Source organism: Dryas octopetala, chromosome 2, assembly GCF_963921425.1.
Source record: "Dryas octopetala chromosome 2, drDryOcto1.1, whole genome shotgun sequence".
NCBI lineage: Eukaryota > Viridiplantae > Streptophyta > Magnoliopsida > Rosales > Rosaceae > Dryas > Dryas octopetala.
The window spans coordinates 1,873,031-2,017,209 of record NC_141367.1 but is presented as its reverse complement, the minus strand read 5'-3'; the positions used below and the strand labels follow the sequence as shown (position 1 = coordinate 2,017,209).

The following is a 144,179-nucleotide window of genomic DNA, read 5'->3' as shown; positions in this document are numbered from 1 at the left end:
TGTTGTGCACAGTCCAAATAAGTTCACCATCATTTGCCACATCTTCTTTATATTGGTAGCGATGATTCAAATAGTGGGTTGCATCAAGTAAATATTGTAATACATATTTAGTAACAATAATTTAAAGTTAGATAACTTAGATCAATAAAAAAACATATGGAACTAAATTTAATTTAAACATATTTGGGTTACCTACTACATGCAAATCGTGTTGTAATGTTTTAAACCACCGATCATTGATAATTTTTACCACCCATCGTGCATCGTATTTAAGCAGTAATTCATCCTTCACACGACGCATCAACTCATAAACTAATCTCATAGTAGGATATACCTCTGTATCCACAACACATAAAACTAGGTAGAGAGGTTCTAACAAACCACAAATCTTAAGCACCTGTTGCCAAAAATTGTGATCAAGTACTATGGGTTCCACCTGTTGTCCTGCTTCTCCTCGTCGGAAGTTGCTATTGCTCCAATTAGTACAAGTGACCAATTGCTTCAACCCCATCATCTTTCGATACAAACTATCCAATGCAAGATAGTGTGTAGCAAATCGGGTGGGACCAAGACGAATAATATCTCCACCACAAATCTCACACATCTTTGCCAACAACCAGTTATGGTTGTAAATAAAATTTGTGATCTTTTGAGCCTTTTTTTTATCACCTTAGCAACCCCCTGGTTTTTCCCAATCTCTTCAAACATGAGATCAATGCAATGTGCCGCATACGACGTCCAACACATATTATATTTTTTCATTAACTTCTTTCCTGCGGCCACATATGCGGAACCATTTTCGGTGACAAATTGAACAACATTGTCCGGTCCAACCTCCTCCATTACATCCTTCAGTAGCCCATATATATATATATATCTTGCATCTTTTATGTGATTTGAAGAATCAACGGACTTAAGGAATATAGTCTTACCTCTTGAGTATGCCATGAAGTTTATAATAGACAACTTGGTTAGACTTGTCCAACCATCAGACATGACTGTGCAACCATAAGTTGCCCAATCCTTCTTCAACTTGTTGACATGCTCTTGCATTTCATTAAACTCATTTTCCAAATATACGTTTCATATCTGATAGGGTGATGAAGGTTCCACTTCTTCTCCTGCCTACTGACATCCTATCAACAAGTTTTTGAAATGATGAGATGCTGCTTTTGAAGAAGGAACATTTTCGTAGATTAAGAACTTGGCTATCAAGCCCTGCATCTTCTCTTTGATTGACCTTCCAGAAAAGAGATTTTTAACATTCTTTTGGCGTGCTTTAGATGACTTGTGGAAGCTTGGTGCTACTGGGGGTATTGGTTATGATTCCTTCACGCTTGATCATCTTCGCAACTGTGAACCACTACTAGACCAAGAACCTTGTCCCTTATTCGAGATTATATGCAGGTGTTCCTTGTCCCATTGTGCTGTTTGGATTGTCAAAGTGCAGCTCGAAAATTTCTCTGCTCTTCAGGCCCCATATCATCATTATGATCATCATCGTCATCATCGTCACTGTCACTCAAGTTTATGTGACCTTAATTCTCCGCGAAGTTCTGCTTGAATCTTTTCTATCTGTTGTGCTTTCTTGTTCTTTTGTTGTAGTTTATATCTCAAGGTATTTGCAATGTATTGTTTCACCTCTGGTGGGACACTAGTGCAACGTTGCACATATTGCTTCCAGGATCCATACCTGTAATGTGGTATTTCAGTCTTGTCACTCCATCACCCTTCATTATAAGGCCAGAATATTTGCATGTTGAACCTTGTTTACTATACGAATTTCGAAGTACATGCTCCCAAGCTGAATCACGTGCTCTTCTTTTGCTGGTCATAGTAGTACCTAATAACAAAAGGCATACACAGTCACAATCACAATCATTAAATTTCATATTACATTATTATGAAAAATCACAATCAAATATGCAAAATTACAATCAAATATGCAAAATCACAATCAAATATGAAAAATCAACCCAAATTTAAACCCAAAATCATATTAAATATTTAACGGTGTATCCGTGTATCATATTTCAGAAGTGAACTCAACACTAGTAGGAGATCATATGAAGATACCTACATGTGTGTGTGTGTGTGTATTTTTATATATATGAAATACAATAGGTAGATGTTGATGACCTATTATAGAGGTTTCATTTTAGACTTCATTAGAGTTTGGATTACGTACCAAATGATGGGCCTCATGGCCACTAGATTGAGAATTAGAATTGGTATGCATTGAATATTGCACATCAAAGTTTTGGTATTACCTTTTTGAGCCATTTCTACCAAGCATTATGAAGCATATATATATATATAATTAAACAATTTAAACCTTCCCCAAATATACACAAATACACAATCACAAATTTTACCGTCATGGCCTCATTATAAATTTATAATATATAGCAATTAGCAAAAACATAAAATTCAATTAAAAAATAAAGACAATATATATACTAATATACAGACATACACAGTAAATCTGTAAACCAAATACAGACATACACAAATGCCCAGTAAATCAAATACCTAGAAATCCAAACAAGGTGCGTGCAGGGGGAGGAGGCAGGCTAGGGGGAGGACGGCCGACAGCTGGGGGTCACGCTGGAGGCAGGCTGGGTGGTCGGTGGCCCCGATCCGAGCTGGGTGCACGCAGGGGGAGAAGACGTAGAGAAGAGAGAAAAAGAAGAGAGTGAAGAGAGAGAACTAGAGAAGAGAAAGAGAGAGAGAGGTTGTGCATAGGGGAGAAGACAGAGAGAAGAGAGAAATCTGAGTCTGAGAGATGAAAATGGAAAATAGGGCTGGGGCTGGGGCTGGGAGTGAGGAGTGTTAGTCCGAGCGAAATTTCAAGAAATTTAACAAAAACACACGTGCTTCACAATCGAAATTTCAGGCAAAATTTAAGTGAAATTACTGAAATTTCAACGAAATTTTTACAAAAATAATAGATACGAGATAAAATTTTGGGATTATTTTCGAAATTTCATTCCTTGGTTGCCAGAGAGTAAAAAGGGAAAACTTTAAGAAAATAAACTAAAAGTAAAATTCTTCATTAATTATCTGCAATGAAAAGGCTTCTTTAGAGACTATTTATACAAAGACGGAGTAGGTAGGGGCGGCTACAAACCCCATATTGGAACAACTAGAAGCACAAGCAGACAATACTATTTTATGTTGTGTTTGGATAGGGAAAAAAAATTTGGAATTTAAACAAAACTCAGCATTTAAGAAATTACATGCTCTAATTTCTTTGTTTGGATCTATAATTATAGAATTTTGTAAATTCTGTGAAAAAAAACTTGGGATTTGAAGGTTGTAAATTTCAAGTTTAAATTCCACCTAAATTGGTGTCATTTTCAAAATTCTAATTTTTATAAATAAATAAAAAGGTCGTGTTCATCCATCACCTTGCCAATTAATTATAATACCACCACCACTACCACCATGCCGCAGTTACCATCACCACCACCGTCACCACCACTGCCACCGCCACCGCCACCTACGCCGCCACCATCACCATCACAACCACCGACACCACTTCCGCCGCCACCACCACCTCTGCCACCACTACGACCGCCACCGCCGCCACTGTCACCACCGACACCACCTCCGCCGCCGCCACCACCACAGCCGCCACTACTGCCACCACCGTCGCCGCCACCATCACCACCACTGACATTGCCACCACCACCACCACCACCGTCGTCGTCGTCGCCGTCGTCACCACCACCACCACCAATGTTGCCGTTGCCGCCACCTCTAATACCCCAATTTTTGCCACTACCATTTCTCTCACCGTTCATGGGCCATCACCCCTACTACCATCATCAACTCATTAAAAGCAACATTTTTATTATTGTCACCGTCACCGTCACCATCACCATCATTTTTTTATAAAACTAATATAAATTTCGTATTTAAATTCCATTATGATTACATTTATCCAAATAAGAGAATTTACAAATTTTAAAATTTTAAATCACGTCATTTGTGAATTCCTTAATAGTTTCATATTACTTCATCTAAACGCAGCATTAAAGAAAATATCTCTTTTTTTGGTCAAATTCTAAAAAAAATATCTAACAAGACATAATGGCTAATGGACTATTTGACTTATAATTGGACTGTTTAGGACAGGAAGACTTTATGACCACTGTTTTCTCTCTCTCTCTCTGCGATCTCTTCTCCGTTTCGCCGATCGCCGTTTTCTCTCTCGGTTCCCAACCGAAACAATCCAAACGGATAGGCTCGGTTAACTGAACCTGTGGGTTCGATTTCGGTTCTTGGATTCACCATTTCGACAGGTTCGGTTTGGTTTTACTTTCTGGTTAACATGGCTTGTCTTCCTGCTTCTATTTATATATATAATTTCTATTTTGATCTGTTTGTATATGTAACTGCATTTGAATGAATTATTGTAGATGGATGAAGTTGAGCGAAGATGGGAGGAGTTGGACAGGGACTGTTTGGTGAATATCTTGGGAAGAGTTGGAGTGGAGTCATTGCTGTTGGATGTCCCCTTTGTTTGCAAGTCATGGCACAAAGCAAGCTTCAACCCTCTGTGCTGGCAACGTATCATTTTCTCTGACATTCCAAAGTGTCAAGTCTTTGGTGAACCTCTGGGCCTTTTTGATGAGATTTACAATCAACTCCAATTTAATCTGACTAATCAAGCTGGGAGTTTCTTCCTTGCATTTGATCCCTTTATAAACAAATTTGTACGCAAGTATGGGATTGAATGGAGCCGTTTCTCTGTCACGGCGTTTCTGAAGTTGGTCGTTGGTCGCAGCAACGGGAATGTTACTTTTCTCAGGCTTCCTGACTGGTGTGAACAAGCTGTAGGGCTGCAATTTGTTGCAGACTTGTAAGTTTTCTCACACCGATTGTATCACATATAATCACATTTGTCAATAGGGTTTTCACTTTGTCACTTTGTCAACATGCAGTTTTTTAATTTGTCGTCTTACACGTTTTTCCCTTGCAGTTTCCTAATTGCTTATTTATTTTACAATTTTATCCTTAAAATGTATTGATCTTCTGTTAACTACTTTTGTTAGAGAATGATATTTTAGGCGATTCAAATTATGACCAAATTAGCTTTCCTTTATAATAGTAGAGATTATTAGCTCATTTCTTTAAAGTTAAGTTTTTAGGCTCAATGATTGTCTAACATGATATATCATAGCTCTAGCAGGATTAATTTGCATATGAATCCTCACGCGATGAGGTTGCCAATTTTACTATCTGCATTTGTCTTCCTCTACCTTAAGACTCTACTGTAAATATAGCACTCTATATATGTCACTCCAGAAACGATGTGGTTATAAATTTTTTGTCTTGCAGGTGTACTGGCCTCAAGTATCTATCTTTGCCCACCTGTTTAATGTGCGATAGAACACTTCCAGAACTGATTGGAAAGTGGAAAAATATGGAGGCCGTGTGTCTGGGAAGCACCTACGATTTCGAAACAATCCTGGCACAGATCAGCATTCACTGCAACAACTTTGATTGTCTTCGTGTAGGTATTGCCAATATTTGCAAAGACGAGGCATTGGCAATTGTTAACCAGCTGCCTAAGATTAAGTACTTGATTTTGAGGAGGGCATTCATACCTCGGGACAGTCTTGTCATTTTACTTAAGGGGTGCAAACAGCTTGTGCTTTTGGATGTGAGGGATTGTGTGGGTTTTGAAGGCGATGATGAAATTCGGAAGCTTGCTTCTCATATAAGTAAATTCAGGTGTGAGGGTTCTAGAGTGCATGATGATTCAGATGGGTTTTCTGAGGTAGTCCGTTATCATTTTGATCCTGAACTTATCTATAATGGGTACCTTTCAGATTAAGGCCAAGTGTAGTAACTAGTAAGATCTGCCATACCTAGTCTTGCTGAATTTGTGAATGAGAGTTAAGGGGAGGTTGCTTACCTAAAATTTGTCCTCTTCACGAACAAGGTTGTCCTTTGGAAGGATCTACCCTAGTAAGTATTACTTAATTCTCTGTATTGTTACTTTTTTTTTTCCTTCTTTTGGGAAGACTCTGTATTGTTCTCTATCCTAGTAAGTATTACTTAGTTCTCGATATTGTTCTTTTTTTTTTTTCTTCTTTTGGGAAGACTGTATTGTTCTCTATCCTAGTAAGAACTACTTAGTTCTCTGTGTTGGGTTTTTTTTTTTCTTCTTTTGGGATGACCCTGTATTGTTCGCTATCCTAATAAGTATTACTTGGTTCTCTGTATTGTTCTTTTTTTATTTCATCTTTTGGGAAGACAGTATTGTTTCGATCTTGTTGCACATATCATAAACAGTCTTCTCACTAATTATGATGCCTTTGTCGCATTAATTCGAGTGCGTTGATAACCTATGGATCCTAAAGAACTCCCCAGACTTCTTCTAAGTGGAGATTGCAGTTAAACAAAAGGCTTCCCTAGCTACATCTATTGGGAACAATGCTCAGGCCTTCTCTGGCATGACTACCCAAACCAAGCCTTTTTACAATAAACACATCTTCGTGACCCAGATCAAGGAAGAGTCAGATGTAATGGCCTGAATTTTGGAAGAAAATAAAATGGGAAAGTTATTTGACAATGGGGCTTAAATTGTATTCATAATACATGGGAATTAAATCCTTCATTAATGCATGGGGCTTAAATCATGTTGATATATATGGAGGTGATAACTCTATACAAGGTTAACAATCTTAAGATAATTCCATACTACTATCACCTACTCAAATCTGTATCTGAAATGGTAATAACGTATTTCCTCATAATATTCATCGGAATCATAATAAAGAATCCCTTACAACTGAATTTACTGATATGAGAAGCTAGATATTTCATCAAAACTTACCCTCATCAAAACCTACACAATCACTGACATCCGAAAGCACATACTCCAGTAGTAATGTGACAAGACTGTCCTGATCCAAGGGTATGTTGTTGTTGTTGTTGTTGTTGGAAATCAAATAGTGGAAGCCCGTTTCCCAGTATTAGTTTTAAGTTGATTAGAAAACTTCTCAACTGACAGAAATCTAATGACATGAAGGCCATGATGTATTCGGCGTTGGTCATGTGTGGAATAGTAGCATTTTTCCTGCTTTTCTTTTCTTTTCCTTTCAGTGAATGGTCATCTCATTTCTACTCATGTCATATCTTTTCTTTTCAATCTCATTCTCATCATCTGCTAATTCCTGAAGGCTAACAAGCCTAACATGCCGGTTGGCTTCAACTCCTCCCTATTTTGTCGCGCAGGTTAAGATAATTTGGTAGGACAGATTTACGTGGCTCTGTTGGGTGAAATATTTTATTTATTTACTTTTGTGAAAATATAAAGCAACTCATGATATGATATTCACTTTGCTTTGACTAAGCACAGAAGTTTTTATTATTGGTCAAATAAAGATATTATGTCAATTGACTCAATTCTTAAATTATGTTATAATTTATGTGAAAAATTGGTCACACATTAAGTTAGGGGTGGGTTCGGTACAGTTACCGTACTGAATTCCGACCGATATGGGTCGGTAACCGATCACTTTGGTATCGGTCGGAGAGTGGCAGTGCCGACTACAACACCAAACTAAAAACATCATAGAAAAAGGGGGAGAGATAAGACAAAGAGAGGGAGAGAGGGAGCGAGGTGCGACAGAGAAGGAGACAGAGAGGAAAGATGGGGAGGGAGGGTGGTGAGTTGCGCTGGGTTGGGCGGGGTGGGGAGGGGGTGCGACAGAGAGGGAGAGAGGGAGGAAAGGTATTTTGGGGAGAGGGAAATAAATGATAATGGTGGACCGGTGGTGGTGGTGGTGATGGTGATGGTTGGAGTCACTTGGAGATGATGAATTGATTGGGGGCCGGGGGCTGTGGTCGCACACAGAAAGAAAAAGAAGGGGAAAAGAAGAGAAGAGAAGAGACACGGGTGGGAGGAGAGAGAAGAAGAAAAAGAAAAGAAAGAAAGAAGAAAGGGGGGGCACGTGGGTTGGGGGGAAACGAAAAGAAAAAATAATAAAAATAAAATTTTATTTTGTAAAGAATAAATAGGGTATTTTGGGGTTTTGTTTAGGGTTTGGATTTTGGGGTTTCATATACATATACTATATAGGGTCTATAATTTAGTATAATATTAGGGTTTAGGGTATTTTTAATTAGTTTTTATATAAAAATGTATTATATAAATTAAAAAACATATAAGTTAATAAGTTATAGGTTTAGGGTTTACAAATTTATATATGTTTGATATAAATTATAGAAAATTAGAAATGTATTATATAAAATTATATAGAAAGATAATACTAAATATTTTATATTTAGGGTATACTAGTATAGTATAGAAATGTATAAAAATGAATTATTTTAATTATATTTTTTCAATATACGGTCGGTATCGGTACCAAATTTTGTAAACCAGTACCGTTATCGAATTTATCTGTATTTTCGATATCGGTACTTTTTAGTATAAAATTGGTACAGTATCGATTTTTTTGGTATTTCAATATTTTTATCCAGCCCTAGACAAGACTGTCCTGATCAATGTTCGCACCCCCCTCAAGCTCAAGTACTTAATATTAGGCACCAAGTTGACAATTTCCAATGCTAAATCAGTAAATCTTTACCAGTTGATAGCACGAGACACATGTAAACGACAAAAATTCCTGCAGTGAATGTCAATCTGTTAAAGGATTTTCTCCAAATCATATATGCTACTCAATGACAACTCCTCCAAATGTTTCCAATTTCCAATCAGTTCTGTAATTATGCTTGATTGCTGGTACACTAAATCTCTGGGCAAAGACAAAGCCTTGAGGACAGGACACCTACAAACAATAGTTTACCAAGACTCAATTTTGAGATGACTAAAAAAAATGTTACATTTACAAAGAACATGAATAAATACTTATATTTGAAGAGAACTCACACTTCTGCAATATATTTCAAGGCTGCTTCTGAACAACATGAGGGTAGCATACACTCTGCTATGATTGACGACATACTTTATAAATGCAGTAACGGAGAAACAACTCTCATCAATTCCAAATTCACACACAAATCTTTTAAAAAATGGGTCAAAAGTCCAACATTACTACGCTTAAGAAAATCAACAGTGTACCGGTTTCAGAGAGGTGTAAACCTGGTTCTCGAGCCTGTCAAATTAAAACAAACTATTGTCTCATGCACCTCAAATTACAAATAGCAATAATTAAGGACGTTTTCTGATTCATTTTTTATTGGCTCAGAATTCCAAATAGAGTAACTACTTTTATTTAGATTTATGATATGACTATCAATAACTTGAACTTCATCTCCATTATCTCAACCTGCTCAAGAATTCCATTTTGAACAACTTTTAGGTAGTTAAGGCAGGCTTTTGCCCAAAAAAAAAAAAAAAAAAAAGGTAGTTAAGGCAGGCTATTTTGTATCAGAAATGATGGAAACTATGAATGAACTCATGCGTCAATGTGATTCTTTTAATTTCTTTTGTAAAGAAGCTTTCATCTCTTAAAAGTTTATAGGAACTCTCAAGAAACAAAATTACAAGAACGATTGGAATCAATTTAACAAAATTGAGAGCTATGTTACCGGAAACCACTATGACAGAGGTGACCAACACACTGTATACATAAAACATACAGAATATATAAAAGTATGCAGCAGAAGCTTTAATATTCTATTTCTGCATTTAAATGTTATACACCAGCAATGTCTTAACAGGCAAAAATAGCATTTAAAGCATTTTGTGCTACCATCCATTTAAGTAAATCACAAATTTGCAAAAATCAATGAAGAAACCAAATAACACATTACCAACTAATATCATCATGAACATCTTACTAATTGAAATAATCATCCGGTCTAACAACAATAATCCAGAGGAAAAGGTGATGACACCATTTGCCAGTTTCAGTACAGCAGGAAGTTTCCAAATTAAATTTTAGATGAGCACAATCCTATTCAAAGCAACTCACTTCCTCTGTTCCAGCAGTAAGCAAAGTTGTCTCAGCTACTATATCACCATCACATGGCACAATAAGTTGGGCCCTAGGTCAAAAATTGTGTCATTACGTCTAGTCAGTTATCATTTTGATCCTGAACTTATCTATAATGGGTACCTTTCAGATTAAGGCCAAGTGTAGTAACTAGTAAGATCTGCCATACCTAGTCTTGCTGAATTTGTGAATGAGAGTTAAGGGGAGGTTGCTTACCTAAAATTTGTCCTCTTCATGAACAAGGGTTTCCTTTGGAAGGATCTACCCTAGTAAGTATTACTTAATTCTCTGTATTGTTTTTTTTTTTTTTTCCTTCTTTTGGGATGACTCTGTATTGTTCTCTATCCTAGTACGTATTACTTCAAGAGTATTTGAAAATATAATAGAATTGTAATGCCTCAGATAATTGAGAACTTGCCGTCTAAATTGTATATAAAGTGTAGAGGGAGTTACAGGAATTATTACTGGAGTTACAAGACAATAAAGGGAAATAAAGAGAGAGTAATAAACACAAGGTTAATTATGTAGGTGAACTCTTCTCACACCCCCGCAAGCTGAGAGGAGGAGGACGAACTGGCAGCTTGGAGATCAAGTACCTAAAACAAGTGGTGGATAACCCTTTAGTAAGAACATCAGCAACTTGATCTTGAGTAGACACATAACAAACATCAAGCTCATTCCGAACCACCTTTTCACCAACATAGTGATAATCAATCTCCACATGACAAGTGCGAGCATGAAAGATGGGATTAGATGCCAAAGAAATAGCACTAATATTGTCACACCATAACCTGAGGGCATTTAAGATACAAATGGAGATCTTTAAAGATGGAATGAAACCATGACAAGGTGGCAACAGTGTAGGCAAGTTGGCGATACTCAGCCTCTGTACTAGACTAAGAGACCCCGCCTTACTTTTTAGAACTCCATGAAATTAAGTTGTGCCCTAGATAGATACAAGAATCTCCAGTGGATCGGCGATCATCTGGGTCTCTAGTATAATCTGCATCAGTATAAGCCTGTAAAGATAAATGGCCAGGAGTATAATAAAGCCCATGAGTCATTGTATGTTTTAAATAGCATAAAATACGTTTTACTGCGATCCAGTGAGTAGTAGTGCGCCGGTGCATGTACTGACATACTTGATTAACTGAAAAGGCAATATCAAAATTTCTATTAAATGAAATTATTGAAATCTCAACAAAATTTCAATAAAAATAATAGATACGTGATAAAATTTTGGGATTATTTTCAAAATTTCATTCATTTGTTGCCAGTGAGTAAAAAGGGAAAACTTTAAGAAAATAAACTAAAAGTAAAATTCTTCATTAATTATCTGCACGAAAAGGCTTCTTTAGAGACTTTATACAAAGATGGAGTAGAAGTGGCCAAAAAAAAAAAAAAATACAAAGATGGAGTAGGTAGGGGCGGCTACAAACCCCATATTGGAACAACTAGAAGCACAAGCAGACAATACTATTTTAAAGGAAATATCTCGTTTTTTTGGTCAAATTCTAAAGAAAATATCTAACAAGACATAATGGCTAATGGACTATTTGACTTATAATTGGACTGTTTAGGACAGGAAGACTTTATGACCGCTGTTTTCTCTCTCTCTCTCTCTCTCTGCGATCTCTTCTCCGTTTCGCCGATCGCCGTTTTCTCTCTCGGTTCCCAACCGAAACAATCCAAACGGATAGGCTCGGTTAACTGAACCTGTGGGTTTGATTTCGGTTCTTGGATTCACCATTTCGACAGGTTCGGTTTGGTTTTACTTTCTGGTTGACATGCCTTGTCTTCCTGCTTCTATTTATATACATAATTTCTATGTAGATCTGTTTGTATATGTAACTGCATTTGAATGAATTATTGTAGATGGATGAAGTTGAGCGAAGATGGGAGGAGTTGGACAGGGACTGTTTGGTGAATATCTTGGGAAGAGTTGGAGTGGAGTCATTGCTGTTGGATGTCCCCTTTGTTTGCAAGTCATGGCACAAAGCAAGCTTCAACCCTCTGTGCTGGCAACGTATCATTTTCTCTGACATTCCAAAGTGTCAAGTCTTTGGTGAACCTCTGGGCCTTTTTGATGAGATTTACAATCAACTCCAATTTAATCTGACTAATCAAGCTGGGAGTTTCTTCCTTGCATTTGATCCCTTTATAAACAAATTTGTACGCAAGTATGGGATTGAATGGAGCCGTTTCTCTGTCACGGCGTTTCTGAAGTTGGTCGTTGGTCGCAGCAACGGGAATGTTACTTTTCTCAGGCTTCCTGACTGGTGTGAACAAGCTGTAGGGCTGCAATTTGTTGCAGACTTGTAAGTTTTCTCACACCGATTGTATCACATATAATCACATTTGTCAATAGGGTTTTCACTTTGTCACTTTGTCAACATGCAGTTTTTTAATTTGTCGTCTTACACGTTTTTCCCTTGCAGTTTCCTAATTGCTTATTTATTTTACAATTTTATCCTTAAAATGTATTGATCTTCTGTTAACTACTTTTGTTAGAGAATGATATTTTAGGCGATTCAAATTATGACCAAATTAGCTTTCCTTTATAATAGTAGAGATTATTAGCTCATTTCTTTAAAGTTAAGTTTTTAGGCTCAATGATTGTCTAACATGATATATCATAGCTCTAGCAGGATTAATTTGCATATGAATCCTCACGCGATGAGGTTGCCAATTTTACTATCTGCATTTGTCTTCCTCTACCTTAAGACTCTACTGTAAATATAGCACTCTATATATCTCACTCCAGAAACGATGTGGTTATAAATTTTTTGTCTTGCAGGTGTACTGGCCTCAAGTATCTATCTTTGCCCACCTGTTTAATGTGCGATAGAACACTTCCAGAACTGATTGGAAAGTGGAAAAATATGGAGGCCGTGTGTCTGGGAAGCACCTACGATTTCGAAACAATCCTGGCACAGATCAGCATTCACTGCAACAACTTTGATTGTCTTCGTGTAGGTATTGCCAATATTTGCAAAGACGAGGCATTGGCAATTGTTAACCAGCTGCCTAAGATTAAGTACTTGATTTTGAGGAGGGCATTCATACCTCGGGACAGTCTTGTCATTTTACTTAAGGGGTGCAAACAGCTTGTGCTTTTGGATGTGAGGGATTGTGTGGGTTTTGAAGGCGATGATGAAATTCGGAAGCTTGCTTCTCATATAAGTAAATTCAGGTGTGAGGGTTCTAGAGTGCATGATGATTCAGGTGGGATTTCTGAGGTAGTCCGTTATCATTTTGATCCTGAACTTATCTATAATGGGTACCTTTCAGATTAAGGCCAAGTGTAGTAACTAGTAAGATCTGCCATACCTAGTCTTGCTGAATTTGTGAATGAGAGTTAAAGGGGAGGTTGCTTACCTAAAATTTGTCCTCTTCACGAACAAGGGTGTCCTTTGGAAGACTGTATTGTTCTCTATACTAGTAAGAACTACTTAGTTCTCTGTGTTGGGGTATTTTTTTTCTTCTTTTGTGATGACTCTGTATTGTTCTCTATCCTAATAAGTATTACTTAGTTCTCTGTATTGTTCATTTTTTATTTCATCTTTTGGGAAGACAGTATTGTTTCGATCTTGTTGCACATATCATAAACAGTCTTCCCACTAATTATGATGCCTTTGTCGCATTAATTCGAGTGCGTTGATAAAGAACTTACCTGGGGATAGGTAAGTTATTTTCGCGTTGATAACCTGTGGATCCTAAAGAACTCCCCAGACTTCTTCTAGTAAAGAGATTGCAGTTAAACAAAAGGCTTCCCTAGCTACATCTATTCAGGCCTTCTCTGGCATGACTACCCAAACCAAGCCTTTTTACAATAAACACAACTTCGTGACACAGATGAAGGAAGAGTCAGATGTAATGGCCTGAATTTTGAAAGAAAAGAAAATGTGAAAGTTATTTGACAATGGGGCTTAAATCCTTCATTAATACATGGGGCTTAAATCATGTTGATATATATGGAGGGGATAACTCTATACAAGGTAAACATGTTCTCAAACCTTGTTCATATCAAACCGGGCAAACAACCTCTAGATAATTCTATATTACCATCATCTACTCAAATTTGTATCCGAAATGGTAATAAGGTCTTTCCTCATAATATTCATCGGAATCATAATAAAGAATCCCTTACAACTGAATTTACTGATATGAGAAGCAAGCTTTGATATTTCATTATTACCCTCATCAAAACCTACACAATCACTGACATCCAAAAGCACCAGCTCCTTGCGGCCCAGTAGTAATGTGACAAGACTGTCCTGATCAATGTTCGCCCCCCTCAAGCTCAAGTACATAATATTAGGCACCAAGTTGACAATTTCCAATGCCAAATCTTTACCAATTCAAGCACGAGACACATGTAAACAACAAAAATTCCTGCAGTGAATGTCAATCTGAGAAAGGATTTTCTCTAAATCATATATGCTACTCAATGACAACTCCTCCAAATGCTTCCAATTTCCAATCAGTTCTGTAATTATGCTTGATTGCTGGTACACTAAATCTCTGGGCAAAGACAAAGCCTTTAGTACAGGATACCCACACACAATAGTTTGCCAAGACTCAATTTTGAGATGACTAAAAAAAATGTTACATTTACAAAGAACATGAATAAATACTTATATTTGAAGAGAACTCACACTTCTGCAATATATTTCAAGGCTGCTTCTGAACAACATGAGGGTAGCATACCCTCTGCTATGATTGACGACATACTTTATAAATGCAGTAACGGAGAAACAACTCTCATCAATTCCAAATTCACGTACAAATCTTTTAACAAAATGGGTCAAAAGTCCAACATTACTACGCTTAAGAAAATCAAAAGTGTACCGGTTTCAGAGAGGTGTAAACCTGGTTCTCGAGCCTGTCAAATTAAAACAAACTATTGTCTCATGCACCTCAAATTACAAATAGCAATAATTAAGGACGTTTTCTGATTCATTTTTTATTGGCTCAGAATTCCAAATAGAGTAACTACTTTTATTTAGATTTATGATATGACTATCAATAACTTGAACTTCATCTCCATTATCTCAACCTGCTCAAGAATTCCATTTTGAACAACTTTTAGGTAGTTAAGGCAGGCTATTTTGTATCAGAAATGATGGAAACTATGAATGAACTCATGCGTCAATGTGATTCTTTTAATTTCTTTTGTAAAGAAGCTTTCATCTCTTAAAAGTTTATAGGAACTCTCAAGAAACAAAATTACAAGAACGATCCCGGTTAGTTAAAGGCTAGTTTGTTGTGTTGTTTGGGCTTTGGCCTGCCCTTTTACCAAAAAAAAAAAAAAATTACAAGAACGATTGGAATCAATTTAACAAAATTGAGAGCTATGTTACCGGAAACCACTATGACAGAGGTGACCAACAAACTGTATACATAAAACATACAGAATATATAAAAGTATGCAGCAGAAGCTTTAATATTCTATTTCTGCATTTAAATTTTATACACCAGAAATGTCTTAACAGGCAAAAATAGCATTTAAAGCATTTTGTGCTACCATCCATTTAAGTAAATCACAAATTTGCAAAAATCAATGAAGAAATCAAATAACACATTACCAACTAATATCATCATGAACATCTTACTAATTGAAATAATCATCCGGTCTAACAACAATAATCCAGAAGAAAAAGTGATGACACCATTTGCCAGTTTCAGTACAGCAGAAGTTTCCTAATTAAATTTTAGATGAGCACAATCCCATTCAGAGCAACTCACTTCCTCAGTTCCAGCAGTAAGCAGAGATGTCACAATAAGTTGGGCCCTAGGTCAAAAATAGTGTCATTATGCAGTTTTAGTTGCATTGCATTAATAACATAGTTTTGTGTGCTTCCAAGTGACATGTGGCACAAAGATAAGTAGAAAGAGAAGGCGGGTGAAAAAGGTGGATAGGGAGGAGTTGAAGCCAACCGACATGTTAAGATAGCAAATTAGCAAATTGGTCAAAAAAAGATAGCAAATTAGCAAGCCCTTCATGAATCAGCTGAGGATAAGGATGAATTGAGTAGAAAGGAAATGACTAATCACTGACGAGGAATGCTAGCCACAGTCACCCAAGCGACTGAGCAGCACACTCTCTTTGTTAAAAGCTTGACACGTGGTTGATTATTTCAACAAAAGCAAAAACAAAAGGAGGAAAAAATGGAGGTGGAGGTGGAGGTGGAGGTGGTTCAATTCTTTTTGTTCCTCTCATTAATTAGAAGAAAAAATAGTTTTTGGGCTTTTCCTATTATTGGATAAAAAAAGGATAAAATTGGAAATGGGTTATATAACAAAATTTTTTAGCTTTTTATGAGATGCTCAACCACGTGTTAGGATTTTAACAAAGAGAGTGTGCTTGGGCGACTGCTGCTAGTATTCCTCGTCACTCAAAAGAAAAAGGAAAGCAGGAAAATGCTTTTAGCAAAACACGCCAAATACATCATGGCCTTCAAATCAAAGCCAGTCATGATTCTTTCATTTTGCTTTTTTGAAGGTGTTTTTAACTTTCTGGTTAGCATTTATATGGGGATTGCATTTGCTTTGGACTAGCATAGTGTGCATAGACACTGACTCACTGAGCACTAGTGCACTACCTTTCTCTCATCTCCTGCTTGGCTGCTTCTATGTCCTTCAATTTTAAGGTGATTCAATTCTGTTACCTCACATACATACTCTGTTTATTAGCTTATTTGGTTTTTGTTTTTTCTATTTGCACTTTGAAATAATTTGTTTAATTTCAAATTTTACTCACAAAACACACAATCTACTTATTTTTCTTGAGTTGCTTTTGGTTTTATCTTAAGACTATTGAGTTATAAATTATTTAAAAAAAAAAATTGTTAGTTTTGTTGTATTTCTGAAAAAATTTGTGTTGGTGATCGACTTGTGTTGCTGTGTTTCTATACCACTGTACCAGAGGGTAAAACAAGGCTTTCTCTCTTCAGGAAATAATCTGAAGAGGAAGCAAGAGATCGAGAGTTCAGAGAGTGTATGGACTATATAGTTATCTATTAAGTTTAAGTCCATGTGTATTTATTCTTTTATATGGTTCTGTATATAATTAATACAACTGTATAGTTCTTCATGAGAAAAAATAAAATATATATATATGACAATATTTGTTGTAGATGGAAGAACGAAGATGGGAGGAGTTAGAGATGGACTGTTTACTGAATGTGTTTGGAAGAGTGGGTATGGAGTCACTGCTTCTGGATGTCCCTTTTGTGTGTAAGTCATGGCACAAGACAAGTCTGGAACCTTTGTGCTGGCGATCTCTCATGTTTCCTGTTCAACCTATAACTTATGATGATTTCGGCTATAGAACCGATTCAGGGAGCTTTGAGACCTTTATGGAAAGATTTTTAAATGAATATCAAATTGATGAGAGCCGTTTCTCCATCACTGATTTTATCAAGTTTGTCGTCAATCGTAGCAGAGGACATGCTACTATGCTTAGGCTACCTGCATGTTGTTCAGAAACCGCGATCCAATACGTTGCAGAAATGTAAGTTTTTTTAAAAAAAAATTTCAAAGTGTTTTGATAGAGAGAGAGAGGTCTTAGAATCTTTAGTATGTAAGCTTGCTTCAAATTCTGTACATCAAATTAGATCAATTTTTGCTCCTCTTCAGGTAAGAAGCCCAATCATTGTTTTATTATATTCGATTTCCTTATAGGTAAAACTTTTTTTTGCAGGTGTCCTGACCTCAAGGTTCTGGAATTGCCCATGTACTTAAAGGATAATGAATCAAGCATAATTTACGAACTTAATGGCAAGTGGAAAGATTTGGAGTGGTTGGTATTGGGAAGCAGCTTTGAAATTTTTAAGGATGAATTGTTTGATCAAGATGAGGCAATGGCTTTTGTCGGCATCCTGCCTAATCTTAAGAAGTTGAGTATGAGAGAGGCACGTATTGACCGAAAAGCTCTTCTTACATTACTGAGGGGCTTCAAAGAGCTTGAGTTTTTCGATGTCAGCAATTGTGTGGGTTTTAATGAGGGTGACGAAGAAATATTGAAGCATGCTTCTCATATTACTAAATTCTACTGTGAGGGTTCTACAGTTTTTAATGAAGATGATAACGATTACGATAATTACGATAGCGATTTAGATGATTACGATAATTTCGATAGCGATTTAGATGATTACGATTTCGATATAATTGCATACGCCTGAATGTAGTAAGTATCTGCCATACCCAGTCCTTGTTGTAATGAGGGTTATGGTGCATGCCGTGTTTGCTAGTCTGTTTGTTTCTGATTAGTTGTTGTCAGCTGTGTTAGTTTTGCTAGTGTTGAGTTGGATGCTGGTACTTCTAAGCTTGCTAAATTTTTTTTATTCACTGGGTTTGTTGTTTGGTTTAGGGCGTTCATTTGTGCATTGTTGGCCAGCATTCTTAAGCTCTGTTTTCTTTCCGGATTGCATTTTCCAAAATATGTTATGAATCCATTTCCTCTTACTCACACACCTTATAACACACTGTCAAAAGTGAAAGTCAAGTAAAAACAAGCACAAGATAATAATGAAATAGTGGATAACAAAGCGAAAGTCAAATATGGATCTCTCAATCTGACTCCTTCCTGTGGTACATATACTGCAATATGTTCTTGGATGTCAGAGATTGTGCAGGTTTTCATGAGGATAATAACGAAATACCAAAGCCTGCTTCTCATATTACTAATTTTAGCTGTGAGGGTACATTTCTTCTGTATCAGCATACGCCCGTCCTAAGGGTAGAGATCTCATGTTCCCAAATCAGGGTAGAGATCTCATGTTCCCAAATCTACTGTCTCTCTCTGTCCCATCTCACAGATTTTGAGGGCCTTTTCTTAGTTCTTGTTTACTTAAAAAAAATAAATCTCAAAATATGTGAGAAGGAACAAGGGAGGGACAGGGGGATTTGGGGACAGGAAATCTCCACCCCTAATGGATTTGTTCATGAGACTTGAAGTAATTCTGATAGTGTATTTTTGCATTTCAATATGAAAGTGCACTTATATTTTGTTGTATTGGCATTTTGATTTATATAGTTGGAAGAAAAAAAAAAGTAAGAAAAATAAGAAGAAATTTTAATGAAGAGGAACTGAATTGATGAATAGTGGAGAATTGAGATAGGCCTAGGGTGGGCTGTGGGCTTTTTAGAAATTAATTCTGGGTTGGGCCGGGCTGCAATCCAGTCAGTCCAGAACGTAGCTACTTCCCAGATGCAAGCAGCATGGCCTCCAAATTTTCCCACTTGCCAATCAATACCGGAGCTTTGGAAGTGATTCCCAAACAAAATAAAGGAAATATTTAGCAAAAGAACCTCATTTATACCCCATGTCACAAGTCAAGGGTATGACATTCACTTTGTACCAATGAGGACGAAAAGCTTTCATTTGGGTCAAATTAGTATATTCCATCAAGCCCGTTACAATTTCGTTAAAAAATTGATGTCGCAGAGCATGATCAATTTTTAAGGACATAATTTTCAATCCCAATTACTATTAAAAAATAGTTAAAAAAATTAAAAGAAAAACTAGATAAGAGGTGGAGGATGCAAATACCCTTCCTACCCCCACCCACCTCCCTCTCCCCTCTTTGGCCACCAGTCGGCTACCCCGTCCTTCCACGCCAGAAACCCCTCTCCCCTATGCTAACAACCCACTGGCCGCATCTCTCTCTCTTTCTCTCACACACACACACACACACTCTCTCTCTCTGAGTCTCACTCTCTTTCCCTCTCTACTATTGTAGGCTGGTCTAGTAGAGAGAGAGAGAGAGACCGAGGTCATTAACTTGGGTAAGAGGGTTGCAGGCACAGGGAGGGGGGGAAGGTTATCGCCGGCCATGGAGAGGGGGAGGGAGGCGGGGAGGGGTTTCTACATCCTCCCCCTTTTTTTGTTTTTAATTTTTTAGGGCTAACTACAATTTGTCCCCCAAACTATTGAGGGGGTTGACACTTTACCCCTCAATCTAATTTTTTTAACAATACTCCCCCCAAAATACCTTCCGTCAAACAAAAATCTCTCGTTTGTTAAAAAAATCGTTCACACTATGTGAGGCCACGTGGCATTTTAGATTTAAATGATTTCTAGTAAACTCTCCATTGAATTCAAATTTCATTGTAGTGGAAATCTGATTTGCCTTCGATTCTAAACTAACATCCTCTATTTTCATCATCCAACAAATGAATGATCAAGTAAACAAACTACAATCATGGATTCATAGAGTTGGCAGTTCTTGGCAAGCTTGTCGCACCGAGTATTGTAGAACAAACGAACGTAAAAAGAAAAAGTTTGGTTAAAATGTTTAAGGGTAGTTTTGATAATTCAGTGGATAAAAGAGAAATTAAAGGAGGGCTGCTATTTGCACACTTTTTTAGATAACAAGGTGGCCGCCAGGTAGGGCTCGCCTCACAGGTGTGTCAGCCAGCTCAGCGCCTTCTCTCTTTTCCTGGGCTTCTCACATGGGTGGCCCACTTTTTTTTTGTTTTAGTTTTAGTTGAGACCCAAATCTCAGACACAATTTGGGTTTCACACACATTTGGGTCTCCTTTTCCGGCCCATAGGAGTTGTGTGTGACCCAAATGATACCTAAAATGGGTTTTGGGTCTCATTTTCCGGCCTTGTAGTAGAAGGCTTAATGACAGTGAGTTAACTACCGAATCAGAGGCTTAATGTAGTAGAAGGTTTTTGTATTACGTTAAAAAATTACATCTTTTTAAATTTATTTAATTGTAGTTCTGCTATAAATGATTTATATCTTAAAATTGTGATGGTGAGATTCTTGAATTGATGGTTTAAGGATTAAAGATTAAAAATTAAAGATTCAACAAAGGATTGAATAATGTGTTCAGTATGCTAACCCATGCTAGAGCTTCAAGGACTGTATGTGTTCAGATTTGACAACGATCTGAAGAAGAAGAATGAGATGAAGAGAGAGAGAAAGAGAGAGAGAGAGAGAGAGAGAGTTATAATTTGTTCATTATTTTTCTCTCTCTTCTGAATAGTAGTGGGTTAAAGAGAAAGAGAGAGAGTTATAGTTTGTTCATTACGTACTTTTCTCTTTCTTTTGAATAGTAGTGGGTTAGCTTTCATTTATTTTGTTATAAACTAGAAAGGAAATATAGAAAACTGAAATGGTAAGGAGTGTTTCTCGATTAGCTTTTTTATTCCATCTTTGGTAGAGGTGCCGATTTATAGGCTTACAATGATAGGATGATTAATACAAATCATTAACCACCCATAAATTTGTAGGTTACAAATCACTAATTATCATCATTAGGATATAGGTTACACATCCGTAATTAAGACATAGGTTACATGATAATCAAAGTTATAGTAATGGTGGTCATCCACACAGTAAACCTTATGATTTATAACACTCCCCCTTGGATGTTCACCATACAATGATAGTTGTCTCATTAAAACCTTGCTTGGAAAACCCAGTGGGAAAAAACCAAAGTGAAGGAAAAAAGAGTACAACATTATGAATCATTGATATAATGTTGGACGCGCTTATGTTGCCTTGTTAAAACCTTGCTAGGAAAAACTCAATGGGACAAAAACCTAGTCGAAGGAAAAAGAGTACAACGCGCATATGTTCATAATAGTATACTGCTTGATGCTCCCCTTGACAAGGCTCTCCCCCTGATGATTGCATGTTTCAATTTGATTGCTTATAGAGTTGACACAAATCTATTCCATACACCAACTTCTGAAATGTGGACTTTAGTAGAGATTTGGTGAAAGGGTCCGCTAGATTATCATTGGATCGAATTTGCTTTACTTCAATTTGCTGACCCTTTTGAGGTTCATGTGTGTAGAAGAATTTTGGTGATATATGTTTGGTCCTATCACCTTTGATATATTCTTCCTTTATTTGAGCAATACAAGCAGCATTGTCTTCATACATAATAGTTGGAGTGTTTGTTGGAGGTAGATCACATGTGCTCCAGATATGACGAATTACTGATCTTAGCCAAACACATTCGACTACCTATTCGGTTTAGGAGTGGCCCTTGTGCGGATTAGAGAAATATCTAGAATCTGTGTACCCAACAAGACTTGATCGAGCTATTGGAAAATTCACTTGATTAAAACAAACTCATATATGTTGTTCCAAGAAGGTAACGTAAGATATGTTTGCTATCATTCCAATGTCTACGTGATGAAGCAGAGCTATATCTAGATAACAGATTCACCGAAAATGATATATCTGGTCTAGTACATGGTGATAAGTATAGTAAAGCACCTATTGCACTAAGATATGGCACTTCTAGACCAATGATCTTTTCATTATCCTCTTTGGGACGAAACAAATCTTTCTCAGTGTCAAGAGACCTGACAACCATTGGAGTGCTTAACGGATGGGCTTTATCCATATTAAAATATTTTAAAATATGTTCAATATAGGTTGACTAATGGACAAGAATTTCGTTTGCACAATGCTTGATCTACATGCCGAGATAATATTTTGTTTTCCTTATATTCTTCAAGGATTTGCTTCAAGAAGTTAATATCTTTAAGGCACTTTAAATACATTGGGATTTGCATGCTTTTATATCACTCAAGGAATCGCTTCTAGGGATGAGCTTTTACCCATGTAATAATCTTTAAAGATTTGAGTATATAAGCATATAGATCGATCTCCATAAATATGCAGTGACAACATTCCATAAATTTCACATTGATATAACAACTATAACAACAATACTGTACTTATAGAAATGTGGCTACATATATGATATGAGAAATTTTTCTTCATGATCATAATCCCAATCGACGGCCAAAAGGAAAACCACCACGACCACGAAAGGTACCACGCGCACGGGTAGCCGCGAGAGCCGTGACAGAAGGATCAATAGCAGGCTGATGTTGTTCATGATAACGCCTCTCAGCAGTGAGAAGCAAAGCTTCCAAATCGTCATAAGAAATCGGAGTTTCACGTGCCTGAATGGAACTAACAGTTGCCTCATAGGTTGGCCCCACGTTGTTGAGAATAATGGTAATGAGATCAGGGGTTTGGACTGGATGACCAGCAACAGCAAGTTGATCAGAAAGAGAATTGATACGATCAAGATATTCAGAGATACCAAGATCCCCATGAACAGTACGAAACAATTCACCACGTAGCTGCATAATTCTGTTCTGATTGGTGGAAGCAAAACGACGAGAAAGAGAATCTCAGGCTGATTTGGCAGAAGTCAGAGTGACCACTGAAGAGAGCAGTCGGTCAGAGAGAGAGGAATTGATCCAACTAAGAACCAATTGGTCTTCAAGAATCCAAGCTTCATATGTTGGATTAACCTTGTCTGTGACTTTCCCGGCATCATCAGTAAGAAATGCACAAGGACATGAAAGAGATTCGTCAACATAACGCATAAGATTACGGCTCTTCAACAACGGAATCATCTGTGCACACCAAATGGGGAAATTGTTAAGACCCAATTTGACAGACACTGCGTTGCTCACATTGACAATAGGAGCAGGAGTGGTCGATGTAGAGAAGGAGGAGGCCATTGGAGAAAGGGGATATGAGAGAGATACTGATTAGAGTAGAAAGAAAAAGGCAACTAGGATGTTGAGATTTCTTGTCGTGAGACGAGAGGCTCTGATACCATAAAGAATAAACACAAGTGATGGGTTTTGAGTGCAGAGGATTCTCGATACACTTTGAGTATTGTATTAATATAGTTATAATAGTCTATTAATTACAAGAGTCATATACAATGGAAACAACTATTTGAATACATGATAAGAGAAGAGATATATCAGCAAGAGGATAATGATGCAGCTGGAGATACTTTTGAATTCGAAGCAGGGGATAAGGAGGTGTCCTTATCTTTAGTTTATAGGGAAAACTTTTTGCCGTATTTAGTGATTTAATTCACACTATTTCAAACACTCATTGTAACCTTCAAGATTTGATATTTTTGATTTTGGTGTTTGAACTATAGGTTCTTATTATTCCACGTTTTAGTTCTACTGGAATTGTCTCTTTCTAGTTTGACCAATCATTTATGTTTGTCGACAGTTATAGTACACGTGGTTCCACATCATTATAGTATTTGATGATTTTAGTAGCTACTATAAACAAAAATGTCATCAATTCATGATCTCACAATCCTCTTTTGCATATATACATTAGATATATATATATTTTCGTAATGGGGTACCCATGCCTCTTCAAGGGCTTTTATAGTCTCTTCAGGGACTGTCATCTCTTCTAGGATGATTTGTATAGAGAATGTGGATCTTTAATTTAATTAATTGGGCTTGTGTGGACCATTTCATATATTCTTCACTTTTGGGGAGCTAAAATTTGGAACCTATAGATTCATTACGCTTCAGGGGTGAAAAATAATAGTATATAAAAACAGAATGATTAGTGAGCATGAGAAAACTTGCACAATGGCACATTGATCACAAATGCAGAAAATTGCATTGTCTAAATTTGTGCTATCATTGCGACTTACAGTATGTAGTATTGAAAATAATAATAAACAATACTAAGATGTAATAAGAAAGAAAATATACTAAGAGCTTCTTTATGCTAATAACGTGTTATAAACTAGAAAGGAAATATAGAAAACTGAAATGGTAAGGAGTGTTTCTCGAATAGTTTGTTTATTCCATTTTTGGTAGAGGTGCCTATTTATTGGCTTCCAATGATAGGATGGTTAATACAAATCATTAACCATCCATAACTTTGTAGGTTACAAATGACTAAATTATCATCATTAGGATATAGGTTATACATCCGTAATTAAGACATAGGTTACATGATAATCAAAGGTATAGTAATGGTAGTCATCCACACATTAAACCATATGATTTATAACATATTTATCTTTTTAAATGGGTTAGCATTTTAAGAGAAGTCTTTCAACTTTCAATAGGGGTATGATTGAATAAATAAATTATTTTTGTTTTCTATTCTTGTACAAACTAAACATGGGAAATGAAATAAAAATATTTGGGTTTTTTTCATATTTAGTACCTAAACTTTGACCATTGTCTTAATGTGGTATCTAAACTTTTATTTGTCCCAATTGAGTACCTAAACTTTTATTTTGTGTCTAATAGGTACCAAAATGAATTTCTGTTAAAATTGTCAACAAAAGTTAGGGGCAATATAGTCACTTCAAAAAATTTATATTTTAATTATAATTTTTTATTTTTTTTGTTTGTTGTGTGTTTTTTTTTTAATAATTTTAAACATATAAAGAAAATAATTAAAATATACTTTGACTATATTGCCCCTAACTTTTATTGACAATTTTAACAGAAATTCATTTTGGTACCTATTAGACACAAAATAAAAGTTTAGGTACTCAATTGGGACAAATAAAAGTTTAGGTACCACATTAAGACAAGAGTCAAAGTTTAGGTACTAAATATGAAATAAAGTAATAAACCCAAAATATTTTTTTTTTTGTTACTTTTCTAACATTACCAAACATAGGAATATAAATCTTACATTCTCTTTCCTCTGAAAATTGCATAGGAATTCATTTCCCATGAAATGAATCCCGCAAACCAAACCGCGCCTTACTGTCTACATTTGTGCCTCTACCCTTAATTAGTTCTCTTTGTAAATGTAGCATTCTCTACATGAGTAATGCTATTTGGCCTAAAACAATTGATTAAATTGCTTGGACCAAATGAAGTAGCTGCCATCGATTGGGTGTCTTGACCCAAGTAAACACACAATTGATGGCTGCCACTTCATTTGATATAAGCGATTTGGTCAGTTGTTTTGGGCCAAATAGCATTACTCTTCTCTACATATGTCATTCCAGAAATGATTTCATTGTCAACTTTTGTTTGGCAGTTGTACTGGCCTCAAGTTTTTATCTTTACCCACCCTGTGGGATCAAGCAGTTTTGCGAGCACCTCCAAAACTGATTGGCAAGTGGAAAAATTGGAGGCCTTGTGTCTGGAAAGCACCTGGAATATGGAGATGAACTTGGCACAGATCAGCATTCACCACAACAATTTTAATAGTCTGCGTTTGGGTATTTGCACCAACATTGGCAGAAATGAGGCACTGGCACTACATCATGTATTGGCACAGTCTTGTCCATTTACTGAAAGGGATGCAAACAGCTTCTGCTTTTGGATGTGAGGGATTGTGTAGGTTTTGAAGGAGATGATGAAATACTGAAGCTTGCCTCTCATGTAAGTACATTCAGGTGTGAGGGATCTACAGTAGTTAATGATGCCTTTGGACCTACTAAGGTCAGCTATCATTTTGATCCTGAACTTATCTAATGAAAGGGTACCTTTCAGATTAAGGCCAAGTGTAGTAACTAGTAAGGTCTGCCCTGTAGAAGGTTACCGTACGCTTGGAAGGATCTACTACCCTAGTCTGTTTCATAATTTCTGTGTTGTTCTCTGGTTCCTTGTGAATTGAAGTAGTACATTATGGTCGATGTTGTTAATCAGCCATCATTTTGATCCGTAAGTTACCTATAAGAGGGTACCTTTCAGTTTCAGGCTCAGTGTAGTAACTTGTGAGATCTGCCATACCTTAGCTAGTCCTAACTCCTACGGACTTTATGAATGAGAGGTTGTATGTAAAGTAATATCTACGAAGGTGTTCTTTGGCACCTCTGTTTATGTAACATGTATGCGCGTATATTTTATATCTGCATTTTGACCCAATATGTTCAGTAATGAGGTTCCTTGTGCATTTTTTAATTTTTTTTTAGGCTTATTTGCGCCAATGCCCCCTAAAAGTAACTTCGATTTTTAATTTACCCCCTGAAACTTCATTCCTCCCACTTTGCCCCCCGAACTTTACAATTTCAATATTCCGTCAACTCCGTCTATGGGTCTGTCAAAAAACGCTTACGTGTCCCATATTCGGAACTGACAACCCGCCATGTGGACAAAAAATTATTATAAAACTATAATATATAAAAAAAATTAAAAAAATTAAAATTTGAATTAAGTAAAGAAAACAATATAAAAAAAAAAAAAAAAGCCCCAGCATTCCCTCTCCTACCTTAACCCCGACCCAACTCACCCCACCCCACCCCGAGCGTTGGCAACTAACCTGCCCGCCACCCAACCAGTCATCATCTTCCTCAGCCCAGCTAACCACCCATTCTATTTTCTTCTCTCTTCTTTTCCAGCTTCTTATTCTCTTCTCTGCAAATCACAACAAGCTTCACAGTCACCCTCACATGCAACCACCATCTTCTCCACTCTTCAGCCCAACTGCATCCTCTCTTAGCCCAAACCACCACCGACCCACATAACCTGCAATCCGACTACACCCCCAGCTGACCAGACTGAAAAGAAATGGGTCGGTGGCGGGCCAGCACCACCGCAAACCGAGCCTCTCAGCCGGCTGGTGGTTTGGGTCCCAAACCGACCTACCCCGACTGATGCCCACCCCTACAACCCACCCCACCACCCTCCCCATCTTTCCTAACTGTCGGCAGCTCCTCCCCAGCTTCCTCACCTTTCCTTCTCTCTATCTTCCTCTCATTCTCTCTCCCTCTCCCTTTTCCCTCTTTCTCTCAGATCTGGGTTTTGAGGCAAACCGAGCCGCCGGCCACCCAACGACTTTTGTAATCGGCAACTTACCCGAAGGTCAACAACTTTGGGTTTTGACGTGGTCTGGATCTGGGCAGAGATGACAGAGAAAGAGAGGGAGAGAGGGGGAGATAGAGAAAGCTAGAGAAAGAGAGAGGGGAATAGAGCGAGAGAGAGAGAGAGAGAGAGAGAGAGAGAGGGGGGGAAGGAGAGGGAAATGAGAGGGAAAGAGAGACAGATAGAGGCAGGGGAGGTTGGTTGGTGGCTGGGTGATGTGGGGTGGGGTGCTGCACAGGAAAAAGGAGTCGTCGGGCCACCATCGGCGGCTGAGTAGGTGGGGTGGGGTTTTTCTTTTTTTTTTTCTTTTTTTTTTTAGAAAGTATTTATTTATTTATTTTTAATGTAAAAGACCTAATTGCCCCTTCCACGTAAGCGTTTTTTGACAGACCCATAGACGGAGTTGACGGAATATTGAAATTGTAAAGTTCGGGGGGCAAAGTGGGAGGAATGAAGTTTCAGGAGGTAAATTAAAAATCGAAGTTACTTTCAGGGGGCATTGGCGCGAATAAGCCTTTTTTTTATCATAAATGTCTTGTTGAGAGAGACAGAGAGAGAGTGGACCTCATAACACAAACCATCAAGAATGAAATTATCAGAAAATTAATTTGCCCTCAATATTTAACCATACTTAAATCATGGCAACAACAGTCTTGCAATCAACAAACCTGAGCTCTCAACCTCACCTCACCAAATCCGACAAAGAAAACCATCTGATGAAAATCATTTAACTTAAAGAACACCAAAAAAGGGATTCTTTATTGCAGAATCTAGCTCAGACCCAGCTGAATTCAGCACTGCCATGTCAACCTTGTCCCTAGGAAGAAACACAAACTCCCCACCTTCCATTTTCTCAAATCCGCACAATTCAAGAAACTCGATGCCTCCTCTCAATGAACCAACCCTTTCCTGTAAAGGCAAAGAGTTATGGCAACAAACAAGGAACATGAATATCAAAAGAATATAACTCAATAGTGAACTGTGCATTATAAGAAGTTCTACCTGGAAAGATTGGTTAGTGAGTCTTATTTTTCTGAATTTCTCCTCATCAGGATTTCTGGCAACATTCCCTACAAAAGTTAAAAGAGTCTGGAATGCTCTCTTCACTTTGGCATCATCCTCCTACACGCACAGAAAGTAAAAATAAGGCCATTGTCTACAATCCATACAAAAGGTAATGCATATTTTCTTGAATTAGTGACATAACGGGTAACTGTCTTTACCTTGTGATTCTGTTTGAGAGATCGCAAACATTCTCTCATTTGCTCTCCTTGTGTAGCAGGCCTAACAGGCAATGAGCTCTGCACTTCAGTACAATCATACAAGAGAGATCCATTAGCATAGGTTTCGAGCAATTTCTGAGTGGCGTTGAACAGACAAATAATATATTCAAACAAGCTCATGCCTTTTTCTCTTCCACAACAGGTGCAGTAGGTTTTACGGTTGAAGGTTCAACTGGTGGCAACCCAAGTCTCCTCCTTCTTTCTGCCTATGAAGACAAATAAAGAAAACTGATTTATTATAAAAGAAAAAAAAAAGGTAACAAAAACATATTCAAACTGACAAAAAAGGGGGAAGCAATTTCTAAAACAGCACAATGAGGTATTTTGTTAATTGAGATATAGCAAGGCCTAGTTGTAAAGACATGATAATCAACAAGTGATTTCTTCCTATAGAATTTATGATAGTTGTGAGTGCTTTCCATTTTATACTTCAAAAGAGGGAGTGGGGGCACCTTCTTTATAATATCTTGCCTTTAACCCTTCTACACATAGAAAGTAGAGAATATAAAAAGAAACATAAATTTTAGATTAGCTGTTTATGTGAAGCACTACAGACATTCACTTAGTGCACAAACTCCATAGCCATTGCATTAAGATCACAAATCCGGATTACATCAATTTCTGCATTAAGTTGCACAACAAGCTTAAGAAATAAGCTAGAGTATTCACAAAATAAACAGCACGACTTTCATGCAATTGGTCCCACTTTCAGATACTTTTCAGTGTCACAAAAATCAAGTAAATAATATGCAAACTGAAATCCTTTCACTAGTCCTCTCTCTCCCTTGTTATCTTAAGATATGTATGTCTCTCCCAGAAAAACTGAGCAAGGATGATAGTATGTTGCCTTCAACCTCTTGCAAAAATTCACTAACATCTAAATAAAGATATTCACTCTCTCTCCACTTTAACCCAGACAACAGCCCTACAAAATAGGTCAAAAGTTCAATTTAATGTCAATCATGCCTTATACGTATCTAATAAGATATACCCTTTTTTCTAACAGAATCATCTGTACTGTTGAGAATATAGGAATTCTAAGCCCTCTATGACAATGTATGATATCTTGGCCTCTCCACCCTTTGCCAAAAGGTTTTGAGTTGGATGTTCTCACCTTAATATAGTATCAAAGTGGGCAATTCACGTGTCAGACCCGATGGCCACACGTGATCCACGTCACCTAATATAATCCATCCACATGTTTCTGAGTCATACCACACATGAGGGGACGTTATGAGAATATAGATTTGCACGACAATCTATAATATCCTAGTCTCTCTACCCATTGCTCATTGGTTTTGGGTTGGTTTTGGTTTTGGCGTGTTGACAAATAACTATATATACACTTGGATATATTGCTCCTAATTTTCTACATATGCACATTGGCCTTAAGATTTCAAACAATTTTTCATCCAGTAATTCTTTTGTTGTCTATTTACCTCAATTATTGAAGGTTAATATACTTCACAAACCTTTCTTTTTTATAAGAAATATACTTCACAAACTTGGTTAAAAAACACCTCCTTTTGGTGTGACTCACCAGTCTCCCACAGGAATGCTTTGGACAAATGATAAAGAAAAAAAATTAACAAATTGCATGTAGAATCTAGAAATAGAACTGCCACAACAAGAACAGCATTTGAAAAATAGACAAGAATTACTGACAATACAATACTCACCCAAAAACTTAGTACTCAATAGTTTATTACAATATTAAACAAAGTGACTAAAAGTATCCTCTTTTTGGTGAAAAAAATATCTTTACCTTATCTTCTTCCAATTTTTGACGAATCTTTTCCCTAGCTCTTTTCTCTTCTTCTTTCTCTGCTTTTCGCAAGGCCATAATCCTATCAGAGAGAAACATATTTCCATTCCAATGGAAGATGAATTCAAGGAATGTGAGGAAAAAGGGCATTTGATGACATATAATGGTAGATTGGAAAACAAACACAAAAGATGCAGTGGATGATGATAAACCGTTTTCTTTCATTTTCTTCTTCCATTCTCTTCGCTTCTAGGAGTTCCTTACCCACTCGAATCCTCTCCTGAAGAAAAAAATAAAGAAAAAAAGGAATCTATCATCCACATATAACCAAACCCGACTAGTAGATTTGAAAATTGAGATTAACTCGGTTCTACATATTGTACACACAGGGCAGGCTTCGGGAGGTTCTTGATGGGTTCCCAACATGAGTTAATCCACCAGGGATACTTGAACATGAACATCTAGATAAACTATACAAGTAAACATATGTTCTCACCAAACAAAAAAGAAAAATGATCTCATTCAAGAAGCAAACTCTTCTATTGAGAACATAAACTATGAAGTATTAACAAGTTAATGAGCAATATTATAATAGAATTTAAATTATTGATTATTTGTTAAAATATTTAAATTATACGGGAAATAACACATGAACAAACAATACCCGACGGTGGAAAAGGTAAGGCATGTCCAAGATTTTCTTTTTCTTTTTTTGGTCAGAAGGCATGCCCAAGATTAGGATGTAATGTTTTTCACAATGAAACTATCACACACACACACACACACCTACATACACATATAGTTGGAAAAAGCTACTTTGTAGTGGAAGTATACACATGAGGGAAGACTTTCAAAAGTACCTTTTCTCTTTCTCTTTCCATTCTCTTCTCTTCTTCTTCTTTCTTCTTGCGAGCCTTCTCCCTTAAGGTTAGTTGGAAAGAAAAGTTTAAATAGTGAGAAGCATTAAGCAAGTCTAAAGAAAGTTTCAAACATGTGTAAGGCCTAAAACATGTTACCAAAATAAGTTATAACAAAACTATAGAGAACTGCATTTGAAATGTTGAAAACACATAAGACCATATTTTAGAAAGATAAATACAGGATAAATTCAAATATACGGACATTTTGAAATTAAATCCAAAGGAAGTTGGAAAATAGACAAATTTCAGCATTCAATCAAGAGAACCACATGAAGACTAATCAAAATTCTGAGAACTTGTCAAGGGATAAGCTATTGGAGTAAAAAATGCATTACAAAACAAACATATCATTGTTTAAATAGAAATAATGAGGAAAGCCCAAAATATGTGAAATATATGGCATCAACAACAACATAATTATACTAGTAATGCCAATGTAATGTATAATAACAGTAACCAACATTCAGAGATTACGAGACTCTTAATATTTCGAGGTCCATAGAATAAAATATTTTTCTTTTTATATTATATATAGATTTTTGTTTTTCTTAAATCATTACCAACTTTGTTGAATGTGTTAAAGAAGCCAAAAATTGAATAAATATCCAAATCAGAACCAAAAGCTATATTGCTAACATTTTTTTTTTAGAAGAAACGAGAATTTTTATTAAAAATACAAAGATTAAAAAACACAGAGTGGATCAGGAATCCACAAACTTATAAAGAAGTAAAAAAAATAAAAAAACAAAACTGATCTCAGATAGGAAAAAACCCAAGACATCACCCTACAACTAGTCTCACTGCACAACAGTTAACACGTTCAGCATAATAGAAGATATAGAGTGTGCCCAAAAATCAGCCGTAACTGATGCCCATAAAGCAGCCCAGAATTTCGCTCACTCCCAAAGAACTTCCACTTCAACCCCCTTATAATCATCGAAAATTCTTCTGTTGCACTCCATCCACAAAACCCAAAAAACTGCCAGCAACAAGCAACTCCACAGGGGTTTTGCTTTTTTCCCCTTCCCTAAGGCCTGAAAGCGGGTACTCAAAAGCTCAGAACAATTTTGTGGTATTACCCATGAAGCGCCAACCTCCCTAAACAACTTCCACCACAATTGTAAAGAATAAGAGCAATGGAGGAAAACAGGATCCACACTCTCCTCCCCCGCTTTACATAGAATGCACCACTGAGGTGAAAAACAGCTAAAAGGCCTCCTCCTTTGAACAAGATCACAAGTGTTTACCCTCCCAACAGCCACCAACCAAACAAAAACTCGAACTTTAGGAGGGACTTTTGCTGCCCAAATCTGGGAATAAGGGGAAAAATAAGGATCACTTCTTTTGTTGCATAAAAAAATACTGTAGGATTTGGAAGAAAAACACTCTGACCCTTCTAACTTCCATCTTCTGGAGTCCACCCTTAAAGGAAACAGACGAGCCCCTTCTAGCTTCTCTAGCAAAATCACAAGCTCAGGGTTTCTCCTAAACCCAAGGTTCCACTATATGGGGACACATAAGCATCCACAAAACTTGAGATACAATCCTGATGCTTTGTAGACGGTAAAAAACAGTGAGGATACATTACTCTCAACGGGCGCTCCTCCAACCAACAATCCTCCCAAAACCTGACCCTAACCCCATTGCCCACTACAAATTGCTGTAAAAAGGACGGATAACCAAGAGAAATGTCTCTCCAAGGACTACGGCTTGAACCCCTCAACAAATGTAACAAATGATAACATTCAGAGATAATTAGTATCCAATCAAAAATTAGAAATGTTTGAATGTGTTAGAGAAGGCACAGATTGAATACATGAACCAGAACCACATTGCAAAGCTCAAAAGAATGCTTATGTATTGTCATTAACAGTAACATAAAAAATTCTTCTAAATATCACCACCATATGTAATCTAAAAAAGTTTCCAAAGACTGAATTTTTATTTTTACCAACCCATATTTCACATACAAAAACAATTAAAATAAAATAGATTCAAGACAGAAAAATTCACTACTATATGAGTCTATGACAAGTAATTAGTCCTCTTGATAACCACAAGTGTTTCTTCCCAAATCAATGGGAATGCTGAATAATCAGTTATTAATTAAAAGGTTCAATTGCACAATTGCAGAGGCCAATTCTCATACAAGGAGACAAAGAAGTTTCAAGTGATTAGTTTGCTCTCAGTTATAAAATGAAAGGGGAAAAGGGAGCCCTAATCTAAAATTCTAAACCTTGCACATACTACACTTATCAGCTTCAACAGACAGAACTGAAACTACAGCATCTAAGAAAAAGAATGAGATAAATATTGGGACAGGCAGAAACTAGAATCTGCAAAAAATTTCACATCAAGATGAACTCATCAGTGACATTAACAATGCATAAAAGTGATCTTAAAAAAAATAAAAGAAGCACTACCTAAGCTCTTGTTGCTTGGCTTTCAATTGTTCTGGTGTGAGAGAAGGCTTTGGAGCCTCAACCTTGGTGTTAACTGGAACCTGAGTGCATAGAAGCAGGAAACCTTTCTGAAGTTATTTCTCTTTTTCTCTCCAAAGCAATAAAACACAATAAAAAGCTAGACCATTCACCAAATTTTGTGAAAAACTTTGTAACTGAGAAGGCATAACAATGTCAAGCAAAAATTTAACTCTGTAACGAGAATCCAGGTCCATGAAATCCTCCCCTCCCCTTCATTTGATTGGAAACAGAACAATTTTATAATAAAAATGTGTAAATAATACAGAGTTAAAAACACTGTGAACCAGAGGTCCACCTAAAGAAGCTCAAGTAAAAAAAAGAATAGACTACCACACGAGGCAACACACCTAGGCAGGGGAAAACAACAAGAAAAAAAAAAAAAAAAAAAAAAGACCATGGCTTCCCAGTTTACATTTAACAAGAAGTAATGGCAGCCACTGAACTCATTTGAAACTAAGGCCCACAAAGACACCCAATGAACCCTAACCCATAAGAAATTCACCGTCAAGTAAAACGATGAATAGGCAACCACACGAGGCAACACACCCAGGCAGGGGAGAACAACAAGAAAAAAAAAAAAAAAAGACCACGGCTTCCCAGTTTACATTTAACAAGAAGAAATGGCAGCCACTGAACTCATTTGAAACTAAGGCCCACAAAGACACCCAATGAACCCTCACCCATAAGAAATTCACCGTCTCTCCAAAATTATCCTCAAGAGATCTTGTTATCCTCTCCACTGAACCACCCAAAAAAATTGTCATTCACTGTAGTCCCATAAAACATTAGGCCCCATTTGGTTAGCGATTCAAAAATTGTTTTAAAAAACTTTCTTCCTTATTTCATCTATGATAAATGAACACACCAAAAAGCACATGAATGGGGGATCACCCAACTCAACCAAGCTGCTCGAAAAAGCTTGTACCACAATTTAAGGCAATGAGGAAATGGAGAAAAAGGTGATCAATACTTTGGGATGCCTCTTAGCACATAATGCACCTATGAGGACATAAGCTGAACTTAGACCTTTTACATTTAATAATCCATGTTAGTAGTTGTAACTTAGTGGGTACTTTAGCCTTCCAAATCATCTTCTATGAATTGAAAATAAGAATGAGTGGATTCTTCAATTTAATGACTAAGTAGGATTTACATGAAAAGTTACCCGATGACTCCAGTTGCCAAGATCTTCTATCAACTCTGGTGGACATCAAGTAACATTTTCAATCAAAAACAAAAAAGAAGAAAGTTGACTGACTTCAAAATCATACAAATTCCCACGGAAATTAAATCCTAATCCAATGGAAAGAAAAGAGAATGTGGCAAAATGGCTATGGATGCATTGTGAAACAGGGAAAGCCCATACAAGCAAGGAAATAGGACACTTATTCCCATACCCCTAACGGAAGACCCAAATACTTCAGAGGCCAACTACTCACAAGTCACTAAGCATCCAAACCTACTTGCCAAGGGCTCCAACTTGCTCTCTTAGGAAGTAATCCTTGCAATTAAACTTTTTGACATATTAACTTTTAATCCCGAGCAAAATGCAAAAGATCCCAAGAAAATAAACAAGATTCTCAAACTTCTAACATCCCCTGAGGAAAAGAAGATTGTGTCATCAGCGAAGGTGCGAAACAACAACCTTCCCTACCCACAAACATCCCCTCGACCAAAAGCCCTCTCCGCTAGATGGCCTAAGGTGTGTCCATGACAAGAGTAAACAGGAAGGGGAGTAATAGATCACGTTGCCTAAGACAGCTAGAGGCTCCAAACTTTCCCCTCAGCTTTCCATTAATCGTAATAGAAATTCACCTTATTCAAAGAACCACGTATCCATTTTCTCCATCTCTCTCCAAAACCTTTCCACTCCATAACCAAGTCTAGGAAACCCTAAACAACCTGATCATAAGCCTTCTCAAAGTCAACCTAAATGACCAACCCTAGCTTCCCCATCCTCCTATACTACTCCACGACTTCATTACCAACCAAGATTGCATCTAAAATTTGCCTCCCTTTCACAAAACCACCTTGGGGTTTGAGAAATTGTTTTCCTGAAACCTTCCTCAGTCTCAAGGCCAACACTTTTAGCTAGCACTTTGTTTAAGCTTGAGACCTAACTTATAGGACTGTAGTCGCTAATCTTCAAGGAATACAATTTTTTTGGAATAAGGCAAATAAAAGCCGCATTTGTAATAGCATTTACCACTCCATTATTATAGAACTACCCAAAGGCTCTCAACAAATTCTTCTTCATAACATCCCAGCATTGTTAAAAGACCGCCATAGAAAGAAACCTGTTGAGAGAAAGATCCCACACTGAAAATGTGAGGCCTTACACAGTGACTTATAAGGGTCTTGGGGTACTCCTCCTATTGCCACTTGGTTTTGAGATGGATGTCAGGATTTCTTCAAAACCAAATAAAGAATTCATGGACTTTGCTTGAAGCAAAACAATGCACGAGAAATTTTTAAACAAAATCATGCTGTAAAATAAAATTGTTGAGTTTCCAAAAGATAAATTTATAAAAGTTGATTTGTACTAATAGGCATCACTATGATATCAAACTCCCTTATATCTCTCATAGCCCCAGACACCCTTCTTTTTTTGAAGATGTTTTCTTGACCAGTTATATCATTAATGTCGTCACAAAATAGATACGCAAATACACAACCAGTCTATCCAATCTTTTCTGCCGCAAAGTGTTTGCATTTGTGTAGTGAGTGAGTGAGAGAGACTCAGAGACAGAGAGAGACAGAGGGAGAGAGATAGACATAGACAGAGACAGAGACAGAGAGGCAGATAGACAGAGAGATAGAGAGACAGAGACAGAGAGAGAGAGGAAAGAAAAAGGAGAAGATGCACAGAATTCACATCAAGGATCAAAATGAAGGTGTCATACCGAAGGCATTTGATCTATGTCCGGATCATTCTCATGTTCAACTACCCAATTGACAGCAGCCTCCAGGCTAGCATTACCTAGAAAAACCCAATATTGAATAAGCTGAGAGATCTGCATTTGTCAAATTGCAAATTTAAATTATGTGAAACGGTTTCAAAATAAAAAATTCAGAAGCTGACAACATAGTGCTAACCAGTGTTTACCAGATAAATTTCAGAAATAGAAGAATGCTAAGAATTGCATTAACTGTGTAGTCCAATTATTTTATTATTTAGAGAAGGGTTTTTTATCAATAATTTAAAATCAAAGAAACAGAAAGAAAGGAATAAGAGAAGCAAAAGTAAGACATGCATTGTGCATAACTTTTATGAATTCTAGTTCTTCTGCTGCTTTACTTCTGTGCAAGCTGTTTAGAGCTTCTATCTTAAATGGGCTTCTTATGCTTCTTCATTCCAGTTCTTCTTTGCGCATATTAATATGTTTTACTTCATATAAGCCACTGTCTGTTGTGAAATAATTAATATAAAAAGGACAAGCCCAGCTATAAGTAAATGAAACTGGGTCCTAAATATGCAGAGGAACAAGGAATGTGCTGCTGCTAAATCCATCAACACAAGTGATGATGATTTGTATCATTCAATCACACTCTAATCATTAGACAAAATCTTTCTACTCAATTAGTCCTCTCCTGAGATCTAGCCACAAAAAACTACATTATAATTACCAACACTTGTTTCCCATAGGTTGCGATATTTCAACCAACAGATATGACAGGTCTCCTAACTATTATTAGCATCCATCATTTATCTCAACCTACACTGATATATAAGGTGAGAACAAAAGATGGGGGAAAAGACAAATAAAGACACTAAAAGCAAGCGAAAAGATAGAAGATCAATATCAATTAAACATTATAGTACAGATATGTTTATTTTTTCACAAGCCCACCAGAATAGTGAAGTGCACGGGTTGCCCGCGCTGTTGAAAAACCCATTCCTTCAAGTTCCTCCAGCAGCTTTTTATCAACCTCTGGAACGACCATTTCTAGGTGGAAAAACATTGAATAAATCAGATAATCATCAAATTAATAAACTAAGAGTAGCCAAAAGAATTCACCATCAAAACCATTTGCATTATGTTTCCTTTCATAAATAGACTGGTTGTAAAGCCTGATTGGAAAAGCTAGTTCATCATCCATGTTCACCATGATTTGTATTCTAGGCCCTAACAACCAAAAGCACTGACAGCCTTTGTAGTGAAGAAGACCATTAATTTTTTTAATAGGAACAAAGACCATCAATAACACAACAAGTAGATGTAGCCATCCAATTGGAAAAGAATCATGCATATTTCTAAACAGTTATCACATGTAGTATATATTAAGACACTTAATTTGAGTAGAGCATAGATCCACAGTCTGCCTTGAAAACAATTAAACCAATGTTAAAGGCGTGATGTATGTAAGAAGATTTCATCTATTACAGAAGGTACAAAATTAATACTCCAAAAGGAACCAAAAGACCATCAAAAAACTGATTTGCCAACAGAAAGAAGGCATGCCAAAAACACACAATGAAAGTAAGAATGGCACCAGGAACAAACATCCAAACAACATAAACTCTAGCTATGCATCATATCGTCACACAGAGTCGAACAATACTTGAAGAAATATAGTATTTACCCAAAAACTATACAAATATAACTTATTTGTAACTAAGCAGTAAACTGCTTTCCAAATACTAGCAATCACATTTCCATGCTTTGACCAAATACAACCAAAGAAATACAAAACAATGAAATGGGAAAAAGTACCTTCTGCCTGGCTACTTGCACCAACAGCCTCTTCAGACTCTGAAGCAGTCACCTTTGGAACCTCCAAACTTATCGGCTTTGCTGCATCCGCAGTCTTATCAACAAATTCAGTATGCCCAGTTCTTTTTGTGTGCAAATCACTCTCCTTTATGATCAAACAAACCAAAGAACCCAAAAATCGTCAAAACTAGTTTTCTTTATTGACAAGAAAACAATAATGTAATATTTCAATATTCTGATTATATAGATTTGTGATATTACTCGTTGAGCTCAGTTTGCTAATACATTCCTCACTCTCAGAGCCCAAATAACCCAAACACCTTTTAAGAAAAACCATTGAATTCAAATGAAACTGAATTTGAATCCATAAAAAGCAAATCCAATAAAAAGACGAAGACTTTAAATTCGATTTTGGATACACCTAACCACTTTGATAAAGGTAGTGCTGGTAATTAAAAGTTCAGTAAAGTCGAAAACTTTCATTCTTTACTACCAAATTCATCAAAAGACTTAAACCCATGATAATGATACTGAATTCCAACTAATGCATACGAAAATTAAACTGAATTCTGGTGACCCAGATAAGCAAATCGAGTATAAAGACTAGAACAACAAAAAACTTGGAATTCCAAAGAGAAAATAAGTGTGAGAAGCGTACAGTTTTGGATCGGCACGGTTTGCCGCAAGAAGAGCAAACGAGGTTGAGAACAGCCTCGGTTGACTCGGCGAAGTTGGAGTGGGAGGTGAGCTCGGCATGCTCTTGGGCTTCCTCTACGGACCTCAGGAGGGCCCCACAGTCCCCGCACTTGAGAGATACGCCGGCCATTGATGAAAAAGTTTTCGAGGTTGTCTCTCTGAAACCCACTCGTCGGTGGAAATCGGGAGTCTGGTTCGTTCCGAACGCCCTTTTATTTGTTTCTGTTTTCTTTTTCTTTTTTCATTCTTTGTTTTTTCTTTTTCCTTGTTTATTTTTTATTTTTTGGGTAGTTACCAACACGGCAACACCTATATTTTTCTCTTGAAACATTTAAGTCTTTACTTAATTGCGTCTTTTAATTTGCGGCCCTTAAAGTTGCATTTTGCATCTTTTACTTACTTACAAAGTTACAAATTTATTTTGGACAAATAATTAATACGGATTAATTAGCTACATACTTTTACTTACATAATAGGGTTATTAGAAATAATTAATACATGAAATAGCAGTTGTTTTGTTTAATGAGTTTTTATCTTATTTTTTAATTAAAAAATTACATTTGAATCAATAAAATATTTTAAAATTATATAATGGTGAATGTAAAATTTATTTTCCTAGTCAATAAATTTTAAAATTATATTCCACTTTTGAAATTACTTATGGATGTAAACTTACAACGTTGTCTTTAATTTAATTTAGGGTATAAAAATAAGATTTAGGGTATATGAATAGAGTTTATGGTTCATAATTAAGATTTTGAAGCTTCTGACTTATGGTTTAGGTCTCGAATTTTGGGCAGAGCTATTAGATGAATTGTAGATTACTACGAAAGCTATTTCTATTTAGATGAAATATAGACTGCTTGAAATCTATAAAAAGGAAATCCATGATTTTCTAGATAAAAAAAATTATTGAAAAGAGTTCTTCTCTTTGGAGTTTCTCAGCCTTTTATGTTGGAAAGGCCCCTGAATTAGAAAGAGGAGTACCAATGTTAGTAATTAATTATAAACCATTGAATAATGCTTTAATCCAAAAGATTTGTTAAATAGATTATGTAATACCTATTCAAAGTTTGACATGTAATCTAGATACTAGCAAATTCAAATTGATGATAAGTGCAGATATAAAACTGTTGTTACAATTCCTTAATTTGGTCATTATGAGTAGAATGTAATGCATTTTGGCTTGAAAAATGTTCCCTCATAATTTCAACATATAATGAATGACATATAAAATGCATATTCTACAATATTTATTATTGTTTGTATTGATGACGGTTAGATTATTCTAATTCAATAGAACAACATTTCAAAAATCTTAATGTGTTCCTTAAATAGTGAAAAGTGTAGGATTAGTAGAGTACTTGATTAGCTGATAAATTTCCATATGATATAAAAAAACAAAACTCAATTATAGAGGTTTTTAGAAAGTCTTAATTACATAGCTGATTTTTATAATGATTTAGCTTATGACAGTTGTTGATGCTCAAATGTGGTCGAGCAAGCAACGTCACGCCATACCAATGGATGGTCTAACCCTCGAGTACTGAGATGACACATGGATGCAAAGTCAAACTAGAAGGCTATTCTGACCCTCCAATGCCTAAGCAACAAGTTGGCTACCGAATACCCTGCATAGAGGAACACCAAAAGTTAACAGAAGGGCACCAATCGATGTGGTACTGGCCAAAGATCCTCAAACTCTCAAGCCAGAGGCGAGGAAAAGTAGAGTACCAGTACCAAACAATGTAATGTTTTTCTCTTTTGATATTGAAAAAAATGTCCTTTATATAATGTAATCCTACTGATGTTACTTGTTTGGAGAGAACGCAAGCCAATAAGATAGCGACACATGTTACTTACATATAACTCCAAAGATGATCCTGCCAAGGAGGCTGTCAACTTCACATCTCAGGCCATCATCATGAACCACCCTGGCCAGATTGGCAACAGATATGCCCCAGTTCTTGATTGCCACACCTGTGACAGTGCTGTGAAGTTTGCTGAAATCCTTACCAAGATTGACAAGAGGTCTGGTAAGGAGCTGGAGAAGGAGCCCACGTTTTTGAAGAACGGAGATGCTGGTATGGTGAAGATGATCCCACCAAGCCCGTGGTTGTGGAGACCTTCTCTGAGTACCCTTCATTGGGTCGTTTTGTTGTTCGTGACATGCGCCAAACTGTTGCTGTTGGTGTTATCAAGAGTGTCGAGAAGAAGGATCCCACTGGTGCTAAGGTCACCAAGGTTGCGGCCAAGAAGAAGTGAATGCCTGGACATCGAATTTTTACTGATGCAAATTTATGCATCTTTGATAAAGACTCATCATGGTTAAGTTGTATGGTTTTAAATTTAGTCAGTTTAGTTTGTAGTTTTGTTACTTCTAGTTCTATGTGTATCTTGTCCTGTCTTTGTACTCAGAATTGGGTGCTTGACAGACGGTGGTGACACTATTATGTTTTGTTTGTGTCGATTCACCTTTTAAATTAGGATCTTGAGAGTTGAAACTATATTTACTTTCCAAGTTTTGTTGCTTTTGTTGAATGCATAATTTTCTTTAAGCATATATATTTTGTTTTGGAGTATTTTTAACTCATTGTTAGTCTTATTGTTGCTGATTTTTTGTTCTTTGCTTATTTCACTGGCAAATTTATTTCAATGTCCTTAAATGAAAATTCTGATGGCCCCATTGGAACTGGTTCAATGAACCTTTGCTGGCTCATTTATTGAATGAAGGTTTAATTCTGATGTGTAATTAGAAGGTAGAGTTGGAGTTTGGAAATGAACCAGTTTTCATGGATTGAAAAATCATAGTAGTCTTAAGCTTTTTTTGTTCACAGTTAAAGGTTTGGCAAAATTTGATTATTTTTGATATTTTTCTATTTTGCTTTCAATTCAGTGTTTAAGGTTAAAATCTAATTATGCAACTCATTTTGTTGCATGTTGGCTTCGATTCATCTTGACCTATATTAACTGTGATGTCTTAGCTAAAAGCCTAAAAAGATGAAGAAGCCCTTTTTTTCTCTTAAATTGCAAACTCTATTTGATTTCGATAGTAGGTAATTAAATCTTAATTTAGGGTATGAATGGTCTAAACCTTTTTTTCTTTTTCTTTTTGAAGTGAAGGGTTGTTAATTACTTTTTTTTTATAAGGAAAATAAAACAACCAACAAACTAAAACGGTAAAACCCATACAACACCCAAGACCAGTAAGGCATTAGCTTTGCAAAATTGAGCCTCCGCAAAAACCACCTGAACATTACCATTAAGAGTCACGGATAATAAAGCCAGAAGCTCCCTAATCATTGTTTTTAATTGAGCTATCAAACTTAATCCAGACATGAGAGTCCTTAGGGAACCCACTAAAATGAATTAGATTCTCTGTTCAATAATCAGAAACAGATGTAGACGCCATAGCCAACCCTTTCGGAGGAATAGGATTAATATTATCAAAAATCAAAGAATTCCTGGAGTCCCAAACTTGCCAACATAAACTTAAAATTTTCTCCAAAGTCTGAAGCTTCTTAGAACCCTTTAGAGAAGAATACATCCCATCAAGCCAACCCAAGAAAGAGCCATTATAATTAGAGTGTTTTGAGTAGTGCCCTAAATCTAATTTGGCACTCAGAATCTCTGAGAGTGTGAAAGGGTCTTTGTACTGATTCTTGGCAAGATCTTTGGGAAGGATATGTTTGTATTGTCTTGGATTTTCATGGGTTTGCTTCTCTCTTTTGTGGAGAGAAACCAAAAGGAGGGAGGAATTGATTCTCTGAAGAAAGAAATATTGAAAATATTGTTGTTGAACGATGTCTGTTGTCTTGAATTTAAATTTCAGACAAAAAACAAAACTGAGGTGGATGCCACTGAATTCTACAGGTAATGGATGTCTTTAAGAAAAGGGAGAATTTGAAGAAAAAGACTCCAATGTGTGTGTCGGAGTCATATCAACACTCCCCCTTCAAAAGTACATTCATTAGGACTAATACTTCACTTAAGCCTCAAATGAGGCTATTTCGTCAATTTAAGCCAAATGTCCATTAGTTTTAGGGGTAAAATGGTCATAATAAAAATAATTATAAAAATTATAAAATTAATTGTTAAAAAAAAATATGCTCTCCCCCCCCACCCCGATCTCCCTTACTTCGCAGCCTCCCTCCCACCCCAACCTCCCTTACTCTGCAGCCCTCCCTCCCACCCCAACCTCCCTCACTCCGGCAGCCTCCCTGCGCCGGCCACCCTCTCTCTCTCTCTCTCTCTCTCTATCTCTCTCTCTCTCTCTCTCTCTCTCTCTAACTTGAGTTCTAGATCGGTGGCTTTGACGAGGTCCTGCTTCAACGCATTGAGCGAGCCCAGGAAGTCAAGGAACGAGTCAACAGAAAGAGAATGGAAGCGAGTCTTGGCGCATGTGTTGGAGATGGCTTGGGTGGGTTTGAGGTGGAGCTAGGGCTAAGGCTAGGGCTAGGGCTGGGTGGGCTTGCGGTGGAAGCGAGGTTGGGTGGGCTTGCAGTGGAGGCGGGGCAGGGCTGGGTGGATGGGTGGGCGGGCTGGGTTTGGGTGGGGCAAAGCTGAGGGTGGAGGAGGGAGGGTCTACTCCCTTTTATTTTTTTTTTCTTTTTTTCTTTTAGTTTGTTTTTTAAATTTCTAGTTTGTTTTTAATTTTTTTGTTCTTGTAGTTTTTTTTCTTCTTTTAGTTAGTTTTTTATTGGGTAAATTACAATTATATATCTCAACTATACACAACTTTTCAACTTGGTACCTTAAGTTCAAAAAGTTGCATTAAGGTACACCAACTACGAAGTCGTGTCAATTATGTAACTCTGTTAGTCTAGCCGTTAAAAAAACCGTTATCTGATGACGTGACACTTCACTAAAAGACTTTATTTCAATTTAGTACCTCAAATTTACCATATTTTTCAAGTTCATACCTCAAGTTCAAAAACTTGCAAATAAATAAATGTTTTCCAGTTTTTATCTCAACTTCACCCCAACTTTTGATCCATCAAATTTTCACAAAAATCAACAATCTTATACTCATTTTGAAGCTATGAATCTCTTCTTTATAACCATATAAAAATAATTAAAAAATGAGCTATGAAACACGAGATAAGTAGTCACAAATTAGGCTACCTGAAATTGCCAATTTGTTTGGAAATTTGGCAGTTTTGGGTAGCCTACTTTGTGACCAATTATCTCGGGTTTCATAACTCATTTTTGCATGATTTTTATATGGTTGTAAAAAGGAGATTCATAGCTTCAAAATGAGTATGAGATTGATAGTTTTGGTAGAGATTTGATGGGTCAAAAGCTGAAGTGAAGTTGAGATAAAAATTGGAAAACATTTATTTATTTGCAAGTTTTTGAACTTGAGGTATGAACTTGAAAAATATGGTAAAGTTGAGGTACTAAATTGAAATGAAGCCTTTTAGTGGAGTGTCATGTCATCAGATAACGGCTTTTTTAATGGCCAGACTAACGAAGGTACCTAACTAACACGGTTTCGTAGTTTGAGTACCTTAATGCAACTTTTTGAACTTAAAGTACCAAGTTGAAAAGTGGTGTATAGTTGAGGTATATAATTGTAACTAACTCTTTTTTATTTTTTATTAATTTTTTTCTTTTAGTTTTATTTTTATATATATTTTAGGGTAAATTACAATTTAATACCTCAACTTTACCTCGGATTTCAAGTTAGTACCTCAAGTTCAAAAAGTTGAAATTTCATGCCTTAACTTTCATTTTGTTTCAAGTTAATACCTCTGTTAGTCTTGCCGTCAAAAAGACTGTTATCTGATGACGTGTCACACCACTAAAAGACTTTATTTCAATTTAGTACCTCAACTTTATCATATTTTTCAAGTTCATACCTCAAGTTCAAAAACTTGCAAATAAATAAATGTTTTCCAGTTTTTATCTCAACTTCACCCCAGTTTTTTACCCATCAAATCTCTACCAAAATTATCAATCTTATTCTTATTTTGAAGCTATGAATCTCCTCTTTACAACCATATAAAAATCATACAAAAATGAGTTATGAAACCCAAGATAATTGGTCACAAAGTAGGCTACCCGAAAGTGCCAAATTTTCCAAACAAATTGACAATTTCGGGTAGCCTAATTTGTGACTACTTCTTTCGCGTTTCATAGCTCAATTTTTAATTATTTCTATATGGTTATAAAGAGGAGATTCATAGCTTCAAAATGACTATAAAATTGTTGATTTTTGGTGAAGATTTGATGGGTCAAAAGTTGGGGTGAAGTTGAGATAAAAACTGAAAAACATTTATTTATTTGCAAGTTTTTTAACTTGAGGTATGAACTTGAAAAACATGGTAAAGTTGAGGTACTAAATTGAAATGAAGCCTTTTAGTGATGTGTCACGTCATCAGATAACGACATTTTTTACGGTCAGACTAACAGATGTATTAACTTGAAACAAAATGAAAGTTGAGGCATGAAATTACAACTTTTTGAACTTGAGGTACTAACTTGAAATCCGAGATAAAGTTAAGGTATTAAATTGTAATTTACCCTATATTTTAATAGTGAGAAATGTCAATTTTGCCCTTAAAAATTGATTACATGCATGTCACATGATCAATTTTTGATAGGAAGTGTAACAGACTTGACGGAATAGCTTAATTTGAGACTTAAGTGAAGTATTAGTCATAACGGATGTACTTTGGAAAGGGGAGTCGGCTTCGACACATAAGTTGGAGTCATTTTTCTTAAATTTTCCCTTAAGAAAAAGTCAAAAGAAATGCAATGGTTTTTTTTTTGTTCTTCCTTAATTTACTTTTCTTCACAATCTTAGCTAATTCACTTGAATTTTTTTTCCTCAAATACAAATACATTAACAAACAAACAAACAAACAAAAAATTTCTAAATTCATACATTAACTAACAAAAAATTATAATATAGCAAATCTGTCAAGATTTTTGTCCAACAAGTTGGTCCATGAACAATTAAAGATTCCAAATTCATACATTAACTAACGAAAAAATTACAATATAGCACATCTATCAAGATTTTTATCCAACATATGTTGAATGTTATGTTGGACCAAGGAGTTACCCTCAATTTTCATTTTTTTGGGTATAGAGGGAGAAAGAGATAAGGGGGGGTTAGTCACTGGTGGTCGGCGTTGGTGAGAAAGAGAGATAGATGAATGACAGAGAGAAGCAATGGCCACAGGGGATGAAGAGAATGGAGAAGAACAAAAAAAAGAAAGAGAAAGGAGTCAGGAGTGAGGAGTCAAGATTTAATTTTTTTAATTGACTTGTGGTTGTGGAAGTCTAGGAGGTCAATTATTTTATATTAATATAAAATGGCATATCTAGTAGACTAGTAAAAATTACTATTACCATAAAATGGCATATCTAGTTTTGGAGTGTAGCGGCAATTAGTACTATACTACGATGTGTGCATATATTAATATTGTGCATATATTATAGTATTATATCCTCTTAATATTAATGTAAATTATGTAATTAAAATTATACAATTTACAAATTATTCAATTAGCCTATGAAAGATTAAATAATTATACAATTATACAGTTATTGTGTATGTTTTTTTGTTTTTAGGAAAAATGATTCTGAAGAAGAATCATGAGGTAATTATGCTTCACAGTACACTTACTCTGCACATGAGAATACTAAAGACGATGACCATGTTGAACCTCATAAAAGCTATATGTTGTATTGATTACTTATGAAATTCATGATGCAATATTGTAGTATAAATAAAATTAAAGTGTTATTTATGTAATTATTAATTAGTGAACTATTTTTTTAACAGTATTTGTCTCCAGCGCGTATTATATTCATCTTATATTACATGAAACTTACTATATAATTTGGTTTCTTCAATGTTTTTTATCAATGTAGTATATAATATGTAAATAAACATATGGTAAAGTTTCATTCAAAATTTTCATATTTTGATAGCAATTTCTGTCTTTTTTGTCTAATTTTTATCGAAATTTAAAATTCATCGAAATTTTTGCAAAATCTGAAATTTTACTCCTTATGTTGGGCATAGCTGACGTGACATTTTTAATGACAGAAACACCAAATTTATGCCATGTTGCAAAATAAAAATAAAACAAAAAAAAATCATAAAATTTTGAGAACACCCTACAAGATCCCTCACCCACTAGATCCCAACCTTCTGCCCACCTTCTAGCCACCGTCATTCTCACCACTGACGGTCGGACGTCACACCGTTGGCACCTTTCCCTCTCCCTTTCTTTCTTTTAATCTCTTTCTCTCTCTCTTCCCCTCTTACTCTCTGCTCCCTTTCAATTGGAGTAGATTGGAGGCCAATAAGGTTGCTGGCCTCCATACGGAAAGGTCCAATGAACTCTTCGTGGCGTCGCCAATGTCTGCGCGCAAGACATGGATTGAAGTTGGTGCTGCCTTGTTTTAGCGGTATGACTGTCGCTGCCCACGAGAGGTCAAAGGAAGGAAAGTGGGAGAGAGAAAGAGAAAGAGAAAGAGAAAGAGAAAGAGGGAGGGAGAGAGAGAGAGAGAGAGAGAGAGAGAGAGAGAGAGAGAGAGAGAGAGAGAGCGAGAGAGAGAGAAAGAATGAGGGAAGAAGAGACGCGTCAACGAGGGTGGTATGAGGCCGGCAAGGGTTGAGATTTGATTTGGTTTCAACATTTTTTGCTAATTTTTGGTTTTTTTATATTATTTCTGTTTAATTTTTATTTTTAAAAGTTTTGATTTTATTTTTTTTTTTGCCGCATGGTGTAAATTTAGTGTCCATGTCATTAAAAATACCATGTCAGCTATGTTCAGCGCGACATTTAACTTTTTTTTGGGATGAAAATGCTATATTGTAAGTTTTCGTTAGTTTTTGTATGAATTTGAAATTTGTTTTTCGTAAACCAACTTGAAATATATCTTATAGTTGGTGGATATATTTGTACTTAAGTCTTTTTTTTTTTTTTTCTTTCTCCTTTAGGAGTTGTTTGGTTTACGGAATTGATTTCTTAGGAAATTAATTCCTATGCATGTTTTGAGGGGAAGAGAATGTAAAATTCATATTCATGTGTTTGGTAAAGTTGGGAAAGTAAACCAGGAATTACTTTTTTATTTCCATTCCTTGGTTTGGTTTGTGCATGAATAAGAAATAAAAATTATTTAGTTTTTCAATTATACTCTCATTTATTATATATATATATATATATTATGTGAAGAGTTTGTTTTGGATAAAATTAGTATTATCAAATTCGCATGAGCTTGGAAACCATTTTCCATGCCTTCACTTACCAAACATGAAATATAATTATTTTCTCATTCCCACTCTTCAAAAACTTGAACCAAATGAGTCCTTAGAGTTTAGATTTTTTGAGGAAGAAAACGAGTACTGTTATTTAGTCTTTTAAAATGTCCACGATTTGTTTAATAAAAATTTGGATGTTATTTATATGCTTTATAATGTAAAAAAAAAATAAGAAATTACAAAAAATCAATAAAACATTTGAAAATTCATAATAGTCAAAATATAATTTGGGTTTCTATAATGGTCACATCTAAATATTTGCTAATTACATAATAGTCAATGAGCCTACCTCAATTTGATTGGCCCTATACTATTCTTTGTGTTAAATTACTATCATATCATGCCCTTCAAAAATATTTTGACTGAATTTTAAAAATAGTGACTCGTTACATAGTTACCAAGTTTAAAAATGGTAACTGTGTGACATTTTCTAATTAAAAAACGGTAATTGTGTGACAATTACCAATTAAAAACATAAAAACAGTAATTGTGTGACAATTACCTTTGGGCAAATTACACAAAAGTACCTCAACTAACCACCCTATTTCACTTGAGTACCCCAATAAAAAAAAGTTGCTCGTAGGTACCTTAATTACTGATTTTGCACATTCAGGTACCTTCGTCAACTATTCTGTCAGGAAGCCGTTAATTGTCCACGTGGCACACTGACATACCTTTTAAAAAAATGCCACGTGGACAAAAAAATAATAAAAAATGAAATAAACTTTAAAAAATGAAATAATTATTTTAAAAAAATAAAAAAATAAAAAACTCAAAAAACAAAAAAACAAAAAACAAAAGAAAAAAAATGGAGTTGTAGGGGCTAGTGCAGCCTCCCTCCGCCTCCCCCTCCCTCAAAGACCCACCCAACCCAGCCATCCACCCCTCCGACCCCAGCTACCCTACCAAAACATAAAAAAATGAAAGAACCCAGCAGCCCCAATTGCAGGAACCCACCTCATCCCCCTCCCATCTTTCCGGCATCCCCTCCTCCAATGCCATTGACGCCTCTTTTTATTCCGGTCGGTCACCATGACGCCGATCTACAAGGTCCTAGCATTGTCGTCGTCGACTGACGTTAGGCAGGAACCCTCTGAAAATTCAAGCATTAGCCCAATCTCAATGGAAACCCTAAACCCACAAAAACAACAACCAGCGGCAGAAGATCAACATGACCAAAATTCAAGCATTATCCTCTTTCTCTTTTTTTCTTTCCCCTCCTCTCTCTTTCTCTGAAATTGTTTGGATTTTGGTTGGTATCGTCTTCACCAAAATTTGAAAACATGGGAGCACTGTTACAGCACCCCTCCCTCCGAGACCCACCCAACCCAGCCACCTTGTCGCCGACCCCAGCCACCCACCCTCTCTTTCCCCGTCCCTCTCCTCTCTCTCTCCCCGAAAACCCAGCCCAACCCCATCCCCGAGCCCTCCTCCCTCCTCCTCCCGCGCGTCGGCCACCCAATCCAGTGACCCACCAAGGATGAGACCTGCTACTTTGTTGAAGCTTTGATCCAGTGCATGTTAAACCTGTAGGCTGATATGAATTAGAACACTTACCTGAGTTCACCATAGCAGCATCCATGTTGCAGAGCAGTAATTGGTCTAGATCTTCTTTGCACTCACAGCAGCCTTAACACTTCCTACTATATGGGGAGTAGCCTTATTTTTGTGTGTGTACTGCGTGCGAAGGGATCTAGTATATATACATCTTTACTGTCCTCAAGAGTTTGAATCCCATAACTCAACTCTTTAAGATATCCTAATTAGTATAGCATACTAATTCATTGTCCTTTAATGATTAGGAATCCCTTTAGCCTTTTATAACTTGTAAACACTTAAACTTATTAAGGCTGCAAGGTTCAATCCATATGGAACTCGGTTAATGCTTAGGCTGCAAGTATCCTGATGCAACTAGGTGACCAAAACCAGAATGGGGTTGAACATCAACTCCAACATTCTCCCACTTGGTCAAATAGATGCTTATGCAGCTAAGCACAACCCTTTAGTGCGCACAGGATTCCATTGAATTCTAATTCCCAACAAGCCTCTGTCAGAAATGAGTTCTTACATAGAGCTCCAAAAACTTTTCGGATTAAATATTTCATCCTGAGTTTTAGTAACTACATATGCAAGCACTCATATCCACATGAGACACCTACAAGACAATGTAAGACCAGAATAACCAATGTGTTTCCTAAAGTGTTACTTAAATGCATATCAAAATGCATAGCAAACACAATTATTCTGTTAGATCCTCTCTTTATCAGATTTTTACAAATCTGCCTTATGTTTCTAACGAAACATCCATATGCATAATGCAACTTATATGCCTTTAAGCAAATTGTCATTCAATAACATAAACCAGATAAGACAGAGGCATGCTAACCAAAATTGAATGCCAATCTGTATAAATAACAATTTGCAAGTCTTTAAAAATTATCCAAAAACATCCAAAACAAACTTCAATGACCAAATAAAACAAATGAGAAGGAAAATAACAGGAAAAACATTGCTCCCACTAACTCTGCAGATCAAAAACAGAAGACAACCCCATACTTGCCACATGCCTATGAAACGTTGAATTAGGCAACCCTTTGTTGAGTGGATCTGCAATCATCAAGTTAGTGCCAATGTGATCAATTCGAATGTATCCTGACTTGACCTTCTCCCTTACCAACAGAAATTTTAAATCTAAATGCTTAGTGCCAGACGATCTTTTATTGTTTTTGGTGAAATCCACTGCAGCACTATTATCACACCATATTTGTATAGGTTTCTCTATGTTTTCTAAAACCCTCATGCTAGAAATGAAGTTCCTTAACCATATTGCCTGAATGGTAGCCTCATAACATGCCACAAACTCAGCATGCATGGTCGAAGATGCCACTGTGGACTGCTTAACACTTTTCCATGAGACTGCTCCACCTGCAAATAAGAAAACATGACTGCTAGTTGACTTTTTAGAGTCTGGACATCCTGCAAAGTCAGAGTCAGTGTATCCAATTAACTCCAACACATTGCTCCTTCTATAACACAACTTGTAATCCTTAGTTCTTTGCAAATATCTCATGACTCTCTTAGCTGCCACCCAATGAGGAATACCTGGATTCGATTGAAATCTGCCAAGTACAGAAATTGCAAAAGCTATATCAGGCCTTGTGCAGACTTGTGCATACATTAAACTTCCCACAAGTGAGGCATAGGGTCTTGACTGCATTTCTAGCTTATCTTGGTCAGTAATTGGAGCTTGTTTCTTACTTAATTTGTCACCCTTTCCTAAAGGCAAATCTGTACCAGTGCAAAAACTCATATTAAATCTTTTCAGTACCTTCTCTATGTAGCCTTTTTGAGATAAACCTAGTATCCCTTTCTCCCTATCTCGAGTAATCTCTATGCCTAACACATATGCAGCCTCTCCCATGTCCTTCATATCAAAACTTTTAGATAGGAAAGTTTTAGTGTGATTCAGCATAGTCAAATTAGTACTAGCTAGCAGAATGTCATCTACATATAATACTAAAATCACAAAATGTCTCCCACTGACCTTAACATAGATACACTCATCCACTTGATTCTCAAAGAAACCAAAACCTTGAATCACTTCATCAAATTTAAGGTACCACTGCCTTGATGCTTGTTTCAAACCATAGATTGACTTCTTGAGTTTGCAAACGAAACTTTCTCTCCCTTCTTGAATGAAACCTTCTGGCTGCTTCATATAGATTTCCTCATATAGGTCTCCATTCAAGAATGCAGTTTTAACATCCATTTGATGTAGAAACAAGTCAAAATGTGCAACCATAGCCATAATCACCCTGAAGAATCTTTTGTGGAGACTGGTGAGAAGGTTTCTGTGAAATCCACACCTTCTTGTTGAGTGAACCCTTTAGCAACTAGTCTGGCCTTATACCTTTCAACCTGCCCCTTCGAGTCTCTTTTGGTTTTGAAAACCCATTTGCATCCTATAGGTTTAACTCCTTTTGGCAAATCAACTAAGTCCCATACTCCATTCTGCTTCATTGAATCCATTTCAGATTTCATAGCCCCTAGCCAATGTTCATTGTCCTCACTTGTCATTGCTGCTTTGAATGTGTAAGGATCAGTGTTAGTGCCTTCATCAAGTTGCTCAGATTCCTGCAAGTTAACTACATAGTCATTGGATAATGCAGGTTTCCTGACTCTAGTTGATTTTCTTATGACTGCATTGCTGGTTTGCATTGAAGTTACATCATCAGAAACATGATTATCTACGATTTTTGGATCATTAATTGTTTCTAATGGTTGGTTTGGTATAGGTTCCTTGTTGATGCTTAAATCAGAGACTGCTATATCAACAGGTTTTTCTAATTCTCTTCCTCTTGCAGTATGCATGGCTATAGGCTCTTCTAACTCATCAAAAACAAAATCATTATCCTCAGATATAGCAGCAGGGTCTTCTAGGAACTTAGCTCTCCCTGTTTCAACAAACCTTGTACTGTGGTTAGGACAATAGAACCTAAAACCCTTAGTTCTATCTGGATAGCCAACAAAATAACAACTCACAGTCTTAGAGTCAAGCTTCTTCTCTGCAGGATTATACACTCTTGCTTCTGCCTTGCATCCCCAAATTTTAAAATGGTTAAAACTTGGTTTTCTTTTGAACCACAACTCATATGGAGTCAAGGTTACAGCTTTAGAGGGTACTCTATTTAGAATATAGTTTGCAGTCCTAAGTGCTTCTCCCCACAGAAAATCAGGCAAGCCACTAGTGCATGTCATACATCTCACCATCTCTATTAGTGTTCGATTTCTCCTTTCAGATACCCCATTCTGCTGGGGTGTGCCTGGGTTGGTATATTGTGCAACTATGCCATTTTGTTGCAAAAATTTGGCAAAGGGTCCAGGGTTCCTACCTTCCTCAGTATATTTTCCATAATACTCACCCCCTCTATCAGATCTCACCACTTTAATTTTCAAATCTAATTGGTTTTCCACTTCAGCCTTGTATATCTTAAAAGCTTCTAGTGCACTTGACTTCTCTGTCAAGAGATAAATGTAACCAAAACGTGAGAAGTCATCAGTGAATGTAATAAAATATCGAAAACCATCATGTGTGGGCTTAGGGAAAGGACCACAAATATCTGTATGAATGAGTTCAAGCAGGTTTTCACTTCTAATTGCACCTTTCTTTCTGTTATTTACCATTTTTCCTTTTATACATTCAATATAGAATTCATCAACTTGACTGTCCAGTGTAGGTAAGGCTTCATTCTTTACTAGTTTTTGCATCCTTTCATGTCCAATGTGTCCTAACCTTTTATGCCAAAGCTTAGATGAGGTTTCTTTAGGCAAAATTCTGTTAATGATAGTTGTGTTGCAGACAATATTTTCAGATTCTTTTAAGCAAAGACTAAATAAATTATCACAAACCAAACCTTTTCCAACTAAATCATCATCCTTATAGATAGAAATTCCAAATCTGTCAAATACAAACCTAAAATTGGATCTAATCAACTTGCTAACAGAAACTAAATTCCTTCTCATAGAAGGTACATAAACTACATCAACTAAGTCCAAAATAAATCCTGATTCCAGCTTCAATCTGACAACTCCAATGTACTCTACTTCCACCTTGACTCCATTGCCTACGAACACAGCAACCTCATCCTTGCTTGGCACCCTCTTGCTTATGAATCCCTGCAAGGTATTGGACACATGAATAGTAGCACCACTGTCAAGCCACCACAAATCACTAGCAACATTAACCAAATTAGATTCAAAGCATACTAAAGCATGTTTCAAGTTACCTTTAGTCTTTCTCTTATCTAGCCACTTCTTATACTTGATACAATTTTGCTTAAGGTGACCAAATTTTCTGCAAAAATAGCATTGCAGTCCATTTGGTTTGGTAGCCTGAGGGTTGTTAGGTCGATGTGGAGGATTGGAGGAGTTTTGATGATTGGGAAGGTTTGCTGCTGCAGCCTTACCATTGTTTCTGTAGCCATTCCTAGAGCTTGATGCCTTAGAATCTTGCACAAAATTCACAACTCTTTCAGCCTTATTTTTCTTAATCTCCTTTTCTTCATTTACACAAAAGCCTATCAATTCATCTAAACTCCATTTCTCCCTCTGAGTATTGTAACTACTCCTCAACTGTGTGTACTCACTTGGCAGTGAATTCAAGGCCAAGTGAACCAGATAAGCATCACTCATAGGCACTTCTAATTCTGTCAGTTTGGTTCCTGCTTCAATAATGCTCATGATATGCTCTCTAACACTCTTTTCTCCATCATGTTTAGCTAGTGACAAGGTGTTCATAAGATTAGAAATTTCAGCTTTTTCAGACTCTTTAAACTTAGCTTCAATCGATGCAAGATAAGTCTTTGCATTATCTGACTCTGGTATGCCTCCTTTGACAGAATCAGACATAGATCTCTTCATGATCAGAATTGACATTCTATTAGCCTTAGTCCATTTTTCATATTTTGCCCTTGTTGATGGATCAATCCATTCATCTCCATTCTCATTTGGCTTTGGTGGTGCCTCTTCCCTTAGTGCCAAGTCCAAATCCATCAGTCCAAGAACAATCTCTAAATCAGCTTTCCACTTCTTGAAGTTGGTACCAGTCAAGGTTTGGATGGAATTGAAATTCAAAGAAGAATTTACAACTGAGAATTTAAAAAACTAAGTGTTAAACTTAATCCCCAAGAAAAACTTTACTAACACAGTCGACTCACACCTATGGGCTGAGAGTAAACCATGCTATAGCACTTAGATTATGAATATACATGTACTGCCTTATAAAGAACTTCCCACATCGATGGACAGAAGGAAATCCTTTAATAGTCCATGTAAATTCATCTTCTATGCTAGCCATCACCACACTGACCACAGTGAAGTAATTATCACTTATGAGCAGATAAGTACTTCACCTGTCATGTGTTGGTCATGCAATTTGATCAACAACCTGTTGTTTTTGGAGACTTCTCAAGTTAACTAGGCTGCGAGTTGCTTGCTTAATTAGTTCAAGAACCCTCCAAAACATTGATCATGCCTGAGTTTACATATATATATATACAATATCTCAGATAATACAATAAGATAAATAATCATTCTTCATAGGTTTTGATTTTAGGAGATATTACTTGCAACACTACAAGTTACAGAGTCGAAAATCCCAAAAACAAAACAAAACATAATAAAACTGCTGCATAAAACTGTTAGTACAGAAGAATATGATTTTCATGGCAATACAGATTGAACAGAGAAATTCGATTTCAAAAATATGCATACAGTGGTCTTTAACATATAATTTCTCACATATAATCAGATTGTCAATTTTATTTAAGGTTTCTAAACATACAGCCATGCTCTGATACCACATGTTAAACCTGTAGGCTGATATGAATTAGAACACTTACCTGAGTTCACCATAGCAGCATCCATGTTGCAGAGCAGTAATTGGTCTAGATCTTCTTTGCACTCACAGCAGCCTTAACACTTCCTACTATATGGGGAGTAGCCTTATTTTTGTGTGTGTACTGCGTGCAAAGGGATCTAGTATATATACATCTTTACTGTCCTCAAGAGTTTGAATCCCATAACTCAACTCTTTAAGATATCCTAATTAGTATAGCATACTAATTCATTGTCCTTTAATGATTAGGAATCCCTTTAGCCTTTTATAACTTGTAAACACTTAAACTTATTAAGGCTGCAAGGTTCAATCCATATGGAACTCGGTTAATGCTTAGGCTGCAAGTATCCTGATGCAACTAGGTGACCAAAACCAGAATGGGGTTGAACATCAACTCCAACAGTGCAATCTCAAATCACTTTGTGATGTGTCAGAGCGGCTTACTGTGCAGGACCGCACTGAGCCAATTGATCGGCTCTGAAAATTGGAATTGAGAACATATTGTGGAAGCCAGAGGCTGCCATGGATGAAGCTTCCGATGCTTTCACATCTCTCTTTTAGATCTGAACGAAGGTGGAGCTCGGGGCAGGGTGGGTCGGGGCTGGGGTTTTGGGGAGAGAGAGAGAGAGTGAGGCAGAGAGAGAGGAGATGGGAGGGGGGAGAGAGGGGTGGGTGGCTCGGTCGGGGAGAGAGAGAGAGAGGGAGGCAGAGAGAGAAAGTGAAGGGCGAGGAGAGAGAGAGTGAGGCAGAGAGAGGAGAAGGGGGAGAAAGAGGGGGTGGGTGGCCGAGTGGGTCGGCAGCAGGGTAGCTGGGGTCGGAGGGGTGATGGCTGGGTTGGGTGGGTCTCGGAGGGAGGGGTGGGAGGCGGAGGGAGGCTGCACTAGCCCCTGCAACTCCATTTTTTTTCTTTTGTTTTTTGTTTTTTTTTTTTATTTTTTTGTTTTTGAGTTTTTAATTTTTTTAGTTTTTTAAAATAATTATTTCATTTTTTAAAGTTTATTTCATTTTTTATTATTTTTTTGTCCACGTGGCATTTTTTTAAAGGTATGTCAGTGTGCCACGTGGACAATTAACAGTTTCCTGACGGAATAGTTGACGGAGGTACCTGGGTGTGCAAAATCAGTAATTGAGGTACCTACGAGCAACTTTTTTTTATTGGGGTACTCAAGTGAAATAGGGTGGTTAGTTGAGGTACTTTTGTGTAATTTGCCCATTACCTTTTTTAATTGTAACACAGTTACCAATTAAAAAAAGTATGTGATTATTATTGATTTATATATAATTTTAAAAATTGGACATTGGTGATGTTAGCAGAATGTCAGCACAATGACAAAATCTGTAAATTCGTTTTTGTTTTTGTCCAGTTGTTAATTCACATAGTTTCTCTAATTTTATTTTGGTCAATAGTGACTATTATGATATTTTGAAAAAGTTCATTAACTAATTTGTAATATTGAAAATATTTATTATTTTTTTGTAATTAGCCCAAAAAACAATTGGGGAGTAATTTTGACAATTGAAATGATAAAAGAAAAAAATAAATAACTAAAAAGGTGGAAAGAGTGCATGATGACTTTTTGGAAATGCGAATAACACCTCCCATTTTATTTTTTGAATGATATTCACCTTCTTCAATCTACCTTGTTTATCAACCTTCTTCTTTATTATTCTCATTACGCAATGTAAATTTATGATCGAATCGTTCAATTTTTTGTTCTAACTATGAAGATCATCTCTGATAAAAATTAACCAAATCAGAAATCGTTTGATTATGTAACTGTGATAAAATAAACAGACGATTTTGATAACAATTTGACTCATTATTTGTTTATTTAATAACGATTATATAATCAAATAATTTTTGATTTCTTTTATATGTTTGGCAAGACTTGTGGAACAACTCCACCTTGTTCATAGAAGGTTCGGAGATATCGAAATTTTAGTCTTTCACCCCTCCTTTATCGAATTAGCTATGGCTAATCTAGTCATCCCATCTCTGACAATGAATATGCACTCAAAGGATCTAAAATTATCATCTTTTCCCCTAATTTTGGTACAAACCTTCATTAATTTGATCTATTGCCTATCATGATTTCATTTCATATAAAACTGATACCATCATTTATGTAAATTAAGATAAACTAATACCCATTTATATACATATATGGTTGATTAGTTTCCCTAATCTCCATGATTTATTTACGTTTATTAATTGATATTTTTTTTTGTCAACTTATTAAATTATGATGAGTATACTATTTTTGTCAACTTAATCAATTATGATCAATAATATTAGGAAAACCACAATTTGATAACACATTATATACCACATCTCTAATATAGATATGGCCTACCAATACAAGCAGGTCTGGGAATTTGAATTCAAACAAGATTACAAAATTTACAATTTACAAGAGAGAATTACAAATTTACAAGAGAAAAAAAGAAAGGAGAGGTAATCGAATTTAGGCATAATCCTATACAACCGGGTGCACATCACAGCAGGGTTCCTGTTTGTTCCAGGTAAATGACATTTATATCCTCGTCTGTGTAACTTCCAGTCCTCCTTTCCACTTGTCATTCTTTGCTCTACCAAACACTTTTCTCCCCAGTCCGAAAATTCCAAACCCATTTTCCCGAGAAAAAAAACCAAAAAACTTTCCCGAGTAAATGACTTCTGAACCCTAACCGGCGACTCCGGGACGATGACGTCGAGCCCCTGGCCTCGCCTCAAATTCAAACCACAACAACACTCTCTCTCCTATTCTTAATGGAACGAGACCGAACGCTCTCTGCAGAGCCGAAGAAGAAGAGCAATCCCGAAAATGTGAAGGTGATCGAATGGGAGGAATTCGAGCAAGAGCTTGCGAGGTTGTGGAGTCTTTCTTCTGCGCTCAAAGAAGCTCAGGAGAAGAAGCAGAGCCTTCAACGGAAGCTCGAGTCTCTCATTGAGGTAGGGTTTCATTGGATGCTGAAAGTTTAGTGCTTTTGCTGTTCAGGTAATGTGTATAGGAGACTAGAATATGTTTGGTTAGTGAGAAAATTTAGGTGAATAGGGAGATATAGTTTTATTTCTTGTTTAGTAGGGTTTAATAGAAGTTGGAGTTTGAATTGTTCTTCATTTAGTGATTTGAAGATAATTAGGATTGTGTGGTTGCTGAATGAATGAACTTAGATGGAGAAGTTAGAATTGTTTGGGTGTTAGTAGGAAAATCAAACTTAATTTTAGCTTGGCCACTGGTTTTGTGAATCTAATTTGGTTTTTGAGGGCATGGATTATTTCTATTTTTTTAATTTAATTTTTATTAAAATCAGATTGATAATCTAGTTTCAGCTAGATTGGTGGTATTAGGCTCTGAAAATATGAATTGAGGGCTTTGTAAGTTGACACTTAGTGGCTGTAAAATTTTCTTTCTGTCTTTGGTGTCTTAGTGAATTAAAGAAAAGAAGATGCATTAAATTTCCAATTATTTATAAGTTTCATATTTTAAATATGAAACTAGTCAAATAAAGCATTACAGCATATTTTGTTACTTTTCGCTTTCAGAAATTAGTCAAAGTTCTTTATTGTCTATGGTTTCTGCTGCTTAGTATTTAGTATTTACAGTAATAAAAAATTCACTTAGTTGACCTAAATAATAAGTCAAGGCAAAATTGAGTTCTTGAGTTATTTATTTAGTAATTAAATAAAGAAATCAAACAAATGTGAACCCCCCTACACACACCCCGCCGACTGTGCATTAGCTTTTAGTCAGAGCAACTAAAATTTTAGGAGTTACACATCGAAAGGGTATTCTGATTGTGCACTAAGTCATCGTTGGCACATTTCTTTGTTACTTGATTTATTGGGCCTTAATTGATTAGCCCGCGGGTTAGCGGGTGGCAACATGGTTGGCAGGTTGAAGCTGAGTCATTGAACCGATCAAATGAGCTTGAGGAAATGCACCAGAAACTTGAGGCTAGAAAAATGGTGTTGGGAAACATGTCGATGCATTCTATGCTTGCCGTTGAGGATACTAAAAAGAAAGAGGAGCAGCTTAGTAAAGAACTTAGGTCACTTTTGGTTGCTGGGACGGCTCTATCTGTCGCTAGGAAGCGATTGGAGGTAAACTTAATTATAATTACTATGTACCAAATAGTGGTTGGGGTTGCAATTTTGGTTGGAAGAGGATTTAAACGTTTGTGAATTATAAACTTTAGTTTCTATTGGAGTAGTGTGCTGTGTTGAAAAACGGAAGCTCTCTCACAGTTTTATTTTCTTTATATAGTACATGGTGATTAATGTGAATTATACCATTGATAAATAATGAATATGACTAGGAAACACTGGAAATTTGAATATTGCATACCAATCATGACATGATGGGCTGATGTTATGAAAATTGTGATTTTAAAAGTTTAAAGTTTGGATGACAATTCTCGGGTGTTTTCTGGCCTTCAATTCCTTTATTTTAATCTTTTGTTCAGGAACTAATAAGTCTTTCCAGGCATTATCATCTTATATCCCTCTAGTGATAGGTTTTATAAACTTAGGTTGGGTCGCTTTTGAATTGCAAATTGTTCTTCTTTTTCTTCTTTATTAGTAAACTAGTCCTATACGTGTTTAAATAAGATATTTTGTTTCATTTCATCAGACAGATTATTTTTATCACTCTACAAAAGATGCATGTATTGTCTATTGGCTTTATCCATTTCAAAAGTTAAAATTTACCTTGCTATACTTTTCATTAAAAGCTTTAATTTATCTTCTCTATGCAGTTTTCAGGGTTAATGGTTATTATGAAATTTTAATATTTGATATATGCTTGTATGGTAGTAAACTGATTATGGTTTTATTACAGGAGTCAAATCAGCTACTTTGCAGAGAAAAGGGATATATTCGTCTTAAAAACTTGCAAAAGATGCTAAGAAGGAGACAACAACATATGATATCACAAGTTTCAATGCTCTATCCTGTAAAGTTCACTATGGGTCCTGCACAAGAACAGGAACTTGATTCATTTCCTAACACTAGTAGATCAGGTATATGGTAGCGAGTTTTTACTTTATGATTTTTATTTTATATTGTACTAGACTCTGTTTAGTTTGTGGAATCCAAAAAAGAAAAAAAAGAAAAAAAAGAAAAAAAGAAAAAAAATAGAGTAACCGAGGTAGAAGCAATAATTACCCATATAGCTAAAGGAATGAAAAAGAGGCTAATGGTTCAAGCAATTACTACATCCCTTTTCTATGTATCCACATTCATGAAATTTTGGATATCATGGCAATGATTGTAGTTTCATTTGCTTCCTCAACTGTCATAAGATATGGCTTTCTTTTTAAGTAATTTTTTTTGTTTGTTTCCCATGCACTCAACTCTTCTAAGTGTTGTACAGCTTTCAATGTTATCTGAGTATGAAGGTATATATACACATTGAATCTATGTATGACTGCTGATGAGTATTCATGAAGTTATGTGGTTTTGTACTTTTTCTTTTTCCCCACATCGCATTTTTTTGTTCCTTTATTAAAAGTTTGTGTCTTGGATCCCTTAGATGGTTGGCCTGCATGACCCTAGATATCTATTCATCATATATGCAATTTCCTTCTGTTCAATTGTGGATAATGTTGATTTGGCTTCTTTAAATTATTTGAGCTTCTTTATGTCTTTTGAATGCTATTGAATACAAGACATCTAAGTCTCTTTTAGCATTACGTCAGCTATATGTCATGTAAGGACCTACCTATGTACACATAAATATATAGAAAAAGCTCCTCTGATGGGATCCCGCATTGTAGGATCCCTTGCCATTCAAATGGAGCGGCGCCCCGCACTGCAGATGTCCCCTGCCATTGGAATGACACTATTTTTTACTTCATATTTTTTTCCATTTAGGGTTTAGGGTTTGGGCTAACGCCCTAAACCCTAGAACTAAAATTTAACTGTAACCCCTAAACTAGTACATCCTAAAGTAATAGACCCTGTTGCAACTTGGAAACAAAAGCTTAAAGAAAATGAAAAATATAGCACCATTCGAATGGCGGGGGCATCTGCATTGTGGATGTCCCCAAATTGAAAATTTGATTTTGTTAAAATTGTCCTAAAATTGCAAACAACTTAAAACACAGGGACCAAATGCGGAATTTTGAAACCACAAGGACGAAATTTGTTTTCAGGGTAAAAGACAGGGACCAAAATCGTTTTTTTCCCCTACTTTCTATTATGCTTTGTATATCTGATATATTTCAGTGTCACCATGTCAATGTTTTTAATTTATTTTTTTCTTAATTGTATATAAATATGTATTCTTAATGATTTAATTGGCTAGAATATCAAAATATCCATCTTCAGTTTTATGTTCCTTTCAAGATGATTTTTTGTGACAAATTCATTTGTTCTTCCTGTCAAGGCTAATAACCTATTGTAATGTATCCTGCTGTGATCGTGGTACTCAGATTATATTTTTCTTCTGCTTTTTCTCCAATTTTTTACCAGGTAATTCTGCTCGATTTAAACCTGCAAACCAAGGAACATTGACAATTTTAGGTCTCCATTTGACTATGCTGCCTTTTAAAATGATGAGTTTTTTCACTGACAAGAAGGAGGTTCAGAGGTCTGCAACAGCCCTGGGATATGTCGGTCATGTGCGTAGTACTTTTTCTTCACTTGCTATAAAGTTATCAATTGATACATGTTGAATCTAGAATCTTTTACCTTAAGCTGTCATAATAATCTCCTGTTCCAAAAGGAATTGTAACTTTATTTAATTTTTTTTATAATTATGCTATTATATTCAAGTGCATTTCTTAGGTGGCAATTTTTTTTTATTTTTGTTTTTTGTTTAGCCAAAGTTGTTTTGTATAAGAATGCTCTATTATATTGATTTTGTATGCAGGCTGTTTTACTTATTGCCTCCTACTTAAAAGTTCCTTTGCGTTATCCTTTGCGCTTGGGTGGTTCCCACTCCTATATTATTGATTATGGGCCATCCATAGAGCCTTCTTCATCTGATTTATCGTCAAATACAGTGGTTTCCATGGATGTGAAACTTGTGGAGTTCCCTCTCTTTTTAGATGGTCAAGACACAACGAGAGCAGCTTATGCTGTATTCTTACTAAACAAGGTGCAATTTTGTTCATATCTTGTGTTGGGAGTCCATAACACCTATTGAGATTAAAATAGTTTTTGTTAGTTTGTATATGGCTATTATTTTTTTGTTAGTGTGATCTTTTTGCATTTGTGTGTGTTAAAGTTCTCCTTTTGAATTTTCGTTTTGGTAATCGCAACCTTCATTCCTTAGCTTGTGCAAACACCTAATATAGTATGAGTGTTCTTGCATCTTTCATTACTTAGTTTTTTTGTTCTTACCCACCCATCTCTAGAACTGTAGTTTCAGCATTTACATTTTCATGTTGCATTGACTTATAGATTTTAGTGGTTTTGTGCACCTTTTCATTCTGTTTCCTTTGAATTTTTTGCACCAATTTTAAAAGATTCTGTTTTATTGAGGTGAATGTAACATGTTCAGTTCTCTCAGAGTTTGAAGCTTAAACCTATAGAAATATGTAGGAACAGTAATTACAGATTTGAGGTACACAGACTAATTCTGCCTTACTGTAGTGACCTTTATCCTCTCACCCTGTTGGAAAAATGTTTCATTAGTGCATTGGAGAGTGGAAAAGGTTCCCGATCCTCGATATCTCATTTTTGTTTATTCTTTTGGGTTAGCATTAACTCAATGGAAACTTTAGAAGAAAGTAGTTGGTGCTCTTATATATAATATATATATTATAGATATATTATAATTCTGATCTATTGGTAAGTACAGAATCAATGTTCACCAATCATACTTTTCTTTTTAAGTAAATGCTAGCCGTTGGATTTTGATCTAACGGTTGGGGAGTATGAATTTTCATGCTTATATGTAATTATTGTATATATATATATATATGCGTGTATGTGTTGGCATTTCTGTTTTTTTTTTTTTTTTTTTTTCTCTATATAAACCTTTCCTTTCTTATCTTAAGTTATGACCTTTTTGATTAAAAATATTTCTGATTCCTAAGAGTGGGTTTTGACTTGACGTAGCTCATGTTCACTTATGAGAGTATTGTGGTTTTCACTAGAGACGAGTGAGTGCAATAATGGTTCCAAGTAGGATGTGTATACTTTTCATTGTGAATTTCTCATAATTTCTTTAAGGCTGCAACAGGTATCAATCTTCTTCCCTAGCATGTTTTGTGTACTTTATGGGTGCTAAGAAGCTTTATATGAAAGTTGTACACAGTTATGCCATTTGTTTGTTTGTTAAGAAGTTGACAAGCCCCTTTCTGTTTCTCAGAATGAAGTGTGTATATATTAGGGAAATTGCACGGTCCATAGGGTACTTCTATAAATTAAAGAAAGAATGTATCTTGTTATCTACAATATCTATTTTAGCATAGCTACCAAATTTTTTCTATTTTTGCTTCTGCTTTTGTTGGTGATGGAAGGATGCTTTTGTTCTGTTTTGCTTTATTTAATTTCTTAACCATTAAAAATGCCATGTTCAATTTGACCTTAGCTTTGTTTTTGTGTGGTGTAGGATTTAGAGCAGCTTTTGAATTACATTGGTGTTAAGAGCTTAGGACCGCGCCATGTACTGGCGAATTTGAAGGAGCTTGTAAGGACCATTCAATCTGTAGATTATATAGATACGTGATCTGATTTTCAGGTACCAGTTTTGGCTGTGTAAGTTAAACTACTTTGTAAATGAATTATTTGTATTCTTACCCTGGTGCAAGTTTTTAGAGGAGCACCTTGCCTTTTATTTATACCAACCAATCCAGAAGTATGAATTTATGCTTAAGAATGCGGATTATGAGACTGGTGTACTTGTAGCCTTTGAAATCCCTTAAAAGAAAGCAAGGCCATTCCTATTTATGCCTAACCCTAGACCCTAACACAATTAGAAAGTAATAGGCCATCTTATACTTTTAATTCATGTGGTGTAGGTCATTTTTCACTTTAGCCCCACCGGTTCGAAAAGCTTTAATTAAATTCATGTGCTTTACTTTAATTTGCAATCAAGGCAAAATTCATAATTTCATAATTTTCTTATGGTTAGCGATGTGGATACTTCACATGGTCTCATGCCAATATGAAGTATCCATGTGATGGGAAGTGACGTGGAGACTTCAAAATGGCATGAGATCTTCCACAAAATGACCAAAATACCTATATTCATGCCACTATGGAGTTGTGCCATTGTCATATCATCGATGAAATTACAAGTAAGTTTGGCCTTGATTAAAAATTAAAGAAAGTAGCATGAATTTGACTGTAGGGCTAGGTTGGTATCGGGAACTGAACCGCCACCCCATGATCGACCACCGAACCACCATCCTATGGTATGGCCAACTTTGTAACCGTTGCCGCTACCGACAAGGTTAGTTACTGACAACTTCGGATGCAGTAGTTTTCGGGTTGGTGTGATTGGTTTCGGTGGTTGGGACTTCACGGCTGGGAACCTGGGACTTCACCTGCTTCTTCGAGAGACTTTGCATCCCGCCGAGCTTGTAGCCACCCTTTAGCAATCGTTCTCCCTACGCCGTTGTGCTGCCAAGCCAAGCAGCCGAAGCTCACCGTCGCACCAGCCTCGCTGGAGCCTACACACACTGCCAAGCCACCAGCAACACCACCACGCCTCTGCTTGCACTTTATGTACTTTTTATGGTATGCACTGCCAAGCCACCAACAACACCACCAGCAACTAGAGATCAGCAACACAAAAGAAGAAAGAAGAAGACGAAGGAAGGTGTCGGTCGATGTCGGTATACTGACGGTTGAACCCTACCCATACCGCCACCACATAAAACGGAGTTATAAAACTCAAGATAAATGAACACAAAATAGGCTACCAAAAACTGTCATTTTTTTATCAAATTTTCAAATTTTCTTTCAACTTCAATTTCCTTCGAATTCAATACCTCAAATCAATTTATTAGACCACTAGAAACATGTTTAAAGTCTCTCAATCCATCACCTAACTTTACATCAACTTAAAAATCAAAATTTCAATTAAGAACATAAAATCCCAAAACTGAAAAAAAAATTGATAAGTACACCCCCAACCCAAATTTTCCTTTAATTCTCATTTAGTTTCTAGGTATTTGTGTTACAAGAAGAAGAGAATTGAAGGGTAATTCGAGTTGAGGTGTACTATTATCAATTTTTTAGTTTTGAGGTTTTATGTTCTTAATTGAGATTTTGATTTCTACGTTGGTTTGAAGTTGGGTGATGGATTATGATACTTTAAACATGTTTCTAGTAGCCTAAGAAATTGATTTGTGGTGTTGAATTTGAAGGAAATTGAAATTGTAAGGAAATTGATTTGTGGTGTCGATGTCGGTATACTGACGGTTGAGCCCTACCAATACCACCACCACATACCGGTGCTGTCGACATCAACTCGTTGAACAAGCATCAAACGACATTTTTGCAGTTGCAGTTTCTCGGTCATTTTGACCCAGCCTTGTTTGACTGAACCTTTTAAACTACATGACTAAATAGAAAATGACTCATGCCACATGTACCAAAAGTGTGATTTCTCTAAAGTATAAAATAGAGATGCAAATAGTGAATTTGTAATTGTTGTTCTCGCTGCCAATGATTATTTAATCTAATAGATGACATTTGGTCTATATTTGTTGAAGTACGTTTGAGTTTAAATTTCTTGACAAATTGTATTCGTTCTAAAATTTCAAATATAGTAATAAACAATAGTTGATTAATAAAGAAAAATTGTAGTCCTCACTCTTTCAAGACAAGTATTGGTTTTCTCCCCAAACATTTTCCAATCTTGTGTAACCAACTGAATCTGTACGTACACTTATCCACACTAAACAATTGCAAATCCATGCTACTGCGTGAAAGCATGGGAATACTAATAGAGAAATTTTTAACGTACCCACCTCTTATTCTATTTTAACGTAGCATATTCTAATGGGGGTTGCGAAAGTGAGAAACAGAAAGGGAGGGAACAGAATGTGTTTGGGAAGAAAATCCATGAGAGAGAAAATTTTAACGTGCCCAAACAATGTCTTACGTACCCACCACTTTGAACTATATATGGCGAGGTCGCCAGTGAGGACGGAATGTGTTCTCTTTGTTTCTCCATATATAGTTCATAGGTACCGGTCTTTCAAATGTAGGTAAGTAGTGCAAAAGCATTAATCGAATATTCTAATTTTCTGAACCCATTATGGAGAAAATCTTATTCTACCTGCAAATTAAAGATTCAGTCCGTATGACCTTCGTATTCAAGACATAGCAGAGTGATCTGGAACTCATTGCCTGTCTCTAATTTTGCTTTCCATGCATATTGATCAACTATTTTGTGGATTAGTAGATCGAAAATGAAAAAGTCTATATCAGAGAAGCCTATAACTAATTCGGTTGATGACTCCTTCAGAATACTCCATCAAACATGACTATCTAAAATCAAGGACCAAGAGCTACAAGACCAAAAACGAAAGGAGCACACAGGCCCAGGCAACAAGGAGCACGCAGCTCAAAACTACTACAATAGCTAAGTTGTGTTATATGTCTTTTCAAATAAAGACAAAACTTTAATATAACTTAGGAAGTTAGGATTGTGCATGGGAGAAACTTGTAAGGCTATCAACAGTGGTTAAGTGAGTGTGATAGTCATATATGTCTTAACTCTTAAGTGGTCTGAAAAGTGATTTTGTGATATGAGAGTACTGATAGTTTTGTATGGCTATGTGCTAAAGCTGTAGTGGTGCTGAGAGTCATATCTGTGTAACTAATTAAATGAAGCCTTGAGATTAAGTAATGTTTAAGTTATAATTTATAACTTAAATATTTATAAAAATTATATTATTGGTTTTATTTTAAAGAGATTTTTAAAATAAGGTCAATATTGAATATATTTGAATATTTTATTTTATTATCCAAATTATAATTTCTATATTTTCTTTCCACCAAATTGTCTTTCAAGTTGTTTATTATTTTATAATGTTTGAAATGCATAAAAATGGTAAACACAACACAATTTATTTGTGTTTCATAAACATAAACATAACATAATTTATTTCATTTCATGATACGAAACGACAAACACAAAGAAAACTGTGGCAGCCAAGGGTGAAGAGAGCTAATCATAAAAAAAAAAAAAAAGGCCAATCCAAATTGTTAAACTCACCTTTTTTTTTTGTTTTTTCTGTTTACAGTCCCTCTAAATTATTGTAAACTATAGGATCTTATAGTAGACACATGATTTCTTAAAATAAAAAGCTTAGCTAGGTTAATTAGTAAATTAGCTAGCTTAGAAGAAGATCCAAATCCAAAAAAGATTGTTCAAATATTTGTCAAAGTATCTATCCCATGATCCTATCCCTAAGATGATAAGTTGAAATATAATAAATAGAGCAAACTATATTTTAATATCTCAATTTTACATGTTGTTTCAATTTAGTACCTCAATTTTGAAAACTTGCAAAAAATACCTTAACTTTCATTTTGTGTCAAAATAATACTTCAGTTAGTTTTTCTATTAGTAAAACCATTATCTGCTGACATGACAATGATATTTTCGTCTTTTTTGTAAAAAATAAATTAATATTTTTAAAAATTTTGGATAAAAAAATAATTAAAAATGTTAAAACTTTTAAATAAATATTAAAATATACATTAAAAAAAAACCCCCACCCTTTCTTCTTCTTCTCCCTTCTTTTTCTTCTGCAAATTGCAATTCCTTTCTCTCCCCCACCCAGCACCGGCCCCCTCCTCTCTCCCCCCAACCCAACCCAGCTCAGCCCAGCCCAGCCCAGCCCCTCCCCGACCCACCCCCCTCAGCCAGCCCCGATCCACCCCGTCCTCTCTCCTCGACCCACCCCCCCTTCTCACCCAGCCCCGACCCACTAAGGCTCTGGCAAAACAATACCCACTTGCCCCAAAACTCTCTTCATGGTCGTGCTTGACAATCAAAGGCGAGCAAACATCGGAGGCCACGAGCTCCAACAGCAACCATGACAAAAAAAATAGAGAAGTGCAATGTGCAGAATCTCAGTGGGGACTCAAATCAAAAAGGTGGTGTGGGGGTGTTGTTTTAAATGTATATTTTATTATTTATTTTAACATCTTTAATATTTCTAATTATTTTTTTTATTCAAAATTTTTGAAAATATTAATTTATTTTTTACATGTGGAAAAAAGATGAAAATGATCTTGTCACGTCAACAGATAACGATTTCATTAAGAAAAAAACTAACTGAGTTATTATTTTAACACAAAATAAAAATTAAAGTATTTTTTTATAAATTTTTAAAATTAAAAAATTAAATTAAAATAACATATAAAATTGAAGTATTAAAATATAATTTGCTCATAATTTTATATGACATAAAAATATTTTTAATATTTAGATTTAATTCGACAGATTCAACTTCCAGGTATATACAAAGGAATATAAGATCCTGAACCGTAGGATAGACTATAATAAATACAGATATGGGCAATGATCACTAAATCCATCTAAACCTAAGCCGGTTGTCTTAAAGAGGGAAAGTGTAAATTTATATACCAAAAATAGTGGGAAAGTTGTTCGTCGAAAATCATGGCTTGGGTCGGTCAATCAATCAACCACTTAATTACCTTCCCCATATCCTAAGTATATGCAAAATATGCTCATCACACCGCTTTCTCTTTAAATATATCTTTGTACAACACTTTGCGTGGTTTTATTGTGGATAGGAAGAGAGCTAGTACTAGTACAACCCTAGAGAAAGACAGAAAGAACATTAAAAAAAGAACCCTATCCAAGCTCTTAATTAAGATGTCTGTAAATCGTGCTCAAGCAGAAGAAGAAAAACCCAGCATGAATAATGATACTCAGTTTCTCAATCTCAGGGTTAAGGGCCAGGTTTGATTCTCTCTCCCTCTTTTTCTTGTGTATGTTTCAGTGAGTATATATATATATACTTGCATCTAATGGCGTGGCTTGACAACTTACTACAAATTAAAGCAAATAGTCTTGGGTGTCTGTTCAGACCACAAAAAAAAAAAAGTAATAATAATATATGGGTGTCTCAACTTCTTTCAAGATCAGTAGTTTGCATTGCGATGGTTTTTTTTTTTTTTTTTTTGCACTAATGATCTTTGAAAAGAAAGCTATATATATATATATATATTTTTTATATATAAAATCTTTGGAAAGAAAACTAAAATATAGGCGGTTATAATTTTGTTGATTTTTGTTAATATTGTCTCTCAAAATTTTGCTACGGGACTCACTGTTATGTCATAAATGTATGAATGGAATCAGTGGCAAATCCAGGAATCGAACGTCATGGGGTTAAGATTCAGTAGGCATGTTCCACCTAACAAATTTAGAGGTCTTTGATCTGATGTATAACATAGGCCTAACCAGTTATTTTTCTAATAATCTGAACAGAAGCAGTCTCATGAAGGAATTGAATGTTGCGAACACAAATTTCTCTGGTCATGTACCTGCTTTAATTGGAGACCTTCATTCCTTAAATTTGTTGGATATCTCCTCCTGTTATTTTTATCCTCATCTTCCATCTTCGGCAACCTTACTTAGCTAAGTTACGTACCTTAACCTTTCTTTCTTTCAAGACAAAGATCATAATAACTTCTACCCTTCAAGAAACAACAATATTTTCAGTGGCCAAGTTTCTTGGGTTGGAAAGCTAACTCTATTATCCCTTCGGTCAAAATAAATATCCAGACACTCTTCCACTGTCTTCTCTCCTTCTCTCCTCTTTCAGACATTTCTTCAAACAGCTTGCCCCTGCAACTCCACCAACATTCATGGGTTCAAGGGATCAACACCAATTTCCTCAAGCCTAGGATTTATGGGTTCATGGGGTCAATTGACCCTATTGTAGGTCCGCCAGTGAATGGAATCATGCATAAGGAGTTTATAAATAATTGGTGCATACAGAAATATTTGGGAAGAAAATTTATTTTTATAAAGATAGAGAATATAAAATGGTGGGTGGGGAGCTTTTATATTATTTTATGGGATGAAATTAAAAAAAAGTATTGTTGTTTAATTTGCTAAGATTTTTTTGTTGTTGGATAATTTGCTGAGTTAGTTATATATGTTTGCTTCATGGTTATTTATTTGATGTATGCAATTATTAATTAATTAAGTAGTGATTACATAATTTTCTTTGTATAGGATGATGCTGAAATGTTTTTCAGAGTTAAACAAACCACCAAGCTACACAAACTGATAGATGCATTTTGTAAGCATCGGTCCCTAGACTCCAAAACCGTCGCATTCTTGTTCGATGGCCGCCGTATTAAGGAGCATCAAACTCCTCAAGAGGTAAACTTTATAAAACAATTATAAAACCATATTCATGAAAGGAGTATAATTAATTATTGTGGGTGAAACTAATTATAATTACTTTAGATAATGCACTAAACGTATTTAAAAGATATTGAATAAAAATTATGTATGCATAATTAATCACCTAAGTTTTTAAAAAGCCTTGATATGCTATTAGTAGTGAACCACTCGTTTATATAGTAGATTGTTGTTCCTCTTTTCCTTTCATATTTGGTTTTAAACTAGACACTCTCTAATTCTAAATCATCCATGTGCTCCGCTTGATTCGGTGGCACGGTCGAGTTTAAACATAGAATTGCACATCAAGAAGTTTAAGCATGAAATTAATAATAATACATAAGATATGATCTTAAGCCTTTTTGGCCATTTATTGTTTTCAATTGATTGAAGGTTAGATGATTTTAATTCTTATATGAATAATAGTCCCGTGAATTAAGAAAAGATGTCTTCCAATAAAGATTTCTCTGGAATTTAAAGTCAGTCACTACATGTTTCGCAATAACAATTTGTGTTTCTCAATGGGTCGTGTTTTCTAATTAGTTGCTACTTGGTTTGTGCAGCTTGGAATGGAAGATGGTGATGAGATCGATGCCATGTTGCACCAAACTGGAGGTTCACATATAGCCTATATATAGGGGATATGGTGCAACTTGAAAGGATGGTGTGGTTTGAAGTGGAAAACTCCTTGCTAGCTATATATTAATAGAAAAATAAGGAAGCTTTGTAGACTAACCTCAAGTCTCAAACTTTAAAGCTTGTGATCTAAATTTAAATGCGACCTAATTTTCGAAATAATTTTGATGAGGAAATTACCAATTTGGTCAACTTATTGTTCATTTTGTCTCGGTTTGGTCTACAATTTTTTTTTTCGCCATTTTGATCCACAAACTATTTGACGTTTGTCATTTTGGTCTATTCCGTTATAATGTTAGAGAGCTGCTATTTGCACACCCCTAATTTTCTCTTTGCACACCCCTAACAACCTAATTTGTGAAATTACTTAATTGACACAAAGTGAAATGACCAAAAAGGACAACCTTTATTATTTGAAAAAAAAAAAACTCTCCTTACACACCCATCTCAACACTCTTACACACCCCACCCAACACTCTTAAACCTCAGCCAAAATAATCCTAAAACTCTCATTGCACACCCCCTCCTCTCATAACCTCATCTCTTCATTTTTCCTCCATTAAACCCTAAGTTTTCTCTCTTGGTCACATATACGCAATAAGATTGTAGAAATACATATTAGTTTTCATGAATGGAGCCTTCACTCGTCCCTTATTCGCCTTCCGACGAGGTATGATCGTAATTTTTTGGGTTTTTTTTCGTGTTTTTCATTTACTGTTCGCGGTTCATTCGGCAAACCAGTACCGAACGTTTCTGCATTGTTCGACAGATGACTACCGAACACAACTAACATATTCGGTGGTTAACTGCCGAATGAAAATTACAAAAAAATTTTAAAAAATCCATTCGGTGACTGTTTGCCGAATGAACTTATGAATTCCGACAGACACATGCCGAACATTTTACATATGTTCGGAAGACATCTGTCGAATGAATTATTTTGTTTACAAAAATCGATATTGTTCGGTAGTCAACTGTCGAACGAAGGTTATTGGTTCGGCAGATTACTACCGAACAGTATGATTTCGTTCGGTAAGCTTCTACCGAACAGATTCATTTCGTTCGGTAACCTTCTACCGAACGTACTGTTTTAACATTATTTTCATGTTTTATGTGTAGGATGATGAACAATATGAGCAATATGGTGGTGCTTCTACTCGAAACAGCAAGGTTGAGGACTACATTGGGGCCGAGGTCAAGGTCGAGGTCGAGGCCAAGGTTTTGATCGAATACTCACGTGACTATAATAATGAATTCACAACAAACGAGGTATGAATTTGTTATTTGGGAAATATATGTTGCAAATGTAGTTGAAATGTGAATAATGTAAATTACATATGTGTAGATATTTCATTCGAGGGATGCATTGGTTAGCTGGGCACGTGCACAAGGAAGGACGAACAGCATAGTCATTGTCATTATGAGGTCTAATACAGCAGGGGTGGGGAAAAAGAAAGCTAGAGTGTTCCTTGGTTGCGAACGAAGTGGTCACCATAGGCCATCCAAGTATGATGCTGATAGTTGTATAGTAAAACGTCCTAAGGATGGTAGGGACTCTACTACAAAAAGATGTGGATGCCCCTTCTCATTAAAGGGTGTGCAAACTGGTAATGAGGATGAATGGATGCTAAGTGTGGTATGTGGAGTGCATAACCATAGAGTTTTAGTTACTGGTGAAGGACATTCATTTGTGGGGAGAATATCTGAAACAGAGAGTTCTTTATTGGTGGATATGTCTAAGAGTTTAGTGAAACCGAAGTAGATTCTGACCATCTTGAAGGAAATGGATTATTCGAATACAACAACAATCAAAACAATATACAATGTCAGACACCGCAATAGGGTGAAAGAGAAGGCTGGAAAAACTGAAATGCAGTGTTTGCTAAGTAAGTTATCTGAACACAAATACTTTGAGTGACATAGATGTTCTGGTGGTGATGATATTGTGACTGATTTGTTTTGGAGCCACCCTGGTTGTGTTGATCTCTTACGTGCATTTCCACATGTATTGATCATGGATTGCACGTATAAGACTAATAGGTACCGTCTGCCACTCTTTGAGATTGTTGGGGTCACATCCACAAACATGACTTTCTCAGTTGCATTTGCTTACATTAGTTATGAGAAGGAAGACAATTACATTTGGGCTTTGACTAGATTGAGGTCGTTACTCAGCGATGATTGTCTTCCTGGTGTGATTGTCACAGACCGAGATCTAGCACTCATGAATGCAATCTCTGCAGTTTTTCCTACTGCTAGACATTTATTGTGTAGGTGGCACATTAGCAAAAATGTGATGGCAAATTGCAAGAAAAAGTTTGGAACCAAGGATGATTGGGATAAGTTTTATAGTTCATGGTATTCCTTGGTAAATTCAACGTCAGAAGATGTGTATTTAAGAGATTTACAGCAGATTAAATCTAAGTTCGGTTGGGTTCCTGGAGTTATTGACTATTTGAAGGACACTTGGTTGATACCTTTCAAGGAGAAGTTTGTGGCTGCATGGACAGACACATGTATGCATTTTGGTAATACAACTTCCAATAGGTAAACACTTTCACATATTTGGCATTACTGGTTAATTATTATATTGTGTTGCATATAAATTAACTTGACTCTATTAATAGGGCGGAAAGTGCACACGCGAAGCTAAAAAGGGAACTTGGTTCTAGCCAGCTTTCCTTTGATACCTCTTGGGCACATATACACTCATTGTTAGTATTGCAGCATACACACATCAAGGCATCATTTGAGAAGAGTCGAACGTTTGTCCAAGTCAAAATGAGACAGCCGGAATTGAAAGATTTGATTGGTTATGTATCTATGGCGGCATTGACTATAATTGCTTGTGAGATTGGCCGGTAATTTGGATACTAACTCAACTATAATTACTACCATGAACACTTCATTAATGTGATGCTTACTGACTAATATAATTCTTTTCTTTTTGTAGGGCCGATTCAAATCCGACTGGAACATTACCGTGTGATTGCACTATTCGCCATACACACTGTTTGCCATGTGCACATGAGATTTTGTCGTATAGGCGACGTAAGATGCGTATTCCACTTGATTCAGTGCATCCCCGTTGGAGAAAGTTGGATATGCTTCACGAACCACAAGTGATAGTGTCAAATCCACCGGTTCAGTCAACACTTGATAGACTAGCAATATGGATGGAAGGACAGAATGAGGACACTAAGAGGATGATAAGTTTGAAAATAGAAGAGCTTATGAATCCAGATATAACGGTGCTAAAAGAACCGTGTGCGAAGGTAAAGACTAAAGGGCGCCCTAGTAAAGCTGAAAATTCTACCTGCCGTTTGCCATCTGCCTTCGAGTATGCACTTTCGGGTCAAGGTAGCCACTCACCATCACCTACAATATGTACAGTTGGCACCAATTCGCCAAAGGCAAGAGTATCAAAATTGAAGGTATATAATTCATTTGGATGATCTTACTTTATTTTACTAATACTCATTGCATAATCGGATTTATTTATATTTTTCTACAGGCATATAAGACATCACTCACGCCATCTGTTCCGACCCACCGGTATACACAGCAATTCAAAGCTAGCATTAGGCCATTCATTACCGGTGCCACTGATGTGAAATCCGACGGTCATTGTGGGTATAGAGTCGTAGCTTTGGCATTGGGGTTGGGTGAAAATGCGTGGCGGAAAGTGCGTATAGATTTATTCCACTCGTTACGGTCATTGTCCATCCTATATGAGTCCATATTTGGTCGATCTCGAGTTACTGAGCTAAAGCATTCGATTGAGTATTTTGAAGAACCTCTTATTGCACCAAAGGATTATTGGATGGACATGCCGGAGATGGGATATGTTATCGCGACATGCTATGGTGTAGTGGTGACCCATGTATCTAGGTCGTTATGCTTAACATGCCTACCATTTAGCGTACACCCAGATATACTAGAGGGATCCGAGATTCGTGAGATTGGTATCGGTTTTGTCAATGACGATCATTTCGTACAGGTATACATTGAACTATATGGTTTGTTTTATTGGATATTTAAATTATTTTTATAGGTACACTTAGTGGATATTTATTCCATATTTATTGAACTCATGTGTACTGCTATTTTATAGGTACACTTAGTACCGGATCATCCCATGCCACCTATTCCTACTGTGTGGACCTTGCATGCCACCGAAAGCGCAAAAATGTGGTATACTAGATACCAACATCGCCTTGAGCAATTCAAAGAATTTGTGTGCCATAGTGATCCATCCACACAAGAACCCGTGTCTCTTGATAGTGGTTGATTATGTTCTGGACTTGATGCATTTACATTGAGTTATGATGAGATTATTGTATTATTTAAATATATATAAGTATGTGGATTTAAATATATATAAGTATGTGGATATTTGTTTTGCATGAACCTAAGTATTTTACATAAATAATGAGGTGGATTCAATTATATAAATTAACCATAGTATTTGACATAAATAAAACCTTATCTAGTTACAGAAACTACAAAAATATGAAGTTATAATCATTGGCGGGGACGCCGTCTCGAACCGCGTTGGTATGTCATAGTGTCCTGCAAGTGCGTCCCCTGTAAAATATGTTGCAAACTCTGAACCGACTGATAGAGGTAAGTAGGACGTGTGATAGCAACTTCTTCGCCCATGTCAATAATCAGCTGGGTAATTTGTAGCATCCGAGCCTCGCGCTCCTAAAAGCCAAAATATGCGAACATTAACAGATGCAATCGGAAAATGAGAAAATTTATTGTGTAAATTTACGTACTCGATAGTATGCAATATCCGATGTGGCGTGTGGGTCAAATGCACCTCTGCGAATAGGGTTGTGGACGATTGGATGTGATATAGAGGTGAACCAATCGAGGTACCCTCTCACAGTATCCGATGGCCGCCTCACCGGTATACTGCGCGCCTCCTCAGACAACACGTGATTCCCCCATGCCTCCCACACACCAGCTAAATAATTGTACATGGGTCTGTATGAGTGCGCATTCGAACCTCTAACCCCCTGAAAAACAGCACGTGGTGCAGGGGGGATCGTCTGTACCCTCCCAAACTGCCTAAGTACTCTCTCGGGACAATAAGGCTCAACAACATCAAAACACCTTATCATCCCTGTGAAGAATGCTATAGCTGGCAATGTGTGTGCTTGTCTTTGGGATTTGTATGGTTCCCAAATAACCTGAAAAAAAACAATAACATTATATAGTTGAAAACATTAACGTAATAATATAATCCTAAATTTATAAAAAGAATTGTAAATTACAAATATACCTCGTCAGCCGACAAAACATCAAGTCGTTGCCGTATTCTTTGCACTGCTTCAAGATCACTGCCACCATCCCGCCTTGGAGTCCAGCGGAGCGCACGAGGTGAATTCTCGGAATAATTCATATCGTACGATGGACCGAAAATGGTGTGCATGTGCTCGTACACCCAAGCCTCTATCAGTGTCATATATCCGCCGATTTGTTTGACACCAGCTCGAGAGGCAAATCCAAACTGCCTAAACAACCATGCTAGGCATCCAGCGCTCCATGCGTAATGGCTAACGGTGTCTAGATTAGTGAGCAGTCTGAGATATTGGACTTATACCCTTGTGCCAGTCTTATCTACAAACAGGGTACAACCCAATAAATACAACAGATACGCCCGGGCTGCACATTGGATTTCATGCTCAGAGTCGGCATCAGTGACATCACTAAAGCACGTACGTAACCACTCTAATCGTACGTACTCACCACCAAAGTCCATCAACTACTCTGATGCCTGATCCCCACTAACTCCTAAATATGCAGTTAGTAGATATTCAGAAATAATGTTATCATCGACAAGTGTAGCCACTGGTGCACCACCAACCGGAATGCCTAAAATGTTGGCTACATCATCTAGTGTGATGGTCATCTCACCAAAAGGCAGGTGGAATGTATTGGTCTCCGGATGCCACCTCTCAACAAAAGCGGACACCAACACTTTGTCAACCGTACGGTAAGAACACTGCACCAGTGATGTCAACCCAGAATTAATGACATATCCCTTCAACCGGTCATTATCTGTTTTGGCCCACAACTTCCACTCACGAAGCTTGGTGGTTTTGGACATGCACCTCAAAGGCTCCCGTTCCTAATTCAAACATAACCAAAGAAATTCACTCATTATTACTGCAAGTTACACAAGCATATAATACCAACTGTTAAAGATCATACCTCGTTGTTCCAAATGTCAGCAGCTACGTGAGTTCCATAACTCCTCAGCAGGGACGTGTCAATGGGACCTCCCGGGAAAGGCTCAGCAAGCTCGTTGGGATTATCCTCATTGTAATCCTCAACCGGAACCTCAGCTTGTTCAGGAACTGCCTCACGACTAGCTCGTGCTTGTACTAGCCTTCTTCGCCCAGAAGCTGTGGGTCGTGTTCTTTGCATATCATCGGCAACATCGGGGACTTCCCCTCTGGATGAAGATGCACCACGTCTGATTCTTCTTCTGTCCATCCTATATTTTCAAACAAGAAATTGAAAATTGTTTTAGCAAATATATGATTTTTTAAAAGCTTAAAAAAAAAATAAAAAAAATCAACACAGGTGGTTCGGCAGTCAACTGCCGAGCAAAGTGGCAACTGTTCGGCAATTGACTGTCGAACACAGTGGCCACCATTCGGCAGATGGCTGTCGAACCAAAATAGGGAAATTCGAAATTTTGCATTCGTTCGGTAGCGTGCTGCTAAACCAATTCATTTCGTTCGGCAGGTAACCACCGAACTAATATTCATTGTTAGACAGTCACCTGTCGAACCAAAATATGGAAATCCGATATTTTGCATTCGTTCGGTAGGGTTCTGCCGAACCAATTCATTTAGTTCGGTAGCTGACTGCCGAATGAAATGAATTCGTTCGGCAGACCAGTGCCGAACGAGCTGCGAAATCAGAAAACTAAAAACCCCGAAAATGCTCACTCCAAAACCCGAAATCCTCCCTACAAATCATCTCAAACAGACGAAAACGGTATTTGGGATGGATTAACTAATTCAAATTAGATAAAAAAGTATTAGATTTACATTTAAATAAACAACATTTACATTTACAACTAATTTATTCGAGAAACTCACTTCTAGTGGATGTGGTGGGGATAGGAGTGGCAGAAATTTGATGAGGCCACTGATGGAGTTCACGGCAGTGCTGACGACGGCGACGACGGCGATGACGGCGGTGATGAAGCCGGAGGTAGGTGTCGGCAATGGTGGGTGCTGGTTAGTTGTGAGGTGAGATGAGGTGAGATAGGGGGGGTGTGTAGTGTAGATGTGTTTGTGGGGGTGTGTAATGTTTGGGTTGAGAGGGTGTGTAAAGAGAAATTTAGACATATTAGTGAGATTGGGGTATTTTGGTCATAATAGGGGTGTGTCAAAAAGAAATTTTATGTTTGACAAATTAATAAGGGGTGTGTAGGAGAAAAGTGTGTGCAAAGAGAAAATTAGGGGTGTGCAAATAGCAGCTCTCTAATGTTATATATAAACATACTTTAAATGGAGGGGCAAATGGTCCATTTTGTCCTATGTTTTCTAGTTTTTCTTCTTAATTTTGACCCAACTTTTTACCTATCAAATTTCAACCAAATTCAGTACTCTTATTCTAGTTTTGAAGCTATGAATCTCCTCTTTACAACCATATAAAAAACATTCAAAACGGAGTTATAAAACTTGAGATAAATAAACACAAAGTAGGCTACCAAAAATTGTCATTTTTCTATCAAATTTTCAAATTTTCTTTCGACTTTAATTTCCTTCGAATTCAATACCTCAAATCAATTTATTAGACTACTAGAAATATGTTTAAAGTCTCTCAATCCATCACCCAACCTTACATCAACTTAAAAATCAAAATCTCAATTAAGAACATAAAATCTCAAAACTAAAAAAATTAATAAGTACACCCCAACCCGAATTTTCCTTCAATTCTCATTTAGTTTCTAGGTATTTGGGTCACAAAAAGAAGAGAATTGAAGGGTAATTCGGGTTGAGGTGTACTATTATCAATTTTTTAGTTTGGGGGTTTTATGTTCTTAATTGAGATTTTGATTTCTAGGTTAGTTTGAAGTTGGATGATGGATTAGGATACTTTAAACATGTTTCTAGTAGCCTAAGAAATTGATTTGTGGTGTTGAACTTGAAGGAAATTGAAATTGTAAGAAAATTAAAAATATTTATAGAAAAATAGCAGTTTCAGGTAACTTACTTTGTGATCATTTATCTTAAGTTTTATAACTCTGTTTTAAATGCTTTTTATATGATTATAAAAAGAAGATTCATTCAAAGCTAGTACAAGATTGCTGAATTTGTTGGTGATTTGATATATAAGTTAAAAGTAGTTGGGTCAAAATTAAGAAGAAAAATTAGAAAATAGGAGATGAAATGAACTATTTTGCCCCTCCATTTAACGTCTGTTTATGACATTTTAATAGAATGGACAAAAATGACAAACGTCAAATAATTCGGGGATCAAAATAGCCAAAAAAAAAATCGTAGACAAAATCAAGACAAATGAAACAATAAGTGGACTATTTTGGTAATTTTCTCTAATTTTGATTGTTGATCATGTTGGTCAATTTTGGTTTCCATCTCAAGATTTAATTTGCCATGTGTTGTTATATATGTCGGTGGTGCTCTTTTCTTAGAGGAGTTCAATTTATAAAATAAAATTACTATTCTCCTTGTGTCTTGTATAGATTTATATTTAAAGGCCTAGTTGGTATTGCTGTGAAGTAAAACGATTGAGTGTTTTGTAAACTATATTTTCAAAAATGTTATGAGTGCAAAAAACAGTTTTAAGATATTTGGTAAATTTTAATGTAAAACTGTTATGACTGGTTATAATTACTAAAATAGACATAATAAATATGCGGGGGATAAACATTTGTCATTTTATATAAAAATTAAGGATATATTGGGCAATTAAATTTTTTTAATTAATAAGGCCCACAAATTTCATTCACTGCAGACTGCAGTTTTAAAAAGCAAGTGGATAGCTTCTTTTTAAAATTTTAGTAAGTGACCTAAATGGTAAGGCAGTACAGTTTTTGATTTTGTTACCAAATACAAAAACTGTTGTGAGTGACTTAGAATTGTCATCCACGACAGATTTTGAATGTCTAACGACAATCCCAAATGAGCCCTAGGTCACTCACAACAATATGTGAGAAATGAAAGGAGGATCCATATGTACATTGCTGTCACATAAATGTTTTTATCGATTGTACATACAACAGAGATGACTCAATTCTCCGATCGAATATCAAGAATCCTGGCTGAGGATCACAACATACAAATAATCAAATTTGAATAGTTTCTTTAAATTTCAATAGGGTCTCCTTATCATAGTTCCCGCCATGTTTAATTCCAGCACACAATTTCATCCGCAAAAGCAGAACTGTTTCATGCAAATTAACATAACTTTTACATGTATAATGTGATAAAATCCAGTTAATAGTCTGCTCACGCATCAAATGAGAGAAGAGGAAGAGTATGGAGTTCCATAAAAGCATAGCTGCAATTTAGCTATTGTCTTTACCAAACCAATTTCAAACAAACAGAGAACGCCATGAAGTACCTTTTATGACACAACGGAAAATTCCTTCTGCTGCTCAGGCAGCAAGAGAGCCAACTGCAGCTTGCGAAGATGGCACAATTTCGCCAGATTGTTGTACACTGAGACCCTTGCAACATTATTACCCTTAAAAATGACATGGGCAATGCTGAAAGCTTCACCTTTCTCAATTGCAAATTGCAACTCTCTCATTGATATGAAAAACCAGTCCTTTCTTGAAGATTTGGTTGCTTTAACTTCAATGAACTTTTTACTATTGTCTTCCTCTACAACTATGTCATACGGCAGCCCAGTCTCGTGATGTTCATTAACCCATTTCACAACTGACTTGCCAGCATTCTCAATAAAGTATTTAAAAGCAGCATGCTCACCTAGTCTCCCAGTTAGCATTGCTTGTGCTGCATTGGGTGTACCAAATCTAAGTTTATCTCTCTTGCTAAAATTAGATGAACCCGAGTCAGGAAGGTCAGAAACAAGATCTAAATTAATAGGATCAAGTTCAATATGCGTTGCAAAGTCAGTCTCATTGCAATCCCTCCCAAAATTCTCTAGAAAATGAGTGGAGTCTGGCAAAACTAAAGCCGCAGAGACTGCTGAATCATCTTCTATGGTCCAATTATTGTCAACAGAATTGGGAGTCAAATTATCTGTTTGTATAACAATGCCTTCAGAATCACCATCCACTGTAGTTTGCAAGGCGCTGCTAGGCTGTGAAGCTGGTGCCTGTGCAGTTTTCCAATCAACAGGCGGCCAGTTTCCTGTTTTCCCTTTGGATTCCCAACTGTTTTGCTCATTTACTTCTGTTGAAGCAAAACTCGTCTGGAGTGATTTATCATTCAGTGTCATTGAATGCACAGAAGAAAGGGACCAAACAGATTCGCCATCAGGAAGCTTCGACACCTTTTGGCTATTTAAGATGAAAAACTCTGTCTGCTCAGTTGAACCTGATTTTGCCATGGTTGTGATCATATGAAGGAAATTTGCCATGTGTAGTTCAGGATTTCCATTAAAAAATAAGCGAGAAAACTCCATAAATAATGCGTGAGAATCTGATTCTTGGGTTGTATACAAAATGCTACCCTGCATTTACAAGATAAAAGGAATAAGGTTATGAAAGAGGGAATGAGAGATAGCATTTGCATGTCTCAATCACACCAAGTTCCATAAGTGCTTGGTGAAATATCTTCCAAAATTGAAAAACTGTTACAAAAAACATTTTATAGGAGAAATAAAAAATAAAAAATAAAAAAGTCTGCACTTTTGTTGGATACATTTCCTTTTTTTTTTTTTTTAACCAGAACAAAGTATGGAGGATGGATGTCACATAACCAACAAGATATGCTTCAAATGCTAATTCCTTGTATTCTAGTATGCTGTAAATATATTGTGGTTCCAACGAACTTCTAAATTAGTTTGCAGTATACTAAAAACATTATGAAATGCACACAAGTGTACATGCAAATTCAATGAAGGATGAAATAACATACCTCCAGAAGACAACTACATTCAACTTGCTTCTGGGATTCACTTCCAGCACTCCTTATAACATTCCGGTAGAACAGCTTTTCAACAACTACCACTTGCAGACGATTTAGGATATCAGAATCAGACTGCTTGAGTTGAGAATATATATTTGGGTGTACACTATGTAAGTAGCGCTGTGCATATGGAAGAGCCCAATCCAGCAATGCAGCTTTAAAGCTACAGTCTTCCAGACCAGAATATATTGCCTCACGAGTTACAACCTGCAAGTAAATGCACAAAGTAAAAGGGTGATTCAGGACTACAGTTTCTTTCATTTTATTTCTTTTAAATTTATTATCCTATTCTTTCTTTTTAGGAGTGAAACATATAGATCCTGAATTTTACATTGCGCAATGTCATTTCATATAAGAATGCATGGAAAACTTAAAAATTATTAGGACTTATTGAAGTTCATTTTTACCACAGAACATGTGCTTAAGTTTCATACACATACACGCTCCTTGTGCATGTGCACATGCACACACACAGATATCTTACCTCTGAAAGAGCAGGAATCCCTAAAGTTTGCATGAGGATGGACACTTTTGTACGTAGCATCTCTTCATCATCCTTACTCAGTTCACCAAAGTATAGAAAATCAATGCCATCCAAATGCTTAAACTGCTTGCTTAATTTCTCATCATCACACCAGCACAAAAGACCAAAGGAAGGATGTAGTGAAACCCACTTATCTTGTACAGTAGGAAGCACCACAAATTCCATCTTTGCAAGAGAATCTTTCAAGTATACAATATCCTCAGCACTGAATCCTGATTTTAGTCCATCAGTCCACTTCAGAAAAACTTGAAAAACCTGAGACACGATACACATAGGTCACAGTGCAGCTTGCATGAACTGGAATATTGCTCAAAATGTGATTACTTACTGCATTAGCTGCTTGTGAAGGCAAAGCAACATGTGATAAATCAAGCAAAATCTGAAGGTAGCTACGGAGAGGAGGGGTCTCATGTACTCCACACCCATCAACAAAGAAGTCATGAAGGCCTGGGTAGAAATTGCAAAGGGTCTTATTCAAGGGACCATGAGTTGTTCCTGTTGAGCTGCACTGAGGATGGATCTCCTTAATTTGGTCTACAAAGGAAGTGGAATCATGCCAAAATACTTCTTCAGGGGACAAAAATGTACCAGATACCACATTCTTATCCCTGAATCTAGAGGCATATGGAACAAATATAGAAGGTCCTGAATTGAACTCCTCTGCTATTTTCTGCTTCGAAGCAGCCATTTCATTCCAGATTAATGTGTAAAATTTGAACATTTGCGCTAGGCTGGAAGATAGAATAAATGAAAGACAACATCATTTAAAATGTGAAGCATCATGCAAAGTTAAACAAATAAACAATAAAATGTAAAACATAAGAATGCCATATGGTGTTGAATGGATAATGGTAAACATCAGAAGATGCACTTAAAATGAGAATTTTCTGTGAAATTTTCTTGGACAAATGTTGGCAACGATATCAAATAGCATACATAAGCTCACATGACTACATTCAAGCAAGACTGAGCTTGAGAAAGACGGGATTGGTTTTGGTTGAAAATAACCTTATCCATGAGAAGCATACAAACAAAAATTAAGAGTGAATTAGAGCATGACGATTTGGAAGAGAAATGCAGTAGGCAAGAAGGTTCAAATAGTGATTGAGTACATCCTTGGCTAAGATAACAAAATTTGACCAATAGATCACACATATCAACCGAAATATTAGCCACCAACATGGTTTCACAAAGAATTTTGATCCAACATAGACTCAGTGGCCTGTGATTCACAGCAGTGACCTTTGCTTATTTAATTCTAAGAAAACATAATGCATCTTTAAACATGGAAATATGCAGAAAGCAACTTTTTATAGGAAATATAAATTTTATTCAGCTCATAACTCCCACCCAATCAAGCTGAACTAGACTAAATAGAATATCCCTAAAAACACTTTGACAATGGCAACCATAAAGATGCTAAGAACCTAATTCTTTCTCATAGATAATCCACTTCCTCCATGGTATCACTAAAGATTCTGTTTTTTCCTTCCATCCAAACAATCCAAAGCGAACAGATCGGCCAAGATCCTTCATACTAGCCCCAACGCCCCAATTATCCTCAGCCAGAAAAGAATAGCAATTTCATGGCCAGACCCACACCATTCCAAACAAATGAGTAACCTTAACCTAAATTTACGACATGAAAGAATAAGACAAAAATAAGATCAGCACTCTCAGAATCACCTTTGCACAGGACAGACCAATAATTCATAGAAATCTTTGCGACAATTATTATTTTAGGGAAAGATTTATATTGTTCTCCAGATAGGAAGATTGCTTAGAAATACTTGCCATTGATATCGGCTAAGCCTAAAAAAGCAAATGATACTATAGAACCACTTCTTTTGGTTTAACTACTTATATTTTATCTTATGGCACAATAAAGTAGCATAAGATATCCAAAGTAAGAAAGAGAAGCAAATGATATCACTTCTGAATAAATGAAGACAATCATCATGGAAAGGTCAAAATCATACCTGGCCTTGAATGCATTCTCACGTCTCCATAGCTTCAAAACCTCCACAGCATCGTCAAGAGAAACTATCGTCTTAAACCCAATATCACTTACAAACTTTCCACTTCTCACCTGTTTCAAAAGAATAAATGTACCACAATGGATTATGCAGAAACTTCAAAAGAAGATTTAAGGTTTTCATACAGCTGAAATTGTAATTGATTACAGTGAGATTTATAATTCACTATCCAAAGTAAATTATTGTCACATTCTGAGTATAGAAACAATCAAACAGTAGGCTTTTCAGTGGCAAAAGATGCAAAATTTTCAAACTTATTTACAGAAAATTACATGACCTTAGATCTCTTACAAAGAGAAAGGGAGAAAAATCATAATCGGATTGCTGACTGAATTGAAGTCAAATTCACATATGCATTATACTGAATGAAGTCTCAATCTAATAAATCAGTGTTAGGCAGTATTGGCTAAATAATAACTTTCAAAATCATAAATGGGGAGGTAATTCAGTGTAGATATACCAAACGAACCTTAGGAACAGAAAATGGAGCAGATGCCCCAAGAATCGAGCGCACTGCGTCACAATCGTGATATAAATCTTTAGGATAGTGAAGTGCATCATCCATCTTTGATGCTACCCATTTCACATCACAGATGCTGCTTATAAAAGAAGATTTGAAGGGCTTTCTATCTGCTACAGATTTAGAAGCACAGTAACCTGTAGCTTTTTCACTATAGCAATCATCCCATAAAGTATCAAGAACCTCTAAGAGATATTCACAACCACTTTTGTTTCCATCTCTGGCCAATAGCAACAATAAATCAACCAATTCAGGGGACTCCCAATCTGTGACCTTTGATCCAAGGGAAATTAAGTCCTTATCCCATATCACATTCTTAAATAGTCCATCAGACATGTCAGTAATTCCCTTCTCAACTTGAACTACTTTCACAAAATCCGTTATTCCAATTTGCTGAAAAAACTCCCTCCACTTCATCAGTCCACATGGGAGCAATTTTGTGACCGGATGCTTCAAATAGGAGACGTCAACCTCATGCCACTTCATATCCACCATAGTAATCAACTTATTAATGTCCGCAGGATTTCCATATTCTTTACTGAAATGGATTGATACCTCAGAAGGCCTTTTAAAACCATGATTTGTTGATATATAAGCTTTATTTCGTATTTCTGATATTATGTGTTCCCCTTCAACATGACAATCAGAACAGCTTGACTGTAGGTGGACCATTACAAAGCAGACATATTCAGTCATCAAATTCTTATCCCCATCTGTAATTCTGTTATCAGATATAGCTGGCAAGACGTGCACCTTGACAATTTCATGTGCGGACAACTGCTGGACACCAATTCTATGAAGCATACTCGTGAGTTTGTCAACTGTTGTTGCATCCATGGATAACATATCTACAGGTGACGTAGACAGGAGGGCAGGACTTACGATCCGAAGCTTAGCATATAAATTTTGAAAAGACTCAAGTCCATGCTGACCCTCAAACCCAGTGCTTAAGGCATCCAAATGTAACCAAATTGGGCCTTCCTCTACCGCACCATATGTACCATCTGAAAGAGGAATCAATGCAAGTTTCCGAAGGTTTTCTATAAATTCCATATCTTTTCCACAGTCAAATGAAGCTACCAGAGAAGAATTGAATGACATTGCATAAAGTGCACTTAGCCAAGAGGCCAGCCAACCCAGACCCATTGATTTGAGGCCATTTTGCACATGACATAAAGAGTTCATAACTTGAAGCAGAACTTTGGGTCCATACTCCGCAATACCTAGTGCTCTTGCAAGTGGATCAGGCAGAACTATATTTTTATCCAAGAATCCAAGGCCAAGATGCTCATGTAGTAAACCATCAGGAAGAAGCAAACGAGCCTGTTCATTCCAACCTCTTAGGACCTTGCAAGGAGGAACCCATTCATTATTTCCTCCTTCCAGGAGTAAGCAATTCGACATACATAATTTAGAAATAATCAATCGAGGAAGAGAAGAAAAGAAGCCATACACTTCCCCAACAAGCGGAACAAAGGACATATAAGCTGCCACAGCTCTTCCTGGATTCTCTCTAAAACATGGAAGAGCACAAAAGGATTTCTCCACATTAACAAACAAACTAGGAAATTCTGACAACAGCCACTGGTTCCATGGACTATCACCATCCACTTCCTCTCTAGATGAAGGAAGAACAAAATCCCCCTGAAGAATAAATTTCAGGCCATAAGTTCTTAGAGGAAGAAATGCAAAAACAGGCTGTTGGACTAGATCAGGACAATAATCTCCTTTGTCTGATTCCTTCAATGTAAAAGCTATTGAGATTTCTGTTTTTTGTACATCACTACGAATAAAATCTGCTTGCAATTTCTGAGATACTACAAACCATGTCATTTTCTTGTTCCCATGTGAAACCTTAACGATACCGTCTCCCACAATTTCTTTTCTCATGACGGTAAGTGAACCATCAAGCAAGTTTCTAAACTTGATACACTGGAGGCGGTGAAGAAAGAGTAATAAAGATGGATGAAGATCTGAAAACATATTTATAATGTTTTTCATGACAGTTCCATCTAATAATTTTGATCTTAAAGGAAGAACAATGCAAGTGTTCCAGCAGTTACGATCCAGTTGATCACTGTCACTAGAAGTTAGCCTATTAAACAAGTCAATATTGCAAGGAGGTACAACTGTTGGCAAAACAAAACCAATCTGACCCTCACTTATATCAAACTTGATATGGAATCCATTGGAATGAATTTCTGGAGCATCTGTGACCTGCAGAAACATCCGCACATATCAATGAAAGCGCATTATCAATAGAGTGTACGGATACATTTAAGAGCCAAAAGGAAAATTAGCTTTCTTAGTTTGAGTTTTCACTCACCACACCCATCTAATATGATAATACCCGTTTTACCTTTAATTATCAAACTTTTAATAAAATAGTTAAAAAAAAAAAAAAAATTACTCCTCTCCTCTTCCTCTCTCTATCCCAATTTTCTTTTTAATTATTATTGGCCATGACACCGCCATAGATAACCAGGGCATCAAGATATAAACAAAAAATGAAACGAAACGATATAAACAAAAATTTATGAATCCAATGGAGCAAGGCTCCTCCAAACAGGGAAAAAATCCCAGAACAGGATGAATGAAGATGAGAGATTTCATTAAGAAATACAATAAACAATTCATAGAAGCAATTAAAACTATAAACAAAAACCCTTAAATAAGGCCTGCCAAGAAATTTGAACAATAGCATGACTGTACGAGGTACTTCACTTAAAGCAGCCAACGATCAAGTAAAAACAAGTACAGTTTGACATGGAGAGAGAGAGAGAGAGAGAGAGAGAGAGAGAGAGAGAGAGAGAGAGAGAGAGAGCAGAGCAGAGCAGAGAAGACAGAGAATGATAACTACAGTGTTTTTCGCAACCTACCCGAAATACTGATTTGAAACCAATGCCCTTCTGTCCTATATATCCAGCATTAGATCCTTTCTTCGTTGAACTTCCAACATCACATAGTGCTTTAATGTTCTGGGCAGAGAAGCCCCGCTCATTATTTAAAACAATAATACCTGACTCTTGAAGAATGAATGTTAGAGTTGGCTCTACATTTGTTGGGTAGGTATTATCATCAGCATTTTGAACCTGAAGCAATAAGGAAGAATAAAATACATGCAAAGATTGTATGTATGAAACTGAGTTAGAAACATGACAAGACTTCCAAAAGGCCAAATAAAGTGATGTTATGTGTGTATGGTGTAGGGGTTGGGTTATTCATATGTACTCACTTAATGTATCATTGGACTTACAAGATAGTAAATGGTGATGACTGATATCACATAGACGAGGCCAATTTTAATATTCTAACAAAGTAAAGCATCACACATTCCGTAGGTTATGCTTTTCAAAACCTTGAGTCTAAATTTAAATGTGCCATATTATATCATGGAGACTATCCTGTTAAGCAATTGTGTGTGTGTGTGTATATATATAACACACACACACACATACAATCGCTGGTTGGTGCAACCTGGGAAGAAGTTTGAATATTAGCAAAGTTCACTTAACATTAGCATCCAGTAGAACTTCCAGAAGTTACATGGCAGCATAAATAAGATAAATGATAGAGGGAAGACCTGGGAAGAAGTTTGAATATTGGAAAAATTCACTTAACAATCAGCATCCAGGAGAACTTCCAGAAATTACTTGGCAGCATATAATATGATAACTAATAAAGGGAACGACAAAAAAAAACAAAGAAAAGAACAGAGCTTCCATATGGTTCATTTCATTATTGATTAGATGACTGCACTAAGCACAATGAAAAGAAAGCAGCTTTACCAGCTCAAGAAGAAAGTGTGAATCCTGAGAATACAATTCCTGAGAAAGACAATGTAGAGCTCTCCCTAAGCGCGCATGCTGCTTCTTCAACATGATACTTTCAACACTTGATAGGCTTGAATCAAGACCAAATTCATCTCTCCTGATTGCCTCAATTACCTGGGCTGCATCTTTACATTCATTAAGTTCAGTAGAATGTTGTGTGTAACCACTGCCAATTCTAGCATCAGAAGCTACTGCACCGCCAATCTTCAGACAGACATCAGAACATCCATCTTTCTGCTCATCTGCACTAACATATGCACCCATGCTACCTTCAGAAGCAGAAAACTTATCTGACACATCTTGTATATGCTTTGAGCTTGACCCCATTTCATATCTAACAGCATTGGAGCATGAATCCCCAGATATGATCAAGTTAATAGTATCATTGGAGCAAAATGCATAGTAATCATTAATCCACTCCACTATACCAAGAGACAATCCAACTTCATGAAGCATGAGACGCTGCTCTGATTGGCTGCATTCAGACAAAATAGCTGAAGCAGCATATTTGACAACAGATTGCATCCCAGAAAGCAATACATCAGTAGCAAAACCACGAAACTCTGCAGGTAGATACCCAAGACATTCAAGGACAAATCTTGATATAACAGGTGTCGCAATATTCATCTTGCTTAAGTCTCTGTGTAATTCACTAGAGAAATTATCAGTACCAACTTCACCAACCATTTCTTGTCCAGACAGTGCTTTTCCGTAATTAAGAGAATTCTTATTTTCATATACTTCCATATCATCTAGATAATTCTTCAACATGAGTTCAAATGCATGTTGAGTATGGATTTTCAAAAGGGACACAGGGACATGTTTTTCTCCCCCAACTAGTGAAAACAGAGATAACATTTTCAATGCTGTTTGGAACGAGGAGCCTTGAAGTGCAGCTTCCAAGAATGAATCTACGGTAGCTGAATGATCTAACCGAATCACTTTTCCGTCCTTGGTCACCAAACACAACAATTCATCTGTGTTGACTTCATTCAATAACCATGGTATAAGAGGACCAAGAGAGGGAGCAAATAAAAGGTCCCAATGTAACCATAAGTTTAAATCTGACATCATTGGTGCTCTATGTAAGACTTGAATCGCATCCTTGGACGTAACAGATTCATTGGATTTTGCTTTCTGGCCACTGTTGGTATTCACCAAAGTGCTTTTCAATATGACATTCTCATAGTGTGCTGATGAGTCTATAGCATAACTAGTTCCACATAATGTCATTGAAAATAGAACACATTTGGAAATCACAGTGTTTTTATGCTTTCCCACTATGCTTAAAAAGTCTTCTACAGAACCATTTTCGATAGTTTTGAAACTAACCGAAGGGAACTGCTTCCTAAGCAGCAATAAAATTTTCTGTTTGGTAATATTTTCATCCTCCCATAAACTATTCAAAGCTTGAGATACTAAACCAACCAAATGGTGCTGGAGCATGCAAACCTCCAAAGGGCACTTTTCACTTGCATCACCAGTCAGAAACTTGCACAGCTCATGTGGCAGTAGACAAGCATATTTTTCTAAGAAAATTAAAAACTCCCCATAACCGAGGGATCCAAATTCCTTGACACGAAATTCTTCCACCAACCAAAGCTCGCAATCAGAAAGCTTTCTCAAGAAGATAAATATCTTCTCCTGAAGAGATGTACTATTGCTATGTATTCCTTGATCAATCTCAAAATACATAGCAACTTTCCGGATTATGTCCTCAACAGAAACACCTGTGAAATTTAAATACAAAATACCATAAGGCAAACAATTTTCGTGAGAGAACAAATATAGGAAAGGTTTCCAAATTAAACGAGGGAAGTACTAAGAAATGAGATAATAGCTTATATAATTTATGAGGCGAACTTGCTACTGAAAAGTTTGAAATCCAATTTTCAATTATCATGATGAGATCACTTTGTTAATGAACATCTATCAATGGAAAAAATGCCCCGTTTCAGAGAGAGATGGCCCAAGTACAAGTGCCCACCCTCTATCAAAAGAATGGCCTAAGTACAAGTCCCCACCCTTTATCAAAAGAATGGCCCAAGTAAACTTCCACAGCTGGAAAACTATATTCAGACAACCAAGTGGGAATTTACTCTTTGCAGCATAAATTCAGATACAAATGGTGCCAGCTAAATTAATCGGAAAAGAGCTGCTTCAAACCGGTCTTTATTTTTAATTAAAAACAATAGAAAATACCAAACCGGCCTTTTGAATTTAGGATAAACTAATATTGGCAAGGCGGCGCAAGGATAAGGCTACTTAGGTAATTGCCTAAGGCCTCCTTCTGTCCATTAACGATAAGTGACAAACCACTAATTTAATTACCCAAAAAGACAGTCGCTTGTGTTATTACGTTCCAAGACAAAAACCAAGCCAAATGCCTGGAAAAAAAAAAGCACCAATCGGTTGACAACTGCATCTGCATTTAGAGAACATTGCAGCTACACAATATATCCTCAATAAAAAACACTAACTATAAATCTTCAACCTATTAATCCCCTAAAACATACTTAAACACACTATAAAAAGAAAAAACAAACCTAATAAACCCTACAATTATTAAGATTCAAGTAGAAAATCAATAAAAAGAATGTAGATGCAGATGCAGCTGCGGCTGCAGCTAAAGTTGTTCTTGGTAGCGGCAGATCCGCTGATGCACGCGCATCGGATGCATGGTGAAAGTCCTTCTTGTTAAGTTATTTAGTTGTCCCTGTTCTTTTGAGTAACAAATCAAACTTTTGACCTTTTGAGTAATTTCAGGAGTTCATAAACCCTTAAGAGTAATAGATCTTTGAGTTAAAGCCCCACTCCCAAGAAATAAAACTTATAATAGTCCAATAAAGAACTAAATATTTATAGCTTTTTGTTTTTTAAAGACAAACTTTTCATTATCCTATTTAAACACAACCAATTTCCAGGTTCTACTGTTCTATCATTTGTTCTTCCAAAATCTATATTATTCTAATGTTATTAGTGTTATTTTATTTTGTTTGGAATTGCCTTTTAACAATAACGATGTTTGATAGAAAATATGAATCTGGACATGAAAAACTTAAACAAGAACGTATATGAAATTCATTGATAACTTTTATTTTAACACTAAATATCAAAATACCTAATGCAAAATTTCCTCCTAAGAACTCAGATCGTTTCGAACCAGCTTTGAAAATTGTATAATTGTTGTAGCAGTGGCAGGTTCAAAATTGTTTCAAATCCAAAATTTACTTTTTTTTCCCCAAGAGACCAGACATTAGCAATTGTAGTTTCCATCCATGAACCAAAATTGATTGCTTATTGTTTTTCAAATTAGGATTTAACACCAAAAATAAAGTAAATTAAATGTACTCTTAATCTACACAAACAATGATTGAAAACAATGAAAAGGATGAGCAAAAAGTCCAATAAGTTTTGTTTTTTGTTTCCTTTTCCTTTTAATCTTAAAAGATATTTAATTATCTTCACAACTAGATGATATAGTGCAAACAATGAAAAGCATGAGCAAAAAGTCCAATGATGGCAACCTGATTGACCACTACAAATAGATGATATAGTGCAAACACCAGCTGATGTTGTGGGCGGAATATCTTTGTAGCAGGCCACTCGTTCAGTGTTGGTGTGCAGATCCACTTGCAGGGTCTCCCAGACCTTCTTCTTGGGGTTCAACACATCATCAGGCTCACCTTTGAACCCAGGAGAAGTAACTCTCTCCCCAACTCGAGCAGATTTTGGTGGGCTGTCGATTCTTCTTTCCAGTTCTTTCTCTTGTTCAGCTGCAGATTTTGTGGGCTGTCGCTTCTTCTTTCCAGTTCTTTCTGTTACAACAATGGCTTATTTAGAAGATATACAACAATTCCTTATGTAGTAAAACTAATAAGGTAAAAAGTATTCTTTTGACCGATATAAAACACATGCTAGCTTGTGAGTTTATGAGGTGAACACATTAAGGAGAAGTTATGTAATAATGTAAATGTGAAGTATAACATCCAACAAAGAGGTATGAAAAGTACTAATTATTAGTTAATAACAAAAACTTGTGGAGCAAACAGCCAAAAGAAGCCACAGTAATCTCCAAAAAGAAAATAGCTCGCACTTGAAGAAAAAATATCAATGGAGAAGAAAATATGTTTAGAAAACTAATCAATAATAAAAAGGCTGTGATTCCTGTTTGGACAAAAAGCGCTGCTGGCAATCCTAAACAGAGACCCTTTGCGTAGATCATCCTCATCGCAGCAGAGGATTATAAATGAAAAGGGAAAAGATCATCCTCCTAATGACAAAGGATGTAAGAAAGACAGAGACTTCCTTGCACAGAACAGGATCTGTTTCATGGTGCAAGTTACCAAGAAATCAATAAGGATAAAACGTTAAACATTAAAGTTGGATTTTCTTAAATTTGGAGTTTTAAGGTTCGAAAATAATGAGAATAGTGTATGTTACCAGTAATATTTAGCATATCTTGGAAATACACCAAACACCAAGGGTGCATTTGGATTAGGGAGTTTGAGATGGGACTTGAAGTTAGGAAGGGAGTTAACATATCAGACTACAAAACCATTCAATTTGGGAAACTTAAAAGATTTTCCAAATTTTGAAGAGAAAATCCGATCTTAAAATCCACCAACATCACCCCTGCCACCACCACCACTCATGCTTACAAAGAGATTGATCCAAACTAATAAATGAGAAATTTCACAGTTAAAATCTCATCATGCTAAAGTTGGCTAAACAAGAAAATTTGCAATCTTGGGACTTGAAATCATGGGTTTTTAAACCCAGTCATTTTGAAACTCCTTGGTACTTTCACTCATCTCATCCAAATACATCGCAAGGGATAATGTTGCAGAAACCCGAAATGCCATAACTGGGCCTTGCCCGGGCATTTTTAACTACATAATATAGAGTACTTTAACCTTACCAATCACCCACAAAGAAGCATGGCAAAAGTTTCACCCCTACAACATACAATAATCTTAAACACCACTACCATCATATCATAATTGTACAAGAACAACTAGAGTGCATGTGGGCTGGGGGGGGGGTTAAAATAAGAGTGAAATGAAAGAATCTTCTCCTTAAGAATAAATCGATGTTGTAAATAGAAACCACAGTCACCACATGGATGACATTTTTACCAATTCAAACATAGAGAGTACTTGGACGTAAGGAAATTCTAACCTGAAAAAATAGTTTTCTTGAGTTTCTTAGCCACCTTCGCTGCAGCTTTGGCTTCTTCCCTCTCCTTTCTATCAGATTCAGAAAACTTCTCCCTTAACGATTTTACTTCTTTTGTCTGTATACAAGTGTAAACTTTCACCAAATGAGAATCTATGAACAGACAATAGCCTAAGTGATGCAGTAGCTGTATCATGGAGAACTAGAGACTCCCACAAAGAAAATTATAATGAAAAGTGCTGTCTACAAAGTTATTCTCAGCAACTAGCTTAATTTTCCAGCCACTCACAAAAAATTAAAAGATAAAAAAATAGATAAGACTATACTAGTTCAGTGCTTTAGGATATTGCATCTAGGAGATAGATAAGTAAAATTTAATCAGATCTAAGTTCCAATTCACCACTGAGTAACTTGATGGTAAAAAAATTATTTGCTTCTAGCAAGTAGCACCTATAATGGCTGGTAGCTGCTGTTGATTCACTTTTCTAGGCAACTTAAAGTAGCTTGTAGGATTTGCTTCACTATCAAGTATTATAAGGAAATACTTCCTGGTGAAAGCAAGCTTTCTTCTAAAGCATTTGCACCATGCAATCCTGGTGATGCTATGAAATAATTGAAGATCTTTTTGTTCAAGAACTACTCTAAGTTCCTTCTCTTATATTCTCTCTCTGTCCTTTTGCTGGCTAATAACATCAGAAATTTTCTCCACTATTTTACTGCAATTCTCAGCAAGACATTTATTTTTTTCAATTCTTCAGCACTCCCAGCTCTTAAACACTCTGCCATGCCATGACATACTTTGGCTACTTCGCTGACTCTTTATTTCCTTCATGCAGAAGAATTAGCAATTACATCACTTTAAATCCAACAAGACCAGGTTGTTTCTTCCTCACTCATTGATCTCGATACATCTATTCCGAAATTAATAACAGATAAAAGAAAAGGCACGGCAGAGACATACCAATTCCTTGAATAATGGCTCTCGTTTCATAATCTTGTGACCGATAGGTACATTATCCCAAGGCCGTTTTGCTCTATCAATATCTCCTTTATCATCAGAAAGTGATATATGCATCTCAGGAGGCAAATTAAGCAGCTTAAATACCTTGAATGCAATTATTATAAAAAAAAAAAAAGAAATAAAAATTATCTTAGCATGGATAATTATAGTAATACCACATGTTCACAAAAAAACATGTGAGAGTAACATAAACATCCGCAAACAAAATTCATTACCTTGAGCGAAAATGATGGCATAAAAGGTTCCAACAAACAAGCAAGAAGATGCACTAGCCCCACTAAATTTCTCATAACAGTATAGCAGTAAGGTTGGTTCTCCTTGTAAAGCTTCCGGAACTGGCTTTTCTGCATTGTAATTATAGATGGTGACATAGCAGCAGCTGAACAATTGGTTTACAGCCATCTTCAAGCAATACACTTAACAAGTCTTTTTAACAGAGATTAAAAACATGCTTACTCCCAGATATTCATTCCCATAATGAGAAATTCTCATTGCTCTTTTGAGTCCTTGCTCTAGATTAACCTAAACAAATTGCAGATAGGAATGTCAATACCAATGCAAGAGAAATGTGAAAAAGGCAGGTAGATAGAAGTTGTCAGTCATTTACAACAACACTACCATCTAGACATCAATCACCTTCTCCATTGCTTCTATATATTGCTCCACATATTTACCAACATTTTCAGCTAATTTCTCTGTCAAAGGATCTGAGTCTGCATGTGGAGCATCAGGTCCTGGACCTGCGCGTGGAATTTTTTAGTTTTTATGCTGCAAAGTGTCACATTTACAATGCTTATTTGGCAAGCTAGCAAATGCACAAAAAAATAAATAAATATAAAAAAGTAATTATGCAATGAAAAGAGAGCAAAAACCATTAATACAATAGTTTCCATCCAAATATCTCTGTGATAGCATAATTGGCCCATAAAGAATTATATACAATCTTGATAATGCAAATTAATTTTTTTTCTGTATCGAGAATTAATAATATATATATTATTTTTTTTTTTTTTTGTATCAAGAAAAACTATAAATCGAAAACAGTTTTTTTTTTCTGGTTTAGGGAAAGGTGGGGGTGAGAGTTGAACTCTGGCTGGAGTTATAAGCCTCCACTAAGGCAAAATACAGTTAAAGAGAACAAGAATTAATAATATAATGGTTCCTTAAATAACTAATTTAATAACAGTCCTCATGCTATTAATTTGTCAAAGATGAATCAGCTGAATGGACAATACTTTTCAGAAACCAAAGGCTAACCAACCTGACAATTTGGCAGAAAATTTCAAAACTTGACCTATGAATTTGCCCAAATTATCCAGCAATTCGCTCAGTTTTTCTTGCAAGCCGGCCCATGTAAGGTCTGATACCTATTTTACCCCAAAAAATAAAATAAAATAAAACGAGTAACAAAAGATACATCGAAAGAAGGACATGCATCATAAACAATTAAATACCAAAATTAAAACTGAAGATGGGATCTACGAAATTACCTCAGGCCTAACTGTTAGCAAATAATATCTCCATAGTTCAACGGGAATGTTGGTATCTTTTGCATCCTTTCCAAAAACCCTTATGTCTCTACTCTTAGAAAACTTTCCTGTAAAAACATCCTAATTTATATCATCTAGTACAAAATGCACAAAGAGAAAACTTTGAGCTTCCATAAATAAGGCCTTCTATGAAATCATGCATCCATAAGCATAACAACTATACTGTGGTGATAGCACTACAAGATAGTCAACTAACCTGCCTCATAATTCAGGTATTCAGTAACATTGATAGTTTTCATCGAAGTCCAAACTTGACCAGTTCCAAGAAGAGTGGAAGGAAACATCACCTAAAAGCAAATACATATACAGTTTAATACACATACATAAAAAACAACTATGAGAAAAAGTAGGCACATGCTGCCCCTGAATTCCTTTAATTTAGAGTGGAGCAAGGAGTCATATAGCTGTGGCTTTCAGAAGCATATGATACTGTAGAGATCCAATGTCAAAACCATCTTTGCCTCATTTCCATAGGAGAGTGAAATGGAATGAAAAAAGGAGCTATTATGATTAGAGATTTTCAGAGGAAGGCTAATGGATTTTAGCCTTAGCTTCTCCTTCAAAATTTCTATAGTTTCAGGCAAAATATGGATTAGGATTTCCATGACAAGGAACAGGGCTCGAATATGGAGTAGCCTCTCCTTAAAGATTTTCAAAGGACAAGAAAAATTTACGAGGGATATAAAACAGGTTATCACGAAGAACAGGGCCAGAGTATTTTGACCAAATAAGGAGTTAAGGGCTCATTTTCACTTTGGAACCTTATACTCTGCAGAGAAATTTCATGTTTTCTTTCAATTGAGCTTATACATAATAATATAAGAGAGTGTGTGTGTGTGTGTGTGTGTGTGTGTGTGAATCTGAATAAGAGTATACAACACACACACACATGTGTCATGAAATATAAATTTCTACTAATAAAAAGAAAACAAAATCCGTGCCTTGCACTTAGGACCTTCTGAATCTGTGGGATTCAAAAGTTTTCGACAGTTCTCACAATGATCTCCTCGTGCAGAAGCGCAGTCACAGCCTTGATTCGGGCATGTCCCCTCTACAAGCCTATCGGCTAAGAACCGTTTGCATGTGTCACAGTAAAGCTGAATTACAGTGCTAATTCAAGTTAAAATTCAAGTTACAGAAACACATTTTTAAGGACATAAATCAATCGCAATGCAACAAAAGAAACATGTATTAAAGAAGCAATGACTAAACCAAGCAAATAGGAAAGAATCAATGCAATTAACCGGTCAATGCTACCTGTTGCATTGTGTTATCAGAAATCCAATCGTTCTTCAACAGTTTCTTGAAAATGGCTTGGCATAACTCCATCTGCTGAGGTGTCGATGTGCACCCAAATTTGTCGAAGCTTATGTTGAACCACTCATAAACCTCCATATGAATAGCATGGTATCTACAAGATTACAATTTGCAATAAATAGCAAGTCAAACCCAATAAATAGAGTTTGAATTTATCGAATTACATAAAAATGGAAAAGTTTACTTGTCACAGATCTCTTTGGGGCTACACTTCTCTTCCATGGCTTTGGTCTCCGTTGCCGTACCATACTCATCAGTTCCGCACATGTATACTGTATTGTATCCCCGGAGACGGCAGTACCGTGCAAAGACATCAGCACTCAGCACGCCTGTCCAACAAAAAAAATAAAATAAAATAAATTCAAGAGTTTGCTTGGTTGCCAAGAAAAATAGAAGAAAAAATAATTAAGAAAGGATAAATGATAAATACAGCCGATGATGTTGCCGAGGTGAGGGACATTGTTGACGGAAGGCAAGGCGCTAGTAATGAGGATGTTTCGCTTGCCATGAATGGGTAGCTTGGGGACCTTCTGGTCCTCCTTGGAGGTAACTGCATGGTCTCCCATGTTCGATTCTCTGTCACACACAACCTTCAGTGGCAGAACAGGAATATAGACTAATGGGGGCATGCAATAATATTGGTCAAAGAATTGCCAATTTCAAGCTCAAGAACAAGAAGTTAAAAAACTGCAACCAAAAATACAACAAAACATTTTTTTTCTGCTATATTTTCTCCTCAGTAGTATTCAAACAAAGTATACTGCATACCGTTACACAATTACTAAAGAATCAAATAGCAAGCACTTCTAAGACATGTGGGAATACAAACATACTTATAAAGTTATAACATCATACACCCAAAAGCAACAAAAAACTAAAAGGATTCTAAATTAAAACCAGCATTAATCTTTTTTTCTTCCGTAAACACTGGGAGTGAGAGAGAGAGAGAAAGAGAGAGAGAGAGAGAGAGAGAGAGAGAGAGAGAGAGAGAGAGAGAGAGAGAGAGAGAGAGAGAGAGAGAGAGAGAGAGAGAGGGGAAATACCTGGGGTTCATGATTTGCGTTAGAACTTGGGGTGGGATGGGTTCATAATGAGAGTAAAGTTGATATAGAAGAACAGAGGGAAACTGATCGCAGCCATGGCTAAAGTTCGGGAAAGAGAGTAAAGTTGCTGACTTTGGGTGACTTTTGGGTGACTTTGACCCAAAGTAAAGTCTGCCACGTGTTGGTATGTAGCAAGGTTTCTTCTTTTTATGTTTTGATGATAGCCGTAGGATTGACAATCCTACGTAGTATCATGTGTGTTTCCAACTTTCCATGCAAAGTGCCTTCAACATGAAGCATTCTTGGAAATGTACGTATATGGTGCAGCAAAGGCCATTAAAGAGTTTCCTGGGTAAACTAGTTACCTATCGGGATTTTCAATTTTTCACTTTCTAGCTCAAAGTTGGGATAAATATATTTATTTGGATTAAATACAAAAATGATCCACGAATTTTACACTAATTTTTAATTTAATCTACTAACTATAAAAAGTATCAATTTGATCCACAAATTTTTCAAGTTGTACCAAAACAGTACAAACGTTAACTTCCATTCAAAAATTAACAGAATTGGTCCCATAACAATATAATGAATGAACTAAAATGCTCCTGAAAATGTGGTCATTAGCTGTGCATATGACCAATTTCTGTTAAATTTTCGATGAAAGTTAACGTTTGTACTGCTTTGGTATAACTTAAAAAATTCGTAGACCAAATTAACACTTTTTATAATTAGTGAACTAAATTGAAATTCACTGTAAAATTTATGGACTATTTTTGTATTTAATCCTATTTATTTTGTATTTGGAAGGGAATTGAATATGAGATCTCTCCAGTATCATTGTACTACTAGACCAATAGGTGGAATAAATTTACTCTAGTAAACTGTTAATTATACTGGGCTATTAGCTTGATTTGTATGGTAACACTACTCATTGTTTGGCTATTCTATTGGGTTACTTGTTAATGAGTTTTCTATGCCACATATGGATTTGGGTTATATTGTGAATGATAGTTTAGGCTATTATGGGGCGGTAGCTGTGTAGAACCTTAGAGCAAGGAGTAAAATTTCGGATTTCGGAGAAATTTCGATGGAAATTTCGACAGAAATTTCGATGGAAATTTCCACGGAAATTTCGATGGAAATTTCGAGAAATTTTAAATTTCGACAAAAATTAGACAGAAATGACGGAAATTACTATTAAAATACGGAAATTTTGAATGAAACTTTTCTATATGTTTATTTAACATATTATCTACTATATTTATAAAAAATAATTGAAGAAACCTAATTATATAATAGGTTTCATGTTATATAAGATGAATATAATGCACGCTAGAGGCAAATACTGTTAAATAACATTAGTATATTCTTTATACTCTATAATCTATACATTAAATCCTATATACTCTATATACCCTAATATTCTATATACCCTAATATTCTTTATACTCTGTAATCTATATACTAAACTCTATATACTCTATAATTTATACTTCATATTATTTATGATATGATATAAAATATTAGGGTTTAGGTCCTTTAGGGTATTTTTAATTATTTTTTATATAAAAATATATTAGAGTTTAGAATTTAAAAATAACTAAACGAAGCCTCAAAAGAGCTAGACGAAACCCCAAACTTTTTTTTTCTTTCCAAGATAAGGAATATTACTATTCGTTTGTGTTACTATATATTTTTATTAATGTATAAGCATTTAGTAGTTATATTAATCTGGGTTTTCTTTCTTGTTACTTTTAGATTAATTTCTATTATTTTTTGTTTTTGGCATCTGATTTTCTGGGTGTTGTTAAATTAATCTTTAATTTAGTCTCATAATTTTAAGAAATTACTAATTAGTTGGTGAAGAGGTTTTTTAAATTAATGTTGTGACCAAATATGGCCATAAGCCCATAAGTTCATAATCTATGTGCTGGCCAAACTACTAAAGATCAACACCCACCAATATCACCTCTAGTAGATTAACACGTACCCACCAACTTTTGGCATCTGAAGGGTACTAAGTCTAAGTCTAAGTGTCTAACTTTATCTTTTTCTTTTTTTTTCTCTCTTCTTTTTTTCCTTCCTTTTTTTTCTTTTTGAGCAAATTACAATTTAGTACCTTAACTTTACATGTTGTTTCAACTTAGTACCCCAACTTTGAAAACTTGCAAAAAAGTACCTCAACTTTCATTTTGTGTCAAAATAGTACCTCCGTTAGTTTTTCTGTTAAATAAACCGTTAAATGCTGATGTGGCAGGAGTATTTTCGTCTTTTTACTCACATTTAAAAAATAATAATATTTTAAAAAACTTTTTAATAAAAAAAATTCTTAAAATAATTTCTTAAAATAATTTCTTAAAATAATTAAAATAAAAAAAATTTCTTAAACACTGTTTTTCCCCCTCCCCCTTCCCGAGCCATGCCCCCACGCAGCACCCCCAGCCCCATTCCCAGCCCTCATCCCCTTCACCCTACCCAGCCTCAACCACCCAATCCCAATCCTAGCCCCCTAGTCCCGTCGCCCCCCTCTACCTGCCCGACCCACCCTCCCCCTCATCCCCAGTCCCCGTCGCACCCCCTCCAAGCCCCGTCGCACCCTCCTCCCTCCAACCTCCGTTGCACCCACATCCTCCCAAACCCAGTCGCACCCCTTCCCTTCCTTTCCAGCCCTCGTCGCCCCCACCCACCCTCCTCCCTAGCCCCACCCCCCCTCACCCAGCCCAACCCAGCCAACCCTCACCCAGCCTTTCCCCGTTACCCAACCCTCCCCCCCAACCAGTCGCACCCACCTCCTAGCAACGCCCCAACCCCGATCGCACCCTCATGCCTCCCGAGCCACCCCCTGCTTGTCTCCCACCAACCCAACCCAGCCCCTCCTCGACCCACCCCCCTTCACCCCCCTATTACCCAAACCCCAAACCAGCCCCCTCAACCCCCCCAGCCCCATCTCCCCCAAATTTTTTTATTTTTAAAAGTTGAAATTTTTTTAAGAATTTTTTTTATTAAAATTTTTTTTAAAATATTATTATTTTTTAAATGTAGGTAAAAAGACGAAAATACCCCTGCCACATCAGCATTTAACGGTTTATTTAACAGAAAAACTAACGGAGGTACTATTTTGACACAAAATGAAAGTTGAGGTACTTTTTTGCAAGTTTTCAAAGTTGAGGTACTAAGTTAAAACAACATGTAAAGTTGAGGTACTAAATTGTAATTTGCTCTTTCTTTTTCTTTCCTTCACTTTCTTTCCTTTCCTGTGACTTTTCTTCCCCCTTTTCTACGTCTGCTGGGACACTCTTCTCTCTCTACTAGTCCCAGCCCATCTCTCTTCTTCCCTCTCATTTCTCTCTCCCAGCCCAGTCGCGCGCATCTCTTTCTTTTTCCTCCTTCATCCTTCTCCTCTTCTTCCTCTCCTTCCCGATCTCTTCTCCCTCCCTCCCCGTTGGCTGAGTTTATTTTGGTTGTTTTTGGACTGTTTTTTACAGGTTTGTTGGGTTTATTTTGGCTGGGTTTGAATGATTTTTTAGAGTGTTGCTGGGTTTGGACTTTGGACAGAGAAGGAGAAGATCGACGGATAGAGAAGTGATGAGCGAAATTTCGACAAATTTCGGAAAATTTCGGCGAAATTTCCGAAATTTGGACGAATACTTGTTAAAATTTCCTTACCTCTAAAAAACGAAATTTTATTCCTTGCCTTAGAGCATATATTTGATGCCTTTATTTTAGTGTTAGTTTCCATTAAATTTTGATGACATGGCACCTATTGGAATAAATGCTGCTGAAAAAATTTGCAAGTAAATATCAAATTGATAAAAATCATTGCTCTGTCACTGTTTTAAAAAGTAAATATTGAATTGATTAAAATCATTGCTCTGTCACTGCTTTTTAAAAGTTTGTCCGTCAATTGCATACTATAAGAAAAATGGGTTACAAGCAAAGAGTGAAATTTCAAAAATTTCAAAAATTTCGGCGAATTTTTGGCGAAATTTTCGTTTTTTTGGGATCCCAAAATTTTATCATATAACCCTTAATTTTTCGGCGAAATTTCGATTCCCCTTCAAGTGCATTTCTGTGAAATTTCGTCGAAATTTCGCTGTAAATATTGAAATTTTACTGTACGGCTGTACAGCCTGTACCTCTGTCTTCTCCCCTGCCAAAGATTTCTCTTTTGCTGTACTGGCGTGACTCTCTCTCTCTCTTCAGTCTGTAACTTTCTTCCCCGGCGGCGAGACCCCTGCAAGGTTTGTAGTTTTGTACTAATTCATACTTCAATTAATGATGCATATATGGGCAAGACTGCGCATACATCTATAATGGTTCTTGACTTCTTGTATCACTGTATCAGTATATATATGTGTGTGTGGTCACTGGTCAGACACTCAAACCAAGCCAAAGCCACACAAGAGTGGATGTGGATCTACTGCAAATTTCTACTCGCATCTTCAATTTTATTGTGATATTACAAATACTGTGCATATGTTTTCTTCTTGATGATAAATATTGGGCTGATGAAAGATTTCCACAAAGCAAGACCGATCATATATAAATATATAATATCCCAACAAAACAAACAAAAAGGAAGTTAAATATTAATTTTTAAAATTCAATTACTTCAAGCATTAGATGAACTCATGAACATGGCTGGTCTAGTTAGTTTATAGATGATTTCCCTTTTTTCTACATAATTCAGTGACCCCATTGGATAATGGAATAAAAAAAAAAGTCAATTTATAAGGCAGGATATTTTCCTTGCCAGTTTTTTTTTTTGCTAGAAAATTTTTCTGCCAATTTTATTCTGGTAAAAGGTGCATTTAAATTTGTTGCTAAAATGCTAAGTTCCATGATGTTGGAGAAAAAAAATACGGAAATTTTTATAGAGCACCTAAACTTAAGATAAATTATATAATAATCTAAAACTCTCGATCTAAATTATACTTTTGGCTATTGTAGTTGTTAGTTTAGGGTCAATTATATCCTTATATCTTAAGTTTCAATATATTTTTATTTTTGAGGTATTATTTATATAATTATTAATTATATAATTAATAAATTTGAGATGTTATTTATATAATTATTAATTAGTGACCCGTTTTTTTAACAGTATTTACCACCAGCGCGCATTATATTCATCTTATATTACATAAAACTTACTATATAATTTGGTTTCTTCAATGTTTTTTATCAATATAGTAGATAATATGTTAAATAAGCATATGGTGAAGTTTCATTTAAAATTTCCGTATTTTGATAGCAATTTCCGTCGTTTTTATCTAATTTTGTCGAAATTGTAATTTTAATCGAAATTTCCACGAAAATTTCCGTCGAAATTTCCATCGAAAATTTTCTCGAAACCGAAATTTTACTCCTTGGTTACAAGGGCACTCAAAAAGGAGCGAAATACAAAAAGTGCCTCTAATTAGAAAAAAAGTAAAGGTGTAAATTTGAGAACTGCCTTTGTGTCTCTTTTTTTTAAAATAAAATGATGGAAAATAAACGCATCTATTTATAATAGAGGTAGAAGAGAAGCGCCCCTATTATTTTAATAAAAGATATAAAAATAGCAACACATATCAATCTGCTTCTATTTTTAAAAAATAATTTTAATTATTATTAAGGGCATTTTATATCTACTCCTATTATTTTTTCAATTAATTTGGACAATAGGGGCGGAATAAGGGAAATGCCTCTAATTAAAAAAAATAAAAGCATAAATTTGAAAACTGTCCTTGTGTTTTTTTTAAGAAATAAAGTGACGAAAAATAAACACATCTACTTATATTAATGGCAGAAGAGAAATGCCCCCTAGCATTTTAACAAAAAATATAAAGATAACAACACATATCAATCTGCCTTTATTTTTTAAAAATGATTTTAGTTATTATTAAGGGCGTTTTGTATGATTGTATCTGCCCCTATCCTTTTTTCAATTAATTACTCTATACACTAAATCCATTATATAAATTATAAAAATATATATATATCTCTAATTATTTTTTATTATAAACCAATACCAAACCAATATAAACCACTTTGATTATACAAATTATAAACCAATACATATATCTAAGTATATAAATTAAACTAATATAAGGTTTAATTAAACAAGCTTAAATTTGATTTAATTCCTTTTTTTTAATCTGTGAGCATAATAGGCTTAATAGCATATTATGCACTACTTTCTTTTTGGCCCAGATTACTTTAAGTACTTATGCACTACTTTTTTTTTTGGCCCGGATTACTTTAACTTATGCACTGCTTTAGCTTATATTAGGTTTATATAAAAGCTGGGCAATCCATTATATATTAAGGCTTAACTTTTAACCTAACCTCTCTCTCTCTCTCTCTCTCTCTCTCTCTCTCTCTCTCTCTCCTTTCTCTGATATGCTACTTTGCTTAAGCTGCCTAAATGCGCGCTGTACAGGAGAAGCCTTTGAATTTGTCGCAGATGCGTAAGTTTCTTCTTATCCAATTTATATTGGGCCATAAATTCATAGTTTAGCTCTTATATGCTTTAGAGTTTTCTAATCACCCCAACATTTGGATTCGTGCACGGCACCTAGTCTCCTTTGTTGGAATAGGTGATAAGTTCAAATATCATTGAAAACAGTTAATTAATCCCAAAAAAAAAAATTACCCCAACATTTTTTTCGTTTCTCTTCTAAGCCATGTCGCCGCTCACACTTATATTTCACTTTAACTGGGATACAATTAATAGTGACACAATGTAACAACTCGAATTTTCGACTTACAGTAATTTTATTATTTAAGCTTTATAACCATATTTTTAAGATTTGTTTAAACGAATTAGAGTTTTCCTTAATTCTGTTTTAACTAACCTAAATTTTTAATTGTAATTTTTGTGGTTCGTCTGTTAATGTTTTATATAAACATTTTTTTTTTAAATGTATTGTAAAATAAAAATAACAAACTAAATTTTACATTCTCAAAATATAAGAAGACGTCTGATAGCGTAATTGAAAAACAATTTTATAAAACAAAAATAACGAAAACATGTTTGGTATTAACTGTTGATGCAAATTCTCGTAAGGTAGATGCAACAACTTAGAGATAGTGACCTGGCTGATCAAAAGCCTTGCCGGATGATGACGTGGATGTTGATTGGGATCTTCCTGCAAATGAACACAAAACCAAAGGAGATGGACCGATGTGGTACCAGCCAAACACGCTCCGATGATGAAGTCAGTGATATGTGTTTGGTGGTGTTTGAATAAAAGTGAGGAAGAACAGGGGATGAACTTGGGAGAATGGGAAGAACAAGGCAAATATTCTGGGTTTTCTCAGCAAGTTGGGTGTATTTGTGTGGACTTCTGTGAGCCAATTGCCAACCCTTTCCTTTGTGCATATAAGTGGGTTTATATAGACAAAGGAAGTGGTGAAGGTTAAGTTACCTGAATGTGGATGAATGGTTGAGGGGGATCCACGCGTTCGGTCATGAATAGCAGCATGCACAGCTACTCACCTCCTTTGCATTCAATGCTGCATTGAATGCAAGGATGGAAGATCAGGTGGAATGCCCCAATAGTCATGGCTGTGAGCTGGAATGTCTCATCTGTCAGAGAGTCATGTCAGGTGCACTTGAGTATGGCGGTTCGTCCCAACGTGATCTTCTTTAGAATGGCGGTGGGAGGCCGAGCCGATCCGAACACATGTCCTCACGTGTAGACGTGAAACCCATGTATGATCGGATCGGATCGGATCGGATTAAGACAAGTCGGCCAAGCCGATCAGGTAGGTAGTGCAGTGATCCCCTCAAGTGAAATCCGGCCGCAACTAGGATTTGAGATGATGATCACCAAAGCCGAGCCGATCCGAACTGGGAATGGAATGGACTGAGTTGATGTGGTGACGTGGAGATCCAAGTCTGATCGTGATCGGTCATTGGGCCGGGCCGAGCCGAACCAATGGTTGAGATGATCAGGTGGTGACAAGATTGTCGAAGCACGTCTGATCATGATCGGTCATTGGGCCGGGCCAAGCCGAACCAATGGTCGAGGTGATCCGGTGGTGGCAAGATTGTCGAAGCACGTCTGATCGTGATCGGTCATTGGGCCGGGCCAAGCCGAACCAATGGTCGAGGTGATTCGGTGGTGACAAGATTGTCGAAGCACGTCTGATCGTGATGGGTCATTGGGCCGGGCCGAGCCGAACCAATGGTCGAGGTGATCCGGTGCTGACAAGATTGTCGAAGCACGTCTGATCGTGATCGGTCATTGGGCCGGGCCGAGCCGAACCAATGGTCGAGGTGATCAGGTGCTGACAAGATTGTCGAAGCACGTCTGATCGTGATCGGTCATTGGGCCGGGCCGAGCCGGACCATTCAGGTGATGACAAGATTGTCGAAGCACGTCTGATCGTGATCGGTCATTGGGCCGGGCCGAGCCGAACCAATGGTTGAGATGTGACTGGAGAAAGATGATCTCCAGATCCAAGCCGAACTGATGGTGTCCGAAAAAGATGATCTCTCGAATTCCCGGTGGATCCCAATGTCGGTTCGGATCGGACATGGGTAACCTGGTGGGCCACGTGTTGGTCTGTGATTGGCCATTGAATCCATGTGGATTTATCCACAAACAGGAGTCCCCCAACTTCCGGTCCGAGCAGACTTGTGATGGATTGGAAGTTGAAAAAAAAAAAGTGATAATCTGTAAGAAGTGACATTCGGCCTGACTTGGCCATTATGATAAAATGCAATGATAATTCCCAACTTGTTTTCGGATCAGCCTGATGAGCATGATGAAAATAAGTAGAAACTATAAATCCCTGATGATCTCAGATGGGTTTGACGTGTCCATTGAGATATTAGGAATTTTGTTTTTTAGAAAAATATTCAAACTTACTTTCAGATCGGCTCGGTATGCACGATAAAAGTTTTGAGCTTGAAAATATTTTTCTTTTAGAAATCTCATGTTGAACGTTAGGACTGTAATAAGTCACTTCGGCTCGGACAGGGGTTTTTATAGACCTGATGAGTCTTTTCCTGTTGGGCGCCGGGATTGTAGCCAGTCGCTCCGGCTTGGACCAGGTGTTTTTAGAGACCTTTGAGTCTTTTCCTGTTGGGCGCCGGGACTGTGGCCAGTCGCTCCGGCTTGGACCAGGTGTTTATAGCTTCAAAATCTGAGAATCAAAGTGGATCTAGATGTGTTTATCTATATTTGTCGAAAGAAGATCAGATCGGACAGTCCCCGATCTTGATCAAGTCAGAGAAAATGTTTAGAACACCATTGTAGAACCAAACGAACACTTCAGTATTTGTGCGTAGGAATGCAAGTGTGTTTGAGCACTGAGCCGAGATGATCTGAGTCTTGGGCCGATCTGAACAGGTTGGTCCGATTTTTCCTCGAAAATCGGGACTTCCTCCCAATCCCTAATAGGGAGAGGCCGAACCGATCAGGCAGATAATGCAGTAATCCTTTCAAGTGAAATTCGGCTGTGACTAGGATTTGAAATGATGATCACCAAAGCCGAGCCGAGCCGAGCTGGGATAACCAAGAAAAGATGAACACTCAATTCTTAGAAGATCCTCAGATCGGGTCGGATTGGATGTGGGGGATCCGCCGGGATGATCCGACCCGATCTGAAGGGCCAGAGGCGAAGTCGAAGGTCTCAGCCCTCAACCAATATGAGCATCTCTGGTTTCAACGGTGTTGGTGGTCCTCCTTGGGTCAGTGATCTTCACCCTTGGGGCTCCGGTCAGGAATTGATTAATCTTGCCAGGTCGGGCAAGGGTCTCTATTGCGTCGCGGAGAGAATAGCATTTGTTCGTGACGTGACCATGGTTGGAATGGTACTTACAATAGATATCTTCCTTGATTTTGTCCTGAGGTGGACCTCGAATCTCCTTAGGGACTGGGAGCTGATCCTTGATTTTGGAAAGGATATCCTCCAAGCTTGTGTTCAACGGGGTGAACTCAAGGTACTGAACGTAACGAGGCTCCCCGCCTAGGAGTTGGTGTGACTTTGCAGTTTTGGTCTTCTTCCCCTGAGACATGGGATTAGGGTATGAGGTTTCTCCCTCCTTCCGCTTGGGAGTTGACTGGTTAGTTTTCAGTGCTTCGACTTGAGCGTTCCACTCTTCAGTTCGAGCCCATTTGGTGGCCTCAGCGGAAAGCTCGTCGTAGGTGGATGGAGGGTTCCTCATCAGATGGGAGCGAAGTCCCCCGGTGAGCAGACCTTGCATAAGAGCATTCTTAGCCGATCTGTCGTCACAATCGTCACACTTCGTATACTCGATGTTGAAGCGGATCAGATAGGTCTTAAGGCTTTCCCCTTCCTGCTGTTTGATGAGCGACATATCGTTCAAGTTGTAGAGTCGTTCGGATACAACCCGATATCTCGTCAGGAAGGCTCTCCGGAGATCGGAAAAAGAGTCAATGGAGTTCGGCTGTAGACTTCGAAACCACCCCCGAGCCGATCCCTTCAAGGTTGAAGGGAAGATTCTGCACTTCGTGGCCTCAGATGCCTAGCGGGCCTCCATGGCGTATCTGAAGCTGTCAAGATGATCGTAGGGATCTCTAATCCCGTCGTACTGATCCATCTTGGAGGGTTTTGTATCCCGGGAGACCTCAGCATCCATGATCCTGCTGGTATATGGGAGGGGGAGCTCTTCCCCGTGATCGGTTCTACCGGTGTACCCCCTGGAGACCTCGACTTGGCCGAGCCGATCGTGGACACTCCGGATTTGTCTTTGGACCAAAGTCCGGACAAGATTTTCCACATTGGGTGGGGTCGGCTCGGCCGCAGTTTCCCCTGAGCACTCGGTCCGGTTATCGAGTCTCTCGCTTACCGGCTGACGAGTGATCCTCTCACTCACCGGACGTCGGTCGGACATGACCATGGTTGGGCCGAGCCGATCCCATGTAGGTTGTCTGCCGGTCTGGGTGCTGGAAGAGGAAGGTTCGGGCTCTTCTTCCGGGATTACGTTCGGCTGCGGACCAAGTCTACTCCTGGTTGGATTTCTTTGTTCGACCGATCCGGTCCGTATTGGGTTTCCGAGTGGAGTCCCCAGTCTGGTTCGGATCGGCGATCTCGGTTCCTCGCTCGGATCATCATGGTAACTTCCGGGAGGTGAAGTAGAGTCTCTGACATAGGCCTGGCGTTTTTGTTGGATGATCTGCCGAGCATTTAAGAACTCGAGCTGATCAATCAAGGGCATACTCTCGAAGCCAGGGAATGAGCAATCGATGTTCCGTCGGCAAGGGTGATTGTCGATGTCAGCCTGAGTGACTTGTGGGGGACGAGCTGGAGAAAGAACCTCGGGATCAGCTCGGGTCATTCTCGTGTTATTGCCGATCCGAACACTCATCCCTTGCTGAGCTCGGAGGCGTTGCAGTTCGGCGGTCTGTTCTGCCTGTTTGGTCAAAAGCTCATTGTTCTGCCTAAGAAGTTCGTTCTCAGCAGCAAGTTGTTCTTGATTTACCCTTCTCAAGAGCCTATTGGTAGCTCTGAGATCGGCTGGGTCATTGCTGATCCCAGCTCTTCCAGAGGGATTGGCTCTTCTCGTCTTTTCAGGTGTCTCAGGCTGATGTTGTTCATCATTCTTGGATCCTCCTGAAGAAGAGCTACTGTCGCGAAAGATGGTAGTCATGATGACTCTTGTGAAGGAAGAGCTTAGCACTTGTGGTGATGAACACAACGGCTGAAGTCGATCTTCCCACAGACGGCGCCAATCTGTTGATGCAAATTCTCGTAAGGTAGATGCAACAACTTAGAGATAGTGACCTGGCTGATCAGAAGCCTTGCCAGATGATGACGTGGATGTTGATTGGGATCTTCCTGCAAATGAACACAAAACCAAAGGAGATGGACCGATGTGGTACCAGCCAAACACATCGGTGGTACCATATGTGTTTGGTGGTGTTTGAATAAAAGTGAGGAAGAACAGGAGATGAACTTGGGAGAATGGGAAGAACAAGGCAAATGTTCTGGGTTTTCTCAGCAAGTTGGGTGTATTTGTGTGGACTTCTGTGAGCCAATTGCCAACCCTTTCCTTTGTGCATATAAGTGGGTTTATATAGACAAAGGAAGTGGTGAAGGTTAAGTTACTTGAATGTGGATGAATGGTTGAGGGGGATCCACGCGTTCGGTCATGAATAGCAGCATGCACAGCTACTCACCTCCTTTGCATTCAATGCTGCATTGAATGCAAGGATGGAAGATCAGGTGAAATGCCCCAATAGTCATGGCTGTGAGCTGGAATGTCTCATCTGTCAGAGAGTCATGTCAGGTGCACTTGAGTATGGCGGTTCGTCCCAACGTGATCTTCTTTAGAATGGCGGTGGGAGGCCGAGCCGATCTGAACACATGTGCTCACGTGTAGACGTGAAACCTATGTATGATCGGATCGGATCGGATTTAGACAAGTCGGCCAAGCCGATCAGGTAGGTAGTGCAGTGATCCCCTCAAGTGAAATCCGGCCGCAACTAGGATTTGAGATGATGATCACCAAAGCCGAGCCGATCCGAACTGGGAATGGAATGGACTGAGTTGATGTGGTGACGTGGAGATCCAAGTCTGATCGTGATCGGTCATTGGGCCGGGCCGAGCCGAACCAATGGTTGAGATGATCAGGTGGTGACAAGATTGTCGAAACACGTCTGATCATGATCGGTCATTGGGCCGAGCCAAGCCGAACCAATGGTCGAGGTGATCCGGTGGTGGCAAGATTGTCGAAGCACGTCTGATCGTGATCGGTCATTGGGCCGGGCCGAGCCGAACCAATGGTCGAGGTGATCCGGTGGTGACAAGATTGTCGAAGCACGTCTGATCGTGATGGGTCATTGGGCCGGGCCGAGCCGAACCAATGGTCGAGGTGATCCGGTGGTGACAAGATTGTCGAAGCACGTCTGATCGTGATCGGTTTGGGCCGGGCCGAGCCGAACCAATGGTCGAGGTGATCCGGTGATGACAAGATTGTCGAAGCACGTCTGATCGTGATCGGTCATTGGGCCGGGCCGAGCCGAACCAATGGTCGAGGTGATCAGGTGGTGACAAGATTGTCGAAGCACGTCTGATCGTGATCGGTCATTGGGCCGGGCCGAGCCGAACTAATGGTCGAGGTGATCCGGTGGTGACAAGATTGTCGAAGCACGTCTGATCGTGATCGGTCATTGGGCCGGGCCGAGCCGAACCAATGGTTGAGATGTGACTGGAGAAAGATGATCTCCAAATCCGAGCCGAACTGATGGTGTCCGAAAAAGATGATCTCTCGAATTCCCGGTGGATCCCAATGTCGGTTCGGATCGGACATGGGTAACCTGGTGGGCCACGTGTTGGTCTGTGATTGGCCATTGAATCCATTTGGATTTATCCACAAACATTAACCAATTATTATAAGTTTTATAACTAAATAATTATATTCACAAAAGATATTAATTATAAATTATTATTAATTAATTTCATAAAATAACTAAAACTAATAACAAAAAAACAAAGAGGAGTTGCCGAACGTCACACAATCCAACCCACCTCAGCAGCCGGCGCGACCCCACCCTCCCCCTTCTCTCTCTTCCTCTTTGCTTTCTGCACACCCCCACCCCGCTAATGCACCTCCCCAACCCACCAACCAACGCCTACCCAGAACCCACCGGCAAGTCCTAACATCAACATCCTGACATCAGCATCCTGACGAGACAGAGATAAAGAAAAAGAAAGAGAAATAGATAGAGAGAAAGATAGAGGAATAGAGGAATAGAGGAATAGATGAGAGATAAAGAGAGATGGGCGAGGTGGGTAGCGCCGGCGAGTAAGGCTGCTGTTGGAGATGGGGAGGGGGTGTGATCAACAATCCTCTTCTTCCTTTTTTTTTTTTTTCATTTTTCCTTTTTTTCTTATTTTTTTGTTTTTAGTTTTAATCTTTTTTATCATTTGTATCATGTGTTCTTTTTGTTTTCTAAATTCACCGGAAACATTATTTAATCGTTTTCTGAATTTACATTGTAAATTGGAAATTCTATTTTTTATTTTTCAAAATTGTTTTCTCAATACAGCAACCAAAAGCATTTTTGTCGTGTTTTTTAATTTGTAAAATGAAAAACTATTTTAGAAAACGTTACCAAACGTAGCCTTGGTGATTATTTTGCTCATTTTCATTTTTTGAAATTATATTATAAAAGGAGAATTTTTCATAGTTTTTTTGAAGTGATTTAACTATCTTGAAGATTTATAAAATTAGTACTTATCGAGACGAGTTTGTAGGATTTTTCGGGGAATTATTTGGAGTCCCAAGCTATTTTTGATGAATTTTTGAAGTTGAAAAAATTAGATAAAATAGGAAAAAGGGAAAAGAAAAAGAAAAATGCTGACTGGGCTGACAACGCACGCGTAGCGTGCTGCCATTGGCCTAGCAAGCTGACGAGGCACCTAGTGACACTGATGCGTCGAAGTACTGCACGGAAGGGAGACGTGCCGCGCCACACGGAATCATTTGCCCATGATTTAATCTGGGTCGTCCGACCTCATTAAACCGGTTCTCATCCTAGCCGTTCATTCCTTGGAGCTACCCGTCACCACCAGTTGGGTTATTTTGACCCGCGTGTAGACCCAACTAGACCAGCCCGTTTTGTTTCATAGAGACCCATATTTTCGACCAGTTTTCTCTCCCTAACCCGGTTCGGTTCTATACTCTTGTTAGTGCATTTTTAGGTGTTTTTGTCCTACATTGGAAACTTTCAACTTTTTCCCAACCTCTTGTGCCTATAAATAAAGACTCTTGTACGTCATTTTCACTTGCACCACCAAATAGAGTTTGAAAAATTTTCACTCTAACTTTAGTTTCCTTTTCTCTCTCTAGAAAAATTTTTTATTCTTTCTATTTTGGAGCAAGCTCATATTTTGAGAAGCTCCCTCCTAGTAAAATATTTTTGAAGTCTTCTCTTGGGGGAGAAGTCCCAAGCTTGGAGAACTTAGTTGGAGTCTAGCTAAGGAGGTCTACAATCGGATAAGTGTTTTAGTATTTTCTTATTTATTTTTCTTAGGCTTTAATATTAGGTTGCATGTTTAGATTAATTAAATAGAATTTATTTATTAATTAAGCATTCTTAGGTTTATTTTAGAGATTTAATTGCTTAATTTATTTGGTTAATTAAGCATAATTAGTTGTAGCCTTAATTTTGAGATTTAATTTAAGGCTAATAACCTGATAGGCTTAACATGACCCTATGGTACAGATTAAGTTGGACTTAAGTTATTATTCAATCTTAATTAATTAGTGGTTATTAATTAAGTTACTTGGATAGTAGTATAGTACTTAGGTTTGATTTAATCTTAATTAATTTGTGTAATTGCTTTGAATTAAAGCAATTAATCAAGTGGTTTGACTTTAAAATAAAACTTGAAACTAATAAACCCTAAAGAGTAAAGTTTGGTCCACTTAGAACTAGAGTCTCTTAAGAACGTGTGACCCAACAAGAAGGGTCATCACAAAATTGTGCTGAACTTAATTTTTGACTAAGTTGCCATATGTCGAACATTAGAAACACCAGTTACCGAATGATTTCTTTATGACGTGATGGATTCGGGACGGATGAGGATGCATAGACAAGAAGAGCATTGGATTTCAGGTAGGGAAATTTATCTTACATTCCTGACTATGGACTTTGTGTGTGCGTGCGTGATTTTAAATTATTATAACATACTATGATTATTATGTTTATTGTGATTGATTTGAAAGTAAATGTAGCATAACTTGTGACCTTGGGTTCAAGTCTTTAAACCTTCTAGAAGAATTGATCATTAAAGTTATAAAGGGTCTAGCCAAGGAATTATGTTGTTACGTAAGCCCGTGCGAAGCAGTTGCCTATAGCTGATCAGGTGGCAGTGGTACAGTTACTCAAATGCGAGTTCCTATCTCTGTTTACCGTGACACTATCACTATAGTACTTGTTTATTTATTATTGCTGACATCATAGTCATACCATTGTGTATCGACCATCAATTATGAATATTTTGTTATGAAATTGTATGATTATAATTATGTAAATGTACAAACGAGTCATAAATGTTTTGAAATAAATTTCAAAGGAAAGGTTTGAAGAACTTCTTTTGATAATTTAAGGATCCAACAACAGAAAATGATTTCCACTATAATTTACACTGAAAATGGTTTTGTGATTTTCAAACCTAGCAGGGTCCCCTGAGAGAATGCTATGATCGTATGAGATGTGTATCCTTACATTTGTTTTGTTCCTTATTATTGGATATTTTTATAGGTATGAAGCACGGTAAAGAGAAGAACTTGAATGAGGGTTGAGAAAAGCATAATCTTGAGACTTATCAACTTTTTGGATTCAATTGGTTATTTTATTTGATTATCTTCTCGTGTCTAGTATGCATTCTTTGGTTTTTCCTTCATTGTTTGGAAATGAATTTGAATAATTTAATTTGATTTTACGTGTTGCGTAGTTTTGGAACCTTTATTTAAAGTTGGCTTCGAATTTATTTAATTCTTCAAGGTTGCAATGTAATATCGTAACCTTGGAGGTTGGTTTTATAAAGAAGTTTTATTTTTACTTCTAATGTTTTCCGCTATTTGTTATCTCTGATCCAACCCGAATTATTTTAAACAAAAGGCTTAACCTGCCTTGAGTATTTTGAGAGATTAATTCTTGATTTAGTGGCATTAATTTCTTTGGGCATTCAAGGTGGGTGGTACGACACACAATTACACTTCTAGGATTGAATTCTTTTTTTTTTTTTTTAATTTGTTCTAAATCTCATTCACTTATTTTGTAAGAATCTCATTCATCACTTATGGTTTAAGGTTAATTTACCTCCAAATTTTGGGTTTTGGCCAAAACTATACTATATACTTATTTTGTAATAATTGATTAAGATTTCAATTATAAATTCTATGCCTTGAAATCCCTAAACTATACTAATCATACATTTATAAGTCCCAACAACCGATAGTAAACTTTATAAACTTAAAAAAATTAAGATGTTAAGAATAAAAATGTAAATGTCTACTGGTGGAAAATAAAATAAAAAAACTAGGAGATATGAAAGAGTTTGACTCCGACTTGGATGTTTCTAATAAATTTAGATTCTTATTTTGATGCTTAATTAATTACTATTTTTCATTTTTGAACTTCTCAAATTAAAGGGTGTAACTATAATTTTTATAATGCAGTACATACATGGTATAAAAAATATGGTACACTTAACATTACTCTTTCTAAATTGAAAGTATATATGATCATTCATTTTGTTAATGATTGTATTCTCTTGTTTACCCCCATAAATATTGTCATTGATATATGACTATCTTTTGCATAATATTGTCATTGAATGATAACTATCTTTTGCGGGTGTCCTGTTCTTGTGACTTTGGGTTTTCCAAGTAATTTATTGTTCGACCAACGCATAAATCTCAAACTGATCATAGGCAAGTGGAAAATTTTGGAGGTGTTGTCATTGGGTTGCACCATTTTTGTGGACAAAATACTTGGACCGATTGGAAGACACTGTAAAAAATTTTGCGGTTTAGATATGTCTCAAACCTATCTTTCTCAATTGCTGGCATTTTCAATTGTGAACTTGGTGCCTACTATTAAGTACTTAAACATGAGGGGTGAAACAACTTATCGTTATAGCATTATTGCGTTACTGCAGGGCTACAAAGATCTTGAGGTTTTGGATGCCAGAGATTGTATAGGTTTTGACGAGGGTGATGATAAAATATCAAAGCTTGCTCCTCGTGTTAGGAATTTTATATGTAAGGGTTCTCGACTTCTTGACTATGATGAGTTTGATGAGGAATGAAGGGAGTTTTCAATTTGATCATCATGAAGTACTTGTCTATGAATCTATGATGAATGCATTTGCATAAGATGGAGGTTAATTTGAGTGAATTTGCTAGTAGCATAGTATGTAAATGTGGTACTTTTTGGCATAAAGATTAATTTTGTCACCGTATTTATGAGAAAATTATTGTACATGACTGTAACATCACATGACATAATGACGTGGTGTTACTAATCCACTTAGATTATAGGCTTATTTATGCCAATGCCCCCTGAAAGTAACTTCGATTTTCAATTTGCCCCTTGAAACTTCATTCCTCTCACTTTACCCCCCGAACTTCACAAAATATCATATTCCATGAAGTCCGTTACAAGCTCCGTCAAATAAGCTGACATGGCAGTTTATTGCCCCTTCCACATAAGCGCCACGTAAGCTTTTTTGACGGACTCATAGACAGACTTAACGGAATATGATATTTTGTAAAGTTTGAGGGGCAAAAAGGGAGGAATGAAGTTTCAGAGGGCAAATTGAAAATCGAAGTTACTTTCAGGGGCATTGACACGAATAAGCCTAGATTATAACATGTGTACGATTTTAAGTGTATTTTTTAGGGTTTAGGGTTTTAGAAATTAATAATTGTACATGTGTTATAATTTAAATGGATGAGAAATTCTATTCATACCCAACAATTTTATTTTCATACCTAACCTTCTTACTACACTCAACGTTAACTTTTTAATTTCTTCATTTTCTTATCATACCCAATCCAATTGACTATTATATCCTCATTTTTTAATACCCAACACTAACATTGAAATTTCTTTTCTTACCTAAAATAACTCTCATACAACATCACCAAACACCCAACCATACCCAACGCACCCAGGACCCGTCGTCATCGCGCCGGTGCAATCCCTCCCTACTAGCGCACTGCCACTATCGGCCAAGCAAACCTTATATCTCCTTCAAACAAACGATGGCAGCCCTAAATATTTCTATTTTTTCATCAATTAGACAAATCAAACACCATTTCTAACTTTTTCGGATTGATTTTCCATATTTGTTGATAAATATGATGTTTTTGTACGAATTTTTAAACAATAATATGAGTTTTTTGCGTGTAAATGAGATTTATGGCTATTCATGTCGAATGGGTTCATTCGGTACTGGTATGCCGAATACGATGACAATATTCGGTAGCCAGCCACCACATTAGTTTAGTATTTTCAAAATACTCTCACTGAATGACTCCAAAAATATTTGCTTCATATGTGTATTCGGTGGGAAGGTTCTGAATACTTGTAAGTTGTTCAGTGGATGCCAACAAAATAAGAGTATGTTGTTCGGTGACTGCCTGCTGAATGGCCCATTCAGTTGACACCCACCGAAATTTGTTATTGTGTTCGGTACTGGTCTACTGAACGGAACGCAAACCAGAATTTTTCTAGAGTGTCATATGCACAAAAAATTGTAGGGGAAAAAAAAAATTATGCACACTAGCTTATTTGGAGGCTCCCAAGGAATGATTTCACTCTCCATTCGTCTAAAAATCCTTGTTTGGATGATATGGGGACAAAAATTGTTTAGGGTTTGAAGATGGTTTTGAGAGTAAGGTTGATGAAGGGTTTTTATTTTAAACATAATATGTCCTCAATGGTCATTTCATCGTGGGATATAATAGTCTATTCATGGTAAAAAAAAATTTGTTGGGTAAGAAAAGAAGATTATTGGGTATGAATAAAATTTCCCTAAGTGGTGACGTGGTATTACGGTCACACACAATAATTTCTCGTATTTATGGGTTATATATATATAGAGGCTCGTTCAAGTGCGGACGTTCGCACAATGTGAACATCTGCACCTAAATAAAATTATATATATAGGTTAGGTAAATGTGTAATTCCTGACTCTATGGTGAGCGAGTAATTATTTATATATATATATATATATATACAAATTCGATCATGTACGGACAAACGAATCGTACGAACATGCCGCCGAGCGCTCGATAACATGTTTTTTATAACGGCCGAGCGCTCGGTGCAAACGTGCGGACGTCCGCACTTGAATGGGCCTATATATATATATATGAGCTTATGTACGTGAAATAATTTATGTCATCATAGTTGCACTTAATTAATTTTGGATTCTAAGCCTAATATCTAATGTACTATATATTGAGGCAGTTGTTTTGGAAGGGTTGTAGGACCCTTCCTCCTGCACCCAAATTCAATTACTCTTCCCCTTTTATCCAAAAAAAAAAATACTATATATTAAGAGATAACTATGTGTATGATTTTCATTTCGTTTTAGCGTTGTGTTTGTCAAGTTTTAATCTTCTTTCTCATGATGAGAAAATGTATGTTTTCCCCATCTTAAGGATTACACTTCACTCATTTCTCCCAAAGAAATGTAGTAAGACATGTTTTCTACAAAATTTTCCCAAAATATAATAATTGCTAATACATTATCTTCCTAGTATGAAGATACAAATCATAATCAACCATCAAATGCTAGGGGTGGATATTAAACCGATTAAATCGACCACACTCATCAAACCAAATCATTCTTGACAGTTTGGTTTGATTTTTACATATAAATTTTTTAGGCTAAATGATACTTTTGATCCCTGTAATTTCATGAAATTTACACTTTGATCTTGTACTTTTATTTTTGGTGATTTTAATCTTGTACATTCTATACGAAAACAATTAAGTCTAAATAGTTTACATAATTTAAATTCTTAATGAAAAATTCGACATAGTGCTTCACACATGAGTAACATTTCGAACATTTTAGTCTACCTAGATGCCTATTTAATCATCTATCCGTCATTTCACATATTCAGTTTGATGTTAAAACTTTTTAATTTTACAAACTAATTGCATTCAATGGCAAGTATGAGCTTACATAAACATCCAAGTAGAATAAGATATTCGAAATGTCACTCAGGTGCAAAGTACATCGGATTTTACATCATCAATTTAAACAAGATTAACGATTTTGACTTAATTGTTATCGTATTTAACGTACAAGATTGAAATTGCTAAAATTAAAAAAACAGAACCAAAGTGACAGAAATCTAAAGTGTCATTTGGCCGATTTGTTAATCAATTCATAAACCAAGTAAAACCACTAATTTGCGGTTAGGGGAGATATTTGAAGTTTTTGTAGTTTGCATAAATCGAACTAAACAACTCAGGATTTTTAAATATTATTAAACACTGCATATTTAGTTCCTCCCACTCTTCACACCCCTTCTCCCACTTCAATCCCTACTCTCTCCCATATTATCTATGAATATGGGAAAGGTTAAAAAACATAAAAGGGAAACAGAATGACTACTGTTGCTAATTGACCATTGCAATTAACCTAATCCAACATTCTTGACAGCCAAATGACAATTTATCTTTTGACGGACATTATTCAGATTCCGACACCGGCAAACCATAATCCAACCCATCTAAAAACTGCAAATGAATTGGCATATAGCACATTAAATACACAAATGCCTGAAATTCCAAACTTTTTGTCACACCATTGATGCAAGTTATGTAACAACACAACAGCCTTCAAGAGCACCCTTAGTTCACCACTACTTTTGATCACCTTTAGAACAGATATACCAGTCAGTTATACTGGCACATGACATTATCAAAGGACATGTACTCTGAATTCTGAGAAATGGACCAACTCTTAATTCAAATTCTAATGAACAAGTATAAAGGAAATTCTGTCAAAACAAATGCCCATCACAGTTTAATACACCTTCTGCCAAACCAGAAAAATAATAACATGCCAATCTACCATAACTGTGAGATATTTATTAGCGTGATATGTAAGGCCAACCAATGAAAAGAAGCTCATCATCAACTTATGAGCTTGAGATAATCCTTTCCCTATTCCGAGAGGGATTTGACAATAAAATTCTGGCGACTAATGGGGTTCATCACAACAGGAGGTCCTGCAGTGCGAGGCCAAGCCTGGAACTTCTTGTCAGTTTCTTCCCACCATCCCTTGTTTGAAACGGTTCCAGGAGTGGTACCTGGTTATCAAATCATATAATGATAAGCAGCTTAAAATCTTGTTCCTGTAAACAATTTCATTAAGTAGCTTTATAATCAACAATACCTCCAAATATCTTTTGATCAGAAATCGTATGATCACAAATATATGCAACTCCAAAGGATGCCACAAGAGATCCTATGATGTACTTTGTTGCCATTTTTTCAACTGCAATAATTAAGATCCTATGAATATTGGTCAAACCAGCCTCAGAGAAAATATTACCATAAAGAAAGGAAAATATAGATGAGCAAAGCAATGACTAAAATTTGAATTAAGATAATAGTTCTAACAAGTCCTCCATCTTACTTATGCTCGCGAAATTCATATTCAGCGTCCACAAAGGCAAACATTGAAGAAATCTACTCGGCTAAATTACTTAAGCACTCTTTACAAATAATCTATGGTTCAAATTTTCAGAGACAAAGTAATGTGTGAAGATCCTTAGGCAAATGGCCAGTCATTACAATTTTGTAAAAGCACAAACATAAGAAAAACAATTTTGAAAAGATCTCCTTAACACCATATCAGATTGTTTCTTGCGTATGTATAAGGGCAGGGATAACAAGAGGAAAACAGAACTTTCTACTATTCTGGCAAGGTAAACACATAGCAAACAAATGCTACATATGTCCTCATAATTGGTGCACAGCGCACTCAACCTAATTATTAGAAGACATCATAATGGCAAAGTTTCTTGGGGATGAAACAGGAAATATTGAACAGTGAAGATGAACATTGAGCAAAGAAAAACAGGAAAGCCAAAAGGATCTAAAGACCAGAAGACTTCTAGATTACAATCCTACATTTTTCTCTGATAAGAATATTAAAATCTTAGATTAATAATGTCCTCGAATTCTAATTTATCAAAAAAAAAAAAAAACCATAAGCCTACAATTCCCACCCCTTCTAGCATCCACAAACCCAAGGAAAGGCTATACAGGAAAAGCAATATAATGATTCACATATAATGCACATGCAAAAAGTAGTCACAAGCAAGTCCCTGAGTCATGGTTAATACGGAAACCTGCAGCCCCACAAGAAGAAAAAGATTAATGAGGCACAAAGTGCATGGCATTGCAAAGGCAGGTATTGACAATGTGATTGTTCTGTCAATAGACACGATAGTGTTGGTACCAGTTTCAAGGAGTAGGTTATCTTGAAAGGCTTTTCAATTTCTCTGTTTTTTTTTTTTTTATTATTTTTTTTATTCTTAACAATCCAACATGTCACCATTCGAGATCCCTCCTACTTTCCAATTTCCATCAGATAAAACAATTATTGTTTTACCTCTAAACCAACTTTACATTTCCTCTTTTTGGTCAAATTTTCTAAAGAAACATATGCACCTTTGTTTTGGATGAACCAAATGTATAACATAAAAATATTTCAATTTTTCCTTCACAAGTCCCTGCCCGAACCATGTTTATCTCTTCATAACTTTCCTTTCAGCCTGAACTATTTTGCTTTTTACTATCTCAAAAGTACCATCTCCTCGAGCATCGCACCGCACTAGAAATATTCATGCCATCAAATTAATGTAAAATCATTTTTTCTTTCAGCATAGTCCAGATTAATAACCCCCTACTTCAATTTTTTTTCACATCATCTATAGCAAAAAAATAAATCCATTAGAAAGCACAAAATTAACAAATAAGATTCTAAGTTCTATCTTTAATCCCAAACACAAACGCTATTTTACTCTCCTAATCAATCAATGATTGATAGCATCTATAACAAACAAAATCTAACACTTGGATACGAAAAAACATAGAACAAATACAGCTGAACTAAACTGAAATCCAATTTTCAGGTCTCTGTTCCATATATTACCCAGATAATTGCAATATAAACATAAACGATAACAACTTATATAGAAAACCATAAATTTATGAATCTGAGAAAATCCAAACATAATAAATAAAACCCTAGATCCATTAGCAGATATATAGTGTGAGAGAGCGAGAAAATGTAAAGCGTGATGTTGCTCGATTGAGAATCAATAACTCATATGAATTCGGAAACTCGCAGTGAAATGAAAATGGGTGAGAAGCTTGAAGACGAGCTTAAACGTGTGAGAGGATGGAATTGTAGGTCAGCATTGGAGGCACAATTTATATTCTGCTAACTACAAATGGATTGGTCCTTATATAAAATAGAAACCAGGGAAGGTCCATTCAAGGCACTAAAAAAATGAACTGAAACCACAGTTCTTATAGAACTACCAACCTTCTTGGAATAAACAGAGCAAACAATCAAAGAAATAATCACCAACAACATACTTCAAATCAAGTCAGAACACCTGATCATTAAAACTAAAAAACAAAAACAAGCGTGAACAAAACAAAATAAGCAAACCATCATACTCTAAACTGAAAAGAGCAAATCTTTATATAAAAGAGTAAGGTAAAATGGCAATCGTATAACCCAAAACAAATGAAAATGAAAGTAATCAGAGCCAAATCACCATATACTCACCAAAAAAAAAAAAAAAAAGTATACAAGACAAAAACATCAAAATCCCAATATCAGATTTAAGAGTAAAGAGTAAAAACCCAAAGAATCTAACCCCAAAAAAACCCTACCGTTCATTCAAAAATATATCAATATTCACCATCAAAATGTAAAAAAAAAAAAAAAAAAAAAAAAAAAAAAAAATTAAAAAAAGCAAAGGCAAAGAGAGGGATCTGACATGCGTTTGAGCCAAGACCAAATCTAGAAATATTCTGACAAACAGACTGAGATAGCAGATAAGAGAAAATGAGAGGAGAGAGAGAGAAGAGAACAGAGAACAAGCACGGCGCGAGAAAGAGAGAGAGAGATCAGACCTGTGGAGAGGAAGACCAAAGATGAAAACGACACAAGCTCGCTGAGCAGGACGGGATCGTCGTGGTTTTTTTTAGAAGTGGTAGTTCTGGGCTGCTTTTCTATGGACAACTAATCAAGCCCACATTTTTTTTTTTGTTCATAAATTTAATTTAGACACATACTTATATAAGCTATTTCAACGGGGTCTATGAACTTTAAAATATTTCAAATATACACCCGATCTATTATCTAAATTAAAAAATGAATTTATGTCCATTGATTCGTTGAGAGATCAGTTAAATGACAGCTTGGTTTTTCCTGACTGAGATTACTTGGCGACGTGGCGCTATCTCAGCAAATATTTCCCGCCAAATGAGCGACACGGGCCCACAATTTAATAATAATAGAGAGAGAGAGTTTGTGGGCCCGTGTCAGGAGTTAGGTGGACCCGTGTCGCTCATTTCCCGCCAAATGAGCGACAGAGGTCCACCTAACCCCTGACACGGGTCCACAAACTCATCATCTTTTTCTCGCTCATTGAACACAAGTGAGGGATTTATATTCGAAATCGAGGAAAAACGTAATATTTTTTGGAGACTAAATGGTCAGGAGAGTGTTCGACGAGCGGGAAAGAGGTGATGTGTATGTGGGCCCGTGTCAAGTGGATATGTGTTGCTCATTTGGCGGGAAATGTATGATGAGTTGGTGTAACGTCACCAATTAATTCTCGTTAACAAAAGCCAAGCTGACATTTAACTGATCTGTCAATAAATTGATGGATGAAATTTTATTTTTCAATTTACATAATAAATCAGGTGTATATTTGAAATATTTGAAAATTCATGGACCCCGTTGAAATAACATATATAGTTATGTGTATAAATTGAATTTATACCTCTTTTTTTTTAGCAAATTACCGTAGATATTTCAAGTATAAATCTCATTTCAAATTCATACTTCAAGTTTCAAAAGTGACCCGTTCTCAACTTTCATTTCGTAACAACCACGTATTTTCGTCAACTTTTTCGTCTGTCAGGTTGTTAACCATTTACGTAGACCAAAAAAATAATAAAAAATAAAATAATTCTGAAAACAAAAGAAAAAAAATTAAAAACCTCAATAATTAAATAGAAAAAAGACAATAAAACAAAGAAAAAAAGAGAACCCAGATTCAACCCCACCACTCGAGACCCACCCCAACCTACAACCCACAACCCACCCCTCCCTCCCAGCCACCCACCTCGCCGCGGACCCCACCATCGACGGCCAATGCCGAGATCCAATCTGACAGCCACCATCCCAATTCGCACCTAAAAGTAACAAGTGTGTGAACAAACTCAAAAAATCCAAAATGTAACAAAATCAAACAAACCCAGAAAATCTCAAATAGTAAACCCAAAATCCCAAAGAAAAAGAAAATTAAGTAAATAACGTGTTTAACGTTAAAAGTCAAAAGTTCTTCTATTAGCCTTATTGTTCCATGAGGCCAAAGGTTCCTCTATAAACCCACTTTAATTATCCTTTGTTTTCATAAATTTACTCCAATCTATATCACAGAGTCACAGGCCTGAGAGTTTATTGAAAGCATGAGAGAAGTTACAAAATCGTTTGGCATTTGTTGCTCTTAACCATTGCCATCACAAAAAAAGATTAATTTTTCTGTTCCCTCATTGCTCTGGAGAGGATCGGGGTCCAACAAGTTCATTCAAATATGTCCATATGACACTAGAAATTTACGTGGTTCGAACTTTAATCTGCTTGGTCAATTTGTGAATCAAAAGTCAATCTGGATAATCGCAATCTTACTACGCATACTTCGTCCTGTTCTTGTTATTCTAGCCAATCTGTGTGTCAAAGTGGCGTATCCTACGCTTATCATGAAGGGAAAGAAAACTGTTTGCAAAAGTACCAAGTATTGAAGAATAATGTTGGTTGCACAACTTAAACGTGCACAATCTACCCGAATGAAATATGTACAATTAGTTTTATTAAATCACAAAAGAATCATTGGAGGCAATCTCTGATTCTCTGTTCAACACCAAATTTTGCAGATGGATCACAACTACCTCCCAGTAGGTTAGTAAATAAGTTCATTGAACATACTACAACTAGATGTGCTAGTTTTGGCACAATAAGAAGACTTTGATAGTAAACCCTGTATTGATTGGGAAAAAACAGAATAAACTCAACAGAGAAAGCTGCATTTAGAATCTTAAAAATCTAATACATTTTCAACTTTCCATGATCGTAGGGGGTCTACTACAGTTGGGTGCTCTATACCATAGGAACTTCAATCTCAACTCGTTGAGGCATCACGCTCACCGGTACTTCCCCTATGTCCACTGCAACAAAAAAAGTGTGGCAGCTTGACTCGACCACAACTCCTGGCAACCAAATAGTGTTAGACATCAGCAGGATATTTTGATGTGTGTAACATCCGAAGATTTTATTGCTATATATATATATATATATTTAAGTATCAGCAACTGTATAAAATAAATGTCGCAAGCAATTAAACAGTGCTGGGTTCACATCATGACATTAGGTGCCAGATTTACTAAACAAAAAGGGAACAACAAAAAAACAGAGGAGTTCTCACATTTTTCTGAGGTATGATGATGTATTTTATCATTTTTTAATATTAAATAGAATGAGCTGAAGCATTTGGCATTTGAGTACCTCCGCAATAAAACATAAAACATATAAATTCATTCAATTTCATGCTTTTTCTCAATTTGTATTATCACTTTTCTACAATTTCTTAATTTCTTTTTTTTTTTTTCTTATGGAATCCCCCAACCTTCCTCCGCTAAAAACCCTCTAATCCAATGCTCTGTCACCCCACTAATACAGAGGGAATTATCATAATTACCAGAATGCTTTCATCTGCTGATCACATGACTTCTAAATCGACCACAAACTTGAATTGTTAGAGAAGTGCAAGAATGGTCTTTTTTCTATTGTAGGCCAAAAGAGGATCAGAAATAATTAATGAAGTAGTCCACCAAGATTAAGTCACTTCTCTAAGACAATAATCCGAAAGTAAATTATCAATAAAAATTCCCACCTTCATCTAATTATCTGAAGACATATTTCCTGAAATATAAAGAGTCCCACATTGAAATGCGTAACTTCCTAAACACTTACTTGCATCGGATTATCACCGGAACAGGTTTCAAAGCCTTGGGACCATTTCTTATGCCTCTCTTGTGGGGAGAAGTCTGCACAATATGCAACCTTAAAAGGTCAAATATCCACAGCTTGTAAACATGAACTAATAATAACACATCGGTAACACTACGAAGACGAAAAAGGAGATGAAAGTTCAGACTAATAGCACATATGACACCTTCACTTGTAGCTCTTCAAAAAGTGATGACAAACATGGCATACAACATCTACGAAAGATTAGCCGAAACATGAATGATAACCACAGGGACCAAAGAAAATAATCGAAAAATGATCATCAATACCAGAAATCAGAATGTTTAAGTCTAATGTTTACTGTATAAACAACAAATATTACTTATTTTATGGTCAAAAGAGAAAATAAAAAAAAAATAAAAAACTCAAATTTAATACAAACATGGTGCCAAACGAAATTTTATCATTACCCAATGGGGGATGAACTTCAATATGTAAAAGGAATCTAGTAAATTTATTGGAGTAGAAACAAACAAAGCCCTAAAACCTCAGTTAGTCAGTTGTATAGACATTACCCAATTGTATAGGCATTACCTTTCTCTTGGGGACGGCCATGAGCTCCATCGACCCACCGAAAGAGAAATTTGGGAACCCGAATCCGTTGACGTTATGCTTCTCTGGGTCCCGATAGGACTCGGGCAAAACGAACGGTGGTGATGAAATGCTACGTTCAATGGCCCCATCCAACGTCGGAGGCATGGCGGCAATGTGGTTCCACCTCCTCACGCCGAAAATGCAGGCGAGGTTGCCTCTGCCGCTCCTTAGCAATGCCATCGTCGACGCCATTTGTGAGTTTCAGCTCAGAAGAAAAAGCAATGCCACCATAGAGAGGGAAGTATAGGCGGCGTTAGGTTAGGAAGCAATAAAAATTTAAGTTGGGTAAAACTATGTCGTTTCGATCTGCAATGCCATCGGCCCAAAAAACAATTAATAAAACTCTAGTGGGACCAACTGCTTCCTCAACTTGCTTAACCTGCAAAACACAAACTTTACATCACATTCATGGTGTACCGGGTTATACAACAAATTCGGTAAGCTCGAAAGCTCGTACGAGTGAAATTACCTAACAATTATCCTCAATATTTCCTCAATTTTTCACATTCCACAATAATCCATAATATCCAAGCATAAATAATAATTATTAACTCATGCCAATGATACAACAATAATCATGTAAATCTTTCAGCAACCTCAACATAAATAATAATCCTGGAAATTTAATTTGCCTAAAAATCAATCTTAAATCTCAATTCAAAACGTTCCCATCATAAAATCAACTCACATTAATCCCAAAAAAACTCATGGCATCCATAATATTCTCAATTATTAACTTATGCTCAAACCCATCCTCATTTCCACCATCCGGATTCAAGCCTAGACTTTACTAAGTCTTAGCAAACAATGCATACAAACAAACAATACAAACAAATCAACTATCTAATTTCACTTATAGTACAAACACGTGAAACGACCGAAATGCCCTTGGACGACAACACGCTCGGATTCCCAATTCGGCAGCAACAACATCAGAAATAGAATTCCTGAGCCAAGTACCTGTTACGACCAGACAATCAACAATTTATTTTAGATTTCACAAACTGGCCTGTTAACGGCCGAGTTGGGCGGTCAATCACCACACACGGTGGCTACCCGGCCCCAAACAATACACAAACATTAACAAAAACTCACAAAAATTTACCGAAATCTGGAATTGGCCTCAGGGAGTCTCGGGAAGGCTAATTGGCAAGGAAAACCACCCATCCCGCAACCACAAGTGGCAGAGCTGGCGGTGGCAGCGACGGTTCTCAACCTGGACAAAGTAATTCCAACAAATTTCAGCCTAACACAACTCAAAGACTTCAATTCAATTGAAATAGGTAAAAAACAACCCAGAAATCTGAAAATCAAAGGGAAACCTGAAATGGGTACAAGCCCTAGAAATTCAACCTTCAAATTTCTCAAAATTGACCAACTAAACTAAGGGGCAAAGAAAGCCCATACCTAGAGGATCAACTTTCATAACTGGGTCGACGACCAAATATCGCTGGAAGTGCTAGAATTAGCGGCGGAAGCTGCGAGCCTTGGTGGCTTCGAATCGCCATCATGGAGCGTCAGGTGAACGATCGTGATTTGGCCAAAAATATTGAAATCGCCGGTAGGGCTTGCTTCGGGATTTGCGTCAATTCTCCTTCTACAGTGGTCGGCTGGCGAAGGGGAGGGCTGTTGGGGGTTGGCGACAGTGAAAGGAGTTCGCCGGTGCCCGCCTGTGAGACCCAATATTTTTCAAAGATTTATTTTAAATATTTTGAGAATTTATTTTAAGGATTTTGAGAATTTATTTGAAAATTAAAAAGGTTTTAGTTTAATTTTTAAATATTGTTTTAAATTGGGCTTGGCCCAAAGTTGACTTTTAAAATTAGTGGGCTTTCGTCTTTGACTTTGGGCACGTTGGATAAGTCTCGAGTCCACAAGTTCGTAGACATGAAGCACGCGTAAATCGAAGTTACAGTTTGGATTTTACGGACGTTCAAAGTGAAGGGCAATTTTGTAAAATTGCATTTAAGGGATTTTAAAAAGAAAAACCAACTTTTATTTTTTCATTTCTCTCTCTCTCTCCGATTTCTCGGCCGTCCGACGGCGGATGGCGGCGAGACCGGTGGCGTTGGAATCGTCTCCCTCTCCTCTTCCTCCCTGTGGCTAGGGATGGCAACGGGGCGAGGTGGGGCCGGGGATCCCCGACTATGTAAACGGGGATTCCCCATCCCCGACCCGCCGGGGAGTGGCTTCCCCAAACCCGCCCTGAATCCCAGACCTTTGCTTTTTTTTTTTTTTTTTTTTGCAACGAACCTTACAAACCCCAATTTGGATGATGAACCAATAAACTTCAATTTCGACCAAAAAAAAAAAAAAAAACTTCAATCCCTTCATTCTCATCTAATGCTGTGTAACTGCGCCAGTTGAACACACAAAAACACTCAATAAATGACCAATCTATCAAATACCCATTTGCAAATCAGGAAGACCCAAGATAGAACTAGTTCAAAACTTTGAGAAATCTGAACTGGGTTTGCTTGAAAATTTGAAGAAATATAAGAGCTTGAATTCATTGTGTCTTTGAAGCTCCTTTGCAAAGGATTTCAGAGTATTGCAACCAAAACACACAAAGTAATAAGAAACTAAAACTCCAAGCAGATGAAACAAATAGAAAGAGAGAGACAGAGACATCGAGGGAGAACGGTGACGGCGAGGGAGAAAATAGAGATCGCAGAGTGAGGATGGCGAGTGGCAAACGGCGACGGCGACCAGAGAAGGAGATCGCAGAGAGAGGACGGCGACGGCGAGACAAAGAGGCGACTGGCGAGACTCGGAGTTGCGAGACAGAGGGGCGAGATGGTGGCGAGAGGGCGGCGAGACAGAGATGGTGGCGAGAGGGCGAGACAGAGAGTGCGAGACAGAGGGGCGACTAGCGAAATCTCCAAGAGCAGCGCGATGGTGGCGACTGGCGAGAGAGACCGAGTGACTGAGAGAGAGAGTTAGAGATTGAGGGTGCAGAGAGATCGAGATTAGATCATTAGAGAATAGATAGTGTTTTTTTTTTTTTTTTTTGTTTAGGGTTTGGAAGTTTGGGGTTTTAAAACATATATATAAATATATAATTTAACAAACATACATTTATATAATTATATATGTTAATACATTTAACAAACATACATATTAATACCCTAAACATATATATTTGTTACTTTACTTAAAAAATAATTTAACAAATATATGTTTTTTCATTTATATAAAGCTTAGGGTTTAGGTTATTAATTTTATTATGTAAATTGTGTATAAATATATAAATTGGAAGAATAAGTTTAGGGTTTATGGGGTTTAGGCCTTTAGGGTAAATTTAGGGTTTAGGTTATTAATTTCATTGTCTAAATTGTGTATAAATATATAGATTGGAATAATAAGTTTAGGGTTTAGGGTTTATGGGGTTTAGGCTTTTAGGGTTTAGGGTTTAGGATATATACTTTTTCTGTCGAATTTAAATCTTGATACCTTGTCAAAACATATTTAATTTCCTGGCGAATTGAGGAACATGTCTGCCATGAATAGTCCTTTCCCTACGCCTTCAAATTCGTCGAACACCCTTTCTGCCAATACTAAGCAATCCTGGCGGATTTTGCAATTTTTCCGCTAGAAACTCCATTTTGGTGAATTGGGACCGCCATAAATGAGGTGTTTTGTAGTAGTGACTAGTGAAAATACAAATTTAGCTTCCAAAATGGATCAAATAAACTTTTGGGAATCAAATTAGGACACAGATCAAAATTTGGGTAACAAAAATGTATATAATTACTAACCCCCATTTAGGAGCTAGGTTAATTCAAAGCATTCACCCTTAATTACGCTTAATTCATAACCCCTTTTTATACTTAGTTCTTAGCCAAAACACCCTAATCAACATAGGAATAAGATTTGGTTTTGACTTTTTAATTTCATTTTTGCCCTTTTTTTAATTTCGATTTTCCTCCCTCACTCCCTCACTAGCTCTCACACACTCATATAACAACCTCTCTCTCTCTCTCTCTCTCTCTCTCTCTCTCTCTCTCCCCCTCTCTTTATGTCTTCTTGATTGATGGAGATGATGGACAATGGAACCCACCAACACCAACACCAACGGTCACTAGCAGCACAACTCTTCTTCTTCCTCATGCTCCTCTACCATCACCAAATTGCCCCACCGGAGATCGAAAACTATCTCCTGAGGTCGGCTACAAAGTTCAATCCTCCAATCTCGATTTGGAAATCGTTGTTTGAAGATCACATGCTTTAGATCTCAGATTGTGATCTTTGATCTTATTTTGCAGCCTTGATACTGTTTAATTGCTATTTAAATTGTAAAAATACTCTTTAATTGGTATTGTTTGGCAGTAGCAATCATTGTTACTATCGGACAGTAGAAATCACACAGTGGCAATTTGCTTAGTTTTTGTTTTTTTTTTGTTTTAAAATATAACGTGGACTTATTTATAAAAAATGTGGACTTTATTTGTACAAAGTGGATCTATTTATCATTCAAACTTTAATTTTAAGTGAATTTTTTTGTACAAAGGGCTCTAAAATAGACTTGTTAGTAATTTACTTTTAATTTTATATTTTTTATAATTAATTTTTAATTGTGAATGAAGTGACAATTTTACCCCTGAAAATAATAAACGTTGGGATTACATTGACGGATTAGCCTCATTTGACGCATAAATATTATAGTTGGCCTAACGGATGCACTTTCGAAATAGGAGTTCTGATCGGGCTCCGACACCTAAGTTGGAGTCTTTTTCCTCAAATATTTCGTATATTTATATATAGAGCTTCCCTTACGAATCCCTTAACTAGTTTGGTTTAAGGGATTGCTTGTGGAGTCCACTCCATATTGTACTTTTTTGGTCTTGAAGTATTGCCCATGCAAAAAATTAGATCAATTGAAAACCAATTAATCATTAGCATTTCAATAAACAAAATATTTTGTTCGTCTATTTGTTTGAACAAAATTAGATATCTTAATGGTTTACGATTTGTTTAATTTTTTGTATAGATAATATTTGAATAGAGATATAAAAACAACAATTCAGATCATTGTATTATAATATGGAGTGAACTCGAGATCCCTTAAAAATAGATGGTTTGCATTGTAGGTTATATATAAGAGAAATTTATATATACTTATTTCGTTAAATATTCTAGTCTTTTTTTTGGTAATCATTGATTTAGTAGTAATCGGTAAAATTCGGGTTTATTCCAGTATTTACTAAAACCAAACTAACTTCCTTCAATATGGGGTTAGGTTTTCGGTATTCGGATTGTAAAAAATGTTACCAAAAAATTGGTTGGAAATTGGTGGTTTCAGTAAAAACAACGACACCCCTATTTACATGCATTAATTCATATAGCTAGTCTTGAGATTTTGGTGTGTGAAGTGAATCATAAAAATGAGACACTCAACCCTCCATGTACATTTACATGATTTTTCTGTTTTATGGGGTGATGCTTATTTTTGGATTGGAGATTTAGTTTTTGAATTTTTATATTTTTAATACATTACTTTAATCTAACACAATATATAAAGAGTTTATAAAATTTGGAGCCTTTAACATTTGGGTATCCCAAGTGTAGTTGCCTCACTTAGCTCTCCCTAGGACGAGTCATGCTAGATATGATGCCCAACGAAATTCTTGCATCAACACTTAGGTCGTGAGAACTTGGTCCAAACACAAATACTATAAGGAAATACATGACACTCATCCTATACAAGAACGTCTTCATGCATCATGTATAGGGTATCCAGGTTTTAGTATAGGATACGTATAAGATATGTCTCATGTATGAGATATAGAATGAACACCGTATATCGCCGTATAAGAGACATTTTAGTATAGGATGAGCATTTTGCATCGCCGTTTAAGGACTTTTTGGTATAGGATATATCTTATGTATCATCCAATAGTATCCAGGTTCGGTATATCTTATGTATTTTATGTCCTCACCACCCGGGTTTGCATGAGAGATAGATTGTGATGTTTAATATGTAAATGTCCTACAATGCTCCACTAATTATAAAAGAGGCTACCACTAGGCCATCCCTGGTGTGCTTTATCACCAAGCCTAGCTAGGAATCAATAAATTCAATTTACCCAAGTCAATCTTAATTACTCCTAGCTAAGTTGAGCCTTCAAGCTAAACATAAAGTCTACACCATCCCCAGTCAATTTTGTAACATTTTTCTAATTTCTTTGATATAGTTGCCAGTTAAGAGGAAATATATATTTTCTCAATTTTTGTTATAGCTATTGCAGCCGCTCAAGCAGATATTGGACCACCAATTTTATTGTCGTAGAAGAATATCAACTCGTAGCAGTTGACCGAATTATTATTATTATTTTTTATTTTGGCCAGTGAATTGACCGAATTATTTGAATTAGTACAGAAACTATAATATTAATAAATTTAAATTAATGTGACCCATATATATACAATTAAGACATGAAATACATATTTTAAAAAAAATGTCAGAAAACGAAGTACATATCTTGGCTCTATCACATGAGTCAATACAACATTTGATTGGTTAGAGACGTTCCAGAAAATCATTGATTCATCTAGTGCTAAATAAATAAATTAATATATGTTTCGTGTATAAGTTTACCAGATCAAAATTTCGGCCGTTTAAAAAATAGAAAAAACCGTAACAGCACAAACAACAATAGTTGCATATTAGTTATAACTTTATAATGCCATCAATGATTTTGTTTTCCCTCTAAGATAAACATCAAACCAATCACAAAATTGCACACAAGAGACCAACAAATGCTAAAGAAAACAACTGAGAAATTCTCAAAAAATGTACAGCGGAGACAATTAAACATCAAAGCAAATCAATGACCAAGAGCTTGTAACAGAACCTCAAAATTGCAAATCCAAGTTTTCTTCTGCACGTTTATAACCACCATATATCACCCTTATATATCATTGTGTTTGAAGGAGTTTCTAAGCAAGCTTTTGGGTACCCTCCTTGGCTCCTTCTAAGGAGGAAAAAGTTTCCTGTCCAAATTAATAATAATAAAAAAAAAAATTAGCGTAGACAATGGCGGTACCATCTCGAGTGTTCCTGATTGCTCTAGTTTCCATGGTGGTCTCAGCCTCAGTAGTCCATTCCAGAGGCCATGCCCACAAGGAGAAGCATCAGCTTCAGGTTAACGGCAGCGGTGGCGGAGTGTTATTTGACGGGAGGTCACTGATTATCAATGGGAAACGAGAGCTTCTGTTTTCGGGTTCAATCCATTATACACGAAGCACCCCAGAAATGTGGCCTGATCTTCTTAGGAAGGCTAAACATGGAGGTTTGAATGTGATTCAAACTTACGTGTTCTGGAACATTCATGAGCCTGTGCAAGGGAAGTACAATTTTGAGGGAAACTATGACTTGGTGAGGTTCATTAAGTTGGTACAAGAGAATGGAATGTATGTTACCATTAGGCTTGGGCCATTCATCCAAGCCGAATGGAACCACGGAGGGCTTCCATATTGGCTAAGAGAGGTCCCCAACATCATATTTCGTTCCGACAATGCAGAATACAAGTACCACATGAAGAAGTATGTGAAGATGGTTGTAAAAAAGTTAAAAGAGGAGAAGCTGTTTGCTCCGCAGGGAGGCCCAATCATCTTAGCACAAATTGAAAATGAGTACAATCATGTCCAGCTTGCATATAGAGAATTGGGAAACAGTTTTGTCCGTTGGGCAGGAAAGATTGCAGTGGCACAAAACATCAGAGTACCATGGATCATGTGCAAGCAGAAGGATGCTCCTGATCCGGTGATTAATACGTGCAATGGAAGGCACTGTGGAGATACTTTCACAGGCCCTAATAAACCCTACAAGCCTGCTCTATGGACTGAGAACTGGACTGCTCAATACAGAGTATTCGGTGACCCTCCTTCACAAAGATCCGCAGAAGATATTGCATTTTCAGTTGCTCGATTTTTTTCAAAGAACGGAGCTCTGACCAACTACTATATGTACCATGGTGGCACAAATTTTGGAAGAACAAGTGCTATTTTCACAACAACTCGCTACTATGACGAAGCTCCTCTTGATGAATATGGTTTGCCGAGGGACCCCAAATGGAGCCACCTCAAAGACTTGCACAAGGCTTTAAAGCTATCCAAGAAGGCTTTGCTTTGGGGAGTTCCTGGAGTGCAAAGGATGGGCATAGACACTGAAGTTCGGTTCTATGAGAAACCCGGGACAAACATCTGTGCTGCTTTCTTGACCAACAACCACACCTTAATTGAATCAATTGTTCAATGGCGTGGTCAGGATTATTACCTGCCACCGCGCTCCATTAGCATCCTCCCTGATTGCAAGACGGTCATCTTCAATTCTCGAACAATTGTATCGCAACATAATGAGAGGAATTTTGTTCAATCAAAGATTGCTAATAATCTCAAGTGGACCAAGTCTCCAGAACCCATTCCAAGCACTATGCAAGTGCCAGTCAACAACAGGACACCACTAGAGCTGTACAGCTTGCTAAAAGATACCACAGACTATGCATGGTACACCACAAGCCTTCAACTTAGTCCACAGGACTTGCCTATGAAGAAAAGTATTCAACCGGTTCTACGAATTGCAAGTCTTGGTCACGCATTGCACGTATTTGTCAACGGTGAATATGTTGGTTCGGGGCATGGCAGCCACGATGAGAAGAGCTTCCTCTTCGAGAAACCTGTAACCTTCAAGGTTGGGGTCAACCAGATAGCGCTCCTTGCCATGACAGTTGGACTTCCGGATAGTGGAGCCTACATGGAGCACAGGTATGCAGGGCCGAATGCTATATTAGTCCTTGGACTGACAGCTGGAACACTGGATCTCTCAGAGAACGGGTGGGGGCATCAAGTTGGCTTGAATGGAGAAAAGCTCCAATTGTTCACCGAGGAGGGTTCAAAACAAGTTCAATGGAGTAAAACAAAGGGAGCAGCACAAACTCTGACATGGTACAAGACATATTTTGATGCTCCTGAAGGGAATGACCCTGTTGCTATCCGAATGAGTGGTATGGGCAAGGGAATGATTTGGGTGAATGGTAAAAGCATCGGTCGTCATTGGATGTCTTTCCTCTCTCCTCTCGGACAACCTACTCAATCCGAGTACCACATCCCAAGATCCTTCATTAAGCCTAGGCAAAATCTTCTTGTTGTATTGGAGGAGGAGCCAGCCAAGCCCAAACACATTGAAATCCTGACCGTCAACAGAGACACTATTTGTAGCTTCATCAGAGAATATCACCCTCCAAATGTTAAATCGTGGGAAAGACATGAAGGCAATATCCGACCTGTTTTAGATGTTGTCAAACCATCCGCGGATATCAAGTGTCCAAACTACAAAAAGGTTGTTGCTGTGGAGTTTGCAAGCTTCGGTGATCCCGCTGGCGTATGTGGAAGTTATGTCTTGGGCAAATGCAACTCCCCTGTATCCAAGGAGCTTGTTGAGCAACATTGTTTGGGAAAAACCAGCTGCTCAGTTCCGATCAAACGCGAGCTTTTCTTCAACAACATTAATGATGGTTGCCCAGATATCATGAAGACACTTGCTATCCAAGTCAAGTGCGCCGTATAACTAACCATAAAAGGTAGTTTGAGACCACTGTTTAGATATAATTAATGTTTTGTGTGATTCTCTCATAAATTGAATTAATTATTTAAAATCCTCCAGCTATATAACTGATGCTGGTTAATTAAAATGGCCAGGTAGAAATACATGAAGCTTGAATTTACTTTTCCATGTAGTAATTGTCAAATTGAGTACTCCATTCATGAACATGTATCCAGCTTGGTCATTATTCATTTATAGATTTAGACGCTGAATTTGTAAGCCAAAACATGTTGCGGGTCTTGTGTGGATTGTTGTGCTCTACTGGTGAAGATTGCTTATGTTTTGGCTCAGGGCTGTGCTTTGTTGGTGGATCTTGGTACTTTGTCTGCTTTTGATTTGGCTAGAGTTCTTGTGGTCTGTGTGTTTTGATCATTTTTCTGTTTTGTGTTTGTTATGTTAGTCGTTGGGTTGTGTCTTTTGGGTTTCCTCTTTGTAAGGTTGGGTCGTGCCCTTTGAGCTTTCCTCTTTGTAAGGTTCTTCCCTTTTGGGCTTCTTAATGAATTAGTTGTTTCCTTGTCCAAAAAAAAAAAAAAAAATCAAGTTAATGCTAGAAAAGGGCAAATTGCCTATTAATATAAATCAAACATTAAATTAGATCGAAGTAAATTAAATTGATTGGTGGACGATTTAAATTGGGCATTCAATTAGAGCAATCAAATCAAAATGATTGATAAATCTCCAAATTATGGGTATTAAATATTTAATCACGCCAATCAAATTCAAATTGGCAGCAAGTAAGGCGAAATTCTCTCAAATCAAGACCCCCCAATTTTGAGAATTAGGAATTTGAAATCAAGAGCCTTAAGTGCCTATACATTCTTGGTTCCAATTCAGAAGATGAATCCTTTTTTCCAAAAGCAAAATCTTAGAAGACTAATAAATTCTCTACACATTTCACCAAATTCATGAGAAAGTCATTAAGCCCGGCTTACTCAAGTGTCGACTTTTTCACCATTCAGTTCTCATTCAAGATCAAGTGTTTAACAACCATGAATCAAGGCCCAACTTTAAGGATTGAATAAGAGGAATCTCTTTTTGTAGAGAACCCAAAATAGAGATTGTAACCCTAAATCATTAATACAACAAATTTATTTTGTACACGTGTTCTTGATCATTTATGTGATGAAGTATAAAAGTATATGTGTTATCATGTTATTGGATTGAGATAACAAGTTACCCTTATCCTTATTGCATGGAAGTTTCTCTTATAAAAAAAATAAGTCTAGTAGTCTACAAACAAAGATAATTTTAATTTAGGCCACGCACCCGCAGACAAATTAATTAAAGTTATTGAGTATGTGATCATAGAAAATGAATAAATATTTATGCAAAGAAAATGTTCATAAATAATAAAAGGGCAAACTACACGTAAGTACCTCAAATATACACTATTTTTCAAGTTGGTATCCCAACAAAACAAAGTTGCTCAGAAGTACCTCAATTATTATTTTTTGACACTTAGGTACCTCCGTCAACTTTTCCGATCCGTCTGTTAGGCCATTAATTGCCTATGTGGCCACTGACATAGCTTTAAAAAAATGCCACATGTACAAAAGAATAATAAAAAATAAAATAAACTTTTAAAAATAAAATAGGGGTTAATTTCATTTATATACCTCAACTATACATCACTTATCAACTGGGTATCTCTAGTTCAAAAACTTTCATTCGGGTACCTCAACTTCAATATTTCGTCAACTTAGTACCTCTATTAGTCTGACCGTTATTTGCATATGTGGCGCTGACGTGGCACACGTGGACCTCACCATTAAACGTTGATTTGTCTTTTAAAAAAAGACACATATACAAAAATTAATAAAAACCGCGAGTCCCTAGTGTTTCAAACCCCAGGCAGGGAGACGGAGGAGGGGGGTTCGGTGGTGTTGCTGGGTGTTTGGGCTTCCTTTTTTTTTTTTTTCAATTCAATTATTTAAGTTTTATATATTATATTATTTTAAAGGTTTATTAGTTTTTTATTTATTTTGGTTTAGGTGGCTATTTTTAAATGCCAAGTCAATATTTAATGGTGGGGTCCGCGTGTGGCACGTTAGCGCCACATATGCAGATAACGGTCTTCCTAACAGTCAGACTAACAGAGGTACTAAGTTGACGAAATATTGAAGTTGAGGTACCCGAATGAAAGTTTTTTAACCAGAGGTACCCAGTTGATACGTGATGTATAGTTGAGGTATATAAATGAAATTAACCCATAAAATAAATAATTAAAAAAAAAATTAAAATACTCAAAATTAAATTAAGGGTAAATTACAATTTAATACCTCAATTTTATCTCAGATTTCAAGTTAGTACCTCAAGTTTAAAAAGCAATTTCATGCCTCAACTTTCATTTTGTTTCAAGTTAATACTTCCGTTAGTTTGGTCGTAAAAAAAACTGTTATCTGATGACGTGGCACACCACTAAAAGGCTTTATTTCAATTTAGTACCTCAACTTTACCATATTTTTCAAGTTCATACCTCAAGTTAAAAAACTTGCAAATAAATAAATGTTTTCTAGTTTTTATCTCAACTTCACCTCAACTTTTGACCCATCAAATCTTCACCAAAATCAACAATTTCATACTCATTTTGAAGCTATGAATCAACTCTTTATAACCATATAGAAATAATTCAAAAAGGAGCTATGAAACGCGAAAGAAGTAATCACAAATTAGGCTACCTGAAATTGTCAATTTGTTTGGAAAATTTGGCACTTTTGGGTAGCCTACTTTGTGACCAATTATCTTGGGTTTCATAACTCATTTTTGCATGACTTTTTATGGTTGTAAAGAGAAGATTCATAGCTTCAAAATGAGTATAAGATTGATAATTTTGGTAGAGATTTAATGGGTAAAATACTGGAGTGAAGTTGAGATAAAAACTGAAAAAATATTTATTTATTTGCAAGTTTTTTAACTTGAGGTACAAACTTGAAAAATATGATAAAGTTGAGGTATTAAATTGAAATAAAGCATTTTAATGGTGTGACACATCATCAGATAATGACATTTTTGACGGCAAGACTAACAGATCGAGGTATTAACTTGACATAAAATGAAAGTTGAGGCATGAAATTGCAACTTTTTAAACTTGAGGTACTAACTTGAAATCCGAGGTAAAATTGAGGTATTAAATTGTAATTTACCCTTAAATTAAAAAAACAAAAAAACCAAGAAGAAAATAGGTAAATTACAATTATATACCTCAACTATACACCACTTTTCAACTTGGTACCTCAAGTTCAAAAAGTTGCATTAAGATACACTAAGTACGAAATCGTGTCAATTAGGTACCTCCATTAGTCTGGCCGTCAAAAATCCCGTTATTTGATGACGTGACACACTACTAAAAGACTTAATTTCAATTTAGTACCTCAACTTTACCATGTTTTTCAAGTTCATACCTCAAGTTAAAAAACTTGTAAATAAATAAATGTTTTTCAGTTTTTATCTCAACTTCACCCCAACTTTTGACCCATCAAATCTTCACCAAAACCAACGATTTGATACTCATTTTGAACAAATGAATCTCTTGTTTATAACCATATAGAAATAATTCAAAAAGGAGATATAAAACGCGAGATAAGTAGTCACAAATTAGGCTACTGAAAATTGCAAATTTATTTGGAAAATTTAGCAGTTTCGGGTAGCCTACTTTGTAACTACTTATCTCGAGTTTCATAACTCTTTTTTGTATTATTTTTATATAATTGTAAATAGGAGATTCATAGCTTTAAAATAAGTATGAGATTGATAATTTTGGTGGAGATTTGATGGGTCAAAAGCTGGGTTGAAGTTGGGATAAAAACTGAAAAACATTTATTTATTTGCAAGTTTTTTAATTTGAGGTATGAACTTGAAAAATATGGTAAAGTTGAGGTACTAAATTGAAATGAAGCATTTTAGTGGCCTGCCACATTATCAGATAACAGCCTTTTTGACGGCCAAACTAACAGAGGTACCTAACTTACATGGTTTCGTAATTGGGGTACCTTAATGCAACTTTTTGAACTTGAGGTACCAAGTTGAAAAGTGGTGTATAGTTGAGGTATATAATTGTAATTAACCCTAAATTTTCACTTATTTGGGACCAAGTGTTTAGTCCCATATATCTTGTAAGCGCACCAAATATGGGACATGGGACTATTGTCTATTTTAATTGAATAGTCTTGTTATGTCTCATGATCCAAACGAGGCCTATGTGTTTGAGCTTTGTACTAAGCTTTGGACATATTCGTTTGTGTACACCTCGTCTTTTCCAACAAAAAAAAAAACAAAATTATACCTCTTGAGCTTTTTCACAAAGTTGGTAACAAATAAATTCACCAACTCAAGATATACGGTGTATAATTATGGTTCCCTTTTAATCACCGTGTTTTTGCAGGTGGAGCGACCGATTAAGGTATTTTTCATTTTGGACTTTGAAAAAAAAAAAAAAAACCTTTTTTTTTGTCAAAGAGGTTCAAATTATTTTGCATTTTTTTTCCTGCTTAACTGATCAAGACCCTATGACAAAAAATAAAAAAAAACTGATCAAGACCCATCTGCTACATCCACAAGGAAACTAGATGGGATACTCCAAAGTCCAATCCATGAACAAAAAGCACGGTGGCCTTATTTTTCCATTTTTCTATACAAAGAATTTAGTGGGAATATCTTGTTGTCACACTCCGAACCCCGGGTATGCAACAGAGACATATACTTTGAATGACATAAAAGATTAATACCACTAAATCAAGTATTAATTCCCCTAGATACTCAAGGCGGGTTAAGCCTTTTGGATTTAGTATGGGTTGGATCAGAGATAATAAAGAGCGGAAAATATGTGAAGTAAAAAATAAAACTTCTTCATAAAACCAACCCTCAAGGTTACGGTAGTTCATTGCAACCTTGAAGAATTACATAAATTCGAAATACATATATAGCAAGCATAGAATAAAGGTTTTAAAGCTACGCAAATGTAAAATCAAAGTAAATAACTCAAAATCATCTTCAATCAATGGAGGAAAGATCAATAAAACATACTTGATACGAGAAAACAATTAAATGACATCACCAATTAAATGCAAATAGTTTACAAGTCTCACGATGCTACTATGCTCGACCATCCTCCAAATTCGTCTCTTTACTGTGCTTCATACCTATAAAAACATCTAATAAATAAGGAACACAAAAATAATATAGGGGGTAAGCATCTCATACGATCATAACTTTCTCTCAGGGGACCCTGGCTAGTTTGAAAACCACAAAACATTACTCAGTGTAAATCATAATAGAAATCATTTTCTTATGGATCCTCAAATCATCAAAATAAGTTCTTCAAACCTTTCCTTTGAAATCTTTTTCAAAACATATTTATGACTTGGTTGTAGATGTAGATAATTATAATCATGCAATTTCATAACAAATTATTCATACATGATGGTTGTTACACATTAGGTACAACTATGACCAACTATAATCAAAGAAATAACATCCATAGCGAGAGTGTCACGGTAAACATAAATAGGAACTCGCAATTAAGATACCATACCACTGTCATCTGATCAATCATCGGTCCCTGCTTCGCACAAGCACACATAGCCACATGTTAGCTTGGCTGAATTCCTTATAATGTACTGATCAATTCTTCCCGAAGATTTAGGGATTTGAACCCAAGGTCATGTGCGACAACGCTACCCTTACTCTCAGACCAATAAACATATGCATAATAACATGTTAATAATTAAAAAACACAAACATACACAAGGTCAATAGTTAGGAATGTAGGATAAATTTCCCTACCTGGAATTCAATGCTCTTCACGTATTCTTTTACATAGACTATGCATCCTCATCTGT

General features: G+C 36.5%; 11 protein-coding genes and 3 pseudogenes across 14 annotated transcripts; 8 read left to right on the top strand and 6 right to left on the bottom strand.

Moving 5' to 3' along the window:
• Positions 1-4,156: 4,156 nt before the first annotated feature.
• LOC147292439 (F-box/LRR-repeat protein At3g48880-like) lies at positions 4,157-6,163 on the top strand. Its single transcript, XM_086233601.1, has 3 exons — positions 4,157-4,307; positions 4,425-4,867; positions 5,347-6,163. Exons 2-3 carry the CDS (start codon positions 4,425-4,427, stop codon positions 5,843-5,845), a joined length of 942 nt encoding a protein of 313 aa, XP_086089727.1. The 5' UTR covers positions 4,157-4,307; the 3' UTR covers positions 5,846-6,163.
• Positions 6,164-11,615: 5,452 nt separating this feature from the next.
• Positions 11,616-13,374, top strand: LOC147292438 (F-box/LRR-repeat protein At3g48880-like). Its single transcript, XM_086233505.1, has 3 exons — positions 11,616-11,738; positions 11,856-12,298; positions 12,778-13,374. The coding sequence occupies exons 2-3, from the start codon at positions 11,856-11,858 to the stop codon at positions 13,274-13,276; spliced, it is 942 nt and encodes a 313-aa protein (XP_086089631.1). The 5' UTR covers positions 11,616-11,738; the 3' UTR covers positions 13,277-13,374.
• Positions 13,375-14,047: 673 nt separating this feature from the next.
• Positions 14,048-15,056, bottom strand: LOC147292437 (uncharacterized; annotated as a pseudogene).
• A 1,350-nt stretch (positions 15,057-16,406) lies between these two features.
• Positions 16,407-18,439, top strand: LOC147292436 (F-box/LRR-repeat protein At3g48880-like). Its single transcript, XM_086233852.1, has 3 exons — positions 16,407-16,633; positions 17,120-17,496; positions 17,686-18,439. Exons 1-3 carry the CDS (start codon positions 16,616-16,618, stop codon positions 18,164-18,166), a joined length of 876 nt encoding a protein of 291 aa, XP_086089978.1. The 5' UTR covers positions 16,407-16,615; the 3' UTR covers positions 18,167-18,439.
• Positions 18,440-28,144: 9,705 nt separating this feature from the next.
• Positions 28,145-39,660, bottom strand: LOC147292435 (ubiquitin-associated (UBA)/TS-N domain-containing protein). The gene is made up of 12 exons (XM_086233311.1): positions 39,401-39,660; positions 38,743-38,887; positions 37,879-37,974; positions 36,931-37,007; positions 33,968-34,047; positions 31,485-31,545; positions 30,837-30,904; positions 30,625-30,706; positions 28,982-29,065; positions 28,800-28,877; positions 28,579-28,698; positions 28,145-28,485 (listed from the first exon to the last, which is right to left on the bottom strand). The coding sequence occupies exons 1-12, from the start codon at positions 39,566-39,568 to the stop codon at positions 28,309-28,311; spliced, it is 1,236 nt and encodes a 411-aa protein (XP_086089437.1). The 5' UTR covers positions 39,569-39,660; the 3' UTR covers positions 28,145-28,308.
• Positions 39,661-41,311: 1,651 nt separating this feature from the next.
• LOC147292434 (elongation factor Tu C-terminal domain-containing protein) lies at positions 41,312-41,703 on the top strand. The gene is given in 2 exon segments (XM_086233893.1): positions 41,312-41,534; positions 41,537-41,703. Coding segments are annotated over 2 exon segments (339 nt in total). The 5' UTR covers positions 41,312-41,362.
• A 16,996-nt stretch (positions 41,704-58,699) lies between these two features.
• Positions 58,700-64,871, top strand: LOC147292433 (UV radiation resistance-associated protein). Its single transcript, XM_086234503.1, has 6 exons — positions 58,700-59,070; positions 60,016-60,222; positions 60,959-61,139; positions 62,593-62,741; positions 62,993-63,220; positions 64,682-64,871. The coding sequence occupies exons 1-6, from the start codon at positions 58,888-58,890 to the stop codon at positions 64,796-64,798; spliced, it is 1,065 nt and encodes a 354-aa protein (XP_086090629.1). The 5' UTR covers positions 58,700-58,887; the 3' UTR covers positions 64,799-64,871.
• A 4,299-nt stretch (positions 64,872-69,170) lies between these two features.
• Positions 69,171-72,114, top strand: LOC147292432 (small ubiquitin-related modifier 1 pseudogene; annotated as a pseudogene).
• Positions 72,115-72,743: 629 nt separating this feature from the next.
• Positions 72,744-76,403, top strand: LOC147292431 (uncharacterized). The gene is made up of 8 exons (XM_086230331.1): positions 72,744-72,782; positions 73,232-73,381; positions 73,458-73,870; positions 74,036-74,659; positions 74,740-74,973; positions 75,066-75,546; positions 75,627-76,112; positions 76,227-76,403. Exons 1-8 carry the CDS (start codon positions 72,744-72,746, stop codon positions 76,401-76,403), a joined length of 2,604 nt encoding a protein of 867 aa, XP_086086457.1.
• Positions 76,404-81,447: 5,044 nt separating this feature from the next.
• LOC147292430 (protein NO VEIN-like) lies at positions 81,448-100,372 on the bottom strand. 3 transcript variants are annotated; one of them, XM_086232212.1, is made up of 22 exons: positions 100,305-100,372; positions 99,692-99,837; positions 99,446-99,590; positions 99,202-99,355; positions 98,886-99,041; positions 98,141-98,231; positions 97,885-97,991; positions 97,656-97,761; positions 97,031-97,134; positions 96,851-96,916; positions 96,610-96,738; positions 96,335-96,478; positions 95,377-95,491; positions 93,723-94,013; positions 90,151-91,925; positions 89,242-89,454; positions 86,312-88,579; positions 85,786-85,895; positions 84,135-84,537; positions 83,747-84,061; positions 83,212-83,469; positions 81,448-82,804 (listed from the first exon to the last, which is right to left on the bottom strand). In XM_086232212.1, the coding sequence occupies exons 1-22, from the start codon at positions 100,313-100,315 to the stop codon at positions 81,731-81,733; spliced, it is 8,181 nt and encodes a 2,726-aa protein (XP_086088338.1). In that variant the 5' UTR covers positions 100,316-100,372; the 3' UTR covers positions 81,448-81,730. The 3 variants fall into 3 exon arrangements, with proteins under 3 accessions (XP_086088338.1, XP_086088339.1, XP_086088340.1); XM_086232213.1 differs by lacking the exon at positions 98,886-99,041; XM_086232214.1 differs by lacking the exons at positions 97,656-97,761; positions 97,885-97,991; positions 98,141-98,231; ... (3 more) ...; positions 99,692-99,837; positions 100,305-100,372 and having other exon boundaries at positions 97,013-97,133.
• A 9,566-nt stretch (positions 100,373-109,938) lies between these two features.
• On the bottom strand, positions 109,939-110,619 carry LOC147292429 (uncharacterized). Its single transcript, XM_086230330.1, has one exon. It carries the CDS (start codon positions 110,617-110,619, stop codon positions 109,939-109,941), a length of 681 nt encoding a protein of 226 aa, XP_086086456.1.
• An 11,123-nt stretch (positions 110,620-121,742) lies between these two features.
• On the bottom strand, positions 121,743-125,089 carry LOC147292428 (uncharacterized). 2 transcript variants are annotated; one of them, XM_086232870.1, is made up of 3 exons: positions 124,961-125,089; positions 122,199-122,300; positions 121,743-122,112 (listed from the first exon to the last, which is right to left on the bottom strand). In XM_086232870.1, exons 2-3 carry the CDS (start codon positions 122,290-122,292, stop codon positions 121,967-121,969), a joined length of 240 nt encoding a protein of 79 aa, XP_086088996.1. In that variant the 5' UTR covers positions 122,293-122,300; positions 124,961-125,089; the 3' UTR covers positions 121,743-121,966. The 2 variants fall into 2 exon arrangements, with proteins under 2 accessions (XP_086088996.1, XP_086088997.1); XM_086232871.1 differs by lacking the exon at positions 124,961-125,089 and adding an exon at positions 124,825-124,917.
• A 1,823-nt stretch (positions 125,090-126,912) lies between these two features.
• LOC147292427 (uncharacterized) lies at positions 126,913-128,996 on the bottom strand. Its single transcript, XM_086233969.1, has 3 exons — positions 128,679-128,996; positions 128,088-128,161; positions 126,913-127,324 (listed from the first exon to the last, which is right to left on the bottom strand). The coding sequence occupies exons 1-3, from the start codon at positions 128,928-128,930 to the stop codon at positions 127,237-127,239; spliced, it is 414 nt and encodes a 137-aa protein (XP_086090095.1). The 5' UTR covers positions 128,931-128,996; the 3' UTR covers positions 126,913-127,236.
• A 6,778-nt stretch (positions 128,997-135,774) lies between these two features.
• Positions 135,775-138,306, top strand: LOC147292426 (beta-galactosidase 11 pseudogene; annotated as a pseudogene).
• Positions 138,307-144,179: the final 5,873 nt, after the last annotated feature.

Coding starts and splice junctions, on each gene's coding strand:
- LOC147292430 (XM_086232212.1), bottom strand. Junction 88,580..89,241: donor GTTTCAAATCAGTATTTCGG/GTAGGTTGCGAA, acceptor ATGTTTCTGCAG/GTCACAGATGCTCCAGAAAT. Junction 84,538..85,785: donor GAGAATGCATTCAAGGCCAG/GTATGATTTTGA, acceptor TCTATCTTCCAG/CCTAGCGCAAATGTTCAAAT.
- LOC147292428 (XM_086232870.1), bottom strand. CDS start 122,292: ATGGCAACAAAGTACATCATAGGATCTCTTGTGGCATCCTTTGGAGTT. Junction 122,113..122,198: donor TGATCAAAAGATATTTGGAG/GTATTGTTGATT, acceptor TTTGATAACCAG/GTACCACTCCTGGAACCGTT.
- LOC147292438 (XM_086233505.1), top strand. CDS start 11,856: ATGGATGAAGTTGAGCGAAGATGGGAGGAGTTGGACAGGGACTGTTTG. Junction 12,299..12,777: donor CTGCAATTTGTTGCAGACTT/GTAAGTTTTCTC, acceptor TTTGTCTTGCAG/GTGTACTGGCCTCAAGTATC.
- LOC147292435 (XM_086233311.1), bottom strand. CDS start 39,568: ATGGCCGGCGTATCTCTCAAGTGCGGGGACTGTGGGGCCCTCCTGAGG. Junction 34,048..36,930: donor ACATAGATCAAATGCCTTCG/GTATGACACCTT, acceptor CTATGCACTCAG/GTTCCAGTTAACACCAAGGT. Junction 30,707..30,836: donor GAAGAAAATGAAAGAAAACG/GTTTATCATCAT, acceptor TCTCTCTGATAG/GATTATGGCCTTGCGAAAAG.
- LOC147292429 (XM_086230330.1), bottom strand. CDS start 110,619: ATGTCGCTCATCAAACAGCAGGAAGGGGAAAGCCTTAAGACCTATCTG.
- LOC147292427 (XM_086233969.1), bottom strand. CDS start 128,930: ATGGCGTCGACGATGGCATTGCTAAGGAGCGGCAGAGGCAACCTCGCC. Junction 128,162..128,678: donor TGGCCGTCCCCAAGAGAAAG/GTAATGCCTATA, acceptor CATATTGTGCAG/ACTTCTCCCCACAAGAGAGG. Junction 127,325..128,087: donor CCGGTGATAATCCGATGCAA/GTAAGTGTTTAG, acceptor TTTGGTTGCCAG/GAGTTGTGGTCGAGTCAAGC.
- LOC147292436 (XM_086233852.1), top strand. Junction 17,497..17,685: donor ATCCAATACGTTGCAGAAAT/GTAAGTTTTTTT, acceptor TTTTTTTTGCAG/GTGTCCTGACCTCAAGGTTC.
- LOC147292431 (XM_086230331.1), top strand. CDS start 72,744: ATGGAGCCTTCACTCGTCCCTTATTCGCCTTCCGACGAG. Junction 73,871..74,035: donor AAGAGTTTAGTGAAACCGAA/GTAGATTCTGAC, acceptor TGAGTGACATAG/ATGTTCTGGTGGTGATGATA. Junction 74,974..75,065: donor ATTGCTTGTGAGATTGGCCG/GTAATTTGGATA, acceptor TTCTTTTTGTAG/GGCCGATTCAAATCCGACTG.
- LOC147292439 (XM_086233601.1), top strand. CDS start 4,425: ATGGATGAAGTTGAGCGAAGATGGGAGGAGTTGGACAGGGACTGTTTG. Junction 4,868..5,346: donor CTGCAATTTGTTGCAGACTT/GTAAGTTTTCTC, acceptor TTTGTCTTGCAG/GTGTACTGGCCTCAAGTATC.
- LOC147292433 (XM_086234503.1), top strand. CDS start 58,888: ATGGAACGAGACCGAACGCTCTCTGCAGAGCCGAAGAAGAAGAGCAAT. Junction 60,223..60,958: donor TCGCTAGGAAGCGATTGGAG/GTAAACTTAATT, acceptor GTTTTATTACAG/GAGTCAAATCAGCTACTTTG. Junction 62,742..62,992: donor CCCTGGGATATGTCGGTCAT/GTGCGTAGTACT, acceptor TTTTGTATGCAG/GCTGTTTTACTTATTGCCTC.